At 41.5% G+C, this 144,179-nt stretch overlaps 4 protein-coding genes across 6 annotated transcripts in view; 3 read left to right on the forward strand and 1 right to left on the reverse strand.

Annotated features, from left to right (window-relative positions):
* The first annotated feature begins 5,222 nt into the window (after nucleotides 1-5,222).
* Nucleotides 5,223-85,141, forward strand: LOC142503561 (FRAS1-related extracellular matrix protein 1-like). The gene is made up of 25 exons (XM_075615999.1): nucleotides 5,223-5,497; nucleotides 19,601-20,108; nucleotides 20,734-20,828; nucleotides 23,300-23,610; nucleotides 24,298-24,497; nucleotides 25,360-25,683; nucleotides 26,112-26,220; nucleotides 26,706-26,837; nucleotides 27,375-27,719; nucleotides 27,985-28,127; nucleotides 29,124-29,320; nucleotides 29,405-29,495; nucleotides 30,816-30,983; nucleotides 32,299-32,507; nucleotides 36,624-36,717; nucleotides 41,007-41,259; nucleotides 43,195-43,389; nucleotides 44,010-44,195; nucleotides 44,418-44,614; nucleotides 55,430-55,655; nucleotides 65,643-65,787; nucleotides 66,601-66,742; nucleotides 68,989-69,184; nucleotides 74,933-75,197; nucleotides 84,474-85,141. The coding sequence occupies exons 2-25, from the start codon at nucleotides 19,869-19,871 to the stop codon at nucleotides 84,958-84,960; spliced, it is 4,950 nt and encodes a 1,649-aa protein (XP_075472114.1). The 5' UTR covers nucleotides 5,223-5,497; nucleotides 19,601-19,868; the 3' UTR covers nucleotides 84,961-85,141.
* A 3,160-nt stretch (nucleotides 85,142-88,301) lies between these two features.
* On the forward strand, nucleotides 88,302-114,792 carry LOC142503312 (FRAS1-related extracellular matrix protein 1-like). Its single transcript, XM_075615462.1, has 11 exons — nucleotides 88,302-88,400; nucleotides 92,813-93,014; nucleotides 93,208-93,352; nucleotides 94,040-94,169; nucleotides 97,027-97,099; nucleotides 101,418-101,567; nucleotides 106,204-106,481; nucleotides 107,364-107,528; nucleotides 108,793-108,908; nucleotides 109,874-109,959; nucleotides 111,086-114,792. The coding sequence occupies exons 1-11, from the start codon at nucleotides 88,302-88,304 to the stop codon at nucleotides 111,301-111,303; spliced, it is 1,662 nt and encodes a 553-aa protein (XP_075471577.1). The 3' UTR covers nucleotides 111,304-114,792.
* A 14,764-nt stretch (nucleotides 114,793-129,556) lies between these two features.
* On the forward strand, nucleotides 129,557-137,878 carry PSMA4 (proteasome 20S subunit alpha 4). Of its 3 annotated transcripts, none has more exons than XM_075616000.1 (9): nucleotides 129,557-129,662; nucleotides 131,579-131,603; nucleotides 132,101-132,143; nucleotides 132,739-132,901; nucleotides 134,102-134,179; nucleotides 134,876-134,964; nucleotides 135,500-135,630; nucleotides 136,358-136,481; nucleotides 137,624-137,878. In XM_075616000.1, exons 2-9 carry the CDS (start codon nucleotides 131,601-131,603, stop codon nucleotides 137,776-137,778), a joined length of 786 nt encoding a protein of 261 aa, XP_075472115.1. In that variant the 5' UTR covers nucleotides 129,557-129,662; nucleotides 131,579-131,600; the 3' UTR covers nucleotides 137,779-137,878. The 3 variants fall into 3 exon arrangements, with proteins under 3 accessions (XP_075472115.1, XP_075472116.1, XP_075472118.1); XM_075616001.1 differs by lacking the exon at nucleotides 129,557-129,662 and adding an exon at nucleotides 129,669-129,744 and having other exon boundaries at nucleotides 131,578-131,603; XM_075616003.1 differs by lacking the exon at nucleotides 129,557-129,662 and adding an exon at nucleotides 129,679-129,776.
* A 4,296-nt stretch (nucleotides 137,879-142,174) lies between these two features.
* HOOK1 (hook microtubule tethering protein 1) overlaps nucleotides 142,175-144,179 on the reverse strand; it is a 41,526-nt gene continuing 39,521 nt past the window's right edge. Inside the window, exon 22 of the mRNA XM_075616004.1 lies at nucleotides 142,175-144,179. This exon is cut by the window's right edge and continues 779 nt beyond it. The gene's annotated coding sequence lies outside the window, so the exon portion shown is untranslated.

The raw sequence follows: 144,179 nt of genomic DNA on the forward strand, positions 1-144,179 counted from the left end.
CTTTTGAAAGCACACAAAGTCCTTCTATTTTCTTCAACTTTATTGGGGGAGTCAACAGAAATATAAAAGGTACTTTCAGATGGTGGTATGTAGTGAGAGAGTGCTTCTCTAGATGAAGGTGCCTTGGGGACAGTAAAAAAGGATGGCCTTGCAGGGGGTGTAATGGAGGATAGCATGTACTCACAAAGCCAGCTTGAAGGGAAAAGGGCTAATTTTCCTGTGACAGGCAGGAAAGGTCTAAGGACCAATGTAACTGCCAGAAAGACATGGGAGCTGGGCTGAACCAACCTTCTAGCTAAGAAGATTGGAAGGTTGCCAGGGCAACCAACTATGGCTGTGTAAGAAGGCAAATGTAGCAATAATGTTGCATTTACACAGGAAGCTATCTGCTGGAACAGGAGAAAACATGCAGCTAAACTAGGGAGACAGTTATCATTAAACTGCAAAGGAAGACAGAAAATGACTGCCAATCAATTGGTTCTCCCGTGATGGATCAGCAAAATCCTGTTTCCCAGGGTTCACTAAATGGCTGCCTTTCAGTTTCAAATCAAATACACAAAACCCCAGCAAGCTTTTTTTGGGAACCCCTGAGCCCCCACAAAATATATATGTATATGTGTCAAAAAGGAGAGCTATTGAGCGTGGCATATGTATACAACAAACAACAGGGAAGCCCAATGCTACATCCAACATGACAGAAATACACAGTAAAATACTTATATATTCTCTTGAAAAAGGGTAATTTAGTTTAACCCTTTGGCCAAAGCCTTGTAAGCTTGCGATCCACGACAAGACAGACCCTGTTCGCAAGTCCTAACACTACCAGATAAAATACTAATATATCTCTGACCCTAGTCGGCAGCTACAATGTATTCTTATATTACTAAGGTAACATTTGCTATAAAATAAAAGAACTAAGCATTGTCCCTCGTTCTCTGCTGTATTTAATCATCAAGATGTTTGACCCACTGCAAAAGGAGAGACCCCCACAACATGGTGATACACAATGGCAAAAAAACAACCAGCTATCAAATATATAAACAGCCAGACTGAGCGCGAGCTTAGTTAGGAAATAGTTCCTCGCAAGGCCCAGGCAGAACGATCTCACAGCAGTTCAGCTAGGAGTGTAGCTGGCATTGTAAGCACATTTCCTCGTGACCTGCTGAAACCACCCAGGCTCACTTCAAGCTTTTAAGGCGGTCAGGGCAGTGAGGCTGACAGAAACAGGTGGGCTCGCCGCATGAACTAAAAGGAAGATCTCCAGCACTGGCACTGCTGGGACTTCTCGTGGCTAAAACAAATCTAATTAAAACACAGCATGCTTAAGTAACCTTTATATAATAAACCCTTCTTATATTTAGCAAAGAATACTTGACAACTGATATTTATTTTGCAAACCTTGGGAGATATGTATCCCGTATCTCATATCAGTTTGGGCTCTTCATGGGGCTGTGCTGCTTTATCAAACCAAGTGCTACTATTGTGCGAAGACTTTGTGCCCGATGAGCCCACACTGCCCACATACAGTAGTTTATGCTGGTAGTGCTCAACTCCAGTCCTCAAGACCCCCCAACAGGTCAGGTCTTGAGGATTCCCTGCTTCAGCACAGATAGCTCAATCAGTGCACTTCTATTTTCATTATTTATCTTCTCGAATGTCCCTGTGGACTTCAATATGTCGTCAGGAAGAAGCTTGCTCTTAAAGTACGTGTTCAGGAACACATTAGAAATATTAAAAATGGTCTGGAAAAACATAGTGTATCACAACACTTTATGGTACACCACAGCAAAGATCCTTCTGACATTACATTTAAGGGAATTCAACATGTTCCATGCAATAGGAGGGGAGGGGATAGAGTGAAGTCTCTGTCAGCCTTAGAAACATTTTGGATCCACAAGTTGGATACTATGTCACCCAAGGGGCTCAATGAAGATATTAATGTTTGGGCCCTTTATTGATATAATTATTTTTTTTCCTCATATGTTCAAGTTTCTTCATTTCTCATATTAAGAGTTATACGTATTTTATTTTGTTCTAATAATTGTTTTTTTCTATTTTCAGCTTTCATATGTACAAATTTTTTGTAATATGTATAACATAATTTAGGTACAATAATACTAAACTTTTATGTTAAAATGTGATGTATGCAGAAGACTTACCTTACCTTTTTAATCAATAATATTTTGATATACTTGACGATTCGCATCTTTGCGCTGCAACACACACACAGTTTATGAGCTCCAACAATTGTGCTAGCACACCAGGATCTACAGGCCAGTACCCCATGATTGGGAGGCCGGACAGAGATAAAAGTTATTAAGTGAACGCGCTGACATAATTTAAAAGAACCTGAGGGATCACCAAAATCCTATCCTGTTCCCCTTACCATCGCAGAAGCTAACCTCTCCTGGACCCTCACAGGTATTTAGCACCACGACACCTGTAGCAATAGCAAGATCTCCAAGAGGGGGAGGGGAAGCAGCGCTACATATGTGTTTGTGGGGGTATAATATTCATGCACGTGTTGTGGCTCTTGGAATATTTTGGAGAAAGATATTTTTTATAAAATGGCTCTTCTTCCTTGAGAGGTTGCAGACCCCTGATTGAGGCACTGAACTCCCATACTAGAAAGATCACAAATCTTCTGAACGAAAATGGAACACAACAATTATATGATACAAATTTGAAACTCACTTAAAATTGCCCCAAATATACCATCAGCCGATGTGATCTATGAAAGTTATAATAAAGTTAGGAGGCCACAGAGGTTTCTAATCTAATCGCAGAGTAATGCAGTTCAGGATTATATACGGGGCAGACATCTCATCCAAGATCTATACCAAATTCACGGCAGGAGGGACTTTGCGCAAAATGTAAAACAAGGGAAGCAGATTTCGTACATTATGTCCTGGAATTGTGGGGAAATGCCACAATCGGGGCGCAAAAAAGTATACAAGAAATCTTTAAAAAAAAAAATATTTCAATCTTTTATTGTTTTTTTGCAGGGTTTAACAGTTTTTCTTTTCCATGTAACATTGGTCAGCACATAATTACAGCAGGGTATTTTGTACATGTATACAGTTAGATTATACTGTACTAAGCAAGTCTCATGTTACAAGTTACGTTTCTATCATCTAACAAAATAGTGAATATCCTGGGCGTCTATTGGGATCACATGAGTAACAACCGTATCTAAGAACCCTTCAACAGATTTAAAAGGACAGAGAGAGATAAGAGATAGTAGTTGAGAGAAAGAAGGGGGAGAGGTATCGGGTGGGAGAGGGCAGAGGGGTTAGGGGTCTCTTAATGATAAACCTGAAGTAGGATTTCAGGGTACTGCTAGTTAGCTTCCTGCATCGCTAACCCAATGAATATATTCCACTATATAAAATAATTTTTTTATTACATGGGATTTTTTTTGAGGGGGGAGGGGTGAAAGTTTGGTCATCTTCCTTTGCACAGCAAATACAGAAAGGGTCCAGAGGTATAACAACTTATTCTAGGGAGGCCCAGTTTAGTTTAAAAATACTGTGAACCAATGAGTTACAGGTTTACTTTTATCTCGCAGTAGATCATTTCAAAACAAATGTTAAGCATTACAGTGTCCTTGATGCACATTTAAAGCAGCAGACCAAGCTGCTGTTTTTTATTTAAATTTTTAATTGTTTCCCTTTAATATGTGCATCAATACAATCCACACAATGATAAGTAATTAGTTAAGTTGCCGATCGATCCGTACACCTGTGATCGATCAGCGGAGGGGGTTCACTAAATGGCTGCAGAGGAGTATTGACAGTATATGTGACTTTGTAAATGGTTGCTATAGATACAAAAAAGGCTTGTTACATTAAAATACATTAAAAATGTAATTCAGAGTTGTTTTAAAAAAAAATACTGCAACTATTTTCTCATAGTACAGAACTGATTCACAGTATTAAAAAAAAAAAACACATGTACAGTAGGATATTGAAGTTCTGCAGCTTTAACCCCCTCCCCCCCACATATTTTCTTAATACTACGTATCAGTAGAATTTTGATTCCCTGTTTCTTGACTCTCACTTTTCTCTTTGTGCAGTGTAGCATTTCAGAGACACTGTATATGTTTTCAATGTTTATATATTGATGGGAATATCTTTTAAGTGTTGTCAACTGCAGTAATGCTCCAAAACCCCACGGATCACGTCCCCCGTTGCTAGCGAAAGTTGTATTTCGCTTTCCGGCGACGTCGCGGGCGACCAGATCTTTGATTGTTTCAGAGGCTGTCACATGTGGGCGACAGCCGCTGAAAAATAAAATTTGACCGGCTTCAAGAATTTGCGCCGCCAACGTCGCACTTACTATAAGCGCACGCGACGGCGGCAATACATTTGTTTTGCCGCGACGTCGAGTCGCCGGCACTATAAGCGCAGCCTGAGACTGCCTGACTCTGCGTCAAAGTGTCAAGGCTCGGTGCCCTCACTTTTTTTTTAGGAGGTGAGTCAGAGGAATAATTATAATGAGGTGAATCAAAAGTAGCGCCTGTAACCGATGCAGTTTTCCTCTCTCTTTGCGCCAAATAAATCCGCCAGGTTTAAGTGGCATTATACCACGGGTGGGCAACTCCAGTTCTGAAGGGCCACCAGTAGGTCAGGTTTTCAGGATATCCCTGCTTCAGCACAGGTGGCTCAATCAGTGGCTTAGTCAAAGACTGACTGATTGAGCCACCTGTGCTGAAGCAGGGATTTGACCTGTTAATGGCCCTTCAGGATGGACGTTGACCACTCTTGCATTAGCCTCCACTCCAAAGAGATCTGCGCTAAACGTAAGAAGCGAGATTTGAAAGGTTCTCACACCCGTGGCCGGCACAGTTGGGATTTAATGTGTACAGTATGAGTTTGTTTTTTTTGTAAATCCAATTTTATTAGTTTTTTTTATATATCTTAACATGGTCTAGCAACACATTGTCTTGTACATTCAAATATAACAGTATGAGTTTTAATGATAAACTAATATAAACAGTGTTTTCAAAAGTAGCTATTTTCCCTCTGTCTTTCTCCAAAACATCGGGGGTGACGCTGCATCTTTAAAATATGGGACAACTGTGCTGTTGGGTTTCATAGCATGTCACTTTCTGTAGAACCTGCGATCCAGGCGCACATTCCACACCGCTGACACTTTTTAGGTCAGAAAGCGTAACTAATGGCAACGCACGACTTTTCCTATTTTCTCACTTGGAATTTGTTTTTGGAAGCTGGGATTTGCTATCTGACCAAACCAGTAACATCTGTGACTCCAGGGCAGTCTGAGTGGGAATAGTTAGAGGGTTAGGACACATTTCCTGCGTTTATGGTTCTTTTCTTGTGAAGACGTTGAGAGGCAATTACACCTCTGTTCCTTTAGTTGCTTTGTCTTAATAAGTAAACTGAACGTAGGAAAGTGTACCGGCGTTTTGAAATCAGTTCCGTTTCAAACACATGGAAGAGAGTCTGACTGGAGGAGCCGGGAAGCTGCTTCTCAGGTATGTTGTGTTCGCATTTTTCCTGTTGTTGCTCTTGCAAAAGCCCCTTTTGGCTGGGGCCTAGTAAACAGACTGCTTTTTTCTGTTTGGCAACAGGAAAGAGTTGCAGCCTCCTAAACTCAATAATACTGTACTATTCATTTCTAAGGCCCAGCACACAAAACTAGATTTAAATAAACCTTACACATTTGCTCACCCTTTGATTGTTAGTGGAGTTTGCAATGCTTTTGCTTTGAATGGCTTTTAATTGCAGGAACCATAGCAAATTCAATGTGTTGCTGGCAGCTAAGAAATATCTTGTATGGCCTCTGCAGTGATTCTTTTCAGTGATACTGTAGCACACTAAAAATATGTTTTGTATGTTTTTGGGGAACGTTTTAAATCGGCTGCAGTTTGCTTGTCTAGCAAATGATGATTTCCCTGGGTAATGGCTGTAATCTGTATTATATTACTTTTTTCTAGTGTGGGTTTAACTAAAAACAACACTGAGCATTTGTAATTATGGGTTGTTTTTCCCAGAATTTTTCTCGGAAGGTTTAGTGGAGACTTTGCGCCGTTTAAGAAATGTAAAGTCTAAGCATGTATTATTTATATTATAGCATTAAGGCCCAATTCCACAAAGCCCTGTTAAGTCACTTAATGTGGTGTTAACCTAACTTAACATTAACACTAACAGTTTATCTTCAAATGACAATAACAATAGGCCATGCGTTCTCCGGTAAAGATCATAGCGTTAACTGTAACGGCGTTCGTAATAATGACAGGCAAATGAATTATCATAACATCACATATCCACTAAGTCTGTTAAGGTAACTTGGTGTTACTCACATCCCTATCCTAAAATAGGGCTTTTGAAGGCTCTGGATGGGTGTAACACCACAGTTAAACATAATTTATTTTAAATAACACAGTGTTATTTCCCTCTTTTGGGGCCTGGATAGGAGGAGTAATGCCACAACTGGTCTAACATCACGTTATTGGATGGTAAAGCAATGTTCTGCTACAATAAAGCGATGTGAAGCCTTTGCTAATGAGGTATGGACATTGTTGTTGCATATAATTAGCATATAGCCCTAATTTAAAGGTGCAATCTCACATAGTCAGCCAGTTGAATTTCTTAGAGGCCCCGATATGAGGAAGTGTTTGTCAAATCAAGTGTTTTCTTCACCCTTATCCCTGTCCTTATCAGAAAGCCAATAAAGTTGGGGGGAGAAGGGAAGCTGGCTGTACATACACTTTCTGATAACACAGTGACATCACACAGTGACATCACAGAAAGGGAGCTGTCCGAGGAAGTCAAATCCCTCGCAAATCTAACTTTAAAAAAAAAAAAAAATGTTAAATACTTTTTGGTGTCAGATTTGAGACCCCTTAAACATGTCACTGGAGTTAGTTCACTTTGGTCCTAGGAGGGATTGCACCGTTAACCGGGATTGGTGGATCTGGGCCTAATACGTAGCCCAAAGAAATCTTGAGATAGTTTGGGGTTAAAGGCAGAAAAATACCCTTTAACTCATTCAGTGCCAGACTACCTAATAATGCTCTTCTAAGCCCCTTATAAAGAAAGAGTCTAAGAAAACCATGCAGACTAAAATACAGCCATTTTTATTAATATATGTCTGAACAAATTGTTGGCACAGAAGTAGCAAGATCTAAAACCTGACACTTTAATATTCAGATTCATTTTTTGGCAGGGGTAACACTCTTATTTCATTTGACAAATGTATCACAGTTTCTTTGATGCCAGTATTAATAATATGAATAATCTATTCAGTTAATGCAGAATTTGATTCAAAAGGCTGTGTCCCCTCCCCCCCCCCCCCATCATCATCATCTCAGCCTATCTGGTTTCCGACACACCTGCATGCTCCAGGCAGTCAGGTGCTTAAGAATTCTAGGCATGCTGCATTCACGTAGAGTTTCTTTCTGGCATCCTGAGCCTATTAACATGTAATATTTTACATCTACTTAAAACAAAGATTTTAGTCTTTTCACACAAGTGAAATGCGTTGTTAGTTTTAATCAAAGAGCAACGGGCAGATGCAGAACTATAACGGCTGCCAACTGTGTGATGCATAAAGCACCTTTTCAGACACTTTTAAGCTGCTTAGTGCTAGTACTGAAACCACGCTTACAAATAAAATGTTTCTTTTTGTTTTCTTTTTTTGCTTAAGCATCCATATTTCATAGCATTTACCACCTTATAAGAGGGGATGCTGGAACACAGATCTTTCTAGCTCTTTCTTCTCCTATACTGTGTCCCCACCATTTACACAACACTCACATCAATGTCACACACATAAAATGAATGTCAATATTCAAACTATTGGCTGGGGTTCGGAGCTCGATCCAGCATGGACTTGATTTGAGTTTGGGATTGAGCGCTGATACCCCTTATCAGAGTTTGGTGAATCTCCCCCCTATGCGTTACATCCCTCTGCAAACGCACTTACCAGAACACCCTCCCACTGTCTCTGTATGTTCTCTCTATCAATTAGATTGTAAGCTCCTCGGAGCAGGGTCTCCTCTTCCTAAATGTTACTTTTATGTCTGAAGCCCTTATTCCCATGACCTGTTATTTATATTATTTGTTATTTATATGATTGTCATGTATTACTACTGTGAAGCGCTATGTATATTAATGGCACTATATAAATAAAAGACAATACAATACAGAATTTGTATTTAAAAGTGCAGCAATTTATCCACTAAAAGGGAAACAGGTGTTTAATATATTTAGCAAGGCAGGAGCGAGTAAATATATATTTACACAATAATTCCAATACATAGTAAGTATATCGTTTTGTGGATAATTCTGTTTCAAATATAGATTTAAATATTAAGATAAAAGTACAGTATGTTATTATTGACATTTGGGTCAGAATAAGTGGATTAGTTCCTTCATTGCAGAGTGACATGTAATGCATTAAGTTGCAGGCGGCAGCATGGGCTACATTGTATGCACTAAGTTGCAGGCGGCAGCATGGGATACATTGTATGCATTAAGTTGCAGGCAGCAGCATGGGATACATTGTATGCATTAAGTTGCAGGCAGCAGCATGGGATACATTGTATGCATTAAGTTGCAGGCGGCAGCATGGGATACATTGTATGCACTAAGTTGCAGGCGGCAGCATGGGATACATTGTATGCACTAAGTTGCAGGCGGCAGCATGGGATACATTGTATGCACTAAGTTGCAGGCGGCAGCATGGGATACATTGTATGCATTATAACATTTCTGGGATTATTTCAGAAAGAGAATAAAACATTAAACAGAGTATGGATTTATACCTCGCCCAGGTCATATCAATTTAAGCCATTTTTTCGATACCTTATAGCAGGCCTGCAGAACTCGTAAAGCGAGAAGGGCCGAACTGCTCCAAGGAAAAAAAAATTGGGCCGCACGGGTAAAATCATCATCATCATCATCATCATCATCATCATCATCATCATCATCATCATCATCATCATCATCATCATCATCATCATCATCATCATCATCATCATCTCTCCTCCAACACCTCATCATCATCCTCATATATCTCCCCCAGCACCCCTCATCATCCTCATATCTCCCCCAGAACCCCTCACTATCAACCTTTGCGATACTCCCCATCTATCGCTCATACCCCCATCTCTCCCCCTCACCCACACACATAATACTTCCCCTCCACATCAAACACACAATACCCCCCTGCACACCACACACATCCCACCCCCCTGCACCTCACATCCTTCTCCCCCCGTGCACCTCACATCATTCTCCCCACTGCACTTCACATCACTCTCCCCCCCTGCACCTCACATCACTCTCCCCCCCTGCACCTCACATCACTCTCCCCCCTGCACCTCACATCACTCTCCCCCCTACACCTCACATCATTCTCCCCCCTACACCTCACATCATTCTCCCCCCTTGCACCTCCAATCCCCCCCCTGCACCTCCAATCACCCCCCCTGCACCTCCAATCACCCCCCTACACCTCCAATGACCCCCCCTGCACCTCCAATCACCCCCCCTTCACATCCAATCACCCCCCCTACACCTCCAATGACCCTCCCCTGCACCCCCAATGACCCTCCCCTGCACCTCCAATCACCCCCTGCACCTCCACTCACCCCCTGCACCCCACCCCCTGAACCTCACATCACCCCCCTGCACCTCACATCACCTCCCCTGCACATCACCTCCCCTGCACATCACCCCCCCCCTTCACATCACCCCCCCTTCACATAACCCCCCTGTACATCACCTCCCCTACACATCGATCCCCTACACATCACCCCCCCTTCACATTACCCCCCCTTCACATCACCCCCCCCATTCACATCACCCCCCCTTCACATCACCCCCCCTTCACATAACCCCCTTCACATCACCCCCCCTTCACATCACCCCCCCTTCACATCACCCCCCTTCATCTCACCCCCCTGCACCTCACATCACCGCCTGCACCTCACATACACCTCACATCACCGCCTGCCCTGCACCTCACATCACTCCCCTGCTCCTCACCCCGCTGCACCTCACTCCCCTGCACATCACATCACCCCCTGCACCTCACATCACTCCCCTGCTCCTCACCCCCTGCACCTCACTCCCCTGCACCTCACTCCCTGCACCTCACTCCCCTGCACCTCACTCCCCTGCACCTCACCCTCTCCACCTCGCTCCCCTGCACCTCGCTACCCTGCACCTCGCTCCCCTGCACCTCGCTCCCCTGCACCTCGCTCCCTGCACCTCACTCCCCTGCACCTCACCCCCCTGCACCTCGCCCCCCTGCACCTCGCCCCCCTGCACCTCGCTCCCCTGCACCTCGCTCCCCTGCACCTCACTCCCCTGCACCTCGCTCCCCTGCACCTCACTCCCTGCACCTCACTCCCTTGCACCTCACTCCCCTGCACCTCACTCCCCTGCACCTCACTCCCCTGCACCTCACTCCCCTGCACCTCACCCCCTGCACCTCACTCCCCTGCACCTCACCCCCCTGCACCTCACCCCCCTGCACATCACATCACCCCCTGCACCTCACATCCCTGCACCTCACTCCCCTGCACCTCACTCCCCTGCACCTCACTTCCCTGCACCTCACTCCCCTGCACCTCACTCCCCTGCACCTCACCCCCCTGCATATCACATCACCCCGCTGCACCTCACTCCCCTGCACCTCACCCCCCTGCACATCACATCACCCCGCTGCACCTCACTCCCCTGCACCTCACCCCCCTGCACATCACATCACCCCGCTGCACCTCACTCCCCTGCACCTCACTCCCCTGCACCTCACTCCCCTGCACCTCACCCCCTGCACCTCGCTCCCCTTCACCTCACTCCCCTGCACCTCACCCCCTGCACCTCGCTCCCCTTCACCTCACTCCCTGGCACCTCACCCCCCTCCAACTCGCTCCCCTGCACCTCGCTCCCCTTGCACCTCGCTCCCCTTGCACCTCACTCCCCTGCACCTCACTCCCCTGCACCTCACTCCCCTGCACCTCACTCCCCGGCACCTCACTCCCCTGCACCTCACCCCCTGCACATCACCCCCTGCACCTCACATCACTCCCCTGCACCTCACTCCCCTGCACCTCACTCCCCTGCACCTCACTCCCCTGCAGCTCACTCCCCTGCACCTCGCTCCCCTGCACCTCGCTCCCCTGCACCTCGCTCCCCTCCACCTCGCTCCCCTGCACCTCGCTCCCCTGCACCTCATTCCTCTGCACCTCACTCCCCTGCACCTCACTCCCCTGCACCTCACTCCCCTGCACCTCACCCCCTGCACCTCACTCCCCTGCACATCACTCCCCTGCACATCACTCCCCTGCACCTCACTCCCCTGCACCTCACCTCACCCCCTGCACCTCACATCACCCCCCTGCACATATCCCCCCCCTGCACATATCCCCCCTGCACATATCCCCCCCTGCACATATCCCCCCCTGCACATATCCCCCCCTGCACATATCCCCCCCTGCACATATCCCCCCCCTGCACATATCCCCCCTGCACATATCCCCCCCTGCACATATCCCCCCCTGCACATATCCCCCCCTGCACATATCCCCCCCTGCACATATCCCCCCCTGCACATATCTCCCCCCTGCACATATCCCCCCCCTGCACATCACCCCCCTTGCACATCACATCACCCCCTGCACATATCCCCCTGCACCTCACATCACCCCCTGCACATCCTCACCTCACATCAGCCCCTGCACCTCCCCTACACCTCCCCTCACCTCAGATCATGGCGGGACTGCACGCGCTCGCAAGCAGTGGGCACCGGAAGTGCCGCACTGCAAGAGCGTGCAGTCTTGAGAGCGGGCTGGGGGGAGGAGGGGGAGAGCGGGCTCGGCTCGCGGGGGGAGGGAGAGGGGGCTCGGTTCGCGGGGGGAGGTATAGGGGGCTCGGGAGGAGGAGGAGGAGGAGGGGGGGGAAGCAGCAGCCGCGTGTTGTGCAGGCCTGCCTTATAGTGTTCCCCAACTCCTGCCCTCAAATACACCCAACAGGTCAGGTTTTAAGGATATCCCTGCTTCAGCACCGGTGGCACAATCACTGTATTAGTCATTGACAGAGCAACCTGTGCTGAAGCAGGGATATCCTTAGAACCTGACCTGTCGGGGGTACTTGAGGACTGGAGTTAGGAAACACTGCCTTACACAGAACCAAGATAAGGACAGTGTTCTTACTGGACTCTGTTCCTTTTATTTTAGGACTATTATGCTTTCTGAAAGGTTTATTCACAAATATTTGTAACCCAGCCATATTCAAATTCTGTTTCCAAGTGCAGCTGTGAGAGGCAGAGACTCAGCACAACTATAGAATATACCACATACATTTTCAGGGAGAGTTGAATCTTTATTTTCTCTTTATTTTCCAATGTCTGAGTCATCCAACAAACAACATTCTGGACACCGGTGTTGTATAAAAAAAATCTGTCATACATGTAATCCACAGTGTGAGGCAATCAACACACTCTCACTGCCCCTGGCAGGTTCCTCTCCAACGTGCTGTGGCAATGTGACTGCTGATGGACAAAAGAGCAACCAGTAACAAAGGCTGTGGAAGAGGTGGGACTAAGGGAGAGGAGCCATTAAGAGGGGCGGACATGACACATGTAAGTGTGACCAGGGTCCAGTCTGCATGCCATTGATAGAGAGCCAAGAGTTGCCAAAGTGAGAGCAGTACATTGTGGTGAGAGTCGCAGCGGCTACACTTCTGGAAGCTACACAGAGCATTGAGCGCTGTCGACAGGGACCCTCAACGGCTGCAATTAAAGTGGTACCGAAGCACCTTTGTGAAGTACAGGCCTGCCACACTTTAGTGCACTAAGAGCTTCCACGGTGTGCTGCCACCATCACAACAGCCAGTATAGACAGAATTGGGTGTCCCACTCTCAAATGACACTGATGCACACCTGCGCAGTGTTAGTGTTAAGTGCTATAATATATGTACAGTATGCTGTATGCTGAGTCTAGTGATCATTTGCTGAGGATCACACAAGGTTCTTGAGATTGGATAACGATTCTATAAAAGCAGTGGTACCACACATTTTGTACTTATTTCCCGCTGTCTGACCGTAGGCCACGTGTGGCATACTAAGAAGCCACAAAGGAGTCTGGCCGCCACCTCAGCACCAGGTATCCACCTGGGGCCTAGAAGTAAGAGGGATTACATACGTAACACGGTCATAGTATTATCACTACACCACCATGTCAAATGACTACTCAATCTGTTAGCATCCAACTGCATGGGAGAGGAGGAGTTTCCCATTGATGGGGTCCAACATAAGTTTAAAACATACATTAAACATTTGAAAGTGTAAGAGAAAGTGTGTGGGAGGGAGTCAGGAGAGAAAATGTGTCCTATTTTGCTAATGCTTTCCCTGATCTATACTAAACAATTGATACATGATCATTAATTGTATTAACCTCCATGTGCCCACAAAGTTATTGCCGAGTGTTGCAAAACAAGAGGATATTTTCTTGGCAGCAAGGGTTTTGTTATAAATTAAATTATATCAGGATTGTCCTCTAGAAACTGTCCTTTGAGTGACTTTTTATGGTTTATTTTGAAACAGTTCAAAATAAGAACACTGGTTCACACACTAATATTCTAGGTATGAATACTTTACAATTTTAGATAACCTTTGAAAACATATTTTGAAGGCATTAAATACATATTGATAAAAAATGGTACTGTGTTTTATTGTGATGTTAATTCATTTCACAAAAAAACAGACTTAGTTAAGAACTTCATTGCTATCTAAATATATTAGTTTCCTTTAGTATTTACTGTACAACAATTAGCATTTGTAGTTAAAACGTGTTTTTTTTAGATATTTGAATGCAAAGCTACACATGTTGTTACCCCCAATGCCCCACTGCCCGTGATATGAGTAGGTCACTTTTTTGTGTCGAGATATTTTAGATTTCTTTCGAATGGTAGTTTCATTTTCCATAGAACAGCTAAATCTTAATGCTTTGATCAGTTTGAAAGCACTTGGCAAAGGGGAAACAGAAATGACAAGCTATTTTATTTGGCCTAATCCTCTCAACTACAAGTTGGATACAACAGCACTGAGGACGGTGCCATCTTGGCTGCGACCCACACAGTAAAAGTGCAAGTCAAGTTTTTTTTGGTGGTTGAAGTCGATGCCTTTAACAGATTAAGCAATATAAAGCTGACAAGCAATTAACAACACTATGTACATGGAAAATAGTGTCATAAAATAAGGAAAGGAATCGTACACACGTAAGTGAGATATATTTAACCAATAGTTGCTGTCTCGGAACATGTCTTGGCTCATGCATTATGTCTCCTAGCCGTAAAATACGGGAGGAAATACACCGCCGTTAGAAAGTGAACAAGTGAGTCATCAACAAAGTAAATGAAAGGCTGATATATATATAGATATATATTAATTTGCATGTCATTTCCCAGAATCCCTTGCTACAGTGGAAGCACTGTGTGCTGGGTGATAATGGTGAAACGCAGGGTTGCAGACCTGTCTAAGACATGCAAATGAGCACACGGTAATATTTCCATTTGATATATATATATATATATTATATACATTTTAAGTTAATATTCCAGGCAAAAGGTGACACATTGTGTGCTCATTTGCATGTAATTTCCAAGAATCCCTTGCTGCAGTGGGAGCACTGTATGTGAGGTGATAATGGTTGAAAGGCAGACCTGTCTAAGACATGTGAATGTGCTCACAAGTGATATTTTTTATTGGCTAAATGCTAACGGTGGAGGTTTTCTGTCACCTTTTTCACCCACCATAACTTAAAATGTATGGTAAACCTACCCAGCCTGGAAATATTTCAAGGCAAGTATAAACCAACCTCACACTGTTGATACTCATCAAGGTTGAAACATGTCTGTGAGTGGCTTGTACTTGCTTTGCTAGTCCCATGCTGTGTTTAAAAGCTGTGTGAACGGCTATGCATCAGCTTAAATGGGCTCCATGAGAATGGATATTCCAGGCAAAAGGTGACACATTGTGTGCTCATTTGCATGTCATTTCCCAGAATCCCTTGCTGCAGTGGGAGCACTGTATGCGAGGTGATAATGGTTGAAAGGCAGGGTTGCAGACCTGTCTAAGACATGTGAATGTGCTCACAAGTGATATATATTTAGCAAATAAACAGATCACTTGTGAGCACATTCACATGTCTTAGGCCTTGGCCATGTTTAGTGCTGGCTTGCGGAAGCGCGCTCCCCCATGCTCCCACTCAGCACTGAGCCCCTACAGCCGCAATTAGAGCGGCTTTAGTAGGGGCTCACCTACGCTTCCGCATGCTTGCGGAAGCGCAGGTCTTAGGGGAATTTTAAATTCCCCCGCTTGCCGGCGCGACAGGCCGGTCACGTGAGCGGTTCGCCCAATCAGGGCGAACCAGCTCCGTGATGTCACTGGCCCGCCCCCGGCAAGTGACGCGTCCGCCCCCGGCCTGCCCCCTGACGGCCCGCTGACAGCGCGTGCGGTAAGCAACCGCAAGGCCAGGGAAAGCACCCGCTTTCCCTGCGCCTCAGCGCGCCACAGCACGCCAGCAGGGAGCCTGGCCGAGGCCTTAGACAGGTCTGTGAATGTGCTCATGTGACAGATTTATCTGCACTTAGTAAACATGGCCCTCAGTTCCTTCTGCAGATATGTATTCCAAGTAGATTCTTAAAATTCAGGAGAAAGGAGTGATACATTTTGGCTCGGGTGTCAGTAGTAGTTCTAGTTGCCTACGCCATATTGGTCCTGTACTTTTTGTGTACGCTGTTGCTACCTTTTAATGGAAGATACACTGCAGGACGGCAAAGATGCGCCATTGTGAGGGCTTTGAGTTTTAATAGACGGATACAAAATTGCAGCAATATGTAAATGGTATAATTACAGATTAATCCAAGGTTAGTTTAATCTCTAGTGTGTAATGATGGGATATTGGGTGATATTTTGCGTAATCATGGTTATTGAATCCTTTGGAAAAATCTATGATATTCAGCGTTATATCATGATATTCTGTGTTATATCACGATATTCTGCGGTATAAGCAGGTGCAATAACTTTGCCTACATCTGTACATTTTTACCAGAATGTGGTTAGTTCAAAATGACAGTTATTGATAGAAGTCTGCTCAATTTCTATACATCCACATGTTGTTTAGAAATGAATCCTCATTTCATTGTGTTTGTGTGCATGTGTGTATATATGTATACTAGCTTTTGTACCCGGCTTCGCCCCGGGGGCTGCTGGCACATCTCCCCTCGCTGCCGCACATCTCCCCGGCCCCCTACCTCCCCCTGATGCTGGTACATCTCCCCGCGCTGCTGCCGCATCTCCCCTCGCTGCCGGCACATCTCCTCGCCCCCCCGGTGCAGGACACCCGATGGAAACTTAGAATGTCCATCATTTGGGAGGCGAGTCATATTGGAAGCTCAAAATAGTTACGTTGACCTACAAATCTGCAGCAGAATCTCCAGTAAAAGTTTTGTTGTGCTCCGTGGTGCCGTTTGTGAGATTTCGATGCTTCAGACATACTGTACAAACAAACAAACAAACGGAATGACAAACTTAGAAATATAGTATAGATTTGTGTGTATATTTGTGTGTGTGTGTGTGTGTGTGTGTATATATATATATGTATTTGTGTGTGTATATATATATATTTGTGTGTGTGTGTGTGTGTGTATATATGTATATTTGTGTGTGTGCGTGCATGTGTGTGTGTATATATGTATATTTGTGTGTGTGTGCGTGCGTATGTGTGGGTATGTGTTCATACATATACACACAAGATCAACGCAGATCCAAATTCACTAAAACACAACCGTTCATCATTATTGACCCTTTCTTATTACGTATATCATGCTGCATAAAAGCATGTGCATCTGTAACTTTTTCTAATTTGGCCAGCGTATAACGAGCTTGCCCACCGCTCCAAGGTATCCCCACATCAGGCAAGTCTAAACTTCTAATGTAAGTCTTTTTTTTTTTTACCCATGTCTTCTGAGCTGAATTCCTCCTGCTTCTATCTTCAGTTTATATGTCAGTGACTAGTTAAGGAAAACAAATAACATGACATCAAACACTAGTTAATTTGAAGATGTGATGCAGAACACCGTGGGGCTCAAATCCTTATGTGACCTCCTCTCTATTCCTATTCTCTTCTGAAATTTTGGTTAGGAAAAGCAGGGATATTATCAATAGTGTATGTGCATACATGGTATTTCATCTTTTGTGGTTACTTTCTATTGTAGAGAAGCCAAACCACAGGGATACCAATAAAGTGTAGCTGGTTTCTTAGTGCTTAAAAACGGAATCCTCTTATAGCTTTCAGGACGCTGTCCACCCAAGCAACTAGGCTACTGTACATTAAATAATTAATATCTACCGAGTTCAATAAGAAGGCTTGGGGGTTCGGGAGATCAATTACTAACACTACACCAAACTGCAGGGGAAAAAAATGCATAAGAAAAGAAGGAAGCAAGGGTACAGGCTTAGGATAAATAAGTAATTAGTGCATATTTCCATAGAAATGCAGTGCCAGGGTGGGATATGGGCTGCCTGCACGTGCCAATGAAAAATGTACATGTTTTCCATTCCAGCTGATAATGTTACTTTGTCTGAATTATTTCCAGAATTGCTTGTGGTCTGGGAGCTCAGGGAGATGCTGAGCTGACTTTCTCACTTCATGCTTTTTGTAATGTCAGGAGTTTAGCCCAGTAACGTTAGATCAGGGGTGCTCAACTACAGTCATCAAGCCCACCCCGCTACCCCCAACAGGTCAGGTTTTTAGGATAGATGATAAGCGTAAAGAAGTGCTCTAGTACCAGGCTAGTAATATGATTAAATCCAGATTATAGACATTATGGGTGAATCCATATTCATATAAGCAATTGAATGAGTACATTCATGAAATCAACTCAAAAGACAGGCAATCCCTGAAAACAGGGGACAGGCGATGCTGTCACCAACCCTCCACTTCGTTGGGAATGTCCACTTCAAATGAGAATTTTTATACTCGCAATCACCCACTTCAAAGACTGGAAGACGTGCAGCTGCTGACAGAAGATCCAAGTAGCAAAGTAAAAGTAGTGCACAGGCAAAAGGAACAAGGAGAGGATCCAATGATGCAGAAATTGTTTTAATGGAGACTCAAAGCATATAGAGGTTTTTCTGTCTGCTTTGAGTCTCCATTAAAATAATTTTTGCATCATTGGATCCTCTCCTTGTTCCTTTTGGCTGTGCTCTACGTTTACTTCGCTACCAGGTTTTTAGGATATCCCAGCTTCAGCACAGGTGGCTCAGTCAAAGACTGAGCCTGTGATTGAGTCACCTGTGCTGAAGCAGGGACTGATTAAGCCAACTGTGCTGCAGGGATATACCGAAAACCTGACCTGGTGGGGGGCTTGAGGACTGGAGTTGAGCACCCCAGCGTTAGACATTGTGCAAGGTCCAGCCACAAACGAAGGTATTATATTATAGGTGCAATCCTAAAAAGTACTGAAGTTAGCTAATGGCAGTGATATGGCTAACAGGTTAGAATTAGGTGATTAAGATCTCTTTAAAACAAATCAGACTAGTATTAGTATTTTGATATGTTTTTTAAACTTAATGCTGGAAATATCTGGAAACGGTGGGGTTTATGTACCAAGATAATGTGCAGCAAAAGGGGTCATATTCATTTCGTGCCTCAATATATCAGGTCTTTTGCTTCAGTTTTTGCCCGATGTGTGTCAGGTTGCAATTTTGGGAGTATCAAAAGAAGGGTAAGGGAGGCGTTTCCAGACCTGTCACGTCTCACCCAATTTCTGAGTCTCGCAATTTCATGCAGCATGACGTCAGTCTCACTGTTCTGCTAGGTCCCCCCCTGAGACACAGCCCTAAGCCCCACCCCCGATGTCATAATTCCAACCATGTCATGAGCACCCCATCGGTTACTGACTCCCACTCACAGACCTCCTACCCTGCTTCGGAGAGGAGGCTGGGTCTCATGCAAATGTCATGCATGTGGCCCATTCTCACTCTGTTACATGAGTTACATGGCACAAAGATTATAATGAGATATATTAATTGTGCGCTTCAGTGCATCAGTCAAAAAAAATGTTCAAGTTTAAGAAGGAGCTAACTTACTACCTTTTTAAGGATCTTCACCAGATTTATCAAACAGTTTATACATTTTTATGTAACTGGGCACCGGAAAATGGTGCAGTGCACCCTGCCTGCTCCTAAATTACCTTGGTACTGTACATAGACTGCAGGGTAACCTAAAGTTGTATTGCTCTTACCTCTGCCGTATCCAGACCGTTCTCCTAAAAGAGAGGGGGTATGCATAATTCTGTTTTCTTATCAATGAGCCAGAGCAATCCAGATGGATACTAGCACTCCTCATACAGAATTCTTGTTGCAGATGGAAACAGAGCAAACTTTTCACATTTTTATTACAGGAAATTGCATTATTAGTGGGAGAAAGTGGATATATATGAGAGAATTAAAGTGTCTAAATAAAGGTATTCTGTACTGCAAGTCATTTTCAATGCTATGAACCGGCATTTGTTCTAGTTGTTTGCATAGGTATTGATCTAAGTCTTTCTGTTTCTTTCAGGACAGTGGTTATTTTCTAAACATCTACTGTAGATACTATCACATAACATCCATCACAATCCAGTACATCAACTGGACACTGAAAAACACAGAGGACTAATGGGCTAAGTGGACTTGCATCGATTCAATAATATTATGTTCCATACCCTTCATTTGTTATTATTTCAACGAAAGCGAAAAGACAATCATCAGATTTCAAGTGTACGACTGCGGTTGTGGAAACCGCAAGCTGCAAATAAATATCAAGGACTAACAACCTTTGCGAAAACATGGATTCTACTGGGGGCTTTTTGAAGATGGTTATTCTCATTTATGCCACAAGCCCTGATTCTGTAATAGCCGGAAGCCTTGTTCTGACTAACAAAGGTATCAGTGTTGGAAGGGGACAAATGGTGTACCTCAGTGAAAATGAATTAGGTTTTAACAATCCCGGAGACAAAGACACATGCAAAGTTGAGGTGGTTTTGAATGAACCTACAACACAAAGAGTTGGAAAGCTCTCTCCTCAGGTAAAATGTATTGTGCCCATTACAAATGATGACATGGAAATAGTTTTCTAATGGGTATTAAAACGCTGTTTCGACAATGTGTGTATACAAACAAGATGTCTGGTTACAATAATTGACATTATATTAAATAATCCATTTTTGATAGCCATGTTGGTTATTTGAACAGTATCATAGTGTATTGTATGTAAGACAAAATATAAATTTGGTCTATTGTCACTTTCTTTTTCTCTAACGCTCTCAAGATTTTGTTTTCTTTACCTTCTTCATCAGAATAGCTAACAATTTTAATTAGAATGATTATAAATCTCTTCACTACCCGCATGCCTTTCCAACATGATCACAGTTCCAAACATTTTTCCTAGGTGTAAATCCCGTAGCCATTTAGTTGCTGTTTGCACTGATTTACTCTTATCACTAACTGTGATAGTGACACCAATACTGTACGTTTTTGTTGTGTTGACATACATCTACTGTTTGTTATCAGATATACATTTCAGAACAATGTTCTGCAGAAACCTCCTGGAGCTAAAGTGGCTGCCCGACATTTTATTTTTCCATTGCTTGTTTTTTATGTTGTTTTTTTTTGAGTGTGCACATCATATACATACTGTACATATATTTACAGGTGTTTGATTGTCAGTTCTTGCCAGATGAAGTGAAATATACTCACAATGGTTCTCCCCTGTTGAAAGAAGATTATGTGATGCTCAGAGTATACAGGTACGTACAATCATGATATTTCACTGTTAGATTTAAGGAAGAAAAAGGTGTTTCTCAAAGACACTCATGGATAAAACTGTTTTCAAAATGTTTTTGCCCACTGTTGGATGCCCACTTAAAGCCGCTTCAAAAACCAAGAAGTAATACCGGTAAGTGACTCAGGAACCGGAGCTCACCGGAGCTGAGCATAATGTGGTTCAGCTCCGGAGAACCCCCCAGCACCCCTCCCCCGGTTCATATTCCTTTAAAGGAGGCGGATAATTAGGGGGAATTGCGGCTTTAAATATTCCCTTTTGTGCTGAACAACTCTTACATTACATTGGAGTCCCCTATTGAAAAATCAATAAAACTATTTGTGGGGGAAAAAAATGACATTGAAATCCATTGAGACTGATGCTAAAAAGTGTGTGTGTGTGTATGTGTGTGTGTGCGCGTGTGTGTGTGTGATAAAAATATATGGTTCTGGACAAGCATTAAACCCAAACTGATTATAGCGGCACAGTTCCCTTTGCCTAAAGCTTCTTCCTCTTACAAAAGAGAAAACACTTTTAGAATCGTTGGAGAATTACAGTTGCTTTTTCTCAGTGTTGTCCAATGTCCTCTAAACTCCATGATGTAAATCACTACCTTGAGTTTCAAAGTGTGTGGTTATACTTGGTTTCACTATATATTATGGTATTTACATTTTCTGCTGTTTCCGAAGTAGTGGTAAGCATTAAGACACCATATGACCCATTTCTTTGAATTGGTTTTAAAGTGTGTTATAGTTTAGCACCCTTTAGTAAATCTGGTCTTTTATGCTTAAAATGGATTATGTCAAGAGTGGCCAACTCCAGTCTTCAAGGGTCACCAAGAGGGCAGGTTTTCAGGATATCCCTGCTTCAGCACAGGCAGCTCAAATAGTGGCTCAGTCATTTTTCCTTAGGCTACGGCCCCAATGGTCACAGCTGCACACACGCCGGAGCGCCTGACGGCGCATGCACCTGTTTCAGCCGCGACCTGTGGTCTGCAGCTGTGCTTCCAGAGCAGAGCAGGAGATCCGACAGGGGGGCGTGGCAGCGGTGCGGCCGTGATGTCACGCGATTGGTTCGCCCTCATTGGCTGAACCGCCGCCGTGACATGGCCGATGCTCTACCGCTGCGCCCATGCCAAGGTGGTTGCGCATCGCGGCTTGTGTGCGCACACACACACGCCGACTGGGGCCTGCCCCATAGAGGGCTGTGCCTTGTGTGCGGAGCGCACGCCGTCGCACGCACAGCCGTGGCAACTGTGGCCCTGGCCTTAAGGTGGAGGGAGAGTTACAAGAGATCCCCAAATTGGTGCACTCAAAATACCTATAGCATAGTAAAACCGTGTATAGATAAAGCCTGGTGATAGGAGCTAATTAATGCTAATTGGTTGGCTAACTGCGTAGCAAACACTATTAGGCCCATTTTTTATGATCTTTGGTGTAACGACCGCTGAGTATACGCTGCAGACAGCTGTGCAGTCGGTTCTTACACACCCTACGTGATCACAGTATCTCTAGTATGTGACTGCTGGTACAAATATTGTTTTTAGATCTACAGTATACCCAGTGTGTTCACTTACACAAGGTCCATTAGGGCCGTATACTCTACCTCTGGTTTAAGCGTGCAGCTGCAGTAAGCTCTTCCCTGTCACACAGACACTGGCTAAGCTGCCCTCTGCTGCTATCATTAATAGGCTTTCTCGACAGCTGGGATCAAAACTTCCAACTCACGTTGCTAAACAGAGCTCAATAGGATCACTGCTTCATGTATTCAGGTGTTCATACTGAGGTTCTAGTCATCTTGTATTTTATGTGCTCCTTGCTATGTACTACTTATATTTACTTGACCTACTAACGGGCACTTTGCTTGTTTGCGGTCGCTGTTTTAATATATCTATACACCATTTATTTTACCTTGTTTAGTACCAATAAAATGTTTTTTTATATGTCCAATATCTTACTCCACTGTGTTATTTCGGGGTACCTGTTCCAATAGAGAGAACTATTCTCTGATCCCTGGGTCAGAGATCCTATCACCAGGCTTTATCTATACACAGTGTTACTATGCTATAGGTGTTTTGAGTGCATCCAATTTGGGGACTTCTTGTATCTTTCCTTCCCCCTCTGGGGTGAGACACTTGTGTGTTCGTTTGTGTATATCCCTTCCCCTAGTGCACCCACCTATTTTTCAATTAGGTGTGCGCGCACTTCTCGTTATTTTTTTGGCTCAGGCATTACGATTGAGCCACTGATTGAGCCAGCTGTGCTGAAGCCGGGATATCCTGAAAACCTGATCTACTGGTGGCCCTTGAGGACTGGAAATGGCCACCCCCCATGGACTAAGTTATACATAATTATTGAGATAATTGTCACAGTTACATTTACCTTGGTTTCACTTTTCTCTCCATGCTCCTGTATTGAAATACAAAAATGAGTACTAATGTTGTTTGTTTCTATTCAGGTTCTTTCAGTTGGAGACAAGGGTTGAAAGTTTTCTGGTTGAAGTACAGATCAAAGAACCAATGTCAAGTATTGTTCAGCTTGGACAATATTCTCTAGAAGTCCCGGAGTTTTATGGTGTATCATCTAAACCAGTAGATGAAAACATTGTATCATTCAAGCCTGCCTTGGGCAGATCCGGAACAAGCTGTGCTGTCAGAATCATGTCATCAGAAATTCTTCTTCCTGCCTTGGGTCAAGTTGTGATAGAGGATCCTAAACGTGACAGCAAATATACACCTAGTTCTCCACTAAATCCCAGAGTGAGGAACTGTGAGTTTAACATTTTGATATCCTCCTAAAATAGGTTTCATCTTGTACAAAGGTTTAGAACTGTATTTGAGTTATTTTATCTTTATATGGTCCTGCTAACAAAGGGCAGTATAAAGTTATTACTGTACAACGTTACACTGCAAAAAAAATCCCCGTCAAATACAAGGAACATAAATACTAATGGTAAACCCCAGATGCATTATGATGCCTCCATTATTAATTACAGCTCCTACAATACAAAACTCAGTTACAACTATTTTGCTTGACCTTGGAACCTGAGAGGATGCTCCCCTCCTCCCCTCCCCGTGTATACATCCTCATGGCCAGAGGTTGTGCCCAACTTGCAGCATCGGCCGGGCCCCCCGCAAGCCACCAGGCCTGGAACGCCTGTCCCAGCTGTACCCCCCTGTTGGCGGCCCTGAATACAGCATCAACAGTATAACAAAGGGAAGGGTGGGCTGAACTTTCCTGGCAGGGCCCGGACTGACTTGCCAACCCTGCAAAGGATTTAAATAACTTTTGCCACCACCTGGGGGCGTGTGGGGGTGGAGTCCAGCCAACAGAAGGGAAAAGGGGCAGGAGCCTAACCCCATCGGTCATGTGCCCTGATGCCTAAGGGGCTCAAGGCTACTTTCTGTTAGCTAGGTGAAGAAATGATATATTTTGTATATCTTCTATCACTTCCAGACCGACAAGAGAAAGTACCATGTCCAGGCAACAAGGTGTGTCATCCTGGATTGAAAGAAATTAGACTTCTGAAGGCTAACTGTGAAGATTTTATAAAGATGGGCATAAAATATCAGCATCTTAGTCCTCCTTCACCTGACATCGATTACATCCCCGTTCAAGTTGAATTTCGGGATGGGGAGAACAGAAAACCATTACAGGTAAGGTAAATTCAGCTGCTGCGGTTTGAATTTCACAATGGTTGCTATTGGGTTGGAAGAATATTAGACAGCAGCTGCATTTATTGGGATTTTCTTGACCCTGCATCACAGACATAACTGTCTCCTTATTTGCTGTTCCCTACTCATTCATTTTTTTTCTCCCCATATTCAGCCCTTTCCGTGTCTTCTTCAACCTTTCTTTATCCGATTAATTCTTTCCAAAGATCAGTGGAAATAGCAGGTTGACACATTGATGCTTTAGAGTGCATGGGTACCAGTCGGAGATAATAAGGGGGAACTTAAGATGGTATAAGAATGCATGGGGTGAAACTGTGTTGGTTCTTTCTAAAGCAGGGGTTCTCAACTCCAGCCCCCAAGACCCCCCCAACAGGTCAGGTTTTCAGGATATCCCTGTTTCAGCACAGGTGGCACAATCGGGGGCTCAGTCGAAGAGCCTGCTTCAGAACAGGTGGCTCAATCTGATTGAGCCACGTGTGCTGAAGCAGGGATACCCTGAAAACCTGACCTGTTGGGGGGTTTTGAGGACTGGAGTTGTGAGCCCCTGGTCTAAAGTATTCCAACTTAGCTGAGATGCCCTACTAAAGTTGTGACCCTTCATTGTAAAAATTATCCAACTTGTACAAGTTCTTGGTAAGGGGTGACTGCGTCTTCCTATGTATCCTTCCAGGTACCTTAGGAAAATAATTACACATTGTTATTATTGTATACATTTTAATCCCAATGGCAAATATGAACCTTATATGATGTAAAGAGCTAGAGACATAAAGCACTACAATATAATATAAGAAGAAGAAATATAATATGTTTTACATGAAAATAAATACTGTTCTGGTTTCTTTAGTCCCAAAACGTATGGATTCCTGTGATGATCAAAGGAGCAGTTCCAAACACTCCGCCCCGCGCGGCCTTTATGTCGATCTTTATCTTGGAGGTAGATCAGTTTATCCTCACCCCGCTCACTACAGCAACTGTAGATGCAGAAGATGACGAAACTCCAAAAAACAGGCTTGTGTTCAAAATCAGTAAGCCGCCACCAGCAGGATATATGACCCATATGGATGACCACACCAAAGCCGTTACGTCTTTTACATGGCAAGACCTGTACGACATGAAGATAGCCTACCAACCACCCAATACTACACATACAGAGAGACAGAACTACGAGGTGAGGAGTGAGGCGCGCTGACTGTTTGTACAAATACCCAAACGTGTGGCCTGTGCATTCCTGTATTAGCAATATCTGTCCTGTTTACGTGTTAGACGTTTCCAAATGGTTTTTAGATTTCTACCTAAGGGAAATCAAAGAGTGCTTACAAATATTCTGCACATTATTATCTCTATAATTAATTCCTTAAATTTTTCATTTTGAAAATCCTAAAAATTGGTGGTTTTGGGCTGTGAAGGATTATGCGGAAATGTCTTTTGAAATGATTAGAATATTTAGGTTGCTTATCCTCAGTCGAAAAATATATAGTGGTACCAAGTATTATACAATGCTGCATGCTCATCGTTCGAGTGGTTAAAAATGCTCCCCTATACATGGCATTTCTTTAAGATCTTTGCAATTTCTAATTGATTACTTTCCTCTCTCAGGTTGAATTTCAAGCAATTGATAGTTTTTTCATGAGCAGTCCTCCAATTATGGTGCATTTCTCCATACGCACATCAGAAACGAATGCTCCTCGTGTGGCATGGAATATGGGTCAGTATACATTGAATAGTGGTTTATGTTTTTCAGTGGTTACAATACAATTAATTCATTCTGTCAACATGTAAATGAAATAAAATATTTGAATGTAAATCTGCTTGGAAGTCTAGATGTGAACACTGGTGTCAGACTTAGGCTTAATTATTTCTTTATTCCTGTTATTCATGTACCATAATATAACTAACATGAAGTTATCTATAAATGGAAAACAATAAGACCTCTCTCCATTCAAATAAAAACATATACTGTATCTGTCAAAATAGGAAAAATGATGCCTTTACTAGCAAATATTCATGAATCTTACATGGACTATTCATTTAGAAAACACTGTTCAGATACATGAATTTACATGCCCATGTACTGCTTTGTTAATGGTTGGATAAAACCAAATCTGTGTGTGCTGCATCTAATATAGCCAAGACACCATGAAATAGTTTCTGTAGATGTACAAATTTAGTACTATTGTCTTCAAATGACAGGTTTGAACTTGATGGAAGGACAATCCCGGCCAATTTCATGGGACATTTTTCAAATAGTAGACAATGATAATCTCCAAGCTGTTCGGGTGGTTACTGTTGAAGGTTTGCAACATGGACGTCTAACAGTTAGAGGTAATTGGTTTTTTTTTAAATACATAAACAAGTCTGTTCAAGTTCTGTCATGTTTTACAGATTAAATGATTCAATAAAAACAACAAGCTTACAAATACCCACAAATACAAAAGTGTCTGAAGAGAAGTGTTCTTGTTACAATCAGCTGGTCAACCATCTCTTTTATTTATTCAGCAAATGTTTTCTTCATATCAATGAACTATATTAATATACTTGACATTTACAACTATGTTCTCTCTTTCAACAACTGTCTTACATAATATTAATGATGTGGTTCTTAAGACTATTCTTTTGGTGAAAGTCTTCACAAGTTTAGATGTTCAGTGTAGTTCAAAGTTCTAGTAGTTGTATTAATCCTGGAGAAATGTAGACTCATTGTAGGTTATTATACCTTTTAAGAGACTAACATTAGAGTGGTTAATACATCACATTGTAGTGTACAGAGTTGTTGATGGTTCCTTCTTTGCGTGCAGATATTCAGTGCAGTGTATTATGAATTTCTGATGATGATATTTCTTCGTACATACTTTCATACAGGACTCAAAGCATTCATTTTCACAGTAGAAGACATCAAAGATGGAGTTGTGCGCTACCACCATGATGACAGTGATACCACTAAGGACTATATTGTTTTCAGAATATTTGATGGCAAACATAGCATTAGACACAAGTTTCCTATTAACATCCTTCCAAAAGATGACAGTCCACCATTTCTAGTTAACAACATTGGTTTTGAACTAGTAGAAGGAGACACAGTCCTTGTAGGGAAGGATATGATGATGGCCTCTGATATGGATTCAAGTGATGATTACATTCTATACAACATTACTAAGAAACCAAAAGTCGGAGAGCTGGTAAGGAAATACTCCACAGAAAGCTCAGGTAAGGGCTGCTATTTTGCATATATCAACATGTTTCACCATTATAATGTTACACTTAGGTTATGGTTATTAGTCTCCTTTAAGGGCTAGGATTTGGGAAAATGATATGGAAATTTCCAGTTTTATTATTACAGTGGGTGACAAACTCTCATTATATCACCATTTCTTCTACGTATGGAGGAAAGGCCGGAGTAAGAATTGAGAAAACGCATACTATATATTATGTTTTACACTTGCTACTCTTCCCTTATCCTTGCATGAGTCAGGTTTCCCAGTGTCAACCTTTCTGCAAAGAGACCTGTTTCGGGGCCTCATTTATTACAACCATTTTGGCGGGGAGATCTTCCAGGATTCCTTTGAGTTTGTCTTATCAGATAGTCATGATCCTCCAAACTATTCAGAGCAACAAGTGAGTACATGTTATCTGCTACTTCTGTGCCAGTGACAACTTTGCAAATTGCAAGTAATGATCTGTTAACCTATTTTGTTTCTGCAGGGGGCAGCTAATCAATTCTGGGCGATGGTTTGCTTGGGCTTGCAATAGCATTATATCTACAAAAACTAGGAATGTGGATGTACTTGTTTTTACTAATGCTAACATGTAGGGTGACATATATCTCTAATTTAGAGGTGATATAACTGCATCCAGATTGATATATTTATAACCAAGTATGACCTGCTGCTCCACTACACATATCCCTACACTGGCTTCCTCTAGAATCAAATTTAAAACATTTATTCTGACTTACAAAGCTCTCAATGACACTGCCCCCCCCACATCTCAGCCCTCATTCCCAAATACAACCTAAGCACGATCTATGTTCTGCCCCATGTCACCCACCTGCCTTATTACCTCCTCTCACTCCCGCATGCAAAAACTACTTCCGTACTGCCCCTTCGCTCCGGAATTCTCTACCACGCACCATGAGACTCTTCCCCCAGCTTTCAGACATGAAAAAACTCACTGAAAACTCATCTTTTTAAGGAAGCCTATTTGCCATACTTCTCACATCCAACTCCCCCTCCTCCACCCCACTCCAATCCCATTGGGACCAGCTGTGTGGTGGACCAATTTCCACCCTATGTAACATTCCCCACCCCCCCCACCAAACCTTCATGGAATCAGATGTTGGGCTGGACCATATTCCAACCTGAGACATCCTGCAATAAGCAGCCACCTTAACTTCTTGTTTCAACACTGTCCCTCATTACGTCGAGATTGTACACTCTCACGAGCAGGGCCCTCGTTACCTCTTTGTGCATTTGTGCATGTCTGTCCTCATTCGTACATAACTGTACATGTAACATAGATAACTCTGTACCCCCATTGTACCGCACTGCGGAATATGTTGGCACTTCACAAATGAACGATAATAATAAATGATAATAATGACCTTTTTTTTAGATTGTAATAATTCATATTACTCCAGTCAAAGATCAGTTACCAAAAGAAGCTGAAGGAACCAACAGGCATCTTTTGGTAAAGGAAACGGAGATTACCAGAATCACCCAGCAGCATTTGCATTTTACTGACACCGAATCGCCAGAGAGTGAGCTCGTATATATTGCGACTAAACCATGTTTCTCACCGACGTCTCCAGGGTATGTTCAGTATAAATGAGCTATTGTGTCATGTTCATTAACACTGCAAAAGTAAGTAGCCATCCTTTTCTCTCTTTGCCGCAGCTTACTTGATGCAGGGAGGCTGATTTACGTAGACAGTGCAAACGCCTTAAAAAAAGACCCTTCTATTCCCAGCCTGAATTCCTTTACTCAGGTAAATATGACTTTTCTTTGTAACACGGACTGTCACTTCTCTGTAGGTTGTGTATGCTAAAAAATATCTAGATCTTGTGGAAGCTCATCTAAGATGATTTAGACCCATTAAAAAACAAAACGCAACTGCCTTTTATGAATCATAAATAGCAGAACATATTTTACTAGTGGAAACATTTTTATAGTATTTTTTTTCTCAATATAATATTCGCTCTTAAGTGCGATACAAAATGCCAATTTTTTTTTAAGAAGTTAATTTTGAGTACAGTATGTGGGTTAAATCAATTTCCATGTTCCACCTATGCAGATGTAGCACATTGTAACACAACCATTAAACTGATTGCCGCGGGAGAGCGCGGGGCCTCTGTAACTGCCTCTTACCTTCTCCTTCGCCATCTCTTCCTGCAGGGTCCTTCATCATGGCGCAGCAACGGCAAACGGCTTTGCGTTGCCATGACAACGGGACGCTCCGTCATGTCCCATTGTCATGGCAACGCGACACCATTTGCCGCTGTGGCGTCATGATGAAGGACCCTGCAGGAAGAGATGAAGACGGTAAAAGGCCCCCCACCACATGGCTGCACCGAACCCCGCAATATTCCCAGCCGGCCCTATATACCAGTATAGCTCAAAATATTCTCTAATGTAGTACAGTACTTTTAATTCAGCAGATTCTAAAGACAAAGCCAATTCATTCACAAAGTAAAATTGCTCAGCAGGTACATACCTTTGATTCAATCTAGTTGGAGGGTCCCGACTCCCCAGGCTTTTGGGATGTGTGAATTAAGAGTGCTATAAATTGCTAGTGTCCTAATTAGTATTGTAGCCATTGACTTTTTCTAACTCCCAAACCCTCCAACATACAACATTGTGGGGAGATGGCTGTGAACACACCTGCAATACCCGTGACATAAGCAAATTTGAATATGCAAAGTATATTCAAATGGTTTGAATTGGCATATTTCCCAGGTATCTCAGGTGCGGTCACCGGAATATCTCCACATGTTGTATGGATGAGTGTTTTTGGAGGTATATGTCTATAGGTACTCTACAAAATTAGACTCCCTCTACCCCTTGTCCCTTGAATGGGCAACAGCCCAGGTGTTTTGTGCCAGAAGGTGTTTAATGGCATAGCACTACTTAACAAAAATGGGCCATAATATTCTCCCCTTAAATAGCACATAGAATATTTGTTTAGAGAAAAAATATCCCCGAAGGACTTGTAAAAGGAGGGAGGCTTTATTAAGTTTGTGTTATTCCTGCCATTTCACCTGACACTTTGTTGAGTTTAATTGTGATGCTGTTATTGCCTTTCCTCCAGCATGCTGTAACCTATTTGAGAGTGGCCTATATGCCTCCACAAAGGGATATTGGTCCTGATCCAATGTTTGTGCAATTTGAATTCTCTGTAAGTGGCCAGCACGGGGGAGAGCTGTCTGAACTCATCTTTAATATCACAGTGATGCCAGTGGATGATAAAGCACCCGAGGTATTTGTCAAGTAGCCTAAATAAACTGCATGATGGGGATTTAAACTTATTTCGTACACAGAACAATAGCAAATCAAGCTTTTTCCAGCCTATATCTCTGAAAAGTAGTATACCTTATAAATGGATCTCAAACACAGTATTTGTAGCTTTTGCAAAACAGTTTGACTATTTTAACAAAGATGTGTCTGTTGTTCACATATGGTAGTAATACTGAATGGTTCCTGTAAAAACCCAATAGCTGCAGTCATGTACTGCAGGGGTGCGCAAACTTTTTCCACTGCGTCCCCCTGTCTGCTCTCCCCACCTGCTCGCGCCCCCTGTCTGCTCACCCCCCCTGCTCGCGCCCTCTCTCCCTCCCCCCTTACCTTGTCTCTGGCGTCAAATAACGCAGCAGGGTCATGTGACGTCACGTTGCCATGGCAACGTGCCACCAGAGACAAGGTAAGACAACTTACAGAGGCCTCACGCGCGGGCCCCGGCAGTTAATTTAAATGCTTGGGTAAGAGCGTGTGTTCTCTGTAAACGCCCCCCCCCCCCTCCCGAAAAACTCACGTCCCCCAGTTTGCGCACCCCTGATGTATTGTATCCAGAGTTCATTTAACAATTATTGAAATTATGTAAGGTGAATGAATAAGGGAAATTGTAATGGATGTTTGGATATCATAGTTTGACAAATGTAACTATTTTGTAATAGATTGCAATCATTGTCTCTAATCGGAAGGCATGGATTGTTAACATACTGTACGCTGAAGAAAAAAATAAAGCCTTATGTAATTCTGCAATTTATCTAGGAATAAAGAGTAGTTTGTTTCCCCCTGCAAAATGACTTAAATGAAGCAACAATAAATACACATCTATTGATACTACTTAGGTGAAGCTGGTAGAAAGGTATAAAACAATATGAAATAGTAAATTATTTAATAATACAATTTCCATTACAAGTGATTCATTGTGATTAACTATTAATTAGCATCAACTGTTCTCTGTGTTTTGGAAAATGTGCATTCATTTATTGTTTAATATGAACATGCAACCCCGGGTTATTTGTATACATTTATTTGAGCAATATATCTGTGTGTAATCTGCTGCGCGTCAAATACACACATGTAGGCCCATATTTGCTAAACGGTAATCTGCTATAAGACTGTCCAGCGTTACAAGGCACCTCCAGAACCGGAAAGGTCTCTTATTGAATAGCGCCACTTAGAAAAATATGGGCCCAAGTCTTAAAATAAAAATATTTTTTTTTTTCATATTTATGCATAACAGGTTTGTGAATATATCAATGCATTTTGCAAGCTCATCACTGTTTTAGATTTTCACCAACAATATAAAAACAGAGGAAGGTGCAAGTTGTTTCATTGCTGGAGAAAATCTGCTCGTTACTGATGTGGACACTAAAGATGGCGACCTGAGAATTCTTCTGAAAACACGTCCCCGACACGGAAACGTTGAGGTGCACGGCGTGGTCATGTCGGACGGAAATGCGTTTAATCTGGAGGACCTCCGCTCCTTTAAAGTCAGGTAATGAGTGACTTGATATATTGTACAAGCCATTTTGGGGATTTTTGAGTGGTTATGTTTTCATGCATGTGTAAGATTATTAGCACGTTAAGAACCAGAGACGTGCAAACCTTTTGCTCAAGGTACCAAAGTAGGTGACATTTTGCCCTTTTTCAGCCATGATGTGCATTGCAATTTGATAATAAGCTAATTTGCTAAATTGTCCAAAATCTCTAGATTGGCTTAACGCTGAGACTACAAATACTGTGGGTTACACATCATGTTTCGCTCACTGGGATATTCCACTGAAAGCTTAGATTTAGCGGCATTACTAGACCTTCTAGACTTGCGAAATGTTTTGCAAGGAGTAGAATTTGGGGGGTTGGGACGACGACAAAAAATATCATGACTGCATTCTGGATAATATCCCAGTTCTCTATTGATAACCAAAATACTTTGTACCACTGCACTGTGGAGGGGAGACTCTGGATGCTGAGTGAATACTGTGAGTACCTAGGGCCAACCCAATGAGGTAGGGGAGGCTGTTCTTGGACAACCTACCCCAGCCTTCAGGGTATTCAGTACCCCATTGCTTTTAGGCTCATCATAAATACTAACTGAATGCATTAATACCCAGAGTGTGCTCCTCTCCTTCCTATACATATAGTACACTTTGAGCACCTTGCCTTACCAATACTTTGTACCACTGACCTGTTTTATAAGGCGTGGAGCACTGAGCCATTGACACCATAGCACCAGACATGTGCTGCCAGGATTTCATACCAGAGGTGGAAAAATAAATGCCTATGCAGAGTAGATTATTACGTGACATTATTACATCATGGATTGAAGTATCGGTATCATTTTGGAACAATGTATGTGATGCTATTAGGATACACCCTGAAATGGGGAGTCCTACAGTATATACTGGTCCCAAAATATTATGCCGTAATTGCCATTCATGGCTCGCAGTCAAAGACGGAAGGGTCTGATCTATCGCTGCAGAGCTCAATGTCTTTAAACGTGGTGACAGACCTGTGAATGGATTTGGATATCATTATAATAGCTTTGTGCCACATTAATGTTAAACATTTAGAAAGGTGGAAAGCTTTGTATAATAAACTCCAGCTCCATATTTAAAACATTTCCTTTGTTGACTAACATAATGTCCCTTCATTTGACGTGTACTAAAAAGCAATAGGATTTTCGTAAATGTCGCTGACATAAAATAACACATATTGCCACGTAACATCAGAGCCATAGGGCTGAACAATAACATCTGGAGAGATGACATTCTGTGCAGTGAATACACACAATGATCCTTTGTTTCCAAACAAAGCAAATGACCAGGGACCACTGCAAAAGCACCGTGAGATTGTGCAATTTAACAGTTGTAATTCATTTGGGCAAAATATAAAACCAACTTAATTTTTGTACCCACTATAAAAAAAGAAATTAAAAAAGCCCTGTAATGTTGAGTGTAGATCATGGGTGTGTAACTCCAGTCCTCAAGACCCTCCAACAGGTCAGGTTTTGAGGATATCCGAGCTTCAGCACAGCACAGGTGACGCAATCAGTGGCTCAGTCTTTTGACTGAACCACCTGTGCTGAAGCCGGGATATCCTGAAAACCTGACCTGTTTGTGGCCCTTGAGGACTGGAGTTGTCCTCTCCTGATGTACTACAAAGATGGGGAACATACATGGTTCACACTAACACAAGTAAGCGCACTTTCCCTGGTGTTTTGTAGAGAGGTGCGAATCTGTCTGAAACACAGCCGTGAACATTTTCATTGTCCTTTCCAAAAGGAATTCCTTGTGACTCGATTTTACCAATCCTCACGGGGCGAAAACAAGTCTCCAAATTAGCAGTCTTCTACAGAAAAATTCCCAGAGCCTCCAGCGAATCCCCAGCGATTCGCAGAACCAGAGAGAGGGTATCAAGGAGTTATGTGACCTGCTGGATTTGTTTGTCTTGGGTGCACAGAAGCAGGAGGGCGAGAGGATATAGTTGTGCAGTGTTTATTTTCAGTGTTGGTGTAGTTACTTGGTTAGGGTAGTTTTTTATTTAATTTGACAGATTATTTAATAAAAAGAACGATTCCGGCGCTCCTACCAATTAGGATAAAATAAAATGGTGATCTCATGAATAAGGGTTATTTAGTTAAACCCTTTGGCCAACGCGTTATAAGCCTGCAGCCCCGTCAAGGCATAACCAAATTTGCAGATACCTACACTGAATATATTTAATTATTGTCCCATGGACTGGTGAAAAATGTGAGAAGACCTGAAGGGGTAAATAAAGCATATGCTTTTGTGAGTAATGCAATTAAAAGCTGGCCAAAGCCAGTATCATAACTACCTTACTATAGAGGTAAACTGAGGGTGCACAAATTCCCTGGTGTGAATATAATAAAACTTAGAAAGAAATATGTGTATCAGACTTATACATTCACCTACTCTTCAATAGAGGGTGATGTGCAGACTGGCGCTGAGGTGTATTATACCTGCACTAAGTGGAAAATTGGTAGGGGCTCTGTCCAGAAGGGAGGAGACATTGTATTGTATTGTATTGTATGTCTTTATTTATATAGCGCCATTAATGTACATAGCGCTTCACAGTAGTAATACATGTGGTAATCAAATAAATAACAGATAATATAAATAACAGATCATGGGAATAAGTGCTTTAGACATAAAAGTAACATTAAGGAAGAGGAGTCCCTGCCCCGAGGAGCTTACAGTCTAATTGGTAGGTAGGGAGAACGTACAGAGACAGTAGGAGGGAGTTCTGGTAAGTGCGTCTGCAGGGGGCCAAGCTTTATGTATCATGTATTCAGAATATCCACAGTGCTATTCATATGCTTCTTTAAGCAAGTGTGTCTTAAGTTGGGTCTTAAAGGTGGATAGAGAGGGTGCTAGTCGGGTACTGAGGGGAAGGGCATTCCAGAGGTGTGGGGCAGTCAGTGAGAAAGGTTTAAGGCGGGAGAGGGCTTTAGATACAAAGGGGGTAGAAAAAAGACATCCTTGAGAAGAATGCAAGAGTCTGGATGGTGCATAACGAGAAATTATGGCTGAGATGTAAAGAAGAGTGTAAAGCTTTAAAAGTGAGGAGAAGAATGGAGTGTGAGATGCGGGATTTGATCGGAAGCCAGGAGAGGGATTTCATGAGGGGAGATGCTGAGACAGATCTAGGAAAGAGTAGCGACATACAGTACACCTCATAAGAACTGCTATATAAAGCAGATGAGCCAATAAACCTACCCCTATGAAGTTTCAGTGACGCTATATTAAAATGCCCTTATGAAGTATGCAGCAAGGAAAAGGATTGGCCTAATATTGAAAATACTTCTATAGGGAGAAGTGCGGTAATATGTACAGTCTTCCACAGATTATTTAATGCATTTTATTTTGTCTCTGTTTGGAGAATTCAAAATCGACATTGGCTAAACCGATTAACTCAATATATGGCCTGTAAACCTCGACTAGGCCGCAACAAAATATGAGCGAATGATTTGCAACCTTGTGTGAAAGGTTTGACTTGTTCTGGTTTTGTAAAGTAATATGGGGGGGAAAAAACTAATAATACGCAGGGAATATTTGTTTTGTTTTTACATGTTTTACAGTAAATAAAAAAAATTCCAAATGTTCACCAACTTTTCATTGACAAAACCAAAAGTTCACTCGGTTTATCTAAAAAATAATAATAATAATAAAAATGAAAAAAAGGTTAACATGGAGTTGTTCTCCGTTTTGGCTACAATTTTGCTTGGATTGAAAAATTCCTTCCAAAGTTCCACTCAGACATCCGAACAAACTTCAGAATTGGAACCCGCAAACCTGCCCATCCTTAATTATAAGCCTGTTGCAGTCTCTGCAGCTGAATGACAGCGTGACACTTTTCTCCCCTCTCTTCACTATACTTTGAATGGATTTGAAACCTTCCAAAGCAAGAAAGCTGATTTATAGTATGTTCTGTAGGGGCCTTGGTCTATAGGGGCCAATATATATCAACATGTTCTGACTCAGCACAAAGGGCACGTTTCCACTTAATATCCTTCTAACCCTGAACTGCTGTTTTTAAATGTTCTTGGTTTTCACACGTATTGATATATTTTTATGGTGATATATATTGAAAGGTACCAGCATGATGATTCGGAATCCGTTGAAGATACAGTTGTCTTTGCAGTAACAGATGGATTTAACACTGCAGATGGGGTGTTGAAAGTGCAGGTAATGTAACACTTCTCACAGTGCTGTAGCAAAATGCATACTGTACATGTAATTATGTACCAGGTTCCCCCAAAATAATTTGTAACGGTTTATTCAGATATTGTTAAAACGCATGTTTTATTTAACCATTTCAGTGCTTTTAAGCTCGGTGCTGGGAATCTTGCATGGTTTATAGCCTTGGTAGAAATCCAAAGATTTAATATACAAATTAAAATGAGGGAAGCAGCTTTGATAGACTGCACTCCTTTGCCATGCTTTCCTGCAATGTTTGCAAGTATGGAAATTGAGATTGACTCTTGCTACCAAAGCGGATGTCCCTAAATACAAAGTGATGACTATGGGCCTCATTCAGAGAGGGTTGATAAAAATTATCGCCAGGGCATTTAAAATGACATTTTTTTGGGTGTTGCTATCACGGTAATCAGAAAGGCTCGATTACCTGTGATAGCAAAATTCCAAAACGGGCGAGTTGCTGCCAGCGAGAGCATCGAGCCTCTGAAAAGGCCTAAACCGGCGATTCATTTCTGCTGCAGAGAGAGCGGCTCTGAGAGAGCCGCCTCTCACAGCGGAAATGTCGTCCGAAAATTATTTATTTAAATATACATTTCTTTCATAGTGTATATGTGCAGGGGGTCTCCGGAGCTGAACCGCGTTGATTTCAGGTCCAGGGACCCCCTGCTTCCTGAGATACAGGCACCTTTATGGGGTGCCGGTATCTCCTATGCAAGGAAATGTCCCGGTCACGTGACGCGGGACATTTCAATGCAGAGGGATACCGGCACTCCATAAAGGTGCCTGTATCTCGGGAAGCAGGGGGTCCCTGGACATAAAACCAACGCGGTTCAGCTCCGGAGACACCCTGCACATCTACACTATGAAATAAATGTATATTAATAAATATTTTAATTAACATCAATTCACCCCCCCCCCCCCCCCCGCCCAAACCCATACAGTACAGTAATGGGCAAAATAACTATTATCCAGATATGGATAATAGATTATTTGCCCATTATTAAACACTGCATTAGCATACAAAAATAAAGTAAATAAATACAGTTATACTTACCACAACAGCAGGCCCCTCTGTCCTCCGTAGCAAGAAAGCATATACAGTATACAGTACATAATAAAGACATTCTAATGGCCCCTAACCCCTTAATCACCTTAGCGGTTACTAACCGCTATAGTCATTAAGGGGTTAACCCACCCTGTCCTGATACAAACCCAGGAGGCCTAAGCACCCACCCCTGACTGACACTACCCACCCTGTACCCATTGAGTAGTATAGTTGTACATCATACCCATATAATAATAATATGGGCATGATAAGCCTCTATAGCACTCAATGGGCACCCTAATTACAATACATTAATACACAAGACACACAATAATAAAACATAACTAAACTCCAAAAAACCACACTTCACTAAATAAAAACAGTAGCCAGCTAATCCAATCAATACAAGCAATAACAACATCAACAATGAATTTATTAAACCATTAACCAATCAAACCAATTAATTCCTAAACCAACTCAAAATGAAAAGTAACACTAACCAATCAAAACAATTAATTACTACAACATTAATGAATTTAAACAGTAAAATAGAAAGAAAGAAAGAAAGAAAGCTTCCTGTTACCCCGGGAGTCGGAGGGCCACCGCTTCTAATGGTAATTAATATATTGAATGTTTGTAAATGTCTCTTTTTACAGGTTTATTCATTGGATGTGTTTTTTGATTTTTTGGGGGAGGCACATTGACTGATAATGTATTAATCTGTACCACTTTAGGGTACAGATTAATACATTATTATGACAATATTTGGGGGGCATTTGTGGCTTGGTATTGCTGTTGCTTTTTTTCATTTCAGTTTATTATGTGGATGTGATTGTTTGTTTGTTTTTTCATGCTTAATGGTAATAAAATGTTTGCGATTGGTGTTCGTTTTTAGTTAATGTTGTATTATGTTAGCTACTGCGTTTTATGGTTATTTCAGATATTGTTAGAATTTCTTTCTTTCTATTTTACTGTTTAAATTAATTAATGTTGTAGTAATTAATTGTTTTGATTGGTTAGTGTTACTATTCATTTTGAGTTGGTTTAGGAATTAATTTGTTTGATTGGTTAATGGTTTAATTAATTAATTGTTGATGTTGTTATTGCTTGTATTGATTGGATTAGCTGGCTACTGTTTTTATTTAGTGAAGTGCGTTTTTTTTGGAGTTTAGTTATGTTTTATTATTGTGTCTTGTGTATTAATGTATTGTAATTAGGGTGCCCATTGAGTGCTATAGAGGCTTATCATGCCCATATTATTATTATATGGGTATGATGTACCACTATGCTACTCAATGGGTACAGGGTGGGTACAGTCAGTCCGGGGTGGGTGCTTAGGCTTCACGGATGGGTGAAGGGGGTATTAGCCCTAAGAATGGGTGTGTAGACCTTGCGGGTGGGTAGCGGTTGGGTTAACCCCTTTATTACCTTAGCGGTATTAATTGCTAAGGTAATGAAGGGGTTAAGTCCCCCCGCAACCCCCCCCGCAAGGCCTAAACAGCCACTAAGGGCCAAATTCCCCCTTCACCCACCCTCGCTAGCCACAGTAAGCCTGGCATGGGTGTTTAACCCCTTCATTGCCTTAGCGGTTAGCCGCAAAGGTAATGATGTTGCTGTAATTGCAGTTTTCCTGCATCGGATGCATGCCGGGGGGCTCCGGAGCTGCTATCAATGGCTATCAGCTCCGGAGACCCCCGACATCAATCCGAGGCAGGAAAAGGGCCTGATTTTTTCTAAGTACAGACATATCGCAGCTCATCGAGGCATCTCCCCACCAATCTTCCAAAATTTGGTGGTGTATTGGATTTGAAGAGAAGAACGCCTTTTAGGGCTGCGATAGGCCGTGACAGCCGACTCGCGGGTATCTGAATCTCGCAAAAGTTATGATCCTTCCGAAAATGGTCGATAAACGGCTGATCGCCGCTCAATTGGCGATTTTCTTTGGATCATAAAATTTTGCGTCGATACAGGCCGTTATCAAGCACTTATCGAAGCTTACTGAATACGAGTAGCCATTTTGGTCGATAAGTGCTCGATAAGGGCCTTATCGAGGCTTTGTGAATGAGGCCCTATGTGTTAGTTTTGAGCTGGTGTTAGGAAAATAATCAAAATATATGCCTTGTTTAGATTATGAAAGGCCATACAAGAGAGTCCTTTTGAATATGTGACTCTGCATAATTTTACCATTTGTATTCCTATTTTCCCTCTAAAAGGGGGTTATTGATTAAACTGATTTAATGCTCTGATCAGTACAATCAGTTTAATGGGGGAAAAATAACCTAGTGTCCATTTGCGATTTGGCGCGTACCAATGGGAGATGTCCAGAGATGCATATTATAATGAGATGTATCTAATTATGTCATTGTAATTTTTTGCCGTTTGTTTAGAGTTGAATATCACCATGTGTGAAGTAACATAACATAGTAACATAACATACTGGCATTCATTAAAAAAAACAGCATTATTATTCTTAAGTTGTTAATTTTGATCAAAAACATTAATGGGTTCAATAGAAAGCTGGACGCACATGTTCTGATAAATAGATTACAAAGTTGCCAAAATGAATAGCCACAGGTTCTTTCTAGCGCAAATGTGTACATCTCCCCATCCTCGCTTATTCTCCCGTATCCACTATCGTTCCAGCGAACAAGAACAATAAAAAAACAAAATAACAAGATGCACATATTAGTTTCTACACTTCAAATTGTACTCTGTCCTCTATGCATGAATGTCTGTACAGTGCACACAGTTATTGCAGAGATGATAAAGTTTAAGGCTGAGTCCCCGCTGGTGCTTGCTGAGCGGGCGGCGCTTGGCGCGGTTACTTGCATATATATACATTACACAGTATATGCAAGCTACAGCTCACGCGATGCGCACGCGCGGGCCACACGCTCGGCGCTTTTGTAAATAAAATTTTAATACTTTCCCGCTTGCTCAAATAGCCCGCAATTGTGCCCCTCCCATCCTCCCCCCCCCCCCACGCGCGTCCGCAAGTTGGCGGACACCCGGCGCTCATGCTCTAAGCATGAGCGCGCTCAGCGCCAGCGGGGACTCAGCCTAAGAGACTAAAACATTTGCGCTATTCCATTTAATCGGACAGAGGGGGGCATGTCTGAATGACAGAGACCTGGGATAGGACCACAGAGAGTTGCAGATATAAAGGATGCAAAGAGTTTGTTATTTTCACGTTCAATTCAGCTCCTTTTTTCTCATTATGTATTTGTTTAAGATTACACCGGTAAATGATGAGCCGCCAGAGCTGCACAGAGGATTGAAAATGGACCTGGACTGTCCAGAGGGAGGACATGTCATGATAGCTGCTGAGAACCTCTATGCAACGGATCCTGACAGTGAGGACTCAAAACTGATGTACATGATTGCCCGCGCTCCCATGTATGGAGTGATACAAAAAGGAGGTGTCACGGTGGAAAGATTCTCCCAGCTCGATGTTACTCTGAGATTTATTTCCTACGTCCACACTGGTAACTCGATTCAGCTTTGGTGAAAGAGCACAAACGGCACAATGTTGACTATTGTAGCTTCTACGACTCAAGCCAAAAAAATGATTCATTTGATTATATCAAATATAGTGTGTTTTTTAAGCACAATCCAGATGAAATAAAAACTAGGGAAGTACTACTAGTCCAAACCTTGTTCAAAAACTAGGTTTTGGTTTATTGATTCCAAAAGATTGACCTAGGCGCAAGTGGAGACATGAAAGAAAAACATAGGGTAGTATGTTCTGACAATTTAACCCATAAATGGTACGATATGCACTCACAGCGTTTGAATAAATTCGAGCCTTGTATCCGCTCTGAGATCTGGAACAGTGTAGATAATCTGGAACATCCAGCAGCACGTGTTTCACAGCCAAGTATTATCTCGTACATATAGAAAGGAAGGTAAGAAACATACAAATAGTGTAACACAGTTTTAATTAAAAAAATAAAATACAATAACGGTAAGTAAAAAACTCACACTTTGTGAGTTCTCATAAAACGGTATGTTTATTGGTTTATTGATGTCTGTGTGTTTTTAGAATAACGATCACACGCAAGTTGTTAGTAAGCACGGCCTTCCAACTGACATACTCATTTGGGATTCATGCTTGTTGCTTGTTGAGGAGGCAATGCTGCTAGAGGAAAACATGTGACTCGCTCATTCCTGGAACTATCAAGGGCCAAGGTTGAAATGTTGGGTTCTGCATTAAATTGTAGTTCTGTTCTAATGGAAAGTTTCTATATTCTAAGATTCCGTTAAACCATTTGGTGAAACCATCCAAGTGATGCTAGGAATAAATTAGACGGCTTCCCACTAAGAGACACTTTAATGCATGCATTAAAGCAGGGGTGTTTAACTCCAGCCCTCAAGCCTCCCCAACAGGTCAGCATTTCAGGATATCCCTGCTTCAGCACAGGTGGCTCAATCAGCCACTGCTTCAGCACAGGTGGCTTAATCTGAGCCTCTGATTGAGCCACCTGTGCTGAAGCTGGGATATCATGAAAACCTGAACTGTTGGGGGGAAGGGGCTTGAGGACTGGAGTTCAGCACCGCTGCATAAGTCTGGGTCCATGGTGTCTTCGTCCGCGCGGAGGCTGTGATGTAAGCGGGTGCTTTCCCTGGCCATGGTGGACGGGACGTGGAGGGCATTCCTAGGGGCATGCCTAGGGGTGTCACGGAGCTGGTTCGCTCTCATTGGGCGAACCGCCTGTCGCGCCAAGAAATCAGTTTGAACTAATTTCTTGCGCAACGCGCACCTCCTCTGGCTTCCGCGCGCACACGCCCGCACGCCACATGGACGAGAACACTGCCTTAAGGCAGTCTGTTCGCTGCGTCCACACGGTCTGCGGTACCATGGCCCCAGCCTTAGAATGATGTTGGTTCTTATGACATACAGAACTGTAGGCTTTGCTTGGGAAGTGGGAAAACTACAGCCTTGTTATTTGTGGAAATACAAAACCATTGTTAATAATCTTTAACACAAAGCTGTCATTTGTATCTAGATCAAAAATTCTATTTCACGCCAAGCAGTGTAGATTGCACTATAAATGAACATGTCTTTATTTTTAGGATGAACTGTGGCTTTTGTAAACCTCAGGTAGAAATTAGATTGAAGGGGCACAGGGCTACAACTAGCTATTTGTATTCTGAATCCTGAATGGGTACAAAACAAGCTCTCTGCAGCTCCGGCCCACTTAAACTAGTTACACTCTGTGCTCTTAACCCAACAAGAACATTGCAAAATAAACTCCTAAAAAGAAAACAATATCAAAAAAAGCAAAGACGTCTTAATATTCCAGGATCCTTAAATAGTTAATAATACTAATTCAGAGAGGTCCCCTCACTATCAGAATACTATGACATGCAATAGGTTGTCTGTTGACACGGCATCATACAATATTTGTGTTTTCTCACAGGGGGTGAAATAGGCGCCAGCCCTTGTATGGATATAGTGACTTTAATAGTATCTGATGGAGAAGCTGGTGCTGGGGACACCTGTTGTTCTGAGGCACCACTGCCCCCACCAGTTCCACTTCATGCCAACCTTCCTGTCTATGATCTGAACATTACTGTCACACCCATTAATAATCAGCAGCCATCTTTAAATATTGGTAAGTATGATTAACAAGGTTATAACACCATTGTACGGTTGATTTAATTGGAAGATAATTAAGCATCCTTAAATCCATTCTATAGGCTCATGTAATGTACCATATGTTATACGGCTGATAATTATAATACCAAATAAAAATACGGGTCACACTGCAGTGACTGAGCCTAAGCTATATATACATATGTGTGTGTGTGTGTGTGTATTTGTATGTCTGTGTGTATATAAATATATATATATGTGTGTGTGTGTGTTTGTATATATATATATATTTATATAAATAATCAAAAAATAAATAGATGATACCGTTCTGTGGCTAACGAAATGCTTTTATTTGTGCGAGCTTTCGAGATACACTGATCTCTTCTTCCAGCGATGTTACAATGAATGAAGCCAGCAAAAGGTATACTTAACAACAGTGTCTATTGGAATGTTATCTGTGCTGGTCCTTCCCCCGGTGTGGATGTGTTTTATGGCTAGAGGTGTCAAAAGGTTCCTGAAAGCAAGTGATGTAAGAGTGTGTGTGTGTGTGTGTCAGTGTGAATAAAAATATATATATATATACACATACACTGTATAATAAACCAATACTCACGTGAGTCATATTATTTATATTCACAGGAGAAATGTTCATTGTTTATGAAGGATCTTCATCTGCTTTTTATCTAAACTATGTCAATGCCTCTGATGTGGATACACCTGTTGATGAGTTGCTCTTTGTTATGGAAACACAAGCAAAGTATGGGTACCTTGAGAGCACACTGCCAATGCCCGGCTCCGAAAAGCATACATCTGCAATAAACATAAGTAAGATCAAATGAATTGTACATCCTATGAACCTTAGGCTGCTCTATAATTATACAGTTGCATTCATTACTATACAGTTAATGTCTGTAAGGATATAATAATATTGTAGAGATTCCCGCGACCTCCTCTTCTTTGTCCTACTATCTGTGACAAAGCCCTATCCTGTGTAACATTTCACAAGGTGTGTAATTGGTTGACTGATGTTGTCCCTTCCTTTTTAAGGTTCCTTCAGTCTTGGGAATGTCCGCAGTGGGTATATCAACTATGTCCAATCAAAGCATGAACGCACTGAGCCCACAGGAGATTATTTCATGATTTCTGTCAGTGATGGTCTGCAGAAATCCATGGCCATGCCATTCTACATTGTTATTAAACCCTCAAATGATGAGATGCCTCAACTACATGTCAAGAATATCACGGTATCCACCTCTTAATATTCAGTCTTTGGAGGGTGGAAAATGATACTAAGATGTTACAAGTAAATTACATTGGGTAATAGCCAACGTTAATAATATTTGACCTGTTTTTTTTTTTTGTCGGATTGCTATTGGATGTCATTTGTTTATGTTGCTAATCTTGTCAAATGTATCAAGTTCAAGAATAGGATATTTGTTTGATCATTAAAGGGAATTGTGTCAGAGCTGTGTGCTAACACTGCTCATTAAATTACAAAACAGATATTATAGAAAATCAGAGAAGATATAATAGTTCACAGCATGGCAAGTACAATAAGCTTCGCTAAATGGTAACACAGTATTGCTGCAGTACTTCAGAATTTGCCAGCACTGTTCTGCGGAGGAGCTTGCCGGTTCTTCCTTGCAAAATGTTGCAGACCCTTTGTTACATTTTGACATTCTCATTCTGCACACAGCCTTAGTGCTGTATTGTGCTTTCATTTCATGGACAAGAAAATGATTTTCTCAGTATGTTGACGTTTTTCTGCTGAGTAGGCATTACAGTGGGACGATGTGTGCTGAGAACACCTGCCGAGTGGAGATGGGATTTCTTATTCATTTCATACATGCCTAAGGACAGCTGGGAATGGTTATCTGCCTGTTTTTGCCGCAGCCAGTCCTTCATGGATTATAATCCTGTCTCATAGATTAGCAAATATCCCATAATCAAAAGTACCCGAATCTCTTAGATACCAGCAATTGAACATACATTTGCCAACAAGGCCTCCACTGAATTAATCCAATATTTTTTTTTTTGTAAAAATGCTTTTGACTCTGATCACATTCTTCATCATAGAATCCTCCAGTTTTATTTAACATTTTGGAATAATATTGATACATAAAAGATTTTTGCAAATGACTGTAAATATATATATATTTTAAGCAATGATTTATAACCGTGCTCTGTTCACTACATCTTTGGGACTGTTGCGCCTGTGTTCTTTACTTACCATTACCCCTTAACCAGCCCCTAAGAGAAGCTGTATCAGTTCTAGAATCAGTGATGTTTCCTTCTTGTGCCTTTGATCAGATACAAACTTTACATTGCACCCTTTGCAATCAAAATAACAAATACAAAAAGCATTGGGTGATGGAGATGGAGATGGCTGGGCAAATGTTGTGTAACTATGATGGTAATAGGCACAGCCGAAGGGCAGCCAAAGGGTGGAAGCCGTTTGGTGATGTTAAAGCTGCTCTATTTCAATGGTTTCTAGTTCTGAAACTCGCCAGTCCTTTTATCCCTGTACCCAATTTTCCAACTGTCCATGAAATGTCTGAGAGTTGACTGTATAACCTCTGTTCATTTAATGTAACTATGGGGGCTATGCACTAAGCTCCGTTAAGTCACTTTTAGACCGCAAAGTGCTCTTTGATCGTGATTTTTTGCTCAACCCGATGCACTAAGCAACGCAAACAGGCACTTTGCGATCTAAAAATTACTTTTTTCTGGAATTTTTTCTAAGTCCAACTTTGCTCGATCGCAACCCTGTTTGCGTTAAATTCTGCCCTTAAGCGGGATGCACTAAGCAACGCAACCTTAGCAAACGCGAAAGTTGCGTTGATCAGAACACGCCAGGTCAGAGTAGACGCAAAGAAATCTGGACTTAGAAAAAATTCTTGCTTTTTTATTTTTGTATGCGCAAAACCCATACAGCAGGCCGGCGGTTGTCCCCGGCTGACCCCGCGGTGGTCCCTGAGGGAGCCCGGGGGTCGCACGGGTGTCCCCGGCTGACCCCGCGGGTGTCCGGGGGTCCCCGGCTCACCAAGCGGGGTCCCCGCGGGAGTCCAGGGGTAGCCGCGGGCCTGCGGTACCAATGTTGCACCTCCAAAAATAGTAAACAATAATTATAACTAAATACACCCCCTTAACACATACTATACAGTAATGGCCAAAATTACTATTATCCAAATATGGATAATAATGCATTTTAAATACATATAACATTCAATAAATTCAGTCAAAACATTTTACACTTACCTTTTATAGGCACCCACGATGAAGGCCGTCTTCATCCTCATCTTCCTTCTGCCCATGCCCATCCAGTACTGCAAAACATGCACAACAATTACAATAGCCAATGTAATGTCCCCTAACCCCTTAATCACCATAGTGGTTATTAACCGCTACAGTCATTAAGGGGTTAACCCACCCTCACCCACCACTCGGGAGGCCTACATACCCTCCCACACTAGCCCCCCCACCCCGTGAGGCCTAACCACCCTCACCCACTACCCACAAGGGAGGCCTACCCACATACCCTTGGGGCCAATACCCCCTCCCCCCACCCCCAGTACCCACAATAAAAACAATACACAGCCCCACAATAAGCATCATTCTATTTATTAAATACATTACCCACCCCCTGTGCCCCCCCCCATAAATACATGATTTATCCTTTTACATACAGGGTTCATACCCCAGCCCTACGCGAGTCCCCGGCAGGCTGGCGGATCACCTGACAGACCTACAGGGTACCAGCAACTTGTTTCACACAGGTTCTGGAGGCCTGTTGGTGGGTCCCGCCAAGCGCCATGGCCCCCAGGTGGTCTCTGCGGGTCACCGTGGGCCACAAATGGGTCCCCACGGTAGGCCCGCGGATGTCTAGGTGTCTGCGGGGCCTCGGGTGGTTCTCACGGGGGTCTGGGGACTCACGAGTGCTCACAACGGGTCCGCGGTGCCCCCACGGATGTGGGACCACCGGTTCTTCCCCGCACACTACGGGTGCGCGGTGCCCCCACAGATGTGAGGCCACCGGTTCTTCCCCGCAGCTGTCACCCATGGAACCACCAGCCTGATACCCGTGAGATACCCAAGGATACCGCAGGTGGTCTCCAGAGGTCTCACGCAGAACCAAGGTACCAACCCTAAATGTAAAATAAATAAACCTGGCCTATACATTCAATACATCCCCCCCCCCCCCAACACCTACAGTACAATAATCCAGATATGGATAATAGATTATTTGCCCATTATTAAACATGCATAAATCAAAACATGCATTTTTAATCTTAAAATCACCACATTGCATGTTAAAATAAATCCAGCAGCCATTGTAAATATAAACCAACAAAAATGCAGCTACACAAATGTCTATGAAATGTCACACAATTGCATACAGGCATACCCCGCATTAACGTACGCAATGGGACCGGAGCATGTATGTACTGTAAAGCGAAAATGTGCTTAAAGTGAAGCACTACCTTTTTCCCACTTATCGATGCATGTACTGTACTGCAATCGTCATATACGTGCATAACTGATGTAAATAACGCATTTGTAACAGGCTCTATAGTCTCCCCGCTTGCACACAGCTTCGGTACAGGTAGGGAGCTGGTATAGCTGTTCAGGATGTGCTAACCGGCGCATGCGTGAGCTGCCGTTTCCCTATTGGGTGATATGTACTTACTCGTGAGTGTACTTAAAGTGAGTGTCCTTAAACCGGGGTATGCCTGTATAGTGTACATGATGCAATTAATCTGTGCATCATCTAACACTATGCAAAATATATGTAACAATAAAATACAATATGAACAATGTCCCCTAACCAGCAATGCCATCCTGAAAATCAATTAGAAACTAACCAACATCAATACAATTAGCATCAATCAATTAATCCATTTCCTCAAACAATTAAAATACAATACAAATCAATTATACAATTCCCTATTCAATTGCTAAAGCCAAACCATTGCCAAAACAATTCTAATTTAAAGTAACCACCATCATTCTAATCTAACTACAATAAAGAAGCCATTACCTAAATACAAATTACATTATTCACAACAATTACAAAATAAAGCTGATAAATACATTAGCCATACATGAAAAGAACATAAACATTAGCAAACCAATCAATTATTATCCCTGTATGTCTATCCATATAAATTGATATACATAAAATACAGGGCCAATAATACAGCATAAAAAACAATGCATTTCCATACAAAATTCACATACAATACACCCATTCAGTGTCCGTGAATATATGTATATACATATATACATTAACGGGCATTAAATGGTACTGAAAAAATAAAAGACATGAATGAAAAATCATAAAAACCTGTAAAATTAAAAATAATAAACTTTTCTTTAGTTTACTCACCATTAGATGCCCACTCACCGAAATCCAAGCAACCCGGAAGCACAGGAACCAATCCACAGGTAAGCCATAAAATAAAAAACCATAACAAATCCACGTCTGTGTCTTCTTTCTTCTTTGGGGTCTTTTGGGGTCTTCTGGAGTCTTCTTCCGGCTTCTTCCGGCTTCTTCCTTTTTCTTACGCCACGCCCATCTTCTCTTCTTAGGCCTCGTTCAAGGTGCTGGCTTCGGAGGGCAGGCGTGCAGACGTGCGTGCTGCCGTGAGCAACAAAGTATTCAATTTGAATACTTGTTATCAGGGTAGCAACTGCCCTGCCTCCGAAGCCAGGAGTTGCCGCTGACGACAGCTTCAGTAAACGAAAATTTCGTTTCTTGGAGCTGAAGCAGCGTCACAGGGACCAAGGCAGCCAATGAAATCATTCTTCAGAATGATTTCATGACTGCAACTTGGATACTTTACCCTGCCGTCTGTAGCCCCGCCCCCTCCCCAACGCTGAAAAGTCTGCTGGGGGATAATCACATGTCGCCCAGCAAACTCCCAGCACTGCCTCCCGCACGCCCTCCCTCCGAGTCCTCTGCTGGCTCCCTGAACGAGCCCTTAGGAGGGGAGATGTTCCCTCCTCGCCGACTAGCTTCAAAATGAGGCGACATAGGCTTTTATAGGCCTATGACGTCACATTTTGGTCAAATATTTCCCACGGTCCTGATTGGGCTGTGAAAAACATGTGATTTGGCCGAGCCAAAAAAAAAATTATGACGTCATTTAAAGGTAATGAAAGCACAGCCAATCAGAATGACTTTGCTTCAATTGCCTTTAAGATGACGTCATTAAAAGAAACATGGCCGGTCTCACATGGTACGGTAGCCAATCAGAGCGTGGGAAATACATCCCAACTCTGATTGGCTCTAGTACCATGTGACAGGCTTTCAAAGATGTCACATCTGTTCTCCCCCAAGCCTCTGTCACATGGTCTACTAGAGCCAATCAGAGATGGGATGGAGTTCCCACGCTCTGATTGGCTACCGTACCATGTGAGACCGGCCATGTTTCTTTTAATGACGTCATCTTAAAGGCAATTGAAGCAAAGCCATTCTGATTTGCTATGCTTTCATTACCTTTAAATTACGTCATCGGTTTTTTTTGGCTCGGCCAAATCACATGTTTTTCACGGCCCAATCAGGACCGTGGGAAACATTTGACCAAAATGTGACGTCATAGGCCTATAAAAGCCTATGTCGCCTCATTTTGAAGCTATTCGGCGAGGAGGGAACATCTCCCCTCCTAAGAAGAGAAGAAGGGCGTGGCATAAGAAGAAGGAAGAAGCCGGAAGAAGACTCCAGAAGACCCCAAAAGACCCCAAAGAAGAAAGAAGACACAGACGTGGATTTGTTATGTTTTTTATTTTATGGCTTACCTGTGGATTGGTTCCTGTGCTTCCGGGTCGCCTGGATTTCGGTGAGTGGGCATCTAATGGTGAGTAAACAAAAGAAAAGTATATTATTTTTACTTTTACAGGTTTTTATGATTTTTCATTCATGTCTTTTATTTTTTCAGTCCCATTTAATGCCCGTTAATGTATATATGTATATACATACATTCACGGACACTGAATGGGTGTATTGTATGTGAATTTTGTATGTAAATGCTTTGTATTTTATGCTCTATTATTGCCCCTGTATGTTATGTTTATCTATCTGTATGGATAGACATACAGGGATAATAATTGATTGTTTGGCTCATGTTTAGGTTCTTTTCATGTATGGATAATGTATTTAGCATCTTTATTTTGTCATAATTGTGAATAATGTAATTTGTATTTAGGTAATGGCTTCTTTATTGTAGTTAGATTAGAATGATGGTGGTTACTTTAAATTACAATTGTTTTGGCAATGGTTTGGCTTTAGCAATTGAATAGGGAATTGTATAATTGATTTGTATTGTATTTTAATTGTTTGAGGAAATGGATTAATTGATTGATGCTAATTGTATTGATGTTGGTTAGTTTCTAATTGATTTTTAGGATGGCATTGGTGGTTAGGGGACATTGTTCATAATGTATTTTATTGTTACATATATTTTGCATAGTGCTACATGATGCACAGATTAATTGCATCATGTACACACTCAATGCAATTGTGTGACATTTCATATACATTTGTGGAGCTGCTGATTTGTTGGCTTATATTTGCAATAGATGCTGAATTTATTTTAACATGCAATGTGGTGATTTTAAGATTAAAAATTCATGTTTTGATTTATGCATGTTTTATGTGTTTCATAATGGCCAAATAATATATTATCCATATCTGGATAATAGTTATTTTGCACATTATTATACTGTATGTGTTGGGGGGGGGGGGTGGGGGGTGTATTGGCCCCAAGGGTATGTGGGTAGGGCTCCCTTGTGGGTAGTGGGTGAGGGTGGTTAGGCCTCACGGGGTGGGGGGGTAGTGTGGGAGGGTATGTAGGCCTCCCGAGTGGTGGGTGAGGGTGGGTTAACCCCTTAATGACTGTAGCGGTTAATAACCGCTATGGTGATTAAGGGGTTAAGGGACATTACATTGGCTATTGTGATTGTTGTGCATGTTTTGCAGCATCGGAGAGGCATGGGCAGAACGAAGATGAGGATGAAGACGGCCTTTATCGTGGGTGCCTGTAAAACGTATGTGTAAAATGTTTTTATTGTATTTATTGTCATTTATATGTATTTTAAATGGGCAAATGCATTATTATCCATATGTGGATAATAGTAATTTTGCCCATTACAGTACTGTATGTGTTAGGGGGCGGGGGGGATGCGTGTTGTTTATTGGGGGCAATTGTCCCCAATAAACATGTTAATGTGCCTTAACCCCTTCATTGCCTTAGCGGCTATCCGCTAAGGTAATGAAGCAGCATTAATGTATTTTTAATAATAGTGTGCGGGAGCAGGGGGTCCCATGAGCTGAACCGCATTGATTTCTGCCTCAAAGACCCCCTGCTTCCTGAGTTACAGGCCCCGGTTTGGGGCATCGGTGCCAGTGCGTACGCCATCTTTATAGAGCCCACTTCGCATCTTGGACGCTATAAAGATGGCGGCGGCACTGGCACCCGATGCCCCATACCGGGGCCTGTAACTCGGGAAGCAGGGGGTCTCTGAGGCAGAAATCAATGCGGTTCAGCTCAGGGGACCCCCTGCTCCCGCACACTATTATTAAAAATACATTAATGCTGCTTCATTACCATAGCGTATAGCCGCTACGGTAATTAATTATTGTTTATTGTTATGTGTGTTTTAATACTAGTGTAGATGTGCAGGGGTCTCCGGAACTGAACCGCATTGGTTTCAGGTCCGAGGACCCCCTACTTCAGGAGATATAGGCCCCTTTATGGGGTGCCGGTATCCCCTGCAGAATGTAAATAACCCGGTCACGTGACGCGGGAGCTTTAAACTGCAGGGGGATACCGGCACCCCATAACGGGGCCTATATCTCCTGAAGTAGGGGGTCCTTGGACCTGAAACCAATGCGGTTCAGCTCCGGAGACCCCCTGCTCATGTACACTATTATTAAAATGTATTTATTTAGTGTACGATCGCCTGTAACAGTCTTGCATGTAGATACAGAATCTCCATGCAAATGTTACAAGCGGCTTTTTCTCTATCAGCTAGCGTACGGAAAGGTTCAGAACGCTAGCAGGTGAATAAAAGCAACACGTACGCTGTGGCTGTTCTGAGCTATTTTGAGCAGGTACGTTAAAAAATGGCCTCAAGGCCTTAGTGCATCGCGTCCCCGGCTTCACTTTTTAACGAACCTTCTTTTTTGCCAAATCAGAACGCAAAGCCATTGAGCTTAGTGCATAGCCCCCTATGTATCTGTCATCATAACTCTGTGCCCAGAACATACTTGAAAAGTAGAGGTAACTCTCAATGCATTACTTCCTGGTAACACATTTTTTTATAAATAAATATTTAATATTAACCAATTTACAATTCACTACAAACTTCTCTACCACTTAAAATCGGTGTGGTCACTGCCAGTCCTCAAGGGCAACCAACAGGTTAGCTTTTAAGGATATCCCTGCTTCAGCACAGGTGGCTCAATCAGTGGCTCAGTCAATGACTGGCCTACCTGTGCTGAAGCAGGGATATCCTTAAAACCTCAACTGTTGGTGACCATTGAGGACTGGAGTTGCCCACCCCTGACTTAAAAGGTTAAAACACGTAAAATGCAAGGCACTGAAAGAAGATCACCACCCACTGCCAGGTTTTAAGATGAATTAAGTGTGGTGAATAAAGTGAAATCAAGACCAGGCATTTCATTGGCAGGTTTGGGGATGGGATTGCATTTGATTATCATTGGTCCCCTGTGAACTGTGCAGACCACAAAGTGTAAACACACCACATTAAAATAGAACATGTCCTACTCCAGACTTCCATGGCACAGGATAAAGGCATGTTAAATCTGAGCTTCCATATGTGGTTCTCAGCTGGTGTAAATCCCAGAATCGATTGCAAATTAAAAAAAGACGAGGCAGCCAATGCCACACACACAGAGGCTAAATGTGGAATATAAAATGTTTATAAAGCAACAGGGAATGCAGCACAGTGACGAGACAAATAAGGGAAATGCCTCTTTTTAAATGAAGTGCCGCTGTTCTTAATCCATTAGTGATACTGGTCAGTTGGAGAGAATTGTTATTTATTATATTTTTTCCCCAAGTGCTTACTTTTACATTCTTTTACGGGGTACAGAAAAGAGAGGGTGGGCGATATAGAAACAATACCATATGCATTCAGGCGCTGTGCTTTTTTCATACAGATGATATGATATCCTGTCAATGATAGGAGACAGAAGATGAACAAAGAGGGGGTGGGGGAGACGACATCCAGCAGGGTTGGGGGGGGGGGGTAGTAAGGGTGGGGTTTCCACCTCCAGGTACAGCAGGACCTGGCTGTTATTGCCAAAATAACAAACCTGACATGTCATCATCATGAGAGTGTAGTTCTCGTAACACATCAGTCCTGGGGAAATATAGATTAGTTTTAGGTTGTGATACCTTTTCAAGGGACCAATATGAGATTTCTTCTTACGTGAAATTATAGTTTACAGAGATGTCATAACCTCAGTGGTTTCTTACTTGAAGCAGAAACCTGTGAGAGTTTGAAAGCTCTGAACACTGTAACGTCTGTACACAGCCACTACCCTTAAAGGAACTTTCTCTGTTTATCATATGCCCCCTCTTTTGTTTGCTCTGGTGAACTGAGATACTTACCAGGGAAAGTGCCACCGTTACAGACCTCCCATGGGCAAACAAAATGGAGGTTTAAATCTCCTGCATCTCGCATGCCATTGGAAAATCCATCATGGCTTCCTTTCGGCCTGCGTGAGTGGTTTAAACCTCCATGAAGTACTGTCGGCACCAACTCCATTAAGTATCTCAGGAAGCAGAGGGTCCCTGGTGTTAAAATGAACACTGTTCAGCTCCGGAGGCCCCATGCTTCCTAAGTATGTAAAAAAAAAAAAAGGCGGTGGCAGATGGAATTGCTGCTTTAAAGATGAAACCTGTGAGGTTTCAAAAGCTATGTTCATTAATGAAGAACTGTCATCCTGGTCTCTACACCGTACATTCCCTGTTCTTCAAACCTAGGTTGTTCTTGGAAATTCTGGGTGGCTTTTAATATCCAGAATACAGAGGAATTGGAGTTGGAAAGGACAGGCTTTAAACATTTTGATGCCCTGAGTTTGGTTGGTAATACTGCACATTAAGAGGCCCGTGCATCATATGCCGGTACGGGCTATCACATCCGTTCTGGCGTTCTCTCCCATTGACTTGATGGGATAACCCGTACTTTTGCTTGATGCATGTGCCTCGAAGAGGTCTTTGGAGCTAGTCTTAAGGTTTCACATCACGAGTCCGTTGTACTGGGAACAGTCCCTTAAACTGGACCTTCAAGTGATCCATTTTGTGACTCCCCATCAATTGAAAAAGCTGTTCACGATTGCACATTTCTACTGTTATCTCAAACTACATTCTTGCTATAGGACCCACAATCTGGCATTTCTTCTTCAAGCAATTGGTTGTTTTTATTTGCTTCCTTCAAGTCCAGTCCACGGGACACTGACAGAGGGCACCTTTGCCAAACCATTGCACTGCTCTTTGCTACTAATAGTTTTTGATATAGTCCTTGTAATGTTATATTCCAGCATTTCTCATTCATGTCCATTATTTTTGCGAAATTAAAAAATACTCCCCATCATTGGGCCTTTTTCTGTTTTAATTTAAAAAAATGAAGTCTACAAATAAAGATAACGACACTCACATAATCTTCTGCATGAAGGAGATTTATTTGGGGATCAAATAATGACTTTTTTGCATAAGACCATGTGAGAGTCATTATCTTTGGCTATAGACTTTATTTTAGCATGCTCATGGACTTTGTGCACCCCCGGCAGTAAACTTCATGGTTAAATAGTCCTCTTAACTTTTCTTATTTTTTAATGAAGTCATTAAGTTCCAGACTAAGATGCACTGTTTCTGTTATACCTGTAGCCAACAAAATCTCTATATGATGCAATCAGTGACATTGTCCAAGTGCAATTACTTGGTTATTCACATTGAATGGAACTCATAAAACCGTTTTAATAACATTTCCTCCAACTTTGCAAACCTGTTTTTCTTTTTCCTCCCACGTAGATAATTGAAGGGGGCATTTGTGAGATAGGTCCAGGCACATTAAATGCAGAAGATCTGGACATCCCTGCAGATACATTAAATATCTCGATTATAATCCCTCCTGTTCATGGACTGATATTAAATGGAGCATATGGCAGGAATATCAGTCGGTACAAGCAGCTGAATCCTGCAGTACTTCACAGAGACCTACAGACTCACAGTTTTACCTTGGATGAACTTAAGCAAGGTTTGTTTTAGAAATCTGCTCTTCTAACCTGACTCCTTTTATTGTTTCCATCATTTTCCGCACACATGGAATGTGCATGTTTCTATGTGAATAACAATGTGTCTCTGGCGTCTTCATCCGTGCATGCCATTGTAAGGCCTCAAGTTAGCACAGCCTTTCCATATCCTGTTATGCTTTGAGTGGACTTTTTGTCTTTCACCAGATGGGACTCTTGGGCAAATCGGGATCTGGTTTGTGTTTCTAAAAGTTTATCATTTCTCCTGCCTGCCTCCTAGAAGAGACCCTTTCCTTCTGGTTGATGATATATGGGCTGTGAAGGTCCTCTGCTGGAAACCCGTAGATATTACAAACAACCAGTTCTAATCACCAGAGATTTTTTTTTCCCCCTGTTAAAATGCGCATAACAAATCTATTGAATTTTAATGGCATGTGTAAATCATATGAGTTTTTCATAAAAGGCATTGAATATGAACTTAGGAAAGCATTTTACATAAGGTGCTGTCTCTCATTTGTATTTAAAAATGGTTGTAATCCACTATATGAAGTACCTTTTTCTGTACTCCAGTAAATAAAACACTGGTGAAAATAATGTGCAGTTTCTTTGGGTAAAATGTAAAGCCGTAATCCTGCCTGTTTTACCTATTGGTATTTGTGCAGAATTCGAATCAGGGGTTCCCGCAGAGCAGCACCGCGCTACCCGCTCCGGTCCCCAAGATACTTCCTGGTTCAGTTGCGTGTGTTCTTCCATTTAAAGATGGCTGCAGTTGTAGCCCAATTGAAAGCCGCAATGTAATTCCCTTGATGACGTTGCGGCTTCCGATTGGCCTGCGGAACTCTCAATATTTGGTTGCCATTTTGATTTTCTAAAGGGTGGAAAAACAATGGCAACTAAACACGTAAATATTTTGTGAATCTGGGGCCCCAAAATTTAACAGATATATATATAAAAATTTATATCAGGATTGCTGTTTTATAACAATCCATTCAATTGTACTTGCTATTTTAAATTCTTGCTTATCAGCGTGTAAAGAACAGTCTTGTCCTCTCAGGTGGATGATCCACGATGGCTACCGTCCCTCGATCACCAAACTCAAACTTTTTTATTGGTTTCAGGTTTCAAACGTGTCCATCTGTGGTCCCAAGTTGAAAAAACTTCCTAGACGTTTTGTACGTCACCCCCATACTCTACATCTGGCCCAGGCCTGGCCAACTCCAGTCCTCAAAGGCCACCAACAAGTCAGGTTTTCAGGATATCCCTGCTTCGGCACAGGTGGCTCAGTCAGTGGCTCAGTCGAAGAGCCTGTTTCAGCACAGGTGGTGCAATCAATGGTTCAGTCAAAGACTGGGCCACTGATTGAGCCACCTGTGCTGAAGCAGGGAAATCTTGATACCCTGACCTGTTGGTGGCCCTTGAGGACTGGAGTTGGCCACCCCTGATGCAGCAGATTAGATAAATAAGCATTCCTTGTGAATGTCCAATATCAGAAAACATGATTTCCTTTACTTTGGATATACCAGTGGTATTAACAATATGCATTACAGTACGTTAAGTACTTTTTGGCAATACCCGTGTAGATTAGTGTAACTGTTTTAATTGCAACTAAAATCATTTTCCGTGTTCGTGTCATAAGTATGTCAGTTAATTTTTGTTTTTCCTTCTGGGCAATTGCTTTGGATATATCCACATAAATTATTGAGTAGAAGTGAAATGCAATTGAATAATTAAAACTGACTCCAGATAGAGATGTCGATAATAATTTACAAATGTATCCGAATTTGTGTTTTCCCTTGTGATTTTGAGATGAAATTATGAATTTTCATCGTCTAAGTGATTCGGTTTGAGAAAGATTGAGCTTTGTTTCTTCTTACGTGCAAAAACAGTGTCTTTTGTTCTTAAATTCACATTCTTACTTGTGTTGGAAAGTATTTGTATTCCAGAAACTGGCTCATTCCATTGTCAAATTCTCCAGCAATTTTAAGTTTCAAGACCTATCAATATAACCTGATTTTTAAAAGAATTGTTGAGGCATTCTTAAATATCGCCATCAGTGCTTCAAAAAATTCCTTACAGCTCACCCCAAACCACTGCAATTATGGGATCAATGCAGTATCCTTACCTCATTTAGAAATGCTTCTTCAGGAATTTGTACTCTGTATTTTTGCTCTTGTGATTTAAGGATTTAGGCTTTTAAACACAGGGCAATTTTGTGGGGAACGAAGAGAAGGACTTACCTTCCGGCACGTTTTTAGGGATCGACAAAAAAAACAACATTTACTGATTATTAAATTATTAGAACTGGGGCTGGAGTGGATAGATTATTTTTTAACCACATTTCTTTATACATAGCTGAATGGTTTACGGTAGTTCAATTTTAAGTTAATTTTTCCTTGCTCGGGGCTCTCATACATTTTACCTTCAAAAACACTACTTAATCTAAGTTTGAAAAGCTATTAAACAAAAAATAGTACATAAGACGTTGCATGATTACCCTAAGTGTTTTCACTTAATTTCATTGGAGGTACCAAGGCTTCTGGCTATTAAGCAGACTGTAATAGCTTTTCATTTTGAAAAAAGGTTTTATTCATTTTAGTTAAAAAAAAAAACAACAAAATCTCATTTCCAAATATGCCTTTCCAGGTGATTCATATTTTTAGAGAAACAAATGTATGTGCACATACAGAAGTCATTGTTTGGGTCTAATATTATAATATACTTCTGGAAATTGTCAATCGGTGGACGTTTCACAAAAAAGAAAGCCCCTGTGCTAAGGCTGGTGCAGCATAACACCCTCCTACTGTCTCTGTACGTTCTCCCTACTTACCACTTAGATTGTAAGCTCTTCGGACGGGGAAGTTAGTTGTATGTCTTAAAACACTTGTTCCCATCAGAGCCATATTAAGACCCTCTGGGCCCCTAGACACCAATACTTTGGGGGCCTTTCCTCGAGACGGCCCTCGTGAAGTCATGTGACATCGCGTTGTCATGGCAATGCATCGCCATGATAACGCGATGCAGCAGGAAGAGGGCTGCTCCAGAGAAGGTGAGACACCATTTTCTCTTACTTACACACACACACACCCACACCCCCACCCCTCCCCCCGCAGCCTTAGGCTGCACTTATAGTGACATAGCCGGCGACAGCGACGCGACGGTGATGTCACGCTGCGGTCGCTGGAAAAATCAAACTGACTTCCAGTGATCGCGACCAAGCCATCGCGCCATCGCGCCATCGCGTCGCTTCTACTATAAGCGCACGCGTACATTTGTTTTGGCGCGACATCGCATCGCCGTCGCTGGCACTATAAACGCAGCCTTATGAGCAGACCTGCCAACTTGCTATTCCCAGTGTGAGGTGTTGCCCCCCTGGCGTGTTGACAAAATTCGCAGCATCATGCCTCACCCAAAACACTCAAAAAACGGGACATGCCCTCCTGTTTCCAACCTAGCAGGACAAATCCTTTTTATGGCCCCTGTGCGATTTCTACCCTCCACCGGAAGACCGTGAGAAGGCTACTTAAACCGGGTGTCACACAGTAAGCCGTGTGAGTTGGCAGGTCTGCAAGGGAAAGCCTACAGTTGTTTGGGGTTAGTGCCAAGCGGGAGATTTGGGCTTGGGGACAAGATGGGTACCATAGCAATCCCCCTTTTTCTGTGACAGTTGCTGGCATGATACGTTTGTTAGCTTTACGTAGTAGAGCATCTAAAAGAACTTTTGAAGAGTAATAAATAAAGTTTATTAAATGTGTAACCCCTCTATTTCCACAGTCTATGTATATGTGACGTGGGGGTCTGAATTTGTCCTCCCTTAGTACACCATAATTGAACCCCTTAAATAAAACCAGAGAAGACTTGTGTATGTATTAACTGTTTGCTAACTTGGGCAACCTTAACCCAATGGCCCTTACACATAAAGGAAACACTTAACACACATATCTGCATGACTGCAACCCCGCCTATCACCATTATCACCCAGCACACAGCACTTCCACTGCAGCAAGGAATTCTGGGAAATGACATGCAAATGAGCACACAGTGCCACCTTTTGTTATAAAACCATTAAAATGGTTCCCTATAGGCTTAAGCTTGGTTTCCTGCCTGTCTATCATCTATAGAGACTATCATCTAACAGGGAGTCTCTCCGTCGATGCAGCCCAAGAAAGCATGAGGCAGAGTGTGTATCTATACCGCGGACTACTCGGATGATTTACTTGGACTTCTGCCAGTGACGGTGTGATATATATCACTACATGCTCGTAATTCTATGACCTTTGTGAGTGAGCCTATTCCCCTTCATTTTTAAATATTAAATGTGAAACAGTATCACGATATGGGCCGTGCGCTTTCTTCTTTTTCTTTATATATATATATATATATATATATATACATTGTGATGCCTCCGTCATGTTGCGATGTCTTGTGTCCCATATTCAAGACAGGAGACTATATCCTTCGTTATACTGGGTATATTTTACAAGGGGAAAGCAGCAATACAACAGGCCCACCATCCCTTTAAGAACAAACCAAATGATAAAATAAAGACCTACTCCTATCTGGAGACTGACTACACATCAGCATAACCTCTCTATGTTGCTGGCCAACTAATCTGGTTGAATATTAAGGGGAAGGGGAGAGAGTTGGATGACCCTGCTCAGCAGTTGTGAGAAGAAACTAGGAGTGGTGCTATCAAGGGGGGGGGACATCAGTCAATCTAGCACTATATACCATGTATGGTATACATGTTAAGTGACTGACACTCCGAGAACATCTCTGAGAGTGTCCTCTAAACCAGGTTACTATTATATTTTGTCTGGTGTATGGTCATCTAACATCAAGGTCTGTGAGTAATTTATGGAAATTTTGTCCATTCAGCTGTTTGAGAGTAGCGCTATCTTTAGGTTTTAATCAGTTTATGTTTATGTATATCAATAAAATTGTATTATTTTGACTGACAATCAGTGAGTGCATTTATACGGATTCTTTTTCTGTATCACAACAAACCTGGTTCCCAGCTTTAAATAATCCACTCTGTTTACAAATATGCACTATGCAACAGCATCATAGTTCTTATCTGTTTGTTGGGGACCCGGTCCAATGAGAGTCCAGGAAATACCTCTGGATCCAATGCCTTGGACAGGACAGCCCTGCTTCCACAGCAGACTCACATCCTTGCTTCCTGGGTGTGCAACCCAGGCAGTCTCAGCAGGCTCTGCGACAACCGTCCAGCAAGCCTAGGGGACTGTGCCAGCCAGCTTCCTCCTGGCTGGGGAGAAGTCGCTCGCTCTCTCCCCCCCCTCTGGGGAAAGCAGTCTCTCTCTTGCCTCTCGGTGGAAAGCAGTCTCTGTGTGTGCAGGCCACTTCCTTGTCTTTTACACCTCCTGTTCAAGTGCTGCTTGTTTAATTAGTTGCAGCTGCTGCTAGCTGCTCCAGGGGAGGTTAAGCCCATGCAGAGACAGTGACTGTATCACTATATATATATATATATGTGTGTATATATATGTGTATATATATATATATATATATGTGTGTGTATATATATGTATATATATGTATGTATATGTAAACATGTTTAACATTTCTATGGGAATGCACCTTTATGGAAGACATAGGATAAGGATATGGAGCATAATTCAGCCAGGCATTATTTGAATTAAACTATTGGCCGTTGGCTTCAATATTCCACAATTTTGATAAGTACGGTAAGTACCAAAAAAGTTATCATGGTTTTCCCTAATAGTTAGGATGCATATTAGGGAATTGGGGTGGAAAATCCGGTGAGACCACAATGATATATTCCCATTTTTGTACCCTAAGTGCACCCTTTTTTACCACATGACTAAACAACAAGGTCTTGTGTATTTCTCCAGTTTGTAGCTGTCCTGGGAAAGTTCTAACTTCCTTTCTTTAATGTCTGAGGAAGCATCCGTTACTGATGGCACCCAGATGGAGTCAAGCAGATTTTCTTATTCTCCCTTATTTAATGTAAGGTTCATCATATAGACATTTGGGCATTGTACCCCTTCATGCTAAGTCTGGTTTCCGATTGCCTTCATCATCATCATCATCAGGAATGGTTTCATTTGTTGTGTTTTATGACACTACATAGATCAGTTTTACCCATCAATGTTCCGTTCCTCTTATTATGGCTTTGTGATTATAAGGTAGTTTTCTGTAGGGGCTTGTCCTAATCTGTGCAGTTCTTTTTCAGCGGTTCTCTTCAGAGGGTGTTGGTCTGTTTAAAGAGATTTGATAACTGTACACTTCATTTGTTTTTCTGCTTTCTGAATTCTCTCATTTCTGGTTTGCGTGCTAGTGTCGGTTAGCTAGTAATATATTGGTTGGCTGGCAAAGCCACCAAACAGAAAGGCTCACAAGTAATCCGTTTGAGTTTGGCCCCGTGCAAACCCAATGGGAGTAGCTGATAATATTTACAAATCTCATTGGAAAGTAACTTAGCCACACACAAAAAGCGTCTAAATCTATTTTTATGTAATGAATGAAAATGCTTGAATATAATGCCATATATTTTGTAAGTGAAGAACTCATATTACTTTCAGTACTAATGTGATGGATTTCCAGGACAGGAAATAGGACAATGGAAGGCCGGGGAATTATTGCCGGGGACTGACTCCCAGTACCTCCCCCTCCACACTGTGTCCTGTCAGCTGAGCTGGTCCCGGTGATTTTTAATCACCAGATTCTACCTGTCAGTGACTCCCTGGCAGTTCCCTCTATCCCATTAAGTATTGTGAGACCCGGTGTGCTGCTAGGGAGTCACGTCTGATTAATAAAGAACAGAGTGACCAAGCTCCGACTGTGGGCAAGATACAAAATGAGGAGGAGAGGGAGTGGGATAGAAAGAGTGAGCAGGAGGAAAGGAGAGAGAGTCAGTGTGTATCTGTCTACTCCTGTATGTACAGTATGTCTATGTATGTGTATGCCTGTCTACATATGTATGTATGTGTAGCCTGGAGCTCCCGTGGCTCCTGGAGACCCCCCTCCCCTTGGGCAGCTCGGTCGCGGGTGTCGAGAGACCCGACGGCTGCTTCCAAGGGTGGGGGCTGGAGCAGGGAGCAGCGCGGCTTCTCCTGCCTGCGGCCGGTTGCCGGGGACGCGATCGGGCGGTTGCTAAGGCCGCGATCGCGTCTCTAAGGTCCCGGCGGCCGGACAAGCAGGGCGCCGCCATTGAGGACACTGTTGCGCATGCGCAGGGACGCGTAGGCGCAGGGACAGCCCCCGAGACAGGGATAGCTCGCGCGAGTGCAGGGAAAGCTGAGGGAAGGTCGAGGCAGCCCGGGAAAGCTTGCGCAAGCGCAGTGAAGGTAGGGAAAAGCCCGCGAACCCCTAGCCTACCAGGGAAGGCTCTGAGCTGGGACTACATATCCCAAGAGCCTTTGCGAGCCCCATGTGACCCCAGGGAGCCAATAGGGCTTAGGAGACCCCTGGGAAAAGAGATACATTTGGCGGGCTTGGAGCACGTTAGATCAGTCAGAGGAAGGAACAGACAAGGGAAGGAGGTAGGGTACAGGAGTCAGGGACTCCCCTGTACTAGGCCAGCACCCCCTTGGTCCGAGATAGCTCAGCTCCCCAGTAAGGTGAGTGTTGCCAGGGACAGCCCTCAGGATAGGGACCCTGCCACTTACATTAGTGGGAGCTGGGGAAAGGAAGGTTACAGAGAGTTGGAGTCAGGGAGCTGTAGGGAAGTAGGGTGCGGGGAGCGAGTGCAGCTTCTGCCCCATATAGGTACCTACACCCCAGGTAGGCCCCAACGCCCCACTAGTTTAGTGGGTAAGTGCTTAGGGAGGCCCGAGATAGGGACGCTGCCCTTTAGCATAGAGTGCTGCCTTGTCAGAGTCACGGCTGTTAGTGCTGTGAGGTCTGACAGGCAGGCACCTTGTTTTGCAGCACGTTGGCTGCAGCCTCCAGTGAGCTACAGCTTGCTGCTGTAGGCGCTGGGACTAGTTAGCAAGTAGTGAGGCTGAAGGGACTTGGGTAGTTAGGGGAGTGGGACAGGTCATTACCCCTGCAGGCCCATAGGAGTTCCCCCAAGCCACTACAGGTTGCTGTACTACAGGGACAGGCCCTAGGTTAGGGTTCCTGTCACGTTAGTACTACTTAGATAGATAGGGACACAGCGGCTGCTGCTGTTCCTGTGGAAGCGGTTGGACCCACGTTGAGGTCCACAGAGACGATTCCAGAGTGGGACCGCCCTAGCGGTGCGCACATGCCGGAGTTCGCTTGGATAATCAGACGGATTCATCACACGTCTGACCCTTTGTGAAGATTGCTGACCCGAGCACCGGAGTGCTCGGCAGGTATCTAATACATAAGTGCACCACCGGGCCCTTAGCTTAACTGTGACTGCGCAGTCACCCATTGACTCTCTGCAAGAGTGCGGGACATTGGGTGGGGATTCTCGGGACACTGGGTGGGATCACCTGGTGTTGGGGAAGCGTCCTGCGTGACGCAGTAGGTGTCTCCTCGAGAGAGGGACACAGGTTATATTGTGGTACTGCCGTGATATGTTGTTTGCATGTTAGTAAAGTCCTTAGTTATTATATACCCGTGTATGTGATTATTGTATTGTCCTGCGAGGAACCACTCCCCCTCTGGTGGGAGCCATCGCAGGTGGAGGCGCTGAATTGAGTAAGTGGTTACCCCTAGTATAATTGCCCCAGGTTCCCCGTGGCGGAAGCTCAGCCCTCCTGCGAGCCAACAGGTAATGCACCACACCTATGGTAACACCGTATGTTCCTTGCACCCAGACAGATCTGCGATTGGGGGGGGGGAATACCCGTTACATATGTATGTACAGTATGTCTGATTGTGTCTCTGTAATGTGTAAATTTGTACGTTAGTTTACATCTGTGTATTTCTGTGTGTGGGTGTGTATACTGTATCTAGTATATTTGTTCTATTTTTGTCTCCCAACAGATTAAACTTTAAAGCCAATGCCCCTTATTGGGGGCTGTATATAAAAGTATCTGTTCTGCTAAATTGGTGAAATAAAATGTTGATTTAGAATTTTATTACATACAGTATTTTATCAATTGCCCCCTCACAAGGGGAAGTTGGTAGACGGTGCCTTCTTAAGGCATGGGTTAACTGGGCTACAGCCCAGGGCCCCCGACCTTTCCAGGAGCCCCGACCTTTCAGAGGCTTCACAAATACTATGGCCAAAATATAATTTTAAATTCGTAGCTCTACCCGAATGCAGCAAACATTACTTAGTTATCATTTTGAAAAAATATTTTTGGTGTGATTACAACAGTACAGTATATTGCTTTTAATTTTACATAGCTAGCTGAACTCTTTATTAAAAAAAATATTCAAAGATCATGTTTCTGCATTTTTTTTATGGAATAGGCAATTTTATTGATTTATCCGAAATGTATTAAAAAAAAATAACGCACAACAAATCTACTACAGCCTGACTAACTAGAGCCAACATCTCCGAACATTGAAATTGTTTTACACATTTTCCTATCACTGATGGCCAAAGGCGAAAGCTCTCTTTCAGAGATGAAACGTATTAAGAACGATCTCTGCATTTGTTGCTTCAACCAAGACTGGGCGCTCTTTCCTGGATGACAATTGAATCCGATATACTTCATAAAATCGAATTTGATAATGTTATTTGTGACTTTGCAAAAAGAAAAACAGAGGGACACGTGTAGGTCCATAAAATGTCTGTGTTTGCAGTAATATTCGCAGAATTTCAATACGAGGTTTAAATGTTATATTTGTATTTAAATGTGACCATAGTGGGTGGGGACTCCTCGCGTCGGCTCTGCGGGCATTTGCCAATTTGGATGATCAAAGAGGTTGTTGGGAGACCAAGATAAAAAATTGGTTTGACGTAACTGTCAGGCCATTTGAAAAAGGTAATTTCACACTCTGCATTTGTATTAAAATACACAGGTGAAACCTACAAACCAATGCATTTCTTTGAAAGATGAATTTGTCATTGCACTTGATGTTTCCCGCAGGAATGGTCGTTGTGTACATGCATGATGACACAGAAACTCGACAGGATAGTTTTACTGTGCAGCTGACAGATGGCAAACACACAGTCCAAAAGACACTACATGTCCACGTCATGCCAGTGAACGATGAAAAACCCCATCTCATCAGGTTAAGTATTTGACAAACATGCACTGCACATTATCCAATAAGTGGAAATGTATAAACTCCACTCAAGCACACGCAAATAATTTACCAATGTCCTGAAATGCTATTGGCTGCACTGACATTTAGATTTTCTTGAAGTGAAATCCACGTTAAGAGATATACAAATCTGTCCTAGTTCATGTTGCAATTATTATTATTATTATTATTATTACCGTATTATTATTACTATTATTATTATTATTAAAATTGCAAACTTGCCTGGCAATTTCTGCTTTTTTTTTTTTTTTTTAAAGGACAAAAGGATGATTGTCGGTTTGTTCCAATAATGAAAAAAAAAGTTGTGTTTAGGTTTCATTTTTTGGATCTGGGATAGACTGATTTATTTAGATTTGCCTCTGATTAGCAGAATTTGTTAGGTAATGGCTGTCACATTTACCTGCTGGGAATGTAATGCACATCCAGGGATTTTACTCTTACACTAGAAAATCTTATCAGCTAATCCTTTTATGTAAGTGCTTGTATTGAACAGCAAGTCTCAGTCCTTAATGTCTGTTGAACCTAAACTGTCAGGTTTTTTTAAGTGTATGCATTTGAATGTACAGAGGGGAGGGGAGGAAATATACATTGTATATGATTATAGGAGAAGCAGAATATCTCATTAGGTGCTCTTTGAGATAAGCACAATGGCACCTTGAGTGATGTACTGTATGCATCAAATACATGTTTACTACAATGTTCCATGCAGTAGAATGCATTTAGCTAAGTGGACTTATAAGGATTCATCGTTTTGAGTCTGTGCTTCTTTTGTTTACTCAGAAATGGGGGCTTAGAAATTGAAGTCGCCGAGAATAAAGTTATATCAAGTATTGCGTTGGAAGCAGAAGACAAGGATTCTCCAGGGAAATACATTTACTACATCATCAACAATGCACCAACGTTTGGAGAACTAAAGCTGAAGGTCTGGCCAACATTACATTCATTCATCTGTCTCTAAATTACTTTTAAGAACAAAGCTTGATGTTGGAGCATTTTCCCCTGGTGAATTATTTTACAGTACAAAAAAGAAACAAAACATTCTTCTTGGCTTATTATGTTGCAAGTGACACTTTCACAAATTCAATGGATAATAGCCCCACACAGTGATATGAATGTGTTTGTTCCTGTTTTTATTGCTATATGAAAGTCTTTTTGAACATTTCATGACATCAATATCTTGAATTACCATTTTAATTTATTAAAGGGAGATCTAACGACCCAGGACAGTGCTGCATTGTTAGTAAGTTCATAGCCTGAAGTTACAGACAGATGTCTTGGTTTTTATAGAAGAGTGAAACGATTTCTATGAATTTTATAGGGAATCTATCAAGTGTTCACCACCAATTTTTAGAATAAAATGAACAATGTAGAGGGCCTATAAATAATGATAGAGAAAGGTCCTAAATAGGATTGGGCTGTCATATTATAATATAAATAGATTAGGTCCTGTGACCTTTTTTTGCCATGGAATTTTAAGTGTTCCCTAAATCCAAAAAGCAGTGGCAAAAAGTAGGATAAGATGGGGAAATCCAGTCCATTGGAAGCCAGTAAAAGTCAATATCTCTAGGCAACACTCTGTTAATAGCATTATGTCACTTTATAATCTTATAAAGAAATAATACGATTTTTGCACGAAGTCGTAACATGTAATGAGTTTCACATACTGTCATTTCCAAAAGGGAGTAAAGAACGGGGGGGGAGTAATATTAAAGGTCATATTTGGCATCCTAGTGAACAAGAAAATCTACCTAACAAATATGTGGATTTCAGCATATGTGCAAATCCATTAACCTAGTATCCCCCAAAAAATGCAAGGAGCCAATTTTCATGAATCAAATATTCTTTGATGACAACCATTGTAAATTAGTACAAAAAAGAAAGGATTCCGAAAATGGAAAATGTTAGTGGTGCCAGCAAAGATGGTTTTATTGGCTTTGGGGGTATGGCTTTTACTTTCGCAGATGTGTCCCTTCTTGCCGAATTACACATAGAGTAGTAATGAGGCACTGTAGCACATTTCCAATGCTTAACAGTAGGTCTCAGAACCATGTGTACAGAATTATGCCAAAGTCCCTTTTCAATTGAAGGTTTCAATCTCAATTCACTTTAAAGAAGGAAATACACTGAACACATCTAAATGTGTTTGACGTAAAACCGTATGAAGTGTGAAGCTGAAAATGAGCCTGTCAATTCCCAAAGTTTTGCATCACTTAAAGCTGCAGTTCAAGCTGCCGTTTTAAAATGTTTCATTTATTTTTTCCATCCAATATGTGCATCATCACAATCTGCACACTGACAAGTGATTAGCTAAGTTGCCGATCGATCTGTTCTCCTGTAATCGATCACTGAAGATTTGGCTTGGCGGTTCTTTAAATCACTCTTAGGGCTGCAGAAGAGTACCCAAGATGCAAAGTTCTATGTGGAAGATCATGTGACCAGGCAGGCACTAGATAGAATTGGTGCACTAAGTATTTTCTCATAGTATGGAACTGATTTATTAAAAGGAACCACACATAAGTTAATTGCTTGAACTGCAGCTTTAAGTGAACAAAGCAGATGCAGTAGTCATAATATGACTGGTATAAGCTGTGGCAACGCGAAGAGTTTTCATTTAATGAGAAACAAAGTATTTATTTACATTCCACTATTTTACAATGTTGAAATATCTTTCAATAATAGAACTCATTAGGTAGTTACATCCAATTTTCCTTCTTGTTGATACATATCAAATTGATCTATGTCGTATGACATTCTACCTAACTGCAGTTTCACCTTTTAGAAGCATTATCTTCGTTTTTGGTAAAAAAAATTGATTGTCCTAATCCTGGAAAATTCCACCACCCAAATTCTGGAAAATTCTCCATCACCTTCTCTTTGAAGAAAAAAATGAATCATTTGTTGTTCTTACAGAAGGAATTGAACGCTGAAGCCAATTAGCCAATTGGAGTGCTATCTCACGGAAAATCACTGGGGGTGTCCATGCCATGGTGCCAGATTGGCACTATCAAACTTTGTAGAATAAAGCTTTAGTCCCCTATATACTTTGGCAGACAAAAAACCTTCCACAACAAGACACCCAAAGTGAACAGTAAAGGAGAAATAGGTATAAAGAAACAAAGTGTGAAAATGAATAGCCTGATAATGTCCAAAAATGTTCTATTTCTCTAGGTGGCTTCCTCCTGGCTTACACTGTACCCTGGCATGAATTTTACCCAAGAAGATGTAGATATGAACCATATCTGGTACTTTCATACCATTATCCTTGGCTCCAAAGGACATGACAGCTTCCGTTTTTTTATAACAGATGGAGAGCACCGTTCCCCCCCAGAAAGTTTCTACATTTCTATTCAAAATCTAGAGAAAGGTAAGGCGTGATCTCAAGTGAATCTCATAGTCACGGTGACCAGTGACAAAGTGACATTATTTGATGCCAACACATTATTAGACCTTATATATTAAAAAAAAAAATCTTCTGAGCTTTTTCTCCACTTATATAACAATACTGCTTTCCTCAATATGTTTTATATTGGAAAGTTACTATAAAGGCACATGACTGATGTATATTACGGAGGCCTGAAATCTCTCAGCAAGCACTTTGGAACTTCTGGACGCTACAAACGCTTAACTGGGTACAAAGCAAATCAATGTTATTCCAGGCACCGTCATACACTTTCTTTGCAAATGGAAAGGAAATCAAATGGGAACTCCTGCGCCCCGGGAGTGTTCCATTTCTGCGAATTCCTGCCAGCCGGCTGTAATTTATTGAATGTGGGTTTGTGACATAGTGCTCCTGCCAGTGAGAGATTGGCACAAGAGAAACAGAGACAGCTAATTCTCAGGGGGTCTTCTCTGGCAAAACTCTCCGTTGATTAATGCTACTTGTGCTCAGAACTGCTGAGAACCAGGGGTACCATCTGCAAACTGTGATTCATAAACACTTTGTCAGTCTGCCATGTACCCTGACATCATAAAAAAGCAAGAAGCGACATTGTAATAAAGAGGGGGTGGGGGGTGGGGGCTCCGTAGCCTACCAATTACATGCATCTAATTTATTTCTGTTACAGCTGAGGCTTTATTTATTAGTAAACAGCTGCATTTGTTACACTTTTTTTTTGCCAGATGAGTGCCAACTGGCACTTTAGATAATCCATTAATTCAAAATAATGATCAGGGCGCTTTATGCATCATGGAAAATGGCAAAAAGAAAGGTTATCCAAATGATAATAGAAAGAAGCAGAGCATTATGGGGCCTTTATGCAGGGAAAGCGCGGCGGAATCCTGCAGTCTTCTCTTTATAAGCTCTCCCTGGTTTGTTCTGGATTCACAACTAAGTAACCCCTTCAGTGCCGGCAATGCCACCTAGTCCACCATCAATATCATGATACTGTTTTGCAGGGTCGCCAACAGAAATCGTGGGGCCCAGGACAATCATTTTAATCAAAAGTGTCGGTGGTATTGCGAGCAGCACCCCCCCCCCCCCATTTCACACCTCAGGAGCCCCCTCTCTCCCCCCCCTCTTCCCATGTATTTCTCTCCCTTCCGTCTCACCCCCTCTCACTCTCCCGCCTCGCATGGATTTCTCTCCCCTGCGTTTCACTCTTACTCCCTCTTTTTCTCCCTCTCCCTCCGTCAATTACCCCACACTCACTCATTCCCTCCCCCCTTACACAATTCCCCCCCCCCCCACAAGATATACACCACAAAACTTCCCACCCCAATACAAAAAATCCCCACCCCCCAAATATATGCAACCTCCCCCACCCCCCAAAATGCATACACAAACCCCACCTACCCAATACATATAATACCCCAGACATATATATATATAGAGAGAGAGACAGAGAGAGAGAGAGAGAGAGAGAGAGACAGAGAGAGAGAGAGAGAGATCAAAAAGAGAGGATAATAAAGACCCCGCTCCCCATACATATAAAAGACCCCCCACACATATTAAAAAGACCCCCACACCCAATACATATTAGAAAGAACCCCACAATACATTAAAAAAACTTTACCTTGTGGATGAACAGGCCGGGTCCAGTGGATGTGGGGGCCCGGTGGCCGGCACTGCAAGTTGGGCTCTACCTCTGGCCAGGCCTGGCTGCGGGTGATCTTGCGGCCGGACTCCGACTCTCCCCTCAGCAGCTGCCTGCATGTCCCTATCCCTCTGTCCAAATATGAGCTTCCAACGACCTTCCTCTCATGCCATCGCGCACCGGAAGCAGCGAGCGCTGATGTCAGAGAGGCACGTCGGCGTGGGATAGAGTCATGCAGGCTGCTGCTAAGGGAAGGCCAGGCCCGGCCGCGAGAGGACTGGCAGATTTGCCTGGCCAGAGGTCGGGCCCAACTTGCAGTGCGGCCGTCCGGGCCCTCCCGACTCACCGAGCCCAGAACGCCAACCCCGACAGACCCACCCTGTTGAGGTGGTCTCAACCCCAACCAAGGCAGACCCACCCTGCTGTTTTGTGGTCTCAACAATGTGACACAGGCACATACTGAGACTAATTCCAAGCCTTTCACTTGTCTGATTCTGGTGTGTATGTATGTATGTATGTATGTATGTATGTATGTATGTATGTATGTATGTATGTATGTATGTATGTATATATGTATGTATATATATATATGTATGTATATATATATATGTATGTATGTATATATATGTATGTATGTATGTATGTATGTATATATATATATATATATATATATATATATATATATATATATATATATATACAGTGGTTGACAAATCACCAAAAAATCTACTCGCCACACAAAAAAATCTACTCGCCACCTAGTACCAAACGTGTGCTGCTTGGGCCAATATTTACTCGCCCGGGGGTTAAATCCACTCGCTCGGGGCGAGCAAATGTATAGGTTTGTCGAACACTGTATATATGTATATGTATGTATATAGATAGATAGATAGATAGATAGATAGATAGATAGATAGATAGAGATAGATATAAAATGGATTTGAGGCAAAATGTGAAACTGTGCTCATTTGCATGTCATTTCCCAGAATCCCCTGCTGCAGAGGAAGCGCTGTATGCTAGGTGATAATGGCGAAAACCAGGGTTGCAGACCTGTCTAAGACATGTGAATGTGCTCACAAGTTATATTTGTATTTGCTGTATATACAGTTTATATATGGTTTTTTATTTTTACTTGGGTGGTATTTTGTAATTTAGCTCTGCTTAGGTCCATTTGCTCTTTGATTTACACTTTAGTAGAAAACAATACAGAACTTTGCTATAGGTTATTAAAGGAACAGTCCCTCCTAATAGTGATCTAAGGACAGTGACCTGTTTAATAGCTTACATGGAGACCATTTACATGTTTTTTTACCAAAATTGGACAAGTATAACATCTTTTAAAACTTTTCATATGGTAAGCATTGGGGAGGTTTTACAATCTTTATATAATGTCTTTTGGTGATGAGACTGTCATTTGTAGTCGAGCCGATTAACATAAAGTAGGTAGTGGATATGCCTGTATTCAGATAAGCAAACTGTTACTGTAAGAGTTATAGAACCTTTCTAAAGAAGCCAGTTACGGCTGTTGCAGTAAATGCGATACTCGGGAGGAAACGAGATTCCATGTCTCGTTATCGTCCTTTGAAGATACATGGTTGGTCTTAATGTGATGCTAAGTTAGATTGGGAGTGGCCAACCCCAGTCCTTAATGGCCACCAACAGGCCAGGTTTTCCTGGATATCCCTGCTTCAGTACAGGTGATTCAGTCAAAGACTGAGCCACCAAATGAGCCACCTGTGCTGAAGCACGGATATCCTGAAACCCTGACCTGTTAGTAGCTCTTGAGGACTGGAGTTGGCCACCCCTGAGTTAGACCAACAGTAAGTCACTAAATGAAATTTGGTGGATCCGGGCTTAAATATGAAACCGTGGTGTTCAATGAGAGAGCGGTTGTACTACTAAAGCATGAATCATACATGTTCAACATGGTTTCTCATTGTTGAGAGAGGCTGTTGTAAAATAATTTGACTATTTTGTTGTTGGTTGAGCTTACAAGTGAATATGCATTGGCGTCGACACGTGAGTTAAGACCATCTGTGATTGTAATCCATTGGTTTTGTTTACTTCAGATACATCACAGAGACATGATATTGTATATGCTGGTGTGTTACTGTTAGTAAGGTCAATGATAAAAAAAAAAAGTCTTTGATGCTGATAGTCAAAGCATGATGAGCAGATGCACACCATGATCCAATCTATAAAGCCCCCTGTGTAGTCATGGATCTGTGCTCATGAACCCTTAGCTGAAGCGTTGATTTTAAACCAGCCACAAATCTATGAAATATCTCCCTATTTGGCCTCCCTTCCATGGACCGGGAATGCTTCCCTGGCTAATGGGCTGTGCTCAGCAGCGTACACCTTCAGGCAGGGCTCTATTGAGTTTTCATGGTCGTGCCCATGCATTTAAATTGGTTTCAAAGGTTTCAAGGTAGTGAATCTGGCCAAGCACAGCTTGCAGCTCCCCTTGTTGTTTGTCCATCATCACTTTTAATATAATTAGAAAGGCACTGCCAAAATGAATAAGCAGTGTCACATATTGGGGCTGGTATCTGCTTAGTTACATCCAGGTTGGAAGGTATGTGTAACCCGTTCTCTGTCTAAAACCCTTTACTGCCATATGGCAATATATGTTCATCTTAGAGTTACACCTAGGTCATTCCTTTCATGGTTTGTGTGGATCAAGGTCTTTTCTTATAGTTTTCTTACAGAATAACATATAGAGAGGACCAGCTGTACCATCCATAAAAATGAACGAGGGAAGAGAAGTCTTTGTCCCTTACATTTGTAGCACTCAAATGCAAAGAATAATATGATATAGAAACTTCAGTAGTTATCACTATGTATATAATTGAGAATATATTTTCTTTCATTTGGACCTATAACCCAACCACATCTCCGTAACAGGATTGGAAGGGTATTTGGAGGCGCACAGTTGTGATTGCCATATGTTGACGCTGTTTGGTTAGGGAAGAATTGTACATACTCCATTACTTGATATGACAACACAACACATAGAGATGTAGCGAGCCTTACAGTTGTGAGACCTCGTCCGTGACTGCCGCGGTGCCGGAGGAATATCACTGCGGGGTGTCCGGTCCGGAAGCATGGACCGTCCCTGCACTATCTCCGGAGCTGCGGCTTTTCCAGCTGCATCTCCAGACACCGTAAGGCTGGTTACATCCGTAGTTATATTAATGTTAATGTATATGTATCTTTATTTATTTAGTGCCCACAGTACAGTACAGAATCCTGGTAATCTAACTCCATTGGTCACTGTATTTATCAAAGTTTTGCCACTGCAAAGAAAAATGACTAAGGCAACAAATTACACCGGTAACAAGCATTGCCCTTTTTGATTTACAGTTGGGAGACCTGCATACTGTAAATAGCCTGGTAAAGCCACAGTGAGGAGCTGACACTCGGGCAGCAGTATTTACTTTGCCGTCCATGGCCCAGTTACAGATACACGGCTTTCTGCTTGGTTGGAGTGGGCACCGAGACCCTGCACAGATGCTGCAGGATTTACATGTATTCAGTTTTACCCTTTTCACAATTATTCTCAGCTCTAAGTGATCGGACAATGCTAAATCTAAATAGCATTTCTAAAATGGGATATTTTTGGGAGGGCTGGTTACAAACGTGTGTAAAACTGTGTACATTTGTGAAATATGTTCTCTTGTGTATCATTCTGTTATGATTAAAAAAAGTATATATTTTTGAGAAGAGATTTCAGATTTAACCTTTCCACAACCGAAGGGCCCACAATGTCCTGAAAGCTCTCCCGTGACAGAGACTCTGTGGGTAATAACAGGCAATACGTTTATTCTGCTGCTCTTGAGTCTTGATTAACAGATGCCCTGTTTCCATGCTATCATAGTTAATATATGGGAGATGATTGACATGAAACATAATCTGAACTGTTTTTAAAACAGGACGTCCTTCTCTCTAACATTAATATTTCTCTGCTCTTAAATGTGCCTAATGCTGTTTAATGACATCACTCAGATTGTTCACGTTTTTGGAGGAATATGTCTAGTCCTATTAACACATCCATCCTCTGCTCCCCATCTTTTCCATAGGTGACATTGTACTACTCACCAGGCTTGTAACTTTAACAGAGGGTGACAGGGTGACCTTGATGACAGATGTTCTTATGGCAACAGATGGCACTGGCAAACCAGAAAAGCTGCTGTATGCCGTCTCCGTGCCACCTGGGCACGGTCAGATTGAGTATATCAATTATCCCGGCGTGCCCATTCCCAGTTTCAGCCAGTTGGATGTGGCGGCTCAGAAGGTTTGCTACGTTCATGACAATAGCCATGAGGCCAGTAAGGATTCATTCAGGTGAGAAGGCTTTCCCCTTCAGTCTCCAATGTTTCAGCACCTCTGGTACCGGGAGGGACTAAACCTGCTATATTCAAACATATCATGCACAGTATTTACTAACCGTCAATCAAGTTTGCAGTCTTGGATGAATCGGATACTTTGAGGGTATAACTCATTAGCTGACATAGGGTCCTATAAGCAGGGGTACTCAACTCCAGTCCTCAAGCCCATACCCAACAGGTCAGGTTTTGAGGCTATCCCAGCTTCAGCACAGGAGAAGCTCTTATTATTATTATTTATTGAGCTACCTATGCTGAAGCAGGGACTGATTGAGCCACCCGGGCTGAAGCAGGGAGTGATTGAGCCACCTGTGTTAAAGCTGGGAGTGATTGATCCACCTGTGTTGAAGCAGGGATATCCTGAAAACCTGGCCTGTTGGGGGTGGGGGGGGCTTGAGGACTGAAGTTGAGCACCCCCACTGTAATGCTTTGCAAAGCAAGGAAACTATGGAATGAATACTGTATGTCCAAAATGTAATATATTGTGTTGTAAAATCGTCATTGTGAACCCTCTTTTGTCATGAACTGAACTCACCTTCAAGTAATACTCAGAAAAATTATAGAAACAAGTGCATAATACATAAAAGTAAACCTTAGGGGCTAGGTGCCCTGACCTGAAAAGCTTAGAATCGAACTGCTGTGCTGGGGAACAGAGACAGATGTAATTCACAAGAATGCAGATTTTAAAGGGTTAGGTCAAGAGGGTAAATGTGTGTTCAGTGGGTCATGTTACATTGCTACTGTATGTACTGTACATGTTTCATGTAAAGGTGCCTCTCCAGGTGGGTGTTGATGTAGGATTATATGAATGAAGACTCCTGTGCTGCTTCGGCTGTGGGGCAGAGGGCAGGAAGACACCCCACAGATGTAGCATTTAGGAACACTGATGCAAACTGAATACCAAACATGGTAACTCCTTACGAATAATTCTTTGCACGTTCTGCATACTCTTTTTTAAATGAATGAGAAGTCTGCATGTGGGGTTTCCATTTAAGAGCTGAATGGAATAAGCAAAATATATCTGAAGAAGCTGTAAATATTATGTGAAACCATGAGCAAGACATTATCCAGATGGTTGTGTCATTTCTTTGAAAAAGGCATATGTTGGCTATTATGATGCTTAAAAACAATATAGTCATATTTCTTCACTGTTTAAGTAAAATATGCTAGCTTTTTTCCAACCAAGACTTTTTTTTTTTTTTTGCTTTACACGTTGGTAATGGTTAATCTACCAACTCGGTTAGAAAAACATTATGCTTGGATTGTGCTTTAATAATGTACAAGTTTAAAGTGAATTAGTACTTTTCTTTTTAATGTACTTTTTTTTTTTTACATTTTCAAGTAAAACAATATACATTTCCCCCAAAATATTGTACTATACATGTTTATAATTGCATGTAACAATATCTCAATCTTATTTGTGCAGTATACAATCATTGACGAATAAATAAATAAAAAAAACCCCAGAAAGGACAACAATTAAATAAACACTAAAAGTTAAAAAAACAAAAAAAAACAATAGAATGCAAACACATTGAATACAGTCCAATAACTAGTGGTTTCCTAATATTCATGTTACATGTATCATTAAACATAAAAAGCAGTACAGTGTACATACATCGTTCAAGGCTATCATCTGATTACTGATAACTGCAATCTTTATTACCATTCCCCATACCATGTATGTAAACTCAAAGTTCTACAGTACTTTTCCAACAGTCTTAGTAAAAACCATCCTGAACCTTCAAACACGTATATTATCTGTTCTCTCCTTGTCCTTGGAAGACTTTCCCAACATTTTTCACATTTTTTATATATATAAAAAAAAGACTTGACACCGCTTACTAAATCTTTTATTGCGTCTTTTCTGTTATAAAACATTATTGCCGATAACTCAGATCTGAGTTCAGAGATTTGAGGAGCATATGGTTTTTACATTTTCAAGTAAAACAATATACATTTCCCCCAAAATATTGTACTATACATGTTTATAATTGCATGTAACAATATCTCAATCTTATTTGTGCAGTATACAATCATTGACGAATAAATAAATTAAAAAAAACCCAGAAAGGACAACAATTAAATAAACACTAAAAGTTAAAAAAACAAAAAAAAACAATAGAATGCAAACACATTGAATACAGTCCAATAACTAGTGGTTTCCTAATATTCATGTTACATGTATCATTAAACATAAAAAGCAGTACAGTGTACATACATCGTTCAAGGCTATCATCTGATTACTGATAACTGCAATCTTTATTACCATTCCCCATACCATGTATGTAAACTCAAAGTTCTACAGTACTTTTCCAACAGTCTTAGTAAAAACCATCCTGAACCTTCAAACACGTATATTATCTGTTCTCTCCTTGTCCTTGGAAGACTTTCCCAACATTTTTCACATTTTTTATATATATAAAAAAAAGACTTGACACCGCTTACTAAATCTTTTATTGCGTCTTTTCTGTTATAAAACATTATTGCCGATAACTCAGATCTGAGTTCAGAGATTTGAGGAGCATATGGTTTTATGCTGGGCCTCTTTGCAATTGTCACTATCGCCATCCTTGGTAACGACTGTCCAATTGTTACTTTTTGATTTTCAAAATTACCCCAAAGTAAAGAAAGAAACAACTTTTGAAATTTACATTTAAAGAAATTATTCATTCATTGAACGACCTTATTCCCAAATGTTGACATTTTGACACATAGCCAAAATCAGTGTTTTAGGTCTGCACTCGCCTGTATACATTTTATACATGGGGCGGCCAACTCCAGTCCTCAAGGGCCACCAACAGGTGTCAAGTTTTAAGGATTTCCCTGCTCAGCACAGGTGGTTCAATCAGTGGCTCAGTCAAAGACTGAGCCACTGATTGAGCCACCCGTGCTGAAGCAAGGACTGATTGAGCTACCTGTGCTGAAACAGGGACTGATTGAACTACCAGTGCTGAAACAGGGATATCCTTAAAACCTGACCTGTTTGTAGCCCTTGAGGACTGAAGTTGGTCACTCCTGTTTTAGACCATTCCCTCTCCATCTTTTGGTATTTGAGCTTTTTTGTCAGGGGGTGATGTACATATTATTTATGGCTTTTAGATGCACTTCTTGATCAGAAGCTCCACTCCGTTTTCAGATTGGACTCATGACATTTTATCAATGTATCAATGTTAGAAATTTGTAGAAAATCATTTTTCCATGACTTAGATGCTTTTTTTTCCCCATTTGGCTTCTGGATTCAACATAAGAATGGGGTTATACAAAAAGCTTTGCATAAACGTAAGTGAATGGCCGAGTCCTAAGTATTTTTCTCCCAAATATGTGGATTTCTAGTTATGAGCTTGTTCATGTAATGTCTAAACTGCAGATACGACAAGAAATGTAAGATGTGTATTTCCTCCTTTTCACTAAATCGTTCAAATTATTTGATAACTCTATGATTATTATGTAGAAGATCGTTGCTATATTTGATTCCATTCTTTTTGCAAATCTCAAAGTTACTAATGGAAAGACCTGGTATAAACTTTGCATTATTCGTTAAAGGTAAATCCCTTGTCTGATCTCCCCTTAAACCACTTATTTTCCATAAAAGAAACCACACCCTTGCCGTGTCTTTGAACAGTATATTATCTCTCACCTCTACAGGAATGTTTTTAACCGTACTGTGTAAAAGGGCTACACCGGAAAATGTCTTAAATCATTATTTTTTTTATAAATCGCTGTTAACATAATTGTTTCTTTCTAATATCCATTCTATTGCATACCTAAATAGAGAGTGCGATTTTATTAAACAACTGCACATTGGGAAAAACTATTCCTCCCTTCTGTCTAGGCAGATATCATATTACAAATGAATTCTATGCTTTTTATTTCTCCATAAACATTTTGTAAGATTCCTATTCAATAGCTTGAGATCCTTATTAGAAATCAGTAAAGGTAGGATTTGCATTGCATAAATCAACTGTGGGAATATAATTGGTTTAATCACTGCACATCTACTTAAAAGGGAGAGGTTCAAATGTTCCCATAAATGAAAAAGATTTGTAATCTTCTGGAATATCGGAGGATAGTTTAATCCGTATAACTCATCAATTTTTGCCAACAAATATATACACAGGTATGTAATACTATTTTTTACCATTTTAAATTTAATGACTAGGAAGTTTTCATTCTACATTTACATTAAAGCGATTTAAAATATCTCTGACTTGTCATAGTTCACCCCATAATCAGAGAATGTGCTAAATGTTTCAATTATATTATACATTTCCCAAATACAATTTTCTGGCTTAGTAATGAACAGTAGCATATCATCTGCAAATAGGGCAACCTTCACCTCTTCTGTTCTTATCTTAATTCCCTGAAACTCTGTTGTATTCCTTAGCTTTATAGCTAGTGGCTCCAATACCAGCGCAAACAGCAGAGGCGACAGAGGGCATCCCTGTCTTGTACCGTTCTCTATTGTAAAGGGGTCAGACAAAGGCATGCCCAAGGATTCTAGACTTGGGATTTGTGTATATGTGAATTAGTACATTTTAAATATAAACTAGCTAGTAAAACTAAACTTATGTATAATTTTTATTGGAGAGAAAAGTTAGAAAATGGTAAATCCTATGCTAGGAAAGTTGAATTGACCATATTTTGCTGTGTCAGAATTCTATTACATTTTTACATTTGTCAAAATCTGCTGGTATTTTACTATTAGAGATGATACATACATATTAACATTTTGTCTATTAAAAATGTAATAAAAACAATATTTGCTGCCATACAACTTTATAGGTTACCAATAAATCAGTGGGCAACAACCCATTGGTTTTATTCATGTTTTTGCCTTTAGATTGCAAATCAACTCACAATGCAAGCTAATTTCACATATTTCAAGAAATGCCAAGGTTAACTGTCTCAGCGGGACGCTATCCAAAGTAAACACCTTGTTAAGCACTACCCTGTACCTTTTCTCTCTCTCACCCATATCTTGGGACTGGATGGGAGTAACGCCACCTTTTAAGTAAGATATGTTTAGCGTCATGCTATTTGAAGTTAAAGCGGCAATTCAAGCAGAGGGTTGCCGGAGCTGAACTCCATTCATTTCAGCTCTGGTGACACCCTGCTTCCGGAGATACTTACCTCCGCAAGGGGTGTCAGTAGCCGCTCCGCTTGGCTACCAGGATTTACACTATGTCGAAGTTTCAAAGCTCTTGCACCCTGCAGGCCAATTGAAAGCCGTGACATCATCAGGTTTGGCTTTCTATTGGCCCACGAGATGTGGGAGCTTTAAACTTTAAAACCCAGCCAGCTCAGCCGGAGCAGCTGCCGGCGCCCCCTTATGAGGTAAGTATTTCCGAAAGCACCGGGTCACCAAAGCTAAAATTAATGACGTCCATCTCGGGAAACCCCCTGCTTCAAACCTGTTAAAAATGAAAGCATTTAAAAGAGCATGAATTGCTCCTTTTAACACAAGGCTGTGCTAAATTTACATGGCCTATGCTAAAGACATTTACAACAGCTATTGTCTTTGCATATAATTAGCTTTGTGGATAAGAGCTAACCTCAGGGAAAATAACGTCCGTCCGTTGCAGATTTTGGTAATGTGATGTTATCAGCTCTGAGTTAACAAACTTCTGTGCATCTGACCACAAGTTTTAATTCTGCTCGAGATGTAGCAACATGTTGCCTGGCAGTGGAGGGGTTAATCAGACTTTTCCATGTCGTTGTTTACGGAAACTAAAGTGCTGCTTTTTAAGGGTGACGTTTTCTTGAGTACATGTGCAGCTATTTTTCTTCCCTTTTTTTCAGCAAGTTGGCATGCAATAAGGCTGTGATAGGACAACAGAGCAAGAGGCAGAATACTTACTGTAGTGTTCTCTGCTGTAGATATGCAAGGAGGGAGCTGCATCTTTCCTTTGCATCTATTGAAATGCTGCCCAGTCAACTTTTACCAGTCACCCCCTTGCTCTGGAGGATTGAATCCCTATCGAAATTAATGAAATTTAAATCTTCTAGGGCAAGGGCAGTGCAGCTTCCCAATATATTGATATGGGGCCATAGTGCTAGTACAAGGGGCAGATTTAACTAAGCGTTGCATACTGCATTCTGCTCTACTCTGAACTGGACATTGTGACAGATTTTTTTTTGCCATATAATAGTTCAAGAAAATATAACGTTTATAGGATGGACTTGAAAAATTCCGCGATATGCCAATCTTTGTGCGAAAACAACAATTCGCTTTCTGTCTCCGTCAGAACTGTGCAATGCCTCTATTTGTGTTGACATTTTCCCCGTATTATGATAAAGAAGCCACTCCGACTCCTATGAGTCTTCATTTCATGTTCTAACATTTTGAATTGATTTCCATTTAAACATTGCTGACACTTTTTGTTTTAATATCTGAGTCCCTGGATTCCGTTAAACTTGGAAGTGGAATTCCCCCAGACCAGTCTTTGAAAGCAACTAACATGCCAAGTTTTCAGGGAAACACACACTTAAGAAAAATAGCTTGGTGATAAATACTTCTAACAAGGTAAATTGGTAATTGGAGAAATCTTGAAAACCTGGCCTGGTGGTTGGGTGCAGAGGATGGAATTTTGGGAGTCCTGCTGGAGGGAATACAGTAGCCCAGAGGCAGACAACATAGGAGCAGCAGAGTTAGGCTGCGGCCCCAGTGATCACTGTGACACGCGCGCCCGGCGGGGGGGGGCGGTCTTTAGGGAGAGAGGGAGATTGCGATGGGAGGGGGCCTGGTCGGGGTTTTGCGGGGCGTGGCCATGACCTCACGCGCCTCCGTCGCCCAGTTCTGAACTCAATTCCATTGAGTTAAAAAAAACTGCGAGTACAGCGCGGCTGCAGCTTCAGCGGGAAGGTGAGTACTGGGCCCAGCCCCATTGAAGGGCGGTGCTTACACGCACAGCGCATGCCGAGGTGTGCGCTGTAGCTGTGACTTGGACCGCAGCCTAAGACCTACGCTTCCGCACGCTTGCAGAAGCGTGCGCAAGCCCCTGCTAAAGCCGCTCTCATTGCGGCTGCAGGGGCTCACTGGTAAGTGAGAGCGTGCCTCAGCACGGGTCAGCGCCTAAGCACTGACCATGCCCGAGGCCTTACCAGTGGTCATCTTGTTTTATCCCAGGTGACCTTGCACACTTGTCAATCAAAAGCTAAATTTCAATGTTGATCAAAACGACCACGATGGGACCCGGATGGTCTCCTTTTTTTAAATATGAAAAAATAAAAATTGATCACAAAGTAAGGCTGATTACACTTTAGAAGAGTAGATTTCAGACTGTATTTCAAGGTTTGCTCATTCTCTACTAACCATATCCTGCTGCTTGTCCGTATAGCCCCCGACGGAACAACTGGTCCGTAGATGCTGTACAGTCCCACTGATTCATTTATTTTCAATGTCATAATAAATATTACAGTTTGCGTGTCGTCGGACTGTTCCATTTTACGTATGTCTAGCTCTTTCTGTGCTTCAGACTACTGTTCTTATCCAACACTGAACAAGTTAACCCCCGTTATAGCAAATAGAGCCAGGTTTAACAGGATTAATTTCAGTGATAACCCCTGGTAGGATATGAGCAGCTGAAAGCAACATCAGAGAATGTCAGCTGTGTTCCCTGCAATATGTTGTACTTGGGGCTCAGTATTAGTTTAGTGTTGTGTGAGCCCTGATCTAAGCATCAGACTTTGCATGCCCTACATGTGGAAAGAGATTATGTGCTAAGTATCTGGGAGAGAGGGTGCCATCTGTACGGCTCATTCAACACCCTCTGTTGTATAATCTAAGAAGCAATCATATTAACTCCCATAAAAAAGAACCCATCAGGCTCTCACTCTCCCCCTCTTACCCAACAGTTAAAGTGGCTGCGTCGCACTCGTCAGGTTAAGGCGATGCCAACGTAGGGTTAGAGCTGAATAGAAAAACACGCAGAACCTGCACATTCTTACATTAATTTCTAGGGGTAAGCTTTATTGGGTTAAACGATGCCTCATTATTCTCTAACACAGCTGAGGCTTCTCAAAATGTTTATCTTGTTTTGTAACTGGTACCTTCTGGTATATCCCAGTGCCAGCTTCCCACTCCCTAACAGTTCCCTGCTATATTTCATTCTCACTATTTTTGGAATTGAGCTGCTGGTTCCAGGTGATTTAATAAATTGCTTTTTTTTTTTTTTTCCTTTTAACTTACCCATCTGCTCAACACATGCATAACTCCCAATCTGTCAGCAGTTTGCAGAAAGACAAACTGCCAGAGCTGTATGCTTTTGACAACTTTGTTCCCAATTAGATTAGTGGTGATTTTAACAGATTTCTGGGCAACTGGAGAAAAAAAATACAATGGCATTAAGGCATTGGTTCTGACAGACCCAAAGTCATATGACAAGGAATTCTTTTTAAATACCCAATTTACAGCTAGCCACATTATCATTAAATAATGAAAGATAAATACAGAAAAGGTTTCTGAATAATTTTCTGCTGTACAAGGCAAACCTATACATTAACAATATTACTGCACATACTTTTATATATTTTGTGTTGATTTTTGTGTATAAAAAATACTGTTGGTCACACACTATTGGGCATTTGCCTGCTTATATAACAGATTTGTTGACACAATTAGTGGTCAAATATTATTCATACACTTATTGATACATTTTTGCATACACTATTCACTGAGCACTTAGCACATTGTTATTCAATATAGGTTCATAGTAGATTATTTAGTGCTGATTACTTTTGTCATACAGTGAGTATATATATTATGCAACATTTTTGTATAATATAGTACTTTACTTCATTATTGATCCATATGGATCTATGTATCAGCACAGAGGAAAGGGCACAGCATTGCCCTTGCCAGTAATTGTATTCCACGTCAAGGACAGAAATGACCTAAACAATGCTATCCCTGTAAATGTGGGGGCTCCGAGCCTGGTGAAAGACCGTGAAGCACCCCAACTTTAAATCTAAAACGGTATGCAACAGCTTTAAGGTGTTCAAAAAAAGAGACAAATCCATCCCTTTGTTGAGAACCAACAACTGAACAAGTTTCTTGAGTTGTAGGATGCCACTAATGGCATGTGAGATCACAAATGTATTAACCCTTTGATTATCAGAGAGTGAGCAGCAACACATTGCCCTGCAGTAAGGGGTTACATAAGTATACATGCCTTGCTCAATATTTAACTTGATGCTTATGATTTTCCTTATCTCGCTGTTTTTGTTTGCACAGTTTCACTGTAAGTAATGGTCTTAAGGCAAAGGATGGCTTCATGGACTTTACTATTGAACGCACTGATCGGATTCCACCGACTTTAGTCAACAACAAGGGCATCCAGATATTGGAAGGGACTACAATGGTGATCTCCCCTGATATCCTTCAACTTGCTGACCCAGACAGTCCATTGGAGAAACTTTGTTACACTGTCACTGAATATCCCCAGCATGGACAATTGTACCTGAAAGGCAGCGTCATGCAACAGAACCATTTTTCCCAGACAGACGTCAACAACATGCATCTGTCCTACAGACACTACCGGGGTGATGGGGAGCTGGACCGTTTTTCATTTGTTGCCACAGATAACATCAATCCAGGCTTTTTAGTTGATGGTCAAATGAAAGAAGACGCCGTGGTATTTGTAATACAGGCAAGTACATTTTTGATTTTTTTAAAAAGGGTTTTGAAAGAGAGCTTGGAGCTTTATATATATATAAAATGAGATGCAAGATCCATCTCTTCATGGCAACTTCAAGTCATGTATGGCTTCCCAAAGGAAAATTCAAGCTTTGGTGGCCATATTGAGATGTTAGTCAAAGAGCTATATTGAACTTTGCTTTGTAGCCTGCTCCATGTTACCCCTTGTTTCACGAGAGCTGCAGCTCTATTAAATACTGGATATTGGCCCAAAAGAGACTAAACCTCCTCATTTTCCTGCCACATGGGAAGGCGTGAGGAAATAGGCCTTCAAGGAGATGATTTAAAGGAATCTTCTAAAAGCCTATTTTTGAAGTGTGAAAATGAGTCTAAGTTCCAGGCTTTGTAAATTTATTTCAGAATATTTCAAGTTATGAATTTCTTTGATCTGACAAGCTCTCTATTCTACTTAAATCATGCTGTGAGACCAGTAGTAAACATTGATTTCCCCAGGAGCTTGCGAGTTCTTACAACCTCTGTATTACCAATGCAACAAACTAATTAGCCTCAGTTACTTCTGTTACCATAAAAACACGTCAGAACAAACAAACATTACATTATACATTCCGAACTTCCACAAACTCACACCTTCTTCTCCTGTGGCACCATGCTAAAAATGGTTTATTCTTGAATACGTTTCCATGTTTGAAATTAATGTTTTTCAGCCAGTATTAGACATAATGATATTCCCATCTTGGTCATCTCAAATGCATTTATTTGTTATAGACTTCATACACTGTATAATTTAAAAAATACATTATTTTCAATAACAAATGTATAACTTAATCAATCATTGATACGGCCTTTTCTTTTATTTGTTCTGGGGGTTCATCAGACCTGAAACATGATCCTGAGCGTCACTGGATCGCCAGATTTAAAAATAAAAAACATAAAAGAAAAATAATTTCTAGGAAGATTGCTGCTTGAGGGGATTCAAAGTAATCTGGTATATTTGTGGTACATTATTATTGGAACTATAGAGGCGTGCTGTTATGATCCAAATGGTGAATGAACCACACTATTCATCTTTTAACATGGCATGTTTTAATAACACATCTTAACCATTTTAAAGCTGCAGTTCAGTCTTTTTTTTAATTTTTTTATTTTTTTACTTCAATAGTTTTATGTGTGCAATCTCTAATTACCTAAAGAACTGTATAGCTGTCAGTCAATTCGTTCTCCATGTATTGATCGGCGAAATTTGGTGACATCATTAGAGCTGGCATATGTTTTTCTTCTGCTTCTGTCACTCAGTGGAAGCTCATGAATATTCATGAGCACTCCTGCATTGACATGTGCTAGAGAGAGGGCAGGGCTGACAAAGGCGTGTGCCAGGGCTTGTGACAGGTCATGAAGTGGCAGTGCCTTAGCAAATGGCTGTTAAAATAGAATACAAGAAAATTGGTCTTTCAAAGTTGTATTTTTAAAAACAGAAAATGCTAAAAGTATTTTTTCTTACTACAGAACTGATTTATTAAAAAAATACACACATGCAGGATATTGACTGAACTGCAGCTTTAAATATATAGCCATTGGTTCTGACGGTTTCCTGGTTTACAGTTCTTGTTACTGCCTGGTGTGGAGTAGTCACTACTCACTAGATATCACGTCCTGCATCTCCGACTGACACTGCATTGTGAGGCACTGCTTGTTGCACAAATCCTCCGAGGATCTCCCCGAAGGCGTCTCTTCAGTCGATCAGATAACTAGAACAAAAAGTGGATCGAGGTGACTGCCGCTCCAGATGGAAAAAAATGGGGAAAACTCACTAGCCACAAAGGATTAAAAATAATTTATTCGGGTACATAAAAAACATGTACAAACAGAGAGAACTCTCCTCCCGCACATCTCACGCCCCCTGTGGCACTTTCTCAAGGAAAGCGCTATGGGAGGTGTGAAACGCGTGGGAGGAGAGTTCTCTCTGTTTGTACATGTTTTTTATGTAGCCGAATAAATTGTTTTTAATCCTTTTTGGCTGGTGAGTTTCCCCATTTTTTTCCATCTGGAGCGGCAGTCAGTGGGTCGGAGGTACCTGGTGCCACACTCGAGGCATTGGGTCGAGGCCATCAGCTCCCCTGCGGGCTTTTCACCGCGATGGCTGACCTCCTGTACATAGTCATGTCCCAGAAGCAACACAACTAAGACCCCACCAGGGATCTCATAGTAGGAATCCGAAGCGGTGGATGACTCCACAGAGACACGACAGACATGCTCAACAACTGGTCCCTGTGTTGTCTGTAGTCAGTCATCTCACGTGGTTGGGTACAGTTGTTATTTTCCCGGACACCCAACATGTGTGTTGATAAGCCTTATCTCCCTAAATACACAAAGTAATCCCAGAGAGAGGTTACATTAGTATTAGATAATAATTACGATTTAAAAAAACAAAACAATTTTTAAATGTCCCCACTACTGTTCCAGTGCTTTGACCCGCGGTGGTCTGAATGCTCACCTCAAAGACACTTCTGTAAGTGCATTACTTTGTGTTTTATATTTATTAAAGCAATCTTCACTATATTTGTACATTTGTAAATTGAAGAAAAAAACGGCAGAAATGAGAAGAGCACAAACACTGGTGGATTTTGATGAATCTGCGCGGGGTAAAACCGATCAAATCCGTTTGCGGATTTAACACAGCAAAACTGATTTTTTTTGGGGGGGGGGAATGCGAGAAAATCCGGGAAACGGATTTCGGCGGATTGGCCCATCTCTAATGATAGGCCTGCTGTGCTTACAGATCTAATAAAATGGCTAAAATCAAACCGCAAAGGGGGTGATCAGCTGCAGAAGGAATATTGAATAATAACTTTATTTCATATAGCGCTTTTCTCCCAATGGAACTCAAAGCGCTTCCCAAGTACAGTATAGCGCGCGGTACACGGCACATAGGAATGTTACAGACACAGGTCCCTGCCCAGAGGAGTTTACAATGTATGATTTTGGTGCCTGAGGCACAGGGAGTTAAAGGGACTTGGCCAGGGTCACAACGAGTTGACCGTGGGAATTCAACCAGGTCCTCCTGCTTCACACAGTGCCGTTGTTTACAGAGCGCGCGTGCGTGTGCGTGTTTTAGTCCCCCTTTCGACCTTTCTCAAGACCAAATAGAGCAAAGTAGAAAAACAGCTTTTAATTCTTTTTTCGTTTGCAAAATAAAAACCTACATTTTTTTGTATGCTTCATTACGGTCCTTTCCTAGGCTGCAAAATGGTCCCAATGCGATGTGGTAATGATCTTTAAACGCTCCCTGTGGTGTTTCCGTGTGCACCTGACATGAATATATAACAAAGCGCTTAGCACTGTTTCTTTAAATGTGCTATTTACCGGGAACATGGCCTCAACTGCTTACTTAGAACTGACAGGTTGAACATGTCGGATAATTCTGCATTCAGAGTCACCAGAGAGAGGCACCTCTGGCAAAAGTTCAGGAGTCAGTGTTTTGGAAAGATTTGTTTGTCCAGCTCCCTGGTGAGTTTAAGTCCCACACCAAGGCTGTTGAATCTTAAACACTTAACTGTTACACTGCTGCTCGTTTATACATGAGGATGCATGAACACTGTAAAATAAAAAGCAAAAAATAAATAGGGTGTAATTTGTTCAATTCGGCTTTAGGAAGCATACATCAACAATCTGAAATAACTCCAGCAATTGTAGGCATTTGTAATGTCTTAAGCGGAAAATATAAAGTTTAGTTCCATTGGTTGGTGTATTTATTCAAAGTACTTTGAATATCCCAAAATTTGTGATTGAAACAGTCAATATGTATATAACAATAATAGTCCAACAGTTTTCTTATACATGTACTGTACATTGAAGTCTGTGCAAAATTCTTAACTCCAAAATGATTTGAGCATTGGCAAAGTGCACAAAGAGTTAATGGAAAAGGCTGTCCAACCTGCTTATTTCTTAAACTCATGGCCTAGTTTACTAATCAGTTGTCATAAGAAGTCAGATGGGAAGCCATCATTTAAAAACTACAGAGAGCAGTCAGTGAAGCAACTAATTAGTTGGACAGTAGCATGAAGGTGAACATCTCAAAGGATGTGCAAATTATCTGAACAGGTGAAAAAAGTTTTGATAGATCAGAATCTTTATGGTATAAAATTCAACACTTGGCTGAATTACAATGAGGTTTGCAGCTAACATAGTTTAGTTCTTCAAGAAAGAACAATTGTGTGTGTATATGTATTTTATATATATACATATATAATATATATAATATATATTGTGTACGTGTGTGTAGTTCAAAAGGACGCACTTTAAGGGATAACGTCACATCCTTTTGAACTAATGTGACCTATCACATGGTACAGCAACCAATGGGATTGTCTTCAATCCCATTGGCTGTAATACCATGTGATATAGCCATGTGGTTTAAAGGATGTGACGTAACTCCCTTGCAGATGACGTCACATCCTTGACAAAAATAAAAAGAGGCGGGCACATGATACAGCGTCCAATCGGATTGGAGCTGTACCATCTGACATAAAATGTGACATCAGAGGCCCTATATAAGGCCTCTAGGTCTAATTTTACCTCAAGAAGCCGACGAGAGAACATCCTGTTCTGGATTTACCATTGGGTTTTGGATTGACAGATGAAGATAGAAGATTAAAGAAAAGATAAAAATAAGATAAAAATGACAGATGAAGAAAGAAGACGGTGATAGAAGATAAAAGAAAGAAGATTTGTTTTACCTGATGCTTGTCTTCAAGGTGGATGGCGTTGGATTGACGTCGCGGTACGAGAGATTGCAGATACAGCGGGATTCGGAGGGTGAAGATTTCTAAAGGTAAGTTAAATATTGAATGTATGCAAATGTCTTTTTTTTCAGGTTATTTCATTGTATTTTTTTTTTTTATGTTTGTGATTGCCCATTGACTTCTAATGTATTAATCTGTGCCCCTTTAGGGTACAGATAAATACAGTGACTGCCAATGCAATTTTTGGCAAATGCTTGTTTTGAATTGATTGTAATTTTTTTCTATTTTATTTTATTTTTTGGATTTAATTGTTTTGAATTTGGATGGCTTGTTTTTAGTACATTTTAGGATTGGTTAACGTTTTAAATTAATTATTTGTTTTGTTAGCTACTGGTTTAAATTCATTAATTGTTTTGCTGGCTAGTATTTAAAATTAATTAATTGTTTTGTTGGTTTTGTTGTTTTATTTAATTGGATGGGTAGTGCTTTTATTTATTTAATTGGTTGGCTAGTGCTTTTATTTCTTGAATTGATGTGTTTAGGTGTTTGAGTATATCTTTTATTATTGTGTATTTTTGGCCTTCATGCTTTTTTATTAGGGTGACCATTGACTGCTATAGTGGCTTATAATGCCCATATTATATGGGTAGGATGTACCACTATGCCAATCAATGGGTAGATGGGGGGTATAGTGGGCCAGGAGTGGGTGGTTAGGCCTCTCGGGTGGATTGCGGGGGAGGGTGGGTTAACCCCTTAATTACTATAGCGGTTATTAACCGCTAAGGTGATTAAGGAGTTAGGGGTCATTGAATTGTATTTTTTCTTGTATTCTTTCTGGCATCGGAGGACAGAACCTGGAGTATGCTGATGAGGATGAGGGTTAAGTAAAAGGTGTATTTACTTTATTTATGCTGGCTGGCTAATGTTTGATTTTATAATGGGCAAATGAGCTATTATCCATATCTGGATAATAGTTATTTTGCCCATCACAGTACTGTATGTGTTGGGGGGTGTATTTATTTCCATGTATTGTAAAAAAAGCTTTGGACACAGGATTGGTACCGCAGGCCAGCGGGGACCACCCAAGGGCTCCCAGAGATGACCCGAGGACCCGCAGACACTCGCGGGGACCACCTGAGGGCCCACAGACACCCACGGGGACTACCCTTGGAGCCCTGGACACCAGCAGTCTCTGGTATCAATCATGTGGGGGTAGAGGAGGTGGGTATTAGTGTTGTTGTGTTTTTAATGTTTATTGTGGGTAGCAGCTGTTTTAATATAAATTTTAATACTAGTGTAGATGAGCAGGGGATCTCCGGAGCAGAACCGTGTTGATTTGAGGTTCGGGGACCTCTGCTTCCTGAGATATAGACACTTTTTATGGGGTGCGGGTATCTCCTATGCATTTAAATATCCCGCATCACGTGACCGTAGGAATAAAATGCATAGGCGATACCAGCACACCATAAGGGGGGCCTGTATCTCGGGCAGCAGGGGGTCTCCAGACATGAAATCATTGCGGTTCTGCTCTGGAGACCCCCTGCTCATCTACAGTAGTAACATTTATATTAAAAAAACATTAATTTTGGGTGAGATTTGCGCAGGGACAGGCAGGTTTCTCTGCAGCTCTCTCTGCAGCTGAAAGAAATCGCCGGGTAAGCCCTTTTCAGAGAGGCGATCATCACGTCACCGGCTACTCGCCCGTTTTGGGAGTTTTGCTATTACAGGTAATTGAGGCTTTCTGATACCGTGATAGCAACGCTCAAAAAACAGGCGATTTACAGTAAATGGCCCAGCGATATTTTTTTTTATGAACGCTTATAGCATGGGCCCCATTAGTCAAATTAAATCTTCAGGTCACAAAACAGAGTAGTCAAATAATCATTCCTCTAGAGCAGTGGTTTCCAACCTTTTTTGGTTAAGGAATCCTATGTGAAATTCTGAAGTATCCCAACCCTCTCTCATAACGTGTCTGAGATCAGATGCATTGTAAGGAACCCCAACCCTCTCTAATAACGTGTCTGAGATCAGATGCATTGTAAGGAACCCCAACCCTCTCTAATAGCGCGTCTGAGATCAGATGCATTGCAAGGAACCCCAACCCTCTCTAATAGTGGGTCTGAGATCAGATGCATTGTAAATTCTTCTGTATTTGGTACGATTTTCAAATGACGTGAAAATTACAGGGAATCCTTTAGGGATGCCCAGGGAACCCAAGGACTCCTAGGAATCCCGGTTGGAAAACGCTGAGCTAGGAAACCTGCACTGTCCAACCCTGAGACTTACCTCTTAAAGATTAGAAACAGTTTACATGAGCACCTTCGATTGTATTCAGTCCACCAAATACATGGGGTAGTTACCTTAAAAACCCAATAAGTCTTGGCATCAAGAGAACAGCACAAACTTTATAACATAACATAAGACAACAGTGATGTTTACTGACAAGCAAGAGTAAGTTGACTTATTATTTTCACTTAAATAATAGTTTATAATGCTTGGGCATACTTTAATGCTTAAAACAAGAACGAATGATGGTTTCCATTTGATGGGCGTTTATTATGGTTGATGTGGGTAGGTTAAAATGCTTGAGATGACTCCCTAATTATCGTTCATCTTAATCCAGAGGCATAATATTGTGATGGTATAAAAATGCTAATGTTGTTTGAATGAACTGACATTTCCCCAAATAATGTGAAGACTGCTTTAAAGTAGGGGTGCTCAACTGCAGTCATCAACCCCTCCCTCGCCCCTCAACAGGTCAGGTTTTTAGGATATCCCTGCTCCAGCACAGGTGATTCAATCAGTCCCTGCTTCAGCACAGGTGACTCAATCAGAGGCTCAATCTTTGACTAAGCCTCTGATTGAGCCACCTGTGCTGAATCAGGGATATCCTGAAAACCTGACCTGTTGGGGGGGTTTGAGGACCAGAGTTGAGCACCCCTGCTTTACAGCATACTGAAGAGGGGCTTCAAACTCTTACTGCTTTACCTTATTCACCAAATACTAATGGTTTCTGACCTCGGCGACTAAATACATTACAAATACAACTTCTTTTGCCTTGATTGCATGACAAAAAAAAAATAAAGGAGCATACTAGTTGGACTACTACTGCGTTATGGACCTCTTACCTTGTTCACTGCCTTTCTGATTTGCACTTTTCCTTTGCAATATTATCAGGTGGAACATGTGGATAAATCACCTCCGAAAATATTAATCAAGGAGAGTCCCTCAACAGTGGACAATATAAGAGATGGAAGAACTGCAGTTCAGATTACTGCCAACCATTTAAAAGCATCAGATCCCGACAGCCAAGACGAAGATCTAATCTACATGGTTCTGCGACCTCCATATTTTGGCCACTTGGAAAATGCCAAAACAGGTGTTTTTGATGTGTCATTCATCTGTGCATAGCGTAGTCATATCTGCAACTTCTCTAAGGAGTTGGAGAACACTTTCAAAAGTTGAACATGGTGGATCCTATAAATATGTACAAAAAAAAACTATTTTGCCTGTAAATGCAAGGTGTTAGAGTTTAATGAGCAGGCCCTATTGTTTTTTTGTTTTTTTTGCAGGGGGATATGTGGGCAGTACTTTTACACAGAGAGATGTCAACCAGAGAGCTATTCGATACATAATAAATCCCGCGTTTGAAGTGAATTCGGACAGCTTTGAATTTAAACTCTCGGATCCAGCAGGAAATGCAATTCTTCCCGAAATGTATGGGTTTTTTTTTGTTTAGCATTTCTAAAACATTAAATATGTTCTGAGTCCATTAACTCATTGGCTGCCATGTGGGCCAGCAATGCTTTACTGTGTAACCAATGGGTTAATGTACACTGTCTGTTTTTAGTTCTACTTCTCTTGAGTTCCTGTCTGAGAGTCCTTTTAAATACTTTACCTCTTACCTGTAAGAATGACTGAAGTGATGGCAAAGAGACAAACATTTTCTCTAGAGGTAAGATGCTGATAAGTTTCCATCCATGTCCAATTCTTGTCTTCAGATCTCCAAAAATTAACACAATGTGCAACTCTATTTCCTGTTGGAAGTCCCAAAAATGGCTGCCATTTTCAGTTAAATTGGCCATCATGTGCCTTAAGGATTAGCACCACTTAGTAAATATGGGCCTTAGATAACTTACCAAACGTGTCTTTCCTTACCTTTCTGTATGTATGTATTACTACAGCTACTTTACAGATGGCAATGATGAGGCTCAATAGGAAGCTCAAGGGCGTTTGGTAATGTAAAAGTAATGTATCTGACTTTCAAATACTGCTCATAAAATAAGATTGTGAACAAAGATAGAAACATGTAGACACAAATCTACTTAAGTAATGTTACTTTACCTTTGTTGTTGTAACTCTAAGTTCTTTTTTTGTTTGTAACCACTATTATGGTATTTCCAGCCTTGAACTGAAATGGTCTATAATTGAACTGGCAGAGCCTTATTACCGCACTTGTGAACATATTGGGACTCTTGCTGTGAAGGTGATTAGAACAGGTAGCAGTAAAGATCCAGCATTTGTTGGCATCAAGGTAAGGCACCCATATTAACATATGTCAGTACTGCTGCCGTGTTAAGTGCTTTTCATTGATAGTTTCATACTTGCATATTGGGTTAGTAGAAATCAGCCACTTTAACAACTTTGACCCACTCAATTACAATAGATGGAGTATATTACATCTTTGCAGTTATTCAATCTTATTAATATAGCTACAGTCCATTTGTAACTGCGCCACTCAAAGTCTTCAGAGAAATCACATCTAGAGTATTAAACAGACTCGGCTTCACCCTCCTCGCTCCGCCTGTTAGAGTAAGGTTTGTAGACAGCTAGTGCTTGTAATGGCCATGATGAGGTAGCCAGCGTGATGGGTTTTCTGCCTCTTATTACATCGATAACATCAAGATAAAGGGCAAGGAAGTGCACTGTATGAGGCACAAGTGAGTGATAAGATGGCTATACAATTGACGCCACAGCAATCACTATAGGCTTATGATGATGTTTGCTAACTGACATACACAGTAACATAACGGAGGATCCTAAACTGGCCTCAACTTCAAGTGAGCAATGGAACCTGTGCCCCGCCAGGGCCAGTTGACGAGTGGACTAGGGGAGGAGAATCCTAAACATGTCCTCAACCTCTCTTTGTCACTAGGACACGTGCAGCAAGCCAGGCTCCTAGGCTACTGTACTTCTACCCAATGCATCAATTGCCCACTCTACTATACAGTGTGAGACCAAGGACTGGAATAGGAGAATCGTGGGCAACACATCTCAAGGTGCAAGGGTATTGGGGTAGTATGTCAGAGTCCAGCGCCCCCTGTTACAGTACCTATGAGAGGACCATGATTCCTCCAGCAATTCAAACCGGACTAAATGCTGAACTGGCTCTAGCAGCACTTATCTAATCTCATATTCACATTGATTTGTTTTTGCATATAAATGTTGACAAACTCTTTGGCAAATATGTAAATGTCTTGCAAACTTCTTTTTGAGACATTCACACATCTCTACAGGTGACGAATACGTTTTAGATACCTTGTCCCATTGCATACTCCTGCAGTTTCAATGGCATCAATTCCAGCTCACTATTGCATCCCGTACAGTACACTCACGATCTACTCACACTGCCCTTACCAAAGAAGCCAATATGGTCCTTTTCTGGAATCTTACGGTTCCTCCCAGTATGACCTCACTGCATTTTGACAATGTTTTGCCTTTTCCTTTATAAATAAAGTCTGGTCTATTATAAAAATGATCGGGCACACGAATGCCTTTTCAAACATTGGCAAATAAAATGGAGCATAAAATTACTATAAATCAGATATTGTATGAACCAGCATTTCTTTTCCATTTAAAACAGGTTTATGGCTATGTGGGCATTAACTTCTCCTAGACCAATTATGCTACACACAAGAAATGTCTATCCGAGTGTATATAACAGCTAAGTAATACAGTTTGCTATAGAAAAATGTACATGTACTTGGCATTACACATAAGGCCACATTTATATATGGAAGCTGTTTGTCACGTACCACGCACAGGTCGTTTGTCTAGTTGGGTGAAACCTGCAAAATAACCTGGGTTTGTACTAGGATGAGCAATATTTTACCATTTTGTGTTTAAAGATAGGCGCATTTTTTTTTTTGTCGGATTTGGATTGGCCGGTTCCTTTGATCCGCAAATCAATCTCAAAAAAGAAAATGTTATCACCGACAATCCAATCCGCGGATTCGGATGAGTAAACTCTGCCAGCGGATTGTATCTAATGGCGGTTTTGGATTAATCCGCCACGGGTTGAAACTGGAACAATCCGCCAACGGATTTGACACTGCGGAACGGATTTTGAATGGAAAGCTCCGGAAATTCCGCGACACGGATTTTAACAAGTTTGCCCGTCTCAAGATGTGTTTGTTGGGAAATGTAAAGTTAAAGATAGCAATGTGGCTAATTTGTGGCATACAGTTCCAGGATGAGCCAACATGCAAAGTAAAAACAAGGAAGACACATTCAGATCACGAAAGGGCTGTTTTTCACAAATGTTTTGAATTTTAGGGTCCTATTCACAAAGCAGTGATAAAATCAGTACTTTTGCGCCCGACAATGCTTTTTTTATCGTCTATAAGACAAGAAGCCAAAAGCGGGATTCACTAGGACGTGAAGGCCATTTTTTTTAAGGCCGATAAAAAAAAATGCACTATTGTCCAACCTGTTTTTGTATCAGTGCTATCGTGCTATAAATTCTATGGTGCGGTAGCTGCTAGAAAAAAAACTGCAGCCTGTAAGTGCTGCATGGAGAGGCCGCGTCTCCATGCACTGCTCTTACAGGCGATCGTGCAGTAAAAATATTGATTTTATTAATGGTGTACATGACCAGGGGTCTCCTGAGCTGAACCGCATTGGTTTCAGCCTCAAGGACCCCATTTTTCCCGAGATACAGGCCTTGATATTGGGTGCCGGTATCCCCTGTGCTTTTAAATCTCCCGCGTCACATGACCGGAGGATTTAAATCCTGCAGGGAGATACTGGTACACAAAAGACACTCTTTGAAAAAGCGCTATTTTAGCGTGAAACGCGTCAGAGGTACATCCTTGCGCCCCCATGCTGTACACCCACAATAAATAATATTTTTCGTTCATTTGCCTAGCCCTGGATTGTTTTTTCCTGGACCGGCTGTGCTTTGCTCCCCCTAACGTGGATTTTCGCCTGATCTATGATTAAGGTGGTACCAGTGAAACATCAAATCGTTTCACTTGGATAACACTGAAATCACATACAATGATTGAATACATATGAAAGCTCTCACTGGTCCTATGTCCGGCTTAATCCATGCATTTGTTTTGGAAAATGTTCTCTAAGACTAACACAGTTTGCAATCTTTATTTTTAAAGGTGCAGGAGGTCTCTGCAAGAGTTGGTTTAGACTTTACACACAGCACTGCAAGCCTTGTGCAGTTCGATCCAGGTAATCGTTCACTTTTTTCATATTGACACAATTATAAAACATGTACAGTATGTATGAATCGATCTCCCATGTGGTTAAAATGCTGCAGTGTATTTGAAATTACTTATGTTCAAAGACATTTTCATTCCAAATGTATTCTCTTAAACAGGATCCTGAGTATTAGAACCCTCAATATTATGTATGCAGCTTATTCTGGGCGTCAATGAACACTTAATTTACACAAAGCACAAAGGCCGAAGGTAAAAAGATCAATCTTCCCTACTGAATATCAGTGTGCGTTAGCACAGGGGTGCTCAACTCCAGTCCTTAGCCCCCCCCCCCCCCTCCCCAACAGGTCAGGTTTTCAGGATATCCCAGCTTCAGCCCAGGTGACTCATTGATTGAGCCACCTGGGCTGGAGCAGGGATATCCTGAAAACCTGACCTGTTGGGGGGTTGGGGGGGATTGAGGACCAGAGTTGAGCCCCTCTGCATTGGCCAAAGAAAAAAATGAATATGAGCTCTAGGGAAACAGAACAATATATAGATATTTGATATTGAGTGCATATATAGCGGAGCTCCCGACGGGTTGTGGAGATGTGAAGTCAAGGAGGAGGGAATAGAGGGAGATGCAATGAGGGTATATTAGAACAGATAAGAGCAGATAGGGTACCTGTGTGGATTGAGTGGAGCTCCACTTTGCCATGTTCCTCCGCTTACGGGTCTAGTACTAACCCCACGTCTCCAACGTGTCCAGTGTGGAGTAACATTACTCACTAGGAAGCACCGTCCTTCTCCTCCTACTGTTGTGAATCTGAGTGGATAATCCCTGCGCAGTCTCACCTCCGTGTCCCCCGATGGCGTCCGGTCGATCAAAATGAATGAAGGAAGCCTTCTCAGTGCAATGTCCGACTGTATCAATGTTTTGGTTTAACTTTAGACCTTAATCAGGCTGACTCTGCTAAAGCTCAGCGTGTGGCCCAACATTTTAACACAACAAAACTCCTGGATAGGTATTGTCAGTGCCTCCTTTACTTAATTCCATTACGTTTATGTTGGCTGGTTACTGCACTGTAGGGCTCCCGATGACTTGTTATCTAATTGAAATAGTGAGCGTCCAGTAATACATTTTTGCTACTCGCTGCAGCTCACTCTCTTTCTCCAGGACTCACGAACCACTGGATCTTAGTAAATCTCCCCCATTTGAAGGAAACAATGTTTTCCTGAATCAAAAATTCTAATTACCATAGTAAGCACCGCGGCACATTTTAATCTCACATGACTATTTTCATGCTTACTTTTTTTTATCATTTAGTTAAGACCCTAATATTTTTCTCAATATTTGTAATACAACATAAATGTCAGAAATGTACATTCCCACAATCCTGTTAGCTATAAATTAATAACAATAGGATACGGCACTCATACTGTGTGTACTATTCGTACAGCATGTGTCTGTAATAGTTCAGTTGTAGCACTGCTAATAATACGGTGACCGTAGAGCATTTAAGAAAGTCCTTCTTCATGTGCCCAATGATATCAAGGCTTCGAGCTTCCGCAGGGAACACAAAATTCATTAAATTCATAGCAAGGGGATCTCTTTACTCATCAGGATTATAAGAGGACATCTGTTTTGGAGAGCTAGGGAAATAACATGGCTCAGGTGTTATTACGAGAGTTAGTGTACAAAGTGGCTACAAAACTATTAAAAAAACACCAGGCAGCTAGTTGGTCAAACTGTTTCTAGCACTGCGAGTTGCTTAACAACTGGCTAGGTAAATAATGACTCAGATCCTAAAAATCCAGCGTTTGTAAAAGGATGAACTCTCTTTGACTTCACTGTAACAGTGTCAAGTTGTCTGGCTACATTATATGTACAGTCTTCGAAGACTCCTCACTTGCCATGTCAATTGTTGCACCACTTGAACTGGTTTTGCTCCAAACAGCCTGGCTCAATTGTTTTATATTTTGAGGTCTTAGTTTTTGTAAGGGCCGAATGACAAGGCTATTTAAGTAAACGTATCTTCCTGTGCTTACAGTAACAACATCTTTTCCTGTGACAAATCTATAGAAAAAAAAGGAAGACCTGTTTAGGTTGACTGCAGTTTGTTCTTCTCTCTATATACTGTTATTCCAGCTCGTCTAAATTTGACACCGATCTTGGAGCCACTTCTGTTTGTGAAAGTTCACACTTGGTGGATTTCATTTACACAGAAACCATTTTTGTAAAGAGACGTCAAACGTGACACAGCCCGTCATGTTTCAAGTAACCCTTTCCTAGTTGCACCTTTTGCTCCACATAACTGCTGATCATTAATTTATAATCCAGTTGCCAGTATATACTTAATGTATTCATCTTCATGAGTTCTAGCAAAAATAAAGGTTCCAATTAAGCTCTTTTGTGAAACTTGCACAGGGTCAGCATTCAATAATGCTGCGGTTTTCAAAGCCAATTCATTAGAAATGGCACTAAATCCACTTACCATCTAATAAAATGACACCTGCCATGGTTAAATTTACTTAGAAAATGCATTATAAAAAAACATTTAGAGCAAATGAAATTTTTAGATGCAGGTCAATTTTGAATATGACCTTGGGAAAGGCATGCAGTTGAACTTCACCTTCAAGGTATTCATCTTTAAATACAGTCTGTCGTAAAATATTCTATTAATGTCCAAGGAAAACCCTGTACTAGAGGAGGATTACATATTCAGGGTCATAGACCCTAACATCCGTTCTCCGAGTTTAATCACTGCATACAGTACGGTAGTAGCGGTACTGTCAGGAATATCATATTCTGAGTTTAACAAATGCTATTTATAGCACTCAGATCCTATTATGATGCAAAATATTATATAATCCATCCACATATAAAATCCATTAAATCCCTAGAATTCTACATAAAACTTAATTTTAGTCATGTCAAATAAAACAATCATCTTATAACAAGAGGATGCAGACTCGGGCAAAGTAACAAAAATATGTAAAATAAAAAAAAATAAGTGACCCCCACAGGTGTGCTCTCAGTTTCTGTAAGCCTCATGCGAGGAAGTGTTACTCCCACGATATTTATTCCCAGATAAACCTGCCCAAACAGAAGAGCCTCCCTACTCCTATGTCCACATCAACCACATGTATCCCTGTAATAAACATGTACACACGCTCACATGGGAGAAGGGTAATGTATACTTAACGCCAGTCCTATCCCTATTTCTATATCCATACAAGAGCATGTCCCTAAATTCAGTATAGGGAAAACAATTGGGTGGGGCGTAAGCTGTCCCTTATCCCATATGCACAAGACATTGGGTTTGTGCCCCTGAAAACAGCCCTCACAAATAAAATAGGCAAGATGTATGTAAGGGACAATTTCGGAGCCACATAGAGAGTACCAGCACTTCTCATGATATAGGGACGTCTCTAAGGGGAAGTAGAGGTATGCTGATTTAGTGGGGGAGCTGGGGCGAGATGACCAATCGTCCTGCTGTATGCGCACTTCTGGGGTCACGTTGGTGATGTCACAAAATTGTCACACACCCGACACACCTTTCACCAGGGGGTAATAATACGTGTCGGGTTGTGACATAATTTTGTGACATCACCAACGTGAGATGAGATCGGGGACAGCATACGCCCCTCCTAATTCTATTCTGTCAAACAAATAGTGTATTAGAGACAGGCTCCTATTTCTAGGGACATCAAAGGTTAACTGGTAAAAAAAATATCATGAGCGTAACACTTCCTTGTGTGAGGTTTATATTTGTTGAGTCCACACCTGCGGTGTTCACTTTTATTCATTTTATTATACGTATTTGTATTACTTTGCCTGATACTATATTATATTTGTAATTGATTATTGTTTTATTGCATATTAATAAAAATGTAATTTTAACTACAATTATTTTGGATTTGATTGACTGTAGCCATGGGGGGATTATACACTAATTGACACAATAATAGGATCGTAGAGCAATCGTCAGGGCTTCTCTTCCTTTGGCAAACTCTTACCAGTAAAATACTGACAATGTGGAGAGATCTCCATTATTGAAGCCCGGTTATCTCAGTGGCATTTTAATAATAATTTAAGCCAGCGGTCAGGGAATTCCTGGATGTAAGATGCAAATACTGCGATATGAACAGTCACCCATGATCAGCAAGTGATATTTTATTTACCAGATATTTATCATATTACTTTCTACCACCATTAGAAAGTCTTGGCAAACTGAATTCCAATCCAGACAGAAGTGCACACCATACAGTACAGCCCACATATGTGAGTTATTATTTTTTATGTCTGTGGTTATTTTATATTACTCACTTTATATCTTGAATACGTTCAGGTGTTTCCACAAAACTCTGGAATATTTACATTAAGAATGATGGATTGGAAGAAAACCACGAAGTTCTTAAAATATTGCTAAAAACACCCAAGAATGCAGTCCTGGGGAAAAACAGTGAAGCAGCTATAGAAATTATGGATCCAAGGGGAGGTAAGGTTTCATTTTAAAGGATTCTGTTATGATCTAATGTATAAATATGTAACCTGTGTCACTGGTCGTATTCTTGTGCGAGAAGCCACCAAGCAATGACAATACAGTACAGTATATAATTTACCATTTTTTGTAGAAAATTTTAAATAACTAAAAAAGACTTGATAGGTTGTTGCTTCTGATTAATTTTTGATGTTTTTGGAAAGAAGTACTGTATTATAATTAGCAATAAGAAAAGCTATCCCACAGTTTTGCTTTGTTTTTACCTTTTTTTTAAATCAAACAATCTCTCTAGATAGGGTCTCCCTTGTCAACCAAGCGCACCTGGTCCAGAAAATATTTAGGACTGAGGCCCTCTACCAGTGACTCCAGTGAATAAAAGGGAAACTGGTTTGCTGCACATCCAACCTCCAGATAAATCAGATGATATAGACCAAGGCTCTTTAACTGGCTGCCCATGGGCCAAATGCGGCCACTCCAGGTGAATTGGCCCTTGGACTTTGCGCTCCTGTTGATGTCATAGTAGTGGGTGAGGAGGGTGAGCGGACGTGGAAGTTGAGCCTGGCAGATGGATCCTCTCCCCGCAGAAGACCTATTTCAGTCTCTGGATGGGAGTTGGCATCATGAAATGAAAATGCTTCGCTAATCGCTTGCAAATATGGACTGAGCTGCGATTCATTCGAGAAATGGGAAATTGATAGTGGAAATGTGGGATTTCTGAAGAAGATTCAGACCTTCTCTGAGCTAGTTCGCCAGGAATAGATTTTGGTTAAAAAGGAAAAACATTTTTGCAAATGCATTTTGGAAAGTTTTGCACACTTGTTATAGACCATACCAAATATAGATTACTTCTCTATTGTTGGTCTCAAAGTACTATGATTACTACTGAAGGTTGCATGCAATCAGGACGATATACATTAGTTTGGCCCACTCATTGTCACTATTTATCTCTTGGATCTCCAATAAAACAAATAATTTGGCCCAATAATATAGATAGTAATTATTTTTCGTTATTCTAAACGCCTCTCGTTTCATGTATTTTTAGGAGTGAAATGCTCTCCAAGCGTTTCAATGTCTTTGTCTTTAATCAGCTCCATCTGTTTAGCAGGCAGTACACACTACAGACATTGCTTAGTGAACGTCGATCTCGTTTCCCCCGGCCTGCCATCACTACATTGCCGTGTATGTAGTGAAGTGGTCAATCAACTATACAATCACATAGCGTGTTTGGGTTTTAAAGGATTAAAATCACTTGCTGCATTTGATATTCATAACAAGACCTGATTTAAACCAGAATTTGAGCATAAGCAGACAATGTGCCCTGTGAAAAGAGCAGCAACACTTTTTTCCTGTTACCACCGCCGGGTGTGGATGGTTCCAATTGTAAGTCAAGAGTGACACCTTGTGGGCACACACATTTTTGACGGATGCGCTTCCGTACCTTTTATTGGACTCTTTGCTCAATGGATCATGTATGTTAATATTTGTTATATGTAATCCCCAAATATTCCAGTGCATTTGCAGCAATAACGCGCTTCATCTTTTTCCAGTTGAGCGCTTTCTAACGCGGCCATCCTTGCTTGTTCCCTTTACCTTGTGCTGGAAGTCATTCATTTTTCATTCTTACAAGTAATTGTGGGCAAAATAAACATAGAAATAGGTCAATTACAGTACTTCTAACTGTAATTAAGTACAGATTAAACAATAATTAATGACAAATAACTTTTTCCTTTATTTATTGCGCACTGCCCCTGCATACTAAATTGTATTTAGCAAATTCATACAGGTAATATTCATCTCGGCCCCAAAACTCATAAAATCATTTTCTGTTCCTTTTAGGAAAATATGGACTTAGGCCCATATTTACTAAGCAGTCTTCTGCCATGAGAGACTTTCCGGCGCTGATAGACCTCTTGACTTGAATGGACTGTAAGGTGGCCTCCAGTGTCATAAGTGGTCCTGTAGCAGAAGACTGCTTGGTAAATAGAGATGCCCACTTGACACGGTATTTCGGTTTTGCCTCTAACATTTTGGGGGTTTCTGGTTTCGCCTAAAGTTCCTTGGCTTTGGTTTTCGAATATAGCGACTTATGATTGGGAAGCAAATCATTTCCACTCAAACAAGATGATGGGACAACAATAAAATACCATGCACTTATCATAAAGAGAGTTGACTACTTCTACATGACAATGTACAAGATAGAACATAACATAATCCAACAGAGGAATAGAGAGAAGAAATCACCAATAATGTACCAATGCGTCTTTCCAGAAGAAGTGGCTAAGGTAATAAAATCAACAAAGAATGGGAAGGCTCCCGGGGAAGAAGCAATTACAACGGCAATCTTAAAAGAAGCTGGGGAAGTACGAAAAATCCGTGCAAGACTCTTTACATGCTGATTGAAGAACAGGAAAATTCCCGAAAATTGAGAAATGCCATAGTTATACTCAGCCACAAGAAAGGAGATCAAAGACGAACTTAAGAACTACAGACCAATCAGTCTATTTCCACGAAGATACCATACTCTCTAATTGGCTGCAACAGACCCTGGACTTTGCCCAGACTAGAGAACAGGAGGGATTTTGCAGTAGATCGAACGCAATGGACCCCATCCAAGTCGTACAAGAAGTGATTTCTTGAAGTAATTCATGCAATCTACCACACATTTTAGGATTCAAAGATTACAAAAAAAGCATTTGATTCTGTCTGCACCTCAGTGGTTTTAAATTCATTAAGAAGACAAAGTGTTGAAGAAGCGTAAATTGATTTTCTAAGGACATTTGCGAGAATGCCACATCGACCATTGAGTACATCAAGATACAAGCTAGATAAAGATCAGCAAGAGAGTGTGACAGGGAGAGAACGTCACCAAAGCTGAATAAATGCATTTTAAGGCGATTAAGCGCTTAGTGAATCGCGCATCAGGCTGTATCTGCCAATTTGCGCTCTTAAAAGCAGTTATCACAGCTTAGTGCATAGCCCCCCATGTCTACCTTGGCCGGCAAATAACAATGGATGGGAATCTTTTGAGTGAAATTAATAGGAAAATGAAGATGAGAGCGAACACATTTGGAAGAAACAAGACAATCTTTCAAGGAAACCTTCCACTGTGCCTCAAGGAAAGTTTTTCCAGTGTTTTCTGCCTGTGCTCATGTAGGGAATTGAAACGTGGATCCTAAATATGAAGATAATTCAGAAGCTTCAGACAACACAAAAGTATGGAAAGATGTATTCTGGGTATTACCCAGAAAGACAAGAAAAAGAATAAATGTACGAATGAGAATTACATCTCAAATATCGAAGTCTCCCACCAATGGTAAGTAAATTTATAAACTCACATTCAATTTTCTTTAACAGAAGCACGTCTCCAAACTTTGGCATCATTTTCTGGAACAGGTGGATAACAGGAACCGGTAGATCTGGATTGGATTAATCTCTCTCCTTCATATACTGTAGAATCACCTCTCAAAGAAAGGTTTATAGTGTAGATCTTCTTTAATTGTTACAGCTTTAAAAGTATTGCACTTACATCAAGGTTTAAAAAAAAGTTGTGCTCTGACATGCAGATTCGGCTCCAGCGGTCAGGGCCGCAGACAGCTTTCCCACGGCCCACACACACACACACACACACACACACACACACACTCAGTGAGTAAAGACACTGACTCTGGCGCTGAGTTTGAAGCAGGGGAACCTGGTTCAATTCCTGGTGTCGGCTCCTTGTGACCTTGGGCAAGTCACTTTATCTCCCTGTGCCTCAGACACCAAAAACATAGATTGTAAGCTCCACAGGACAGGGACCTGTGCCTGCAAAATCTCTCTGTAAAGCGCTAAGTAAAACTAGCAGAGCTATACAAGAACATGCTATTATTATATATATATATATTTATGTTTATAACGGGGTCCATCCAATACGACCATGTTATAACCAGGATTGTGATTTTTTTTTAAATGGCCGCGTCCGCTGGAGGGGTAGAGCTGGGATAACTCTCCCAGCTCTCCCTGAACCCGGGCGTCGCAGCGGCACCCCCACGCAGCATTACCCGCCATCAGCAGCTGATCTGTGTCCCCTGCAGAGAAGCTGTGTGTCTGCGAGAGAGGGGGGGGGGAAGGAGAGCGGGGGCAGGCTCTCACGGAGTCTGGGCCAGGATGTCAGCTGCCTGTGTGTGTCCCCTGGCCAGGAACCAGCTCCCTTCTCTCCTCCCCCCCGGAAGGGGGAAATGTGTGTATGGGGGGATGGGATGTGTAGGCAGGGGGGATGGGATGTGATGTGTCGGAGCGACGTCGTGAAAACAGGTAGCCGGCAAAATTAAATTTTTCAAGGGCTGTCGCCTCATGACCAATCAAATTACAAATTACAGGAAACCTGCGACACCGCCGCCCAACGAAATATAACTTTCGCCTGTGGCGAAGGGTGACGTCACCCATCGTGTCACCGTCGCCATCGACGGCACTATACGTGCGGCCTAAGGAACCTTATAACCTTATAGCCTTGGTTTGAGTATTTACATTATTTTATATCCAGAACCAAAGAGAATACATGGCTAGGCAAAATCTTGTTAGCTAAAGATTGTTATTGAGGTATTTGTCACAGAAAGTTTGGGCGCAATAATACATCTGTTGATTGTATTAATAGGTCAGTGTAGCTCCCAGGCTTCAAAAACAAGCGACACTGGCAGAAAATCAGAAAATGATGGCCATTCTTCAAGACCCCAAGTGGGCAGTGAAAATTCAAGGGGCCCCCACAGAGGAGAAAGCGGAGCAACTAGCAAGTTAAGCCTAACAATACTTCCCAGGAGCGAGGGAGACACTTATAAAAGTCATCTCCTTCACCGTTCCGGAGCAGCTATCAGCGGTGATGTACCTTCTAGACCTGCAGGACAACAGCTGCAACTCACTGGGAGCAGTGTGCTGGTATGTTGATTTAACATTATGAAGTATACATTAATAACTGGGGCAATACATGAGTATAACTCATACTTAATTGATAGTGTTCTTCCGAGCAAATGAAAAACTTTTATGGATTATTGCACAAATCTAATTATCTAATTACACTGATCTGGGTTTCCTAAGTGGTTAAAATAAATTGAGATAGCAGTTGACATTACTTCTTAAGAGTGCTACGGCCTCCGTGGCTATTTAATTAGAATTGTGTGATGAAGATGACACAAGTTTCCTGATGAGATTTAAGCCCTTATTGAGGGGGTGGTAAAAAAGCTTATTTAGGAGTCATATAATTCAATAATAGAGATGATAAAGCTCTGAGAGAGAATTCCTTTTTCACATTTAGCGAGTTGCCAACATCTGTTTTTCTGGTGATAGATTTTCCAACCAGATTTAATGTATACAAGATACAGTAAAACCTTAACAAATGCAAGTTAAAACCCAGCATCCATACATTCCTTGTAGATGCGAGATTAGCTTCAATGCCTGGTGTCTGCATCAGTAATGGGGATTCCAGGCTACCTGCTGTACAAGCATTCATTCTTTAAATTATACTTTTTTTTGATAATGCTTTTATTCTTTATTTCTATCCTGTTGCAATCGAGAAATATCACAAAAAGCTCTAAACGGTACAGTTTAAAAAAATAATAATCCTGCGAAGTTATATACTGTATGTGGCCAGCTATTAATCCCTTAGCTGCCAGAGGAGGCCTGCAACGCCCAACGCTGGTACCACTTAACTGCCAATGTATTGCATGATGGCTGTAAATTTGATAGCAGAAGCAGGTGATACAAAAAGAAATGGTCTTTAACACTTCAACTAATCTGTTGTACTGTATTTGGCTACTATAGTATCATGGATTTGTTCCTATGAGGGGTCCACAACTGAACAACAGGAGAGCAGACGCCTGGTCTGTACCTGTCCTATCTGATCCTCTGGCAAGTAGACATGACCTTCCCCAAAGGGATTCAGCTCTTGGAGATTCACACCAACCATCAACAAATGCAACAAAGCAGGTATTTTTGGTGGAACCCCCCTCACAGCACAATCAAGTGATTCATAAAGCGTTGCCCTGAAAATCCATTTAGAATTTATCGAAGTCCTGTTCTAAACACGAATACATTCTTCTTTACCTGATTTTATTACAAACAACATTGTCAAGTATCTATCTATAAATGAATGGCCTTGGTGGAGTTTATTCACAGAACCATAGAATGTGACAGCAGTTAAGGACCACTCAGTCCACCTGGAGTAGTCAGATACTTTTCTTGTCTGTTGTATAACCTCAGACTCTGTGACCCCTTTCTTTCATATTTAGGAACTACGTCAATTCCAAATTAGCATTTTTTAATTCCTTTACTGCAGGGGTTCTCAACGTCAGTCCGCAAGATCCCCCAAAAGGTCAGGTTTTCAGGATATCCCTCAGTCTTTGACTGAGCAACTGATTGAGCTACCTATGCTGAAGCAGGGATATCCTGAAACCCTGACCTGTTGGGGGGTCTTGCAGACTGGAGTTGAGAACCCCTACCTTACTGCATTAACCTCTACCACCTCTGCTGGAAGGCTATCCAACTAATCCACCCCCCTTTCTTTAAAGCACTGCTGCTTCCAGCTTCAGTGCATGACCTCTTATAATAGCGCGTCCCTTTCTTGCATGGAAGGTCTATGCTCTTACAAAATTATGCAAGAGCAATTTCACAAGCAACAAATGAATGAATTCATCTACAAAGGATCATTAATTAGGAGTACGCTTGTCCAGACGTCCTGATATAAGTGTGATAGTGAAAGGAATTCTGCCATCATAGATGTTCTGCTTAAAGGCGCAATCCATTTTTTTTCATACAGGATTGAAGCAGGGGGTCTCTGGAGCTGAACCCCATTAATTTCAGCTCTGGGGACCCCGTGCTTCCAGTGCCGGTATCTCTCAGCAGTTTAAAGCCCCCGGTCACATGGGCCAATAGGAAGCCGCACCGGATGACATCACAGCTTCCTATTGGCCCACAGGCCCCGGGAGTTTTTAAAATCAGCCATAATCTGAACCCTTTAGTGGCTGCCGGCACCGATATATGGAGATATGTATCCCCGGAGCTGAAATGAATGGGGTTCAGCTCTGGTGATCCACCGCTTCACTCCTGTATATAAAAAAAGGAGAATAAAAAAGCGGCTTGGATTGCCTCTTTAAGAGGTCAGTATGCCTAATGATAATATCATGCTTCAATACTATTTTACATAGAGTAAATAAAGCTGATTTATTGTCACAAATTTGCTTTCTTTTCATAGGATAAAAGTCCTAATAAATGCCCTCGAGGGTGGACCCTCCGAGATAAACATTGCTATCATTGGAATCCTATTCGAAATGGTACCTGGGAAGATGCTGAAACAACTTGCACACAAGTGTAAGAAACATGCTTTTATACTCACTGCTAAAATATTTTCCAAATTCCTTGGTAACCTGAATTGATCATTTTGTTAGTACCTTTTATATATATTTTTCACTCTAAAAAAACTCTGGAGAAAAAACTAAATATAGTGAAGTATTGTATTGATCCCAGTGACTGTTTATCATAAAGCTGTCTTTGTCCGTGCTCTCATTAGTCAGTACTGTATTAATCAGACCTTTCGTGGGCTTTGCACATGCTCCAGTGGGTTCTCAAAGAGAGAAGAATATATTCATAGCGTAATACCGCAGACTAATCTCTTAAAGGTAAAGAAGTCGGAGGTACCTACGAAACGCGTTGGGTGAGCGAGACAAACCATGTTGTGATCGCCATACCAGAGGTGACGCGGACCAAAGTAAGGCAATAGACGTCACAGAAGACGTGAAGAACAGTGAACGATCAGGTGTTTGCTACATATCTGGCACTTGACCTTTTTCTTTGCACCTGTTACATTTTACGAATGTGAGTGTAACAAATGAAGAATTGTCACCTTTAAGAGATTAGTCTGCAGTATTACGCTATGTATATATTCTTCTCTCTTTGAGAATCCACTGAGCATGAACAAAGTCCGCTGTGGGGAATACAAAAGGCATGATTAATACTGACTAAATGTGAGTGCACTTACAAAGAATGATGTTTGATAAAACACTTGGATCACGACAATACTACATATATATTTAGTTTGCTACATAGTAGATGAGGTTGAAAAAAGACATCCGTTCATCAAGTTCAACCTATGCTAAATGTACTGGAAATGTTCTGTCCCTTTTTCCCCATATGCACTTTTTTTCAAGAGTTAACAATACTTAAGATGTTTATAGGTATAGCGCCTATTCTTTATTTGGTTTTACCTTTTATATATAACTTGCCCATTATCTTGGTTTCATAAATAATCTGATAGCGTTCACCTTTATACCTTTCAGATTGAACAGCCACTTAACAAGCGTGCATTCCGAAACAGAAATGAAATGGCTTTGGAAATTTGCAAACAAAAAGCCATTTTGGATTGGTAAGAAAGTGAAGGCAAAAACTCACGACGGGGCGCATGGCGTCGCACGCGCATGTCAGCCGAGCGATCAGTGGACTGCAGATCCTCGCGACGGGGAGGCATGTCAGAGGCGTAGCCGATGACGTCACGGAGCTGGTTCGCCCTCATTGGGAGAATCTCTCACGTGACCCGGCCATCGTGAGACAAAATGCTTAAAAATTGTCTCGAAAAAAAACCAGCCACACCGTGTCTCACGTGCATGCGCGCGCACTATGGCGCGATAAGCATGGACATGGCCTTAGAATCCAAGTTAAGTCTACACATATTAGTTCATGTCGCCACCTATAAAACAGGACAGGGGGTGCATTAATAATGACAGAAAAAGAGAAATACTTAAGTAAGATGCTGAAGCTTACACCGATAAATGTGTATTATACACTGAAATACGGCAGTATCGACCACCACACTCACTAATGTATTGCCAAAGTTATCAGTTATTCTGAGATCATAATGCCAACATTTTGATGCATATATGAAGGCCCATCATTCGAGGCTTTAAGCTTCACATATGGACCAACACAAAATTCTGGTAACAGAATTTATATTCATTTTGTAAATATCTTAATGAGTGGCCTGCTTGGTTCTTCAGGATACTACCTATGGCAGACGTCTGAAACCTCATTGTAGAAATGAAAAACATGGAATTTAAGGACCACTTAGTCCAGCTCATCTTCTTACTTCCTTAAGCTGCTATAAAGCTGTAGCCTCATTTAATCTCTGGTCTTTTCTATATTTGGCTAACCCTTGTGTCCATCCCAAACAGTACATGACACTAGTACGGCTTTAGCATCCATAACCTCTGCAGCAAAACACTATCCCTTTCAATAAATAAACATTTCCTCTGAGTCTACCACCTCTATCTTTTGAATGTGTGTGTATGCACACGCACACACAACACACACACACACACACACACACACACACACTTACTTACTTACTTACTTACATAGTTCCATTCCCTCAGAAATAAATGCATAAAAAATATTATATGTTGCTTGATTTGCAGTTTGTATAATGATTGCAGAGAATCTACATTCAAATGTGCTATTGTACTATGCTCCCGAGTTATAAGCATTTCTCATTATAGGGCTGACGTCAGCGGGTGAAAACTCAGGTTGGCTTTGGAGCAATGGAAGACCAGTGACCTTTAATAACCTAAAGCACATGGAATCCTCATCAGCTGAGACCACAAAAGAAAGATGTGTTCTTGTCCGGAGAAAGAAAGATTGGGCGACAAGAAGATGTGATAAGGGACAAAAAGAGAGATATATCTGTTCTCTTCCTGTATTGAACACCAATGCTTAATCCTTGTAATAGCAAATAAATACACGACGCCTCCATTTACCCTTTCAGGGTAATAAAGACAGGGTTTAATGGAGATATTATATCCCTGAAGCACAGTATCTTCATAATGCACAACTCACGCATTTAATACATTTCCAGAGTTTTGAAATTAAGCCATAAAGATATTTTATGCTATATTTAAGATTACACAAAATTCTAAATGACATAATTGTGACACTTCACTTCTCTGACACTCGCATGGGAACACGCTGCAGTAAATCTGTCTATAGCCTGAGTACCGTATTTTCCTTTGAGATACCAAGTCATCTCATCACAAGCAATACTAGTTTATAATATAGTTAACCCCACGCCTGGAACCCTCAGCGGTCACTACTGCAATTTATTGGGATACTGGCCCATGTACTTTGTGAAATGAAACCTGAAATTTGAGTTGTGAGGGGGATTTCTATAAGGGGTCACATGTATGGATGGGTGAGCAAAACATATTAAAACAGTTACAGTTATTAGGCAACCACTGGAAACTCCTGTATCATATACAGCACATATACAGCTCTGCACAATGCAAGGTGATTTAAGATGTATTCTTGTCTAGCTGCCTGGTACTGCAGTGAGTATCCTCTGCAGTTGTGGGAATGGTGCTGCTCTATCAATGACAGGCTTATTTATACTACTTTTGATTGATGTTCCAGAAATATGCAGGGTAAGCCTACTGCAGAATCTTCGGTTCCTTGCCTCAGGCGAACAGGGCCTTTGGCTGGGAGGATGTTACAGAGATCATGAAATAAGGCATTTCATTGTGTATTCATCTGGGGCACATATGCAGATTTCCTAAAGTGGTGACAATGCAGATTTATACATTGCTCAGTGCATTTTAAAAGGTCACATTAACCAAATGTACAGAACAGCCTCAATCCCGTCTATCTGATTTAATATATTCTTGGGAGTAGGTAAGCAGAAAGTGGATCTTTAGCAGATGAATCTGACCATCAACGAAGTTAATGGGATCTTTCAATTAATAGAAAGAGAAATGTGCTTTGACTGGACCAAAATCTGGTTGTGCTAAATATAAGAGAGTTGCTGATTAAGCTTCTCACATGGGGATCGGGTTACTAGGCAGTGAGGATTATGGCACCGCTGGCCATTACAATTGTTTGACACAAAGAGAAGAAGAAAATAATTTGGATGGGCTCATGCAATAATGGGAGGTAGTGCTGTTTTGGTGTTTATAAAGTCCCAAATCACTCCATGCAGTAGAACCAAAATTGCACTAATGCACTTTATTGAATAAATCACAGAATTTGTTATATCCCATTTTAATGCACCGTTCAACATACTTTACTCTTTCTATAGATACTGCTCAAAACACAGGCTTGCACGCACAGAACTGTCATTGGACCAAAGTACTGTACCGCCTTTATAATATTACAGTGAAAGATGCAAACTGAAAATGCCGCTTTTTTTCAGGTTTTTTTTTTCAAACTACTTGATCATAGTACGTTTTTTTTGTCTTGATGGTGTACTGAATTGCTCTTTGGAATGGGAGAAAACCAAATGTTCAGCAATTTGATAACTATAGAGGTGCCTGAGGCTTTTGGAAGTCCCTGCATCTTAAGGTTGCAATGGCTTCAAGGGCGGATTGCCCAAACGGCAGCCAGCAGCTCCACGTGCAGCAGCCCGGCGGTCACTGTGTACAATACTCGCCCTCCTCCTGTTGGTGCTGGGATCCAACTTCCCGTCGACTGGAGGAGGGAGCTGCAGAGTCCCTGGACTGGCGCAGGGCCGCTCCTCATCCCAAGGTAAAATTGTTGGAGGGGTGTGTGTTGGAGTGAGAAGAGAGAGGGGCTGGGGGGTTCTCTTACCTTCTTCGTAGCGGCCCTCCTGCAGCATTGCATTGTCAAGGAGACGCAACATCAAACGACGCATGGTGATGTGTTGCCATGACAACGTAACATCACATGACGCCGCGATGCTGCAGGAGGAGAGGCACGATTGAAGGAATTGCCCTGGACAGTATGTATCTCCAACCCACCCCTGAAATGGCTTATCTTGATCAGCCACCAACTCATTTGCATTAATGGACACTAAGCTTAAGGTCGCGGCCACGGTGCGAGCGACGGCACGGCAGATTTTCCAGGAGACAAAAGATTTTGTTTGTCGAGCGACGGCCGGGTCACATGAGCAGTTCAGCCAATGACGGTAAACCAGCCTTATGATGTCACGGCCACGCCTCTGTCACGCCTCTACCTCGCTGTGGATCTCAGGCCACAGATTGCTCGGCAGACAGGCGTGTGTGACGCCATGCGCTCCATCATGCACATGCACCCACTATATCTGAGGCCTAAGGTCCTGCATCAGGACAGCGAAAAAGCTCCTCACACATATGAAACCTAATATCAATCAGCTAGGGCAAAAAAGGACACCTTCTTGTTTTCAAATGTTTAATAGGGCATTTCATTACCTTTCACTACATGTTTTCAGGAGCTTTCAGAGGTGTTTGAAAATGTTTTGGATAGACAGTAAGACAGTAACGAGCTCAGGGCTGTAGTAATACAACTGTTCATTGGTGATGAATAGGACTTGGCCCTGTATTGTGATACACTGGGTTAATTTAGTTGAACAAGCTGCAGAAGGGCACAGGCTTTATAGAAGAGCAATTCTTAGAGGAACTAAAAGGCTGTCTTCCACGTGTTGTCCTCCGTAAAGGTCAATGACATTATCAGTACATACACTTGTTTTCAGGGCCGGCTGGGACTTTTGTGGGGCTCACTGGTCGGCATCCAGAGAACATCTCAACGTGTACTTTGTGTCTACTGCTGCAAGGCTTGTTTTTATTTACATTAATGTAAGTGCATTACCAACCTTTTAAAGCAAATGTATAAAATAAGGTGCACACTGTTTGCCCCTATTCTTTTTTGAGAGGTGAATCCTGCGAGATCACCAAGGAAGAGGAGACAACTAGCCCCTAGATGGGCAACATGCTTCCTTACAGAAAACTTGATGTGAGTGCAATACTTACCACTTGGGGAGGTTTTCATTGTAAACAAACTACACTATGTTTTTTCTCTCACCTAAAACACTGCTCCTATCTATTTCTTTTACAAAGATATATAATTGATGCAGCTGATGGGCGCTCCAACCAACCTGGTAATAATGTGGTACTCTGAAAATAATATCCCAAAACAGAATATTGTATAATACAAAACAAAGTACAGAGGATAGGCACTCACCATCCCGTAAAAGATTTATTATATTCCCAGCCATGTTTCGGGGCCCAGCAGTGCCCTGCCGGGGAGCCAAATCTTGTTTTTTTTTAAATATAATAAATCTTTAACAGATAGTTAAGTACCTATCCTCTGTACTTGTGTTTGTGTGTGTGTGTGTGTGTGTGTGTGTGTGTGTGTGTTTGTGGTGTGTATCCTTTTTTTATTTGATTGTACGAATATTTGAAAACTGAGAGGCGGTTACAAACTCCTCTATTTCTGTTTTAAAAATGCGATTGTGCAAATATTCAAAAATATAAAATAATATTTTTTTCAGTGAAAAAACTGGGAATATAGAAATGTAAAGGCTTATTCTAGTAGCCGTGAAGTTTTAATTGCCAAACCACATGTTTCGGCATGTTCAGAAGTAGCGGAATGAAAAAAAAAACTATTCTCTATTGCAAATTGTTTCTTCTAAAGTGCGTTTAAAAAAAAAAAAAAAAAAAGTGACAACCCGCACGGTTTAACGACATGTTTTAAGGCCGCCAAATATGTGAAATATTACATTGTTTTTTTATATGAAATCAGTTCAGTAATATTATATAATAGTGACATTTTTTTATTGATTCAACTCTTAATGCCTTTTTTAATGAGTTTTAAAGCACCCTTTGATTTCTATAGCATGTTTAGCCCACCTCCACAGCAGTGCAAGATCTTTGCAACACTTTCCTGTTTGTGATAATTTGTTGCCAATGTTCCCAGCAGTTTGAGCCAGGGGCGCAGCTGTAGCCTGGGCAAAGTGTGTGTGTGTGTGTGTGTGTGTGTGTGTGTGTGTGTGTGTGTGTGTGTGTGTGTGTGTGTGTGTGTGTGTGTGTGTGTGTGTGTGTGTGTGTGTGTGTGTGTGTGTGTGGTAAAAAAATTGTGCGTTTTTAGAAGCGGATTACATAACTGAGCTATGAGAATAGCAGTTGTGGGCAAAACAATGTGAGTTGGAGGCTTTTTTGACAAACCGATCGGATTGTCAGAGTCAGAGTGAAACCGCATCTAAAAGAGGTGTTTAGACATGGTCTGGAAATGCGATAAGGGCTTACAGAATAGCAAACCATGCCAATCCACTTCTAAAGAGCACTTTAGACACACTTCTGAGCTACTAGAATATGCCCTTTAGGGTCTGATTCTATGGGGCCTATTCTATAAGCCTCGATAAGACACTTATCGAGCACTTATCTGCCAAAAGGGGTTAACTACCACTGCCATGTTTATTGTGGTAGCGGGGTGGGTGAAGGTGGTATTTGGCCCATGGTGAGTGTTTCGACCTTCCAGGGGGGGGGGGGGTTGTGGGTGGGGTTAACCCCTTCTTTACCTTAACGGTTACTAGCACTAAGGTAATGAAGGGGTTAACCCCTTCCACTACCCACCCGGTAGGTATAAACACCCACCAAATGACAACTTCACCCATCCTCGCTACCCACAGTAAATATTTTAAAACACCTCAACCCTACTACCCACCTCCTCTTCCCCCAACAACCCCTCCCCCCCCAACACATACAGTACAGTAATGGGCAAAATTACTATTATCCAGATATGGATAATAGTGCATTTGACCATTATAAAATAAAACATTAGCCAGCCAGCATTAATAAAGTAAATAAAACGTTCAAATTACCCCTGCCATCATGAAGGGTGTCCTTGTCAGTGTAAGGATTGGTGGAGTCACACCGCCCTCAGCGCGCTGCCCTCGTTCCCACCGCCGGCCCTGCTCCCTCTGCTTCGGGAAGTGCCCGCCATGCCGGGTGCGCGCACGCATTCTGCTCGGGACTTGATGCCTCATCCGGCCCGTCTCTGGACTCCGCCCATGCAACTCCTTCTGCGGGGCGCAATGGACACGACCAGTACACACAGGAGACGTGCCAGCTGCAATCCTCCTAGGCGCCCTCCCACACTCAACAGTGCAGTCAATGAGGTTCACCAATGATTATACCTTCACACTATCTCCCATTTCATTGGCCGTCCTTCCCATTATATGCTGGCCTGTGCCACTGGCACATTGGCTGAGTATAAACCTATGTTTCGTAGTGTTCACTGCCGCTTGCCTCCTGCTCTTGTTGCTCCTAGCTCTCCATTCCTGACCCTGACTTTCCATTGGACTCCGCTCTTCTCCACTCCTGGCCCCGGCTACCCTCGACGATCCGCACCTCTCCAATCCTGACCTCGGCAACGCAACACGAACTATTCTCTACTCTCCAATCCAAACCACGGCTTATGGACCTGCAACGTTCCACTACTCTCCTACCCCAACCTCGACAAGTATTATGACCATCCCTACCTCCCCAATCCTGACCCGGCTAACTCAACAATCCTACTTTCCAGACGCGCCCTTGCGCTATGAGTGGTGTTTATATCTATCCCTACCTTGGTCTCGCCAGTCCTGCCTTGTCTGTGGTGAGCACTGCGTTACAGTCAGCATACTGCAGGGCCATGTCCTTCGATGCCAGCAAGAATAAAAGAAAAAATACAATCTAATGGCCCCTAACCCCTTAATCACCTTATTAGGAGAGCATGCTAATGGGTTTAGGACATACAACACAATCCAACCTATTTTCACATTTTTGCCCAACTCCTATATTTTTTTACATTTGCATCTTAGCCAACAATATTTGTCACAAACAGCACACTCATGAGCACGTGACTTGTATATGTGACATGGGTTAATACACACAGCTATCCAGCTGATCCATTTTCACCTCCGCATGGTCACTTAAATTAATAATATCCCCCCTCAATCCGTCACAATATATATCTTTACTCGCTTCCACCGCCAAAGAGATATCAGGATTTCCTTGCAGAGTCTTTGGTCCCTGTTTACTAAGAAAAATCTATTGCAGCAACATGTGTCCAAAAATGTAATCACTCTCTTCTAAACATGCAAAGTTCAATCAGAGCCCAAACTATTAGTGTAATAGTACAGTGCTTAGGTTACAGAAAAAGATTGACAAAAACATACAGTACAATAAATGCAGACCGTTTCATCAACTAAAAAGAAGTAAAATAAATGTATCTAATTACTTAATTTCTTGAAAAATTAGACAGATGCCACCTTCATGATTGCATCTGTGCTCTTCATATACACGCCTGCATCTAAAATTTGACAGCCTAACATCTGAGAAACAGTTATCTGTCTTAGGCACCTCTTACCCATTCAGTGTGTGGTATGATTTGATTTGTCTTATAGTTTTCTTTGAGGCTGAGAGCCCAGGATCTGGCTATCATCTATAGCCTTCTAAACAACACACATTTCACTTTTAGTGGACCATCAGGGATAGCCCCCCAATTAAGCGACTTTTTTTGTAGATCAGCACAGACAGAGGAAGGGACTTCACTTGTCAGAACCCGCATATCTTGTATTTTTAAGACAAACAGTAATCACATTAATCCCTGAAGCACCAGGTTGGTTAAAATACTTAATATTGCCCGCCATTTTTATTACAGGTATATTAATTATTCTCATGAATGTTTGTCAGACCTATGATATTTTTTATTTAGTAAACTTACAGAAACTTTTGGACTGTCTTCCGAGCCTCACCCTTTGGTATTCTGCAGAACACCAAAGAATGTATTTAAAGATACATTAGAAGCTTTCTTTATTTCTGCCGATAGAAGAAGTTGCGATGCCTTATTTCAATCCCTGCATCATCCCAGAGAGGGTCGTTCTCCGATAACCTCACCTCGCAAACGTAAAAACCAGGCTAGGTCTTCACCCGCCATAAAAACAATTCTTCATATATTTAAGGAACAGTGCACTTGCAATTCAAATTAACTGTTTGAGTGCCAGTTTATTAAAATACTGAATGTGTTCATGGTATTTTCATTACAATATTTATTAGACTTTACCCATATTTTACATCAGAAAGAGCTGGCCTATTTATCGCCCCCATGGTACTGGTGGAACTGTGAAACTGTACAAAATGAAATGGCCAGTCCATCATGTTACAGAATTTTGAAAAGGTCAAAGCTGTAGAATAATTCACTCTAATCCATTTCACAAATCCTTTATGAATGTATTGCTATCTTGAGTATTGTATAAATTCCCATCTCTGAACAGGTTTTCAAACTATCATTTTGAAAAAGATGGTACTGCGTGAACTAGGCATTATAAAATAACCCATACTTTGGCCAACCATAAATTCTGAATCCCTAATTTAATGGTATTGGTTGGCCAATCTCTGAAAGTAGCTGTAAGGAAAGGACCGTCTGAAATCAGGGGTAAAACTTTAATTTAAACCTTGTATCTCCACACCTAAAGAAGTGCTGATATTGAGATGAAATGCTGCCATTTATGACATGTGCTATATATTTGCCTTACAGAGTACATTTTTAAGAGGTAAGCCAAGCATGCGATTTTTGTTTTCTAACATAGGTTTGAAGCAGGGGGTCTCCAGAGCTTAACCCACTTTATTTCAGCTTCGTGGACCCCCTTCTTCCGGAGATACATACCTCCGTAGGGGGTGCTGGTAACCACTCTGCTCCGCTAGCAGGGTTCATGTAATGGTGAAGTTTCAAGCTCCTGTGCCCTACGGCCCAATAGGAAGCCGTGACGTCATCAAGGTCAGCATCCTATTGGCCCGAGGGGACGCGGGAGCTTTAAACTTTGCCAAGAAACTAGAGGTCTGTTTCTCAGGAAGCAGAGGGTTACCGCAGCTGAAATAAATGGGGTTCAGCGCTGGATACCCCCTACTTCAATCCTATGTAAAGAAAAAATAAGAACATTAAAAACGGCTTGGATTGCTCCATTTAAGAACTCAACAGAGGCCGCCAAGATACAAGAGCAGAAGCAATGCCCCCTGTAATCTTGTTGTTCTCTGCTGATGTGACTGCTGATGTGTGTCGGTTATAGGATTAAAAAAAAACACAGACCTGCATTTTCTTTACTATGATTTCGGATTCTCTTATCATTCCTAATACAAAATAGGTCATAGCGATGAACACAAGCGATATAGGAGGTTAAAGGAAATTACACAGTCACAGAAAGTCCACAAAATAGGCACGTCTTCTCCACAACATTTACTAATCTGATCCTGGTCCCACCCCTTTTTTCTCTGCAGCTGAAACCGGGACATTTTAAAACATTTCAAATAATTGTGGGGACATCTGGTCACCTTACCCCTCCAGCACCATAAATGTCAGTAGAAAGAGGGCAGTGTGGGGAGTAACTCCTGCATTGCCTGGTTATGTTATTGTATAGGAGACCGGGTTACAAGCCGCTCCCCTGGGAAGGAGGGTTTTTTCCTCTAGAGCAGTGTTTCTCAACTCCAGTCCTCAGGGAACCCCAACAGGTCAGGTCTTAAGAATATCCCTGCTCCAGCACAGGTGGGTCAATCAGTGGCTCAGTCATATTGTACAGCAAATAAATATACCAACTGTGGTGACACTGTGGGCTCATTTGCAATTGCCATTTCCCAGAATCCCTGGCTGCAGTGGAAGCATTGTATGCTAAGAGATAATGGGGAAGGTCAGGGTTGCAGACCTGTCTCAGATATGTGAATGTGCTCACAAGGGATATTTTAGTTGCTCTACACTGTACGGTGGAAGGTTTTTGTCACTTTTTTTTCTACTCACCATAACTTATACAGTATAATGTGTGGTTATATTAATTCAAATGCTTTACTACTGTATAAATGTACACAAATGATTATTATAGACGTTGCTGCCATCTATTGGTGGAGGTGTAAAGTGTGTAATCCAGAAAAACATTTGGAAGGCAAGAATTTTAGTTCATCCAGTAGCTGTACATTGCAAGACAAAATGCTGTACTGTATATGCATCAGGTGCAGATCCACTTATCAACTGGTTTATAGTTGCACTGAAGTGAAAACCGTACAAGACTGAGCCACTGATTGAGCCACCTGTGCTGAAGCAGGGATATCCTGAAAGCCTGACCTGTTGGTGGCCCTTCAGGACTAGAGTTGCCCACTCCTGGCGTAGGGCCTCATAGACCCAATACCCCCTTCAAGTTAGATGATCACTGTTTGATCGGCCAATTTGGAGCTTATTCAATAGGCCTGTTAGTCCGAATAATCTAAAAAATATGTTAAATCAGTTACAGGTTCCTTCCCATTAAGTGACATATCAATTTTGCCAGAAAACAATGTAATGTTTCCACCACTTGAGTGCAGGAGGGCCTACAAATATATTGCAAAGGTATAGAGTTGGACAACACCTATTATAACACTGCTTAAAGATGTCAATGAGCTAGCACCATCTGTGAGATGTCCCTGGGGCTCAAAGAGTGTGTTTCTTTGGCACGAAGAAGAGGGGTGAATGAAGAGAAGAAATACCACAAGTCAAGTTCAGCTTTAGAAAAGAGGCACATAGACAGGGAAGTGAACACACACTCACACCAACAACCTGACTTTAAAAACAGCAGAGAAGTTACAAGGTATGGTATGAATTCATCATAACTCTCATATGCTTTAATAACTGATTCTGCTGCTGTTCCCTGGCACCGCATGGTGTTAAACTTGATATTTACTTGCCCTTCCAGAGTCCTTGGTAACAAGTACAGTACCTGCAAGATGACAGAAGAGACTGGATTCTTCAATGTTACATTGTTAATGTTTTCAGATTTTTTAATTAGTTATTTTTAACTGGAATTGTCATGGAATTCATGAAAGATCACACAGCACTGACTGCAGTACAACATCTCATGCAAATAGTACATTAGAGGAAAGTAACACAAATAGTGGCACTTTGATCTGTCTGGAGATAGAATATAAGCTGAGAAGGTACAGTAGGAGTAATCTTAACACAGGACTCCTGTAATGTTCAGAACAAAAATAAATCTTCGTTCCGTGATCGATTTGCAAGGCATTTCTCAACCTATAGGGCTATCCGCTGTTCATTTCCAAAGGATTTGCAACACATTGTGGGCGCCTCTGCTTGTGAATAAGTTAAAAGTGTATTTTTAAGTTCTCTGCATTTTGTGGTGTGTATTTTTTTTCCTTTTTCTGAATGTGTTAAAAAAAATGTTAATTTCTGTTTGCGTTAAAGGGGTTAATTACCTACCTGCTAATGTCTTATCAAATGTTTTACAGGTAATTCCAAGGTACATTCAGGAAAGGCTCTGAGATACATGCTTATCCTGCTTTACATTTACTGCATATCTGTGGAAAAGTGTCCAGTGTGTCTCCATGTCTCACGTAAAGAAGTCTCCGTTTGCAAATGATACAATCCCTGAAATGATTGTAACAATGATTGGAAGTAAATGTGTGAGATGTCTCCTGGAAAAACCAATAGCGTAGATAAAGGTTTTTATGTAATAACATGTTTAGATAACTAGTGAAGTATCGGGTTGAAACGCACTCCACATGTGCAATGTCCGTATACTGTATATTCAAAACACTTCGGATGCCACCAGCTGGGGTAGGCCAAACTCACTAGTTACGATACCTGTAATAAAATGCTGGCCGATTCCTAAAAAGAAATTATGAAAATAAAAATGATATTTTTTGAGGAGTTGCCTAACATTTTATTACAAGTAGACAACTAACAAAAAAAGATGCTCAAAAAAGTTTGCTTTATTCTAAATATTAGTGGAGATTAAACCATACTGAACTTTAGTGAGATTTAGAGACTAAGTGGACAAAGTTAGTATGGAGCAATTGGAACAAACTTTTATTCCACTGTGCCAATAATGGAGAAAATCTATGATCTTAAATGTATTATTTGCTCTGACAATTGTTAAATTCCCATGTATGACAATACCAGTCTCACCAGTTGGCAGTACAGCTATTAATACTTGTTTGGTGTTAAGCATCATTTATTCAACCCAAGTCAAAATATTTAGAAAAACTGAATCTCATTTGTGAATGTAATGTAGTCAGCACATAATTGAACCTATTAAAAGCTCATTAGAACACACATCCACTCAAAAATATACACAAGGGGGGGACAGCAACCCAAAGCTGAGTGAGAGTCCTGATGAAAAGCAGGAACAGCCACAACTGCAAGCCGCAGGCAGCTGATCACGGCTTCCTCGTGGGGGTGTGCAGGATGCTGGTGTCCGTCGTCACGGTCTCCAGCGTCGTGCGTCACTGAACGCAAACTCTACGCGTTTCGCGTTCTAACGCTTCATCAGGGGGTGAGTTGGTACTCCTTCAGGGGATATATTTATACCACTTATCTCCTCAAGTAATTTAAGCCAGGTGGGCATTCTTCCCGTAATTAACCAATGCCCTGCTCCATACCAGTTAATCATTGGTTATAAAAAACACTCAAAACAAAACCGGATAATCAATCCAAAACATAACATAAAATTGTTACATAGTAATATATATAATGTTAATAATACCTCATATCCTGTGGTGCAGTTATTATTTTCACCATAACACCGGGACATTAGAATCCTGTATAGGGACCAATGCAATACTCTATACATGTAGCTCTCCATATACAATGATTCATCAAATTATTCATAGCCAATACTCCAATAGTTCAGAGAGACTATATTCTCATTAATATTATATGTAGACATTGATAGTATATACAACACAAGATACAATTTAGCCCTATATGAGCATACGTTTAAACAGTTTATAACATCAATATAAGTGAATACATAGTAGCAATATGAAACAAACAGTAATTCCCGAGTAATACTATTGCTTCTAAATACCATATATTCCTTCGTTCTGTAGAATTGCAGTGTAATTTATATGCATTTCGTCCCCGATCAAACTGTTAATTTGTAGAACCCAAAAAAACTCCACTCAAAATATTTTCCCCCTCTGTTCCAGGTGACAAATGTTTGTTATTTTATTGCACGGGGCTAAAAATGATGCCAGGCCTTCACTATGCAATGTAACAAGTACGTTCAGTAATGTATTCGTAATTACATGCACTATAAATATACAGGTCAATTTGGAAACGTTTTAATACAAAAAGCTATTGAGAAGCTGAAATTCAGTTGTCGCTTTTAGAAACAAAATGTAGTTAATATTAAATAAATATTTGCATTGTCTTTTTTGGCAGATTTCCCTGTGTAGCACTTTCTGGACATACGAGAACCTTTGCTGAGGATTTATAGGATTTTTCATGGTAGCCAGATTCCCCAAACGGGATGTAGATACAAAATGTAGAGCATTTAGGCCCATATTCACTAAAGGGTGCGACACTTTAGCCCACCCTAACTTCCATTCAAATAAATATACTGCAGTCTGTCATCAAAGGAGTTACTATGAATGATACATATTAAAATGTAACAATGCCGTATTAATAACCATTTGTAATACTATGACTTCTGCTAATCATGATAGGTAGAAACTTGCTGGTGGATGTGGGGCGTGTAGGTTTTTTGAAAAGGTCTAAACCTGCATCCCAAGGCAAGGCAATATTGTCCCCCCTTCCCCCCAGAACTGAATGGGTTAATAGTATTTTAACTAAATTGTGACTTTCTGCAGCATAATGATAGCAATGTAGTGCTTCTGCTAATGTGAAAGATGGCACTTCTATGAGAATTGGAACACATTCGGTTTCCTAAATCTGGACTTGAACCCGTAGCCATCTGTTTGGAGGCAAAGCAGCTGTCAAGTGATCAGGAAGCACGCTTCATTCATGCTGATTATTTATGTATTCTATCACTAAAAATGGATATTGCAATCTGCCCTGTTTTGCATAAATTACACTGAAATCTCACTGGGAACGCTATTGAAAAGGGATATTTTAAAAGTACTGATAAACAATCATTCATATATTTCCGTGTGATTTAATCGTCCCTTTTTTTTTTATTCCAATATGTACCAATGTTCTGCTTGGTCCCTGCTGGTTTGCAGGTCACAATATACTAGTGATTCTCCATTACACATCATAATCCAAAAAAAAAAAAGCTGGTTAGATATCTCTGTATTACCATTTTTTCTACAATAACTTTATTTTAAGGGGAATCAAAAAAAGATGGTCCTTTGATCTGTGAAATGTCGTACAATCCTGGCCAACATGATCATCTGGTGGTATGGGAGAATGTGTAGTTAATATATTGCAGTCAGTGAAAAATAATTGACCTGTGCACGCAGTGGCGGATTAAGACCCTTTGGGGCCCCTAGGCACCAAGACTTTATAGAAACCAGTAGCCACCCAAGAGGGGGCTACCCACTCTCATTATCAAATACAATGTTGTCCCCAACATTCTTTTAAATATACAAAGTGATAACAGTTGGAATATTTAATAACATTTAAATTCTGTGTACTCATGATAATACATACAGCCACATGCATTAATCTTTTCAAATAATACAGATACTACTGTACATCAGGCATGATATTACGTCGCCAACATATTTACAGACTCAAAACATGATAGAGCTTCAATGGTTCGAGACCATACAATAACAGTGGCATTGGTATGCATACTGATCTCTATGATCAGAGGGGCTTTCTTTAACAGTAATGGGCATGGTTAGGCGCCTTGACTACTCCCTTCCCATTGGGTACTTCTATGAAGTGCACCCTCTTAGAACCCTTATGGTCCACATACTCCACACGGTCTTTGTAGACTGGCCTATATGCCAGATCCGCACTATGTTGTCTACACAGTGTTTCCTCGAAGTAAGGAGAACACGACCATAATGAGTGATATAGTCTTTTACCGCATTCTCAACCCACTGGTGCTGAAGCATGTCTTCAATGCCCATAACTCCCTCAGGTACATATGGATACTCCAATCCCCAAGTGTCCAGTACTCTGTCCCAAACATCCCTTTCAGCTCTACCTCAGCCGGGTCAGGTTCTTACGGTGAGGCACCCCAGGTAGAGCCCAGACCAACGGTTCCTTTCTAGTGGGCTCTCCCACAGACATGTCCTGCAGTACATCCTCGCTATAAAACGTTTTGTCATCAATAGAGTAGAAAAAACACAGAGGTTACCGAGATGGAAAATCGTAAGGTCATTTCAAGGTGGCTGCCCCTTAAAAAAAGTGTGGCCAGATTAAAACTATCAACATGAATGAGTGAGGGAGCTCTGAAATAGAAAAACGCACTGTTTTAGAATAGTCCTGGCAAGGAATCAGGCTCAATAACCGACATAGTTTCAAAGTTGGTGCAGCATTTTATTCACAAAAAGACATGCAGGTAATACAACATTTCTGGCCACGTAGGCCCTTCATCAGGTTTGAGTAAAACAAGTGTCATCCATAGTGCCTTATATACCCCCACAATATCTGGTGCTCAAAAACTATAGTAGCTATAGCATAGCACAAAGCTGGGCAACCTATTTTTCAATGTTGCCACAGGTGTGGTGAATGAGAAGTGAAAATCGCCGCACCATGCTTTTCGTTTACTTGCCTCACTACAAATTTTAGCTTGCGTAAAAAAATAACAGTTCAAGGTCGGGTCTAGACTCCAACTGAAGGCAGAGGGGAGTATTGGATGGCTGTGCTGCGTCAATGACTCATTCAGAAAGCGTAAAACAGCACACGCCGCCAGGAAAAAGTTTATTTTACTGTGGGAGCTGCTGTGAGGAATCGGTGGTCACGGCGGTCGCAGCGTGACCACCCCTTACCACCCGCGGGTCCCGTTGCCTCCGCTCCGGTTCCCTTTCGTCGGTAACCCCACCGGGCAGCCGCTGCTCCGCACGCAGCGGGTAAACATACGGCCGCCATTAGACCTGCACGCGCACTCTCCAGCCTTACAGAGCGCGCTTCACGCAGTCATAATTTATTCACCCCTCTGGGGCTTAGACTAGGCCTCCGGCACTCGCGCGGCTCACAGTCACATTCCCCTGCCTCTCAGCTGCTCTCAACATACCCTCATCAGCACAACCTTTTCAGTGCTGCTCCACACGCTCCTCCAGGCCTGCCTCCACCTTCCATTGGTCAGGCCACCTTTATAATCCCTGTTCTTCCTGTTGCACATCGCTCTGCATAGTCTCAGCTCTGTTGGATGTGTGCTTTACCCCTCTCTCTGTTACAGTGCTTCTCAGGTTCTGATCCGGCTTGTCTGACTACCCTCTCTGGCTCTCGACCCCGGCTTCCTCCTGACTACGCTGCATCTCTCGTTCCCCGAACTCGGCTTGCACCTCGACCACCCGGACCTCTCTGCTCCCGGAACTCGGCTACGGCAACCACTAAGGCATTTCTACTCTCCGGATCCGGCAAGAACTATCGCTATAGTCTCCTGGCTTGGCCACGCAAATACCACACTCCGGACACGCTCCTTTCTGCTGCGGGTGCGTGTATCTTACGTCCCACCTCAGTACAAGGGACGGGTCTGGTCTGCGGGCAGCACTGCGTGACAGCTGCAAACTCAAATTCGCCACACTTTCATGGCCAATTCACCACTTGTGGCAATTGGCGACAGGGTTGCCCACCTCGGGTATAGCATATGTAGAGTGTCCGTCCAAATAGTTTAAAGTTTATGTGACGGTAAGTGTGACCATGATATTCAAAATCGTGAGATAGAAATACTATAAAAACTCCTAACCACAGAGGTGAAAGGCAATGGCGGGCGCCCCACAAAAAACGGAACTGCCAGCGCCGTCTTTAATTACTAAACCGGGAGGGAATCAGCACATGCACATAGTGTACAACTGACTTAGAAAAAGCACTATAGTGTTGTTTGAAAAGAAAACACTCACGATCACAGCAGCTCCTGCACGGCTTGCTGCAAGGCAGAGAATGAACAGCAGAGGGGGAATCCAGACAGGAAAACGTGTGCACAGTCCAAATAAGCAACGCAGGACATGGCGACCAATTTAGAACATTTTAATGAGTAAAAAACATCAAGGTAGAATCCTGACCAATCCTCTAACACGTTTCACGCACAGGGCTCTTTGTCGAAGAGTGATTTGTTGTAGCAAGTTGTGTCCTGATATAGTGTCTCCTGGCTGATATAATCAGCTGCAAATTGACTAAACTCATTCAATACAACACCCCGCAGGTGAGACTGCATTAAGGACCCAGGTACTGTAATCATTTATCAAGACACACTTACCACATAAAAGACTTCATGCAACAAGACAAATATATGCAAAAAATCCCTGGAGTCCAGAAAAACCCAGGAAAATTGCAATAACAACTGTAATGAATACATATACACATAAAAGAAAACAAATAAAGACAATACCAATTGCAAAAAAGAATGAAATATTACATAGAATTAATGAAAATTGCATGTATATAAAACGTATATACCAACAGTATCTACCTATAATAATTGAGAGAAAATGTATAGTGGAGAAGTATTTTCTAATAAAAAGGTTAGATTAATATATATATATATATATATATATATATATATATATATATATATATATATATATATATATATATATATATATACCCTGTATTATATCACTACATTAAGGATGGGAAAGAAGTATGTATGCCCTCAATTTTTGTATCTAACCACTGTTGCCAAAAGGCAACATTTAACTAAGTAATTGAAAAACATACAAAGCAGGGTCATATATGGAAGTATATACAAACCACAATTGTATCTAGAATAAACTACATGATACATAATATGAAGTATCAATCATAGAGATTTTTTTTTAACTCCCATTCCAGATTGATACCTCTAGGAAAGAGAGTATCTAATGTAGAGATCCAATACATTTCTTTTTGATTAAGAAGATTTAATCTATCACCTCCCCTGATATGTGGTGCTACGTGTTCAATCCCTGTGAATTTAAAATTAGCTATGCCCTCTTGTGAACGGTCCGAAAAATGTCTGGACACTGGATGTGACCGATCTTTTCTTTTAATCAATCGAGCATGTTCAGCAATCCTTGTCTTCAAGGGTCTGATGGCCCATCCGTGTATTTTATTCATTAAAATTTTCTAAATTGGTCACCACGTCCAGCGTTGCTTAATTTGGCTGTGCACCGGTTTTCCTGTCTGGATTCCCCCTCTGCAATAAACGGAATAGTTTGAACATAGTTAGTAAAGGGACTCATAATAAGTAAAAAACGTTAAACAGAGAGATTAATCTAATATATACTAGAACATTTGTATTACTAGAAATCACCCTAAGAGAAAAATGGCCTCATCACTACTAACTGTACCTAACACCTATTAAACGACTGAGCCACTGAAGCAGAGATCTCCTGCAAACCTGACCTGTTGGTGGCCCTTAAGGACTGGAATGGGCCACCCCCTGCACTACAACAAGGATTGTGACGTGAGCAAAACAAATTGCAATATTACTTTGCTTCATTTGCCGACCTCCACTGTTTGTCTGGTTTACAGTAACGACTTTAATCTCAGAGGTGTAGGTGTTCGTGTTTGACAACAAATGACCAGAAAAAAATGAATGTATTGATTAATGGGTGTGAATCAGTGAACATGGAATTAATTTAATAAACAAACCTTGTAATTTATCAGCGCAAATTGGAAAATACTGATAGTATACAACAGTCAGGCCTGAGTATCAACGCACAGAAAACTTGTTTTAAAAAAGCAATACGTGGTTCTTTTGTTTCATTTTTGTTACAGGCTTGAAGCAGGGGATCTCCAGAGCTCAACCCCATTAATTTCAGCTCCGGGGACCCCTTTTTCTATACGGGATGCCGGTATCTCTGTGGTGTTCAAATGTCCTGGTCACTTGGGCCTTAGGAAGCCGCAAAGTGATGACGTCACAGAATCCTATTGGCCCACATGACATTTAAACGCCGCCATTTCGTTAGGTACACAGTTCCCTGGCTGCATAGATGCCGGCACCTCTATGGAGGCATCTCTGGAAGCAAGGGGCGCCCCGAAATTAAAATGCCACGTTACAGGGACATAATAGCAAACCCCAGTACCATCCCCACAGCAGATCATGCTCTGGGCTTCTTCCAAAGCAGGAATCTAGCAGATAATTTACTTAACTAGGGCTACAATCTCCAAACAAACACTCTGCTTCCACCCCAGGGACTGAGGTGCACAAGATTAGTACAAACTGCCACACTTTCCCACCTTTTCTCCTGTGCCGGAAGTGCCCAAACCCTCTCAATGCACGCGCTATTTCCGGCGTGACTTTCTGCCCAAAGCAAAGATGGCCGCTTCCGACTCAACCCGCCCTTGGGTTCCGTGACGCGGCGGTGTTTGGCTCTCTGCCCCCGCCCCCGCATTCGGAAGTTGCCAGGTTTTGTGCGCATGCACGGCGGCCATGTTGGGAAGTTCCTGTGAGCGGTGAGTTAGGTGTCCCGCCGGTTGCCGGCAGATCTCCCTGTGTTCGGTATCACGTGACCCCCCCGGAACGGACAGGCGGACCGATGAGAGGCCTCCACCTCTCCTCCTCACCCGGCATGGTTTGGGGGCGCGTAGTGGGAGGTTCGGGGGCTGCGGGAGGCCCAGACACTGCGCGATGACAGTGCAATCCTCCACCTGCAGTGGCACTGCACGCGCTAATACCGCTGTGTGTCACACTGCACCCATTCCCCTGCAGTGCCACTGCACGCGCTAATACCTCTGTGTGTGCCAGTGCACCGTGCTAATACCACTGTGTGCCAGTGCACTGCGCTAATACCGCTGTGTGTGCCAGTGCACCGTGCTAATACCGCTGTGTGTGCCACTGCACCGTGCTAATACCGCTGTGTGTGCCACTGCACTGCGCTAATACCGCTGTGTGTGCCACTGCACCGCGCTAATACCGCTGTGTGTGCCACTGCACCGCACTAATACCGCTGTGTGTGCCACTGCAACGCACTAATACCGCTGTGTGTGCCAGTGCACCGTGCTAATACCGCGCTATTACCGCTGTGTGCGCCACTGCACCGCGCTAATACCGCTGTGTGCGCCACTGCACTGTGCTAATACCGCTGTGTGAGTCACATTGCCGCGCGCTAACGCCGCTGTGTGGGTCACACTGCACCGCGCTAACGCCGCTGTGTGGGTCACACTGCACCGCGCTAACGCCGCTGTGTGGGTCACACTGCACCGCGCTAACACCGCTGTGTGGGTCACACTGCACCGCGCTAACACCGCTGTGTGGGTCACACTGCACCGCACTAACGCCGCAGTGTGGGTCACACTGCACCGCGCTAACGCCGCTGTGTGGGTCACACTGCACCGCGCTAACGCCGCTGTGTGGGTCACACTGCACCGCGCTAACGCCGCTGTGTGGGTCACACTGCACCGCGCTAACGCCGCTGTGTGGGTCACACTGCACCTCGCTCACTTCGCCATGCTATTGTGCCACTATATTTAAGGCCGTGATTATACCTGCTCCGACAGGGCGGCAGCACGGTCAGGTGACGTCACCCTCGCGCTGCAGCCGAGCGGCATGTTGAACTGCAGGCAGGAGACATGCAAAGGTGGCGGAGGCGTGGCCATGAGCGGTTTGCCCTCATTGGCTGAACCGCTCACGTGATGCGGCCGTCGCTCTTGAAAAACAAAATCTTCTGTCTGCTCTCCAGCCCGCCGCTTTGCAGTTTGGCGCTGCGCGTCGCAAGCGGTATGTTCGTTTTAATTGGATTTTTGGAATAATCACGGCCTAATACAGCAGTCATTCCCTACATCATGATAACATCCCTATGTGCCACTACACCATGTCAATAGCACTGTGTGTGCCTCTTCACAGACTACTGTACAATATTTTCCCTAGAGACTGGCTTACTCCGATATAGCATCAGAAGCCTCGAGCTTCAACCCCTTTACTGACAGTTTTCTGATACCGGGTTTGATTACAATTTCATTCCGAACCATCTCTCAAGGAAATGCCAATCTGCAGTCAGAATAATCCCATTAACATGTCCTGTTTTTATTAGTACAAATTCCCCGGCTTCCCTCACTCTGATGTATAGGATGTACTCAAGGCTCCTTACATGGATTTAGAGTTTCTAAACAGAAAGGGCAGACCATAGTGTGATTTATTTTTATCTGTTTGCAAGACATTGCTCTTCCATTTTGGAAATGCGGGAATTATTAACTCCGCAACATATAAATGTACAACATGACAAACTGTTTTATCAGTCTTGATAACCATTAAATGAACATTCAGTGAGTCTATTATATAACTTCATTAGCCGTTTTGTTTAGTTGCATTCTTCATTAGGTTTGTACTTTTAGCACTGATGTGAACTAACACAATGTTTTTAATTTTGCAGTGTAATCTAAACATCATACAACATGGTAAGTTTATTTTCTAACAGTGTTTTGTATGAGATGGTCTCCCATTAATATTTGCTCAGACACAACTGTAAGGTTAAAAAGTCCTAATTTTAAAGCAGCGTTACGTTTGCGTGCCGGGCAGTGCGTCAGATTCCCTGCGCTGTTTGTATTTCCGACTGTTCAGCTTATCAAAGACTAGCGAGCTTCAGAATGTTATTTCATGTGTGTTACATACAGGGCTAAAGTGGCCTGAATCCCACTTGCGTGCACTGTGTGCTGCTTTTGACATGCCTTTTAATAATCTGCCTACAAAATTTACACAGGCAGATGTGATAGATTGTGGTACCCAGGGTTATTCTGTCCTTGTAACACTGCCTCTCTTGTTGCTTTGCGTTTGTACTATTCATGTAAGGTGCAATGATTTGACTGTCCCACATTTTCTCTCAATACTGTATGTATGTGCACACACACGACTATAATATATAAATATATATATATATCCAATTTTCTTTTAACAGTCTCGAAGATATGACTCCAGAACTACTATATTCTCACCGGAAGGTATGTTTTTTTATTTTTTTTTGTAAGCAAAAAAAAAGTATTTATCCGTTAAAACTAAGGACTGACCGTGCATAAACTGGGGAACTGTTCAGTATCATTCATATTGGAGCTTGATTGCAAATTAATAAGACGAGGGAGCGTTGTACACTCTATTTAATTGTTTAAAGCAGTTATCGTACATTTTTACGTGTATGGGGGAAAAAACCCTGATGGGTTAAGAGTTTTGTGTTCTACGAAAAGGAAGGGTTTCTTTTTATTTAAATAGGACACAAGCAAAAAAACACTGCTTTCTCTTTCACTTTGACTACGGTGTTTGGAATTGCTGTCACAGGCTGCTTGTTGTTCATAGATATGCACAGTGAGAAGTGCTAATGTCAATCTGAAGAAAGTGTAACATAAACAGTTAATATATTCTTTTACTCCTTAACACCTTCATGCCTGCAAGTGTGCAATATTAGGGGAATTGCAAGTTTTATTCGAACTTTGAACTCAAGTAAAACAAAAGATAGGTGGGATTGTTGCTTTAAATAAAAATCCATTTGTTATTGTAGCATGTTACTAAACGGAATTGCTAAGGTAGAATTGTATCTCTTAGGCCGTCTGTATCAGGTAGAATATGCAATGGAAGCCATTGGACACGCAGGCACCTGCCTGGGAATTTTGGCAAATGATGGCGTTTTGCTGGCTGCTGAGAGACGTAACATCCACAAGCTCCTCGATGAAGTTTTCTTCTCTGAGAAAATATACAAACTAAACGAGTAAGTGGCTATTAAAACATTTGATCTTAGTTTAGAATGTAATTATTAAGCACATTTGATAAGATGAAGGAAACCGTTTAAATAACTCCTGTGTAAGACATGGGAAGGAGGCTGAGCATATACACGGACCCTATATTTCAGGCAGAAGTGTTGTGTCATAAGATTTAATGTATGTATGTGTATTTTTTTCCATTTTTTTTTCTGATGGGCTGTTTTTTCTTTCACAATATGTACTTTTAGATATGTTGCTATAATGGTGTCCTATAGCTATACAATTATTTTCTGTTGTTATTAGAGACTCCTTTTATCATATGTTTAGTATCGCTGTTTAGGGCATTTCTATGGGACCTTGGTGTTAGCACTACCTTGTATACTCATTATTTGTTACATTGATTTCCTTTTGTTTAAATTTTATGTGGTCTCCTGATACCACTGGGAAAGGGGGTTGTTCCTAGACATTTACCTTTTTTGTTACTGTAAATAAATGTGTACAGAAGATGGTTTGATTTTAGGTTTAACATATCAATGAATTGCGTGCTGACTTTGTAAATTCTGTTCCTTACTACCAACACACAATTTATATTATACACTGAATTGGTTTAGTAAATATGGCTTATATATAAATGTACACATTGTATCATTGCTGCCTAACTGTTCTTACCATAGTTCAGGGGAGTGCAATCTTTTTTTTTCTCCTGCACCCCATGGCTGGCTGACCCGCTCTCCGCCCCCCCCCCCCCCCCCCCCTCACATTGGTTCTGACTTTCTGGGTGTCATGTTGCCGGCATTTAATTTAAGTGCCTTCGGGAAGCGCGCGGGGGCCTCTGTAAACCCTGCGCCACCGCAGATAATCTCGCACACCCCTGCCATAGTGGAATATTGTTCTTTGACTTTGTAACTCATAAATGCTTTAAATTGGTAATTGCTCAAAGCATTAATTTGGGTATATTTAAAGAACCATTGTAGAAAGCCATTCTCTACAGACTGCTAACCTTACCAGGCAATGTTAACTGTGTTCACTGGCTACCATCTACAGTACCACGTGCGTATTGCTGTTTGGTGAAAGATTCCTCTAAGTTGTGTTTTTGTCTGGACATTCATATAATTTGTGATACATTAAACATGAGATTTCCCTAAAACACACTCCATCAAATTGTAAAAATAATGTGAATGAGGTTCTTCACTGTTTGTATGTTGCAGTGACATGGCTTGCAGTGTGGCAGGAATTACTTCAGATGCCAATGTTTTGACAAATGAATTGAGGTTAATTGCTCAAAGGTAAGATAAAGGACTGGTAATATCGTTTTAATAAATACACTTAGACTCTAACTTTGTTCGAATAAATAACAAGAATACTCCTGTACTCGTGCATGACTCGGAAAGGAAAATGATAATTGTAAAACTATATTTATAAAAATGTTATTTTACTAGATAAAGTAAAGATTAAACAAATCAAAGTAAAAAAAAATATATATAGATATCTATATCTATATATAGATATAGATATCTTTGTTTCTGCTGTATTTTTAGTGCAAATGAGTTGTTTACCCTGAAAGCTGTTCTCTCTCCCCGCCCCCCCCATATGGAGCTTATTGTGGTTTGTAATTTCCACGTCATCGTGATCCTGTAAAAGGCAAACATTGACATTGCAGCTTCCTATTGGCCCGTGGAATTTGGAGGCCATATTGAATTCCCAAAAAATAACACTTGTAACGAATCGGGTATGTCAGGAACAGGGGAATCCCATGCTAAAAATAGCTTGGTTTAGCCCCCGATTCAATGCTACAAAAAACAAACAGGAATGCTACTTCGACAGTGATAGATTATCATATTTGTCCATTAAACTGCAACTAAAAAGGCTTGAAATGTCTCAAAATAAGATTCAAATATATTTCTCTTGTGTTGGTTTCGTAGTGATGACTATTACAGAAGTACCAGACTAAACTCCTTTTACCTGTACTTTCTGTATCCTAGGTACCTTCTCCAGTATCAGGAGCCAATCCCCTGTGAGCAGCTGGTCACAGCACTGTGTGATATAAAACAAGCTTATACACAGTTTGGCGGTACTTGAAATTTGAACTTTTTTTTTCCAGTTTGAGGCCTTTATCTATTTGTTAACCATGACATATTGTTTGTATGGCGCCATCCATATACATAGCACTTCACGACTAATAGACACAACATAACCTGGGGTGTAATACACAAGCGCTTAAAACATAACTAAATATTAGGAAAGGGATTCTCTGCCCTGGGGAGCTTACAACCCAAGTGGTATGTCGGGAGAACTTGGAGACAAGCAGGAGTTTAGTTGGTTGTGGGCCAGATAAGTAATAAGTACATTATTATACAAAAACACTGACTAAAGTGGCTTTATGCAATTCGAAATAATAATTGTGTGGTGTTTTGTGTCGAGCCATCACGTCTTCCTTTTATTGTCACCTTCCCTAGCAATAGTGTTGGGAAAATGAATTGTTTTGGTTACTTTTCTTTCAAGGCAAAGTTTAATTCTTGAGATGAGCTGTATGAATTTTTGAGGCCCTGTCCTTATTCCAGTCAGTCATTAATACCTGTTCACCAACACCTATTCTATTTCCACAGGAAAGCGTCCTTTTGGTGTGTCGCTTCTTTACATCGGTTGGGATAAGCATTATGGCTTTCAGCTGTATCAGAGCGACCCTAGCGGAAATTATGGAGGCTGGAAAGCCACGTGCATTGGCAACAACAGCGCCGTAAGTGCTTTGTTATTCCCGTAGATGTCCAGACAAATGGGATTTATGTATCAAATCATGGCATACTCAAGCAGCATATAAATCCCATTCAAATTTGAGCTAAACTGGTCACATACTAGTAGATTAGTAGCCAACTCAAGTCCTCAAGGGTCACCAACAGGTCAGGTTTTAAGAATATCCCTGCTTCAGCACAGGTGGCTCAGTCAAAGACTAGAGGGGGAGTTGGCCACCCCTATACATGCACTTTAACCCAGAGTGCTGGAGGGGCTGCAGTGCCACCGTCCCACGTACCCCCTGACACTCGTGATCATGTGACCCTCTATCACTGATGACGGGAGGCCTCCTCTACAAAAACTAGCAGGGCCTTTAGGACATCGCTACTATGTTATGGAGCCCCTGTAGCGCTAGACCCCCATGAAGTAATGGCTACGTCCATAGGGCACCCAAAGGGTTCATTTTGGTCACCGTCGAGCTCAAATAAAAGCCCCACTTGCTCGATTTGAAAGTAAAAAATATATATTTACCTTCGTGTACCTGACTAATTGGGCCTTTGGGAAGACATTTGATGGTGTATCTGAAATCTTCTGTATCATATGGAGGTGTAAGGACGGTAAAACGTTACATACGTTTGTCTTCCATCAGACCTCTGAAGCGGATTGTTACCCAATTAGTATTGCCTGATAGTAACCAAACTTCTATAGTGAAAAAAAAATGTTTCTTTTTGTAGGCATCTGTGTCCATGCTAAAGCAAGACTACAAGGAAGGAGAAATGACCTTGAAGTCTGCTCTTGCTTTAGCCGTAAAAGTCCTTAACAAGACCATGGATGTTAGTAAACTGTCTGCTGAAAAGGGTAATTAATTTGTTAGCTTGCGCCATTAATTTTAATCTTGTTAAAACTGGCATTTTTCTTTTTCTTTCCGAATGCACGAATCCTGGAAGAACTTTGTTGACATTTCTTTTCCCTGTGTCTGTAATTTATAAGCTTATTGAAACTGGTGCTGGAGAATTGTATCTTTGTTTCATTTTATGATGAAGTTTACAGTTACAATGTGATAGTTTAGTATTTATGAGAAATTCCTATAGCCTCATTAAACACAACCCTGACTAGGAAAAAAATAATGTTGAGGTGCCGTGTGTTTTGATTAAATGCTCATTTTGATGTCTTAGAATTAAAAAAAAAAAAAAAAATGTTAATTGAAAATTACAGTAAGTAAGCTTAGCTTTCCTAAAATATTTTTTGGGGTTCCAGTGTTGCTATTTTCCCCTTCTTATTCCTGTCAACATTGGGCATTTATTTAGAATATGCTGAAGAATTGAAAAAAAATATGATTCTAGCAATGTTGTCATCCTTCAAAATACTACTTCAGCTTGGGTTAAAAAAAAGCAAAGTTTTAATTATTTAAGCAAAATTGGAGAAACTCTTACACAAACCTTCATTTTAACTCCTTATTGGGAGGCATGGCTGACGAGTCTATTCAGCGGTACCGTGAGTATTCTATTTCAACGATATTGTGCTTATTCCAGCCAGTTGATTATCTATATTCATTGTGTTCGCATTGGTGTGGTTTGACTGCACAGGCAGTTGCGTTTCTGCAGGGTGCTTGCAACTGTCTTCCACTCCCGCGAACACGATTATTATACACACTTACCCTCACGGATACCTGTCCAGATGGAAAAATGAATGGACTGATTTATATGACCCCCGTTGATATATTAAAATACGTTATTGGTTACATTGTATTACCCTTATTTAGGTTTTTGGAGCACTAGATCTGGGACTGGCACACAGCCCACTTCACCTATTGGAAAAAGTAGAATGTTGAATGCATAAGCCTTTGAAACCAAATCTAACCTAGTTATGTAGCAGTACTAATCTTGTATTCTAGGTATGCTCCATTGTCAGGTGTAAAAAAAAATGTGTATGCATGAAAATAATGAAGCTTGTTTGACCTTACATTAAGTAGTATTTATCCAACAAAACACTCGTTTCAGTTGAAATCGCTACATTAACACGAGAAGATGGAAAGACCAAGATCAGGGTTCTCAAGCAAAAAGAAGTAGAAGAATTGATAAAACTGCACGAAGTGGAAGAAGCAAAGATAGAGCGAGAGAAGAAGGACAAAGAACAGAAAGAGAAAGACAAATGAAGTTTAAAAAAAGCATTGTCATAGATCTTGTTTTCCTTGTTGATTTTTCTTATCAGAATTTTTTCTTGCAGTGAATTACATTGACAATTCCTCAAACAGATGTAATGGTTTGATTTTTGATTTCATTTCTACTGTTTCTTCTCTTTCCCCCCCCCCCCCCTTTTTTTTTTTATCAGAAAATAAAACTTAAGTTAGTTTTTCTTAAACCTCTTCATTGCTGCATGTTCGAGGGTTAGATATCAGATACTTGAAAGCAACGTTCCTGAGATACGTGGTGAACTTAATGGTCTTACTAACATGTTTTGAAAGGGAATTTAAAGGACTTTCCAGTAGGAATCAGTAACTGATGTTGCGGCTTCCTATTGGCCAGAGATTTGGCAGCCATTTTGTTTCCCCTGAAGGGAAGTCTAAACTGGTAAATACCTCTGGGACAGGGGCCCCTTGGAGCTGGAAAAAAATGCTGCCGTTTTAGTTTTCCTTACCATGGAGACACCCCTGGTGCATGACCTTTTTTATTTTTTGGGTGTGCCAGTTTTGAGACACAACAAAATATGGTGGCAGCCTACAAATATAGAAAGCTGCAATGTCACCTGATTATCTCCCAGCTTTTCTATTGGCCGTTGGAATAACCCCATAGGCCATATTTTCCCAGTTGGCCTGGTAACAATGACCCCCCATGGCTCTGCTGCTGGTGAACTTGGGGGGGAGGGGCAGAAGTTGGAAGACCCCCCCTCTTCAAGTAGCATTAACAAGCACCACTTTTTTTTTTTAATTTTCAAGATTGTTTCCCATTTTATTGAGGTATTATTAATATGCACATAGCAGAACCCGTGCAAAGTGATATCTAAAAGAAGTTTGCGTTTGAGTTTTATTGCAGTATGAATGCAGGATTAATGGTGGTCAACTGCTGCAGAGGAATAGGACCTGGGCGTCATTACTTAAGCAGAGTTAAAAGTAGGTGAGCAATCTAACAGCCATCAGGGTGTTAGGCTGTATGGGAAGAGGTATTAGCAGCAGATGGGTGGTGATGCCACTTTTATTCTAGGTGGGGTTTCACCATTGATCAATCAGTGTTGGAGTCTGAACACATATCTGTGGAAGGATGTAATTCTCCCCCCCCCCCCCCCCCCCCCCCCCAAAAAAAAAATCTCATGCTCCTGACTTAGAGGATAGAGAGGGGGGGAAACAGATTTAAACATTCAAATATATAAAAGGGATTCAACAAAGTGCAGGAGGGAAACATATTCCAAAGAGCAGTGCTAGAACTAGAGGCCATTCTCTGAAACGGGAGGGTGGTTGGCTAAGGGGAAATGTAAGGTAGTACCTCACCCAACGGGGACTACCCCATTTCTTGATTAGCCTCCAAACAGAAGTGGTAGAGGTTAATACAGAAAGGGAATGCAAACAGGCTTGGGGCAGATATAAGGCTACCAGGAAATATGAAAGAAAGCCAAGGATCGAATAAGGTTGGTGGTTTTACAGAAGATGGGGAAATTGGCAGACACGGTGGGCCAAGTGGTTCCTATCTACCATCATGTTGTATGTTGTAGCATTCAACATGACTAAACTTTCTCCAGCCACTTAAAGCTTCTGCTTTGAGATCCAAATACATATGTGGGTCGTATGAACAATTATAGGTGCTGGCCAGTGATGCACAATCTCCCCAAGCATCCACTAAAACGCATTTCATACTGAAAGCATGTTCATTGTTCATGGGTGAAGTGTGAAAGTATTTATCTTGAAAGGAGAACTTTAACATGGTGGAGATCTCCCACCCTTTGCAAAGTTTTCTCCTTGAATTGGTCCTCCAGTGTTGGTGATCTTGCTCAGGATACCACGATCTCCAGTCTCTTAGTTGTACAGGATGTATTCTATGTAATGCAGTAGACAAATTCGATGAACATTCATACATCAATGTTCAGTATAATATATTGAGAAAGTGGCATATACATATTTTCTCATCCTTTCAAATGACAAAACAAAAACTGAGGGTGTCACCACAAACACAATATTCTTACAGATGGCTGATTTGCTGAGGGCTGAAGTCTCAATCTGTAATGCATTAGCATTTTCATCGTGCATTTTTTTTCTTGTGTACTTTTTGTGGTCAGTGAAAAAGAAAGTATAGGTAATTTACACACTGCTTTGTGAAAAAGGTACATATGGGGCATATTTGTCCAGCTAAAAATGGCACTACCTGCATTACCTATGGAGCCACACCATTTAGTAAAGTCTCCCAGCTACAAAAAAAAAATAGGCCAAAGCCAAAACAGCACCGTATCTACTAAAAAGATGCAATCGCATTCAAAGCAAGAGGATTTTTCCATTTGATCAATCTGGGATAATTATTTTGCAATGGTTCTGACACGGCTTTGCAGTTAGGAGACTTTATTAAATAAACCACCCCCCCCCCCCTAGTTTTATTAAGAAATAAAATATAACATTCATATAAATATCTACAATGCATTTACAGGAATATGTGATGACATTGTGTGCTAGAATAAAATGATAAACTACAAATCCCATCATCCCTTGAATACACAGTAGCACCTCACACCCATCAAATGCCTGGGGAAAAACAAAAGTATAGTTCATGCAGCATCTGGGGGAAATATTAGCAGGGATAAGGAATATATATATATATATATATATATATATATATATATATATATATTATTATGCTACTAACATGTTTATGAGGTAACATCTGGGTCATTGATAATTTTTTTCTCAAATTTGACACCTAAGAGTATTTTTTTACATTAATTTGTGAACAAGGTGAGATTTGGGAGGGATTTGATTTCCTGTGGCTGTTCCTTGTCTGATGTCACTGTGTATTCAACAAGTGATTGTGCAGGTAGAGTTCTCTCTCACCTTATCTACTGTATATTGGCTCCTTGACCAAGACAGGATGGGAAAAGGGAGGAGGGGGGGGGGGGGGGTCAAGAAGAAAAAATGGTTGACAAAATACTCCCCCATCGCCCCAAAGAAAGGCAATTTATAATTCATTTGCAAAGAAAGTAAACAAACACATTTGCTTTAAGCATAGTTTAGTTTAAGGAAGCCAATTAGTTACTTTATTTGTAAAAAGGTTGAGTGGAATTGGATCTACCTTGCTAACAATTAAATGGAGGACACGGTTTAACGCTCTCCTCAGGATGCATTTTTAAGATAATCAACAATCATACATTGACAGATAATATAAGTGTGTTTTGTAATGAAAATGGTACCTTGGGGAGAGGGTTGAGAAACATTGGAGTAGCTGATAGCATCAATACATACATATTGCAACACCCTCTTCCTCAGGAAATGAAACCCAGCATGAAAATACAGTTCTGGCAGGTATCACAGCAAAGGTGCTTTTCGGGGAAGGTAGCATTGCGTTACACATGACAACACCAACATGAATATCCTGTAATTGAATATATTATAAAAACGTTGTTGTGCGTAACATTGAAATTCTGATTTGTCTGACTTTTCTATGGTGTCTTGTGGCCAAATCCCGAAGAATAACTTGCACTTTCTGTCAAGCTAAAATGTAATTATCCTTTGAACCATGCCATAAAACTCAGCTCTGAATAGTCACGAAACAGGTTGACATTTTGAATAATTACATTTTTACTCCCGCGTGAAGTGTAGTTTTGCATGGATATTTAATTTTGCGGTCGAAGACGAGCAAAACATTCGCAAAACTGATGGGGTTTGGACATTTGCAGCCTGTAAAAACCAAACAAAAAATAAATAAAACACTGACTGCTACTGGGAAATTATCTATTTTGCTGCCAGTGGTCTGCAAATCATTGCTGCCCATAAGAGATAATATTCACCCATAAAGTTGGAGGATTTTGCAGGTTTTACAGTGTACAGTAAATAAAAATATTACATCTCAGACAGGTCTGCAACCCTGCTTTTCCCCATTATCTCTTAGTATACAGTGCTTCCACTGCAGCTAGGGATTCTGGGAAATGACATGCAAATGAGCACAGTCACCTTTTACTTCATGTCCATTTTAACATGGAGCCCTATAAAATATGCCTGCCGTATTACATAGCAATCAGTGACACTGTGCTTATTTGCATGTCATTTCCCAGAAGCCCTAGCTGCAGTGGAAGCACTGAATGCCAAGAGATAACGGGGAAAAGCAGGGTTGCAGACCTGTATGAGACATGTGAATGTGCTTACAAGTGTTATTTTTATTTACTGTACAGTGGAGGTTGTCACTTTTTTTACCCACCATAACTTATATAATGTACGGTTTTATAGTAAACTTTGCCAAATGTGTGAGTTTTTACAGAATCTTTCACAGAAGTTTGTCGTTTTAGCAAAGTCATTGACAGAGTTAAAACATGCAAAGAAAGTTTTGTTATAATTAAAACAAAACACACACAAATCAAGCTTTTGAAACTTTGCAAACTTTTATATTTTGCTCAAACGTTTGCCCCTGCCCACATTTCATAATACATCTGCGTGAACATTTTGCAAAGTGAAGCAGGAAAACTCGGCATCCCTCTACAGTTATTTATAAAAGAAAAGAAAAAGTTGTGGCTCTAAATCAGGGGTAGCCAACTCCAGTCCTCAAGGGCTACCAACAGGTTAGGATATCCCTGCTTCAGCACAGGCGGCTCATTCTGAGGCTCAGTCAAGGACCGAGTCTCTGAGGCACCTGTGCTGAAGCTGGGACATCCTGAAAACTTGACCTGTTGGGGACCCTTGAAGACTGGAGTTGGCCACCCCTGGTCTAAATAATAAAGCATTACCTATCAAAGATTTGCTTTGTCAGCAGAATAACCAACATCAACAACACAAACACGTGAGAACACAGACCCGCTTCAAATTGTAACCAAGAGGTAACACACCATAAAACTGTAAATAGGATACACCCAAAAAAACAAAATCAATAAATGGTTGGGATAGGTCATGGTTAAACACATAAATCCATAACACTGTAAATTAAACCCATTTGGAAATAGAAACGGACAAGTGGTTTCCTTTGCAGAATTGATATACATGCTGGATCCAAAACAGAAGTTAACAGTGCGGCCCCAACCCACAGATGGTTACAATCTACTCGCACCCCAATACGTCTAAAATTAATAAAAAATATATGCTGTATATATGGTTATATGCCAATGTGTGATTTACCATGTAGTCCTACAAAAGTACTGTCAATGTTCAAAGCTTGGTCTTTATATACAAGCTTCCACCTCACGGCTATTCTTGTCCTGATTTCATCTTCACTTAAGGAAGACTTACTACATCTCTTTCCTCGTTTGCGTATGTTTCTTTATTGTCATGATGAGATTATTCCATGTTTGTACGTCCTCCACTCCATTTCCATTGTTCTCGCTCTTGTGTTACTCATGGTGTAGTGTTTATCCCTGCTTTCTCTAGTTAACCTTGTCCTACTCCTAGGTAAAAGAAGTGTACAGTTCCTCCAGTTACTGTATGGTGTTCACCATAAAAAAAAAAAAAAAAAGATATCATGTAAGTGAAACACCAACAATGATTGGACCACTGAGAGACGTCACCTTTCCTTCTCTGAGGACCCAATTCCTCCATCAGCCTTCTATGGGAAAGCCGACACACCCTACAATGTACATACAGCAAGTGGAAACATTCAATATGGCAGGTCTGCAAATAATGGTCTAAAAATGAATTAGGGGTAGTGCGGGCTACCTGGTTTGGACACAGAACGGGGTGACATTTAAAACACTAATAACCAACAAAAACTACAATAGAAGCGGTAGATTAAACAGGTTTTTTTTCCCCCAGTAAACACCTTCGTTAAAAAGAAATCCGCAACGGTTTTAGAATTGCCAGAAAGATGCGACAAACGGCATCAGCCAAACCCGTGAAAATGACAACATTTAATATGTACTTTTCGGGAACACTTTGGGAAGTGTGAAGGTAATCGTTGGGTGTGAGCAGATCATAGTGGAGATATCGGTAACAGCAATGAGATGTTATCACTACATTTTACATTGCAATAAAAACTTAAAACATGCAATTCTAAGATCGGACACACTGTGACCACCAGGAAAAGGGTGGGTGTACGGTAACCTACAAATTGGGGAAATAGATGTTTAGAGCCACATTTTTATTACAGCAACTGTAATGACCCACACCGTTTTAGAAAATGAATGTAATTAGGGCATATAACGAGGGTATGGTGTCTTGTCATCGTCCCTCTGTAAAATATAAACTACTAGGAGTGTCCTGTAGTATTAAAAAAAAACAACTTAATATCTGGGCACAACTGTACTGTGTAACATCTACACACAATAAAAAACCTAGACAAACATACGCCCAAAGCAGTGATCAGCATCTACGTCTCTTCATGCTAGTTTAGACATTTTTTAAGTGATAGAGAATGGTAGTGAATACAGTTCAGTATAATGCTT

The sequence above is a fragment of the Ascaphus truei genome, chromosome 10 (assembly GCF_040206685.1).
Source record: "Ascaphus truei isolate aAscTru1 chromosome 10, aAscTru1.hap1, whole genome shotgun sequence".
Taxonomy (NCBI): domain Eukaryota; kingdom Metazoa; phylum Chordata; class Amphibia; order Anura; family Ascaphidae; genus Ascaphus; species Ascaphus truei.

Coding starts and splice junctions, on each gene's coding strand:
- LOC142503561 (XM_075615999.1), top strand. CDS start 19,869: ATGGATTCTACTGGGGGCTTTTTGAAGATGGTTATTCTCATTTATGCC. Junction 20,829..23,299: donor GTGATGCTCAGAGTATACAG/GTACGTACAATC, acceptor GTTTCTATTCAG/GTTCTTTCAGTTGGAGACAA. Junction 43,390..44,009: donor GCAGCCATCTTTAAATATTG/GTAAGTATGATT, acceptor TTATATTCACAG/GAGAAATGTTCATTGTTTAT.
- LOC142503312 (XM_075615462.1), top strand. CDS start 88,302: ATGTCGGATAATTCTGCATTCAGAGTCACCAGAGAGAGGCACCTCTGG. Junction 108,909..109,873: donor GAAACAACTTGCACACAAGT/GTAAGAAACATG, acceptor TATACCTTTCAG/ATTGAACAGCCACTTAACAA. Junction 109,960..111,085: donor CAAAAAGCCATTTTGGATTG/GTAAGAAAGTGA, acceptor TTCTCATTATAG/GGCTGACGTCAGCGGGTGAA.
- PSMA4 (XM_075616000.1), top strand. Junction 132,144..132,738: donor TACTATATTCTCACCGGAAG/GTATGTTTTTTT, acceptor TGTATCTCTTAG/GCCGTCTGTATCAGGTAGAA. Junction 134,965..135,499: donor AGCTTATACACAGTTTGGCG/GTACTTGAAATT, acceptor CTATTTCCACAG/GAAAGCGTCCTTTTGGTGTG.